Raw genomic sequence first — 144,179 nt, forward strand, 5'->3', positions numbered from 1 at the left:
CAAATGTTGCATACTAGATTCATCAATGTAATCCAGCAAAGTAGTTTTGTCACTCCCAGTTGTTTTATTTATGTGAATAAGATGCAAATTTTGAGCAAGTTGCCCATGACCTGACATGCCAAGAAGGGCTATTTGGTGCTACTGAAGCAACAGTGTATAAGGACACATCTGTGGTTTTCATATTTGCATTCCAGTCACTGGAATATCTATATATGCGCATGGGCCACTGGGTTCATAGGGGCCCACACAGCACACCCTGCAACCATTTTTAAATACCTCTTCGGAGTCCCATGGCAGCGGCAGTGACTGTGAGCACTAGGTGGTGCTTAGATCTCCTGGGAAATTACATGGTATCCATTTTCCTGATATGTTTTATGCGTGCACAGTAGAGAAATTTACCAGCCGCCGCACCATTTTCCAGGAGACCTGCACACCACCTACTGCTCAAAATCACTGCTGCTGATGCTGCCTGCTAGAGAGGAGTGAGCCCAGTCAGAGACTTAATATGCCCCTGTCTTAATATGTCCCTATCTTAATATGTCCCTGTCTAGAGAGGATTTCTGATGTTGAAAAGTTTACTTTATAGATGAATACCTTGTTGTAACACTTCCACTATGTAAAAGTAGTGCCTTAATCTCCATAAATGGGAGCCAAGCAATATAGGACAGTTAAAGGTAGTGTCAGCAGTTGGCAAATAAGGGATGACCAAAGAGAAATTGATAATCAATAATCAAATGATGTTCTTAAATAACAACAATGGTTAGAAGAATAATTAAACTACAAATAATTTAAAAATAATTACAAACACTTTATCTGAAGGAACATAGTAATTGCGGTTGAAAAGAGGCAAACCTGTTTATTGAATTAAGTTGGGTTGATTTTAATGTACCTGTAGAAGAATGTTTTAGGACTATTTAACAACTACAATCACGTTACACCCGGATTAACAACTTCAATATTTTAAATGTTGTAGCCTTGGATATCATTTTCAATCAGAAATTCATCCAATCCCCTTTTAAATGCAAATGCAAGTGAAAATCAGACATACAAATAACGCAAAAAAGAAAAATGAAATTCTCATTTAAAACTTCAATGCATTTCGTGGCACCTAGCTGCCTCCTCTGGCAATATTGAATGAATGCCTGAAGACATTTAAGTAACATGCTTATTTTAGTTAGCTTTCCAAAACATTAGAATTGCAGCCAGGGGCACTTTAAGAGAGGAGGAGGCCCGTGTCCATCCACCTCCATTCGGGCCCCATCGGGCCCCCTGGGAGCGCTGCAGAGTCTGAGCGCCAGAGGGCTCAGACTCTACTGCGCATGTGCAGATTCCTGGAAAAATGGTGCAGCGGCCATTTTCCCAGTGATTACTGCGCATGCGCAGATCTCTGTGAAAATGGCCTCTGCGCCATTTTCACAGGGATTTAACAGTGCCTGTGATGTTGGTGCAGGACTCTAGAAGGGGTGAGTATTAAGAAAATTAGTGTATTTGAGTAGCCAGACTATGACTGACATCTAAAAAATGTTTTGCAACTGTCTAGTCATTTGAGAGGACCTATGCAAAAAATGCTTTTCTTCAGCAGTTTGGAAATAAGTAGTAAAATACTGTAATATGCACATTACTAATTACTGATTTTTTAAATTTATTTTTCTGATGGGGAGTACACTTTTTCTTTCTCCCAGTTCACTATAATAAATTTTGTTAACTGGCAGCAAATTTTGTTAACATCACCATTGTTAACATCACCAAACAAACCACATCACCATTAGAATCCTCATTGTCAACTTCCTCCGCAGCGCCATGCTGCTCCCCTCACCGCTGCTGTCAGCGCACCCGGCAGTACACAGGGAACGGCCAAATCCGACAGTCGGATTTGGCCACTCTTTGATTAGGGGTTGTCGGGTTCATTCCGACAACTGCATGTCGGAATGGACCCGACTCTTATTGAATATACCCCTTAGTCATCCAGAGACTTCGGAGCACATCTTTTTTTTCTTTGCATTATGTGCTCTTTGGGGCCTATTTTTCAAAACTGCCATCCTGTCTGCCACTGCAGTGCCACTCCTACTGTAGATTGGCCAGGTGTTTGTGCCATCCACTTGTGTCGCTTAGCTTAGTCATCCAGCGACCTTGGTGCAACCTTTTGGCCTAAAAACAATATTGTGAGGTGTGAGGTGTTCAGAATAGACTGGAAATGAGTGGAAATGAATGTTATTGAGGTTAATAATACCACAGGATCAAAATTACCATCCAGTTCTGTGATTTTATCTGTTTTTATGGGGGTTTTTAAAAAAAATCATCCAGATCCAAAACCAAAACCCAAAAGGGTGGTTTTGGCAAAACCAATCGAGATCCAAAACCAGAACACAAAACCCGAAAAGTGTCCGCCGCACATCTCTTGTTATAACATATTTTTGATGTAGCCTGACAAAGCTAATAATTGTGATACATGTACTGTATTTCTATATGTATCTAGTTATTTATGTTTTTATCACGAACAATGGAGTATTTATTAAAAATGTATAGAACCTAGCAACTTATCAAAATTTATTTTTTTCTGAATATAAGCAATGCCCCTTCTTAGAAAGGGTATACGTTTAAGTTGCCAGCTGTCGGGATCCCGGCATTCAGGATACTAACGCCGGAATCGCAACAGCTGGCAATGTCGGCAGTCAGAATACAAGCCAAACAGGACTATTCCCACTCGTGGTTGTCCACGACACCCATGGACTGGAAATAGAACCTGTGGCAAGCGCAGCGAGCCACTGAGCCCGAAAGGGTACTCTTTGCGCTCTCCCCACTGCCGGCATACTGGCGGCCAGGATGCCGTTGTCGACATACGGGCGGCCACCATCCTGGACGCTGGTAAATAATACCGAACCTTTAGAAAGGTGTAGAAGTGGAAGTGAGCTACTATCCCTCTCACGCCCTAGAAATACTCAGATTTTAAATGCATCAGCAAACTAAAGTGGGTTCCCGTTAACTTAGATTGAGTGGTTATATTTTCTGTACTGTAGTGTTGACTTACCATCTACGGACACATGGGCCTATAGCATAAACATGGGCCTACAGCATTTTATTTCATCTACTTGTTATGGATAATAGAAGAATCATGGTTTCTTTTTATGTTGGTGTTTTTATAACTAAATCTGTATTTGGTCTCATGTATGGGCCAGCATTTACTAAAAGATTAATGCACTCAGGGGCGGAACTACTGGCGGGGCAGGCAGTGCAGTGCACTGGGGCCCCGCCGCACTAAAGGGCCCACAGCCGCCGGCCGGCATTTAGAACAGATTAACATGCGGACGAACGTCCGCATGTCAATCTGCGGTCTCCTCTCACTCCCTGCTGTGGTGCCTGCTCCCCCGGCCCCCCCTCCTATGTGTTGGAGGGACACGAGCGCATCGCGCGTCTCTCCTGTGTCCCTCCTGGCTCTCCCCCCGGCCGATCTAAGGAAGCATGTGCCGTTCGTGAGCTCTGATTGGCTCATGAACGGCACATGCTTCCTTAGACCGGCCGGGGGAGAGCCAGGAGGGACACAGGAGAGACGCGCGCGGCGCGATGCGCTCGTGTCCCTCCAACACATAGAGGGGGGAGGGGGGGCCGGGGGAGCAGGCACTGGGGGGACATATACCTGGCACTGGGGACATATACCTGGCACTGGGGGGGCATATACCCGGCACTGAGGGCATGTACCTGGCACTGGGGGGGCATATACCTGGCACTGGGGGCATGTACCTGGCACTGGGGGCATATACCTGGCACTGGGGGGGGCATATACCTGGCACTGGGGGGGAGGCATATACCCAGCACTGGAGGCATATACCTGGCACTGGGGGGGAAGCAGGCACTGGGGGGGAATATCTGGCACTGGGGGCATATACCCGGCACTGGGGGCATATACCCGGCACTGGGGGCATATACCTGGCACTGGGGGGGGAAGCAGGCACTGGGGGGGAATATCTGGCACTGGGGGCATATACCTGGCACTGGGAGCATATAACTGGCACTGGGGGGGCATGTACCTGGCACTGGGGGCATATACCTGGCACTGGGGGCATATACCTGGCACTGGGGGGGAATATCTGGCACTGTGGGAGAATATCTGGCACTGGGGGGGCATATACCCGGCACTGGGGGCATATACCCGGCACTGGGAACATATACCTGGCACTGGGGGGGAAGCAGGCACTGGGGGGGAATATCTGGCACTAGGGGCATATACCTGGCACTGGGAGCATATAACTGGCACTGGGGGGGCATGTACCTGGCACTGGGGGCATATACCTGGCACTGGGGGCATATACCTGGCACTGGGGGGGAATATCTGGCACTGTGGGAGAATATCTGGCACTGGGGGGGCATATACCCGGCACTGGGAACATATACCTGGCACTGGGGGGGAAGCAGGCACTGGGGGGGAATATCTGGCACTGGGGGCATATACCTGGCACTGGGGGCATATAACTGGCACTGGGGGGGCATGTACCTGGCACTGGGGGCATATACCTGGCACTGGGGGCATATACCTGGCACTGGGGGGGAATATCTGGCACTGTGGGAGAATATCTGGCACTGGGTGCATATACCTGGCACTGTGGGGGAATATCTGGCACTGGGAGCATATGTGGCACTGGGAGCACGGCCCTAGCAACAAGCACTACCCACTAGCAACGAGCATGACACCCAGTGCATGAAACCCCTGGCAACGAGCATGACATCCTGGCACCGTGCATGGAACCAAGTGCATGAAACCCCTGGCAACAAGCAGGTAATTTAAAAGTAATTGGAAGCCTTACTGTAGAACTTAATGTGTAATGGGCATTACGGTGTGTGGCATAATGTATCACGGACATTGCGGTGTGTGTCATAATGTTTCAGGCATTACGGTGTGTTGTATACTATATCACGGGCATTGTGGTATGTGGTATAATGTCTCAGGATCATTGTGGTGTGTGTCATACCGTGTCACAGACATTGTATGTGCTATAATGTATCAGGGGCATTGCAGTGTGTAGCATAATGTATAACGGGCAATGCGGCGCGCGCATTTTTCTACCTTTGCTAGTGCCAATTACGGGGTGTATGGGGGGGGGGGGGGGGCGCCGAAGGATTTTTTGGCTTGGGGGAGAAAAATTTCTAGTTACGCCACTGGTCACAATGACTCATTGTATGTCATGCCACAGCCGCACACCAGTGCTCCCGTGACCCGCCCGTCATAAGGAACGATTCTGGCCACCCGCACACGAAGGAGGGAGGAGGGTCCGTCCCTCCCTCCCTCATATACAAACAGGTCACAGTCTCTCAGTGAAGGAGAGAGCCGCAGCAGCGCTTTGTTACTGGTGGAGGCGCTGCTGCTGCTGCTCCTCTGCTTCACTATAGGCTGTCTCTGAGAACAGCCTATAGGGAAGCAGAGGGGCAGCAGCAGCAGCGCCTCCACCAGTAACACAGCGCTGCTGCGGCTCCCTCCTCCACCTCCCTCCTCCTTCTTCTCTACTGCCCGGGAAGCTGCACCGAGGAGCCTGAGCCAACAGAGAGGGTAAGTATAATTCTTCTTTCTTTCTTTCTTTCTTTCTTTCTTTCTTTCTTTCTTTCTTTCTTTCTTTCTTTCTTTCTTTCTTTCTTTCTTTCTTTCTTTCTTTCTGTCTCTTTCTTTTTTTATTTGTTGGGACTGCCTGCCGCAATGTGTAAAAAGGGGGGACTGCCTGCCGCTATGTATAAAAATGGGGAATCTGCATGCCGCAATGTAAAAATGGGGAATCTGCCTGCCGCAATGTAAAAATGGGGAATCTGCCTGCCGCAATGTGTAAAAATGGGGAATCTGCCTGCCGCAATGTAAAAATGGGGAATCTGCCTGCCGCAATGTGTAAAAATGGGGAATCTGCCTGCCGCAATGTAAAAATGGGGAATCTGCCTGCCGCAATGTAAAAATGGGGAATCTGCCTGCCGCAATGTAAAAATGGGGAATCTGCCTGCCGCTATGTATAAAAATGGGGAATCTGCCTGCCGCAATGTAAAAATGGGGAATCTGCCTGCCGCAATGTAAAAATGGGGAATCTGCCTGCCGCAATGTAAAAATGGGGAATCTGCCTGCCGCAATGTGTAAAAATGGGGAATCTGCCTGCCGCAATGTAAAAATGGGGAATCTGCCTGCCGCAATGTGTAAAAATGGGGAATCTGCCTGCCGCTATGTGTAAAAATGGGGAATCTGCCTGCCGCTATGTATAAAAATGGGGAATCTGCCTGCCGCTATGTATAAAAATGGGGAATCTGCCTGCCGCTATGTATAAAAATGGGGAATCTGCCTGCCGCTATGTATAAAAATGGGGAATCTGCCTGCCGCTATGTGTAAAAAGGTAGAATCTGCCTGCCGTAATGTGTAAAAAGGGCACGCTATCTGCCGTTATGTGTAAAAGTGTATGGTGTCTGCCGTAATGTGTAAAATGGGGACGCTGTCTGCCGTAATGTGTAAAATGGGGACGCTGTCTGCCGTAATGTGTAAAAAGTGCACGCTGTCTGCCGCTATGTGTAACGAGGGCACGCTGTCTGCCACTATGTGTAACGAGGGCACGCTGTCTGCCATTGTGTAAAAAGTGTATGCTGTCTGCCGCTATGTGTAACGAGGGCACGCTGTCTGCCGTTATGTGTAAAAAGTGCACGCTGTCTGCCGTTATGTGTAAAAAGGGGAATCTGTTCGCTGTAAGGAGTAAAAGGGTCTCTACCTGGTGTAGTGGTGCTACTGTGCGGCGTAATTTGAAGAATGGAGACTACTGTGCACCGTTTTATGAATTGGTATTATTTTGTGGACACACCCCTTCCCCACGAAGCCACGCCACTATGTATTTTTGCGCGCGCCTACGGCGCGCACTGCCCATGGGGTGGACTTGGATGGGATGGGGGGGCCCAAAGCATTTTGTTGCACCTGGGCCCACCGCTTGCTTGTTCCGCCACTGAATGCACTATTGAGTGCTTTGTTGCTAATTGTTTTCACATACCCACCATTAATAGTCTGGAAAAATTAAGGAAGCACCTGCTAGCTTGATAGTGACATCACACCGATACAGGCTGATCAGATTCACAAGTATACTTCCAGGATGTGTTTGACCAGAGGAAGTGTACAGAGGTACCAAGAAGAATGGGGAGTGGGTACTAATTGCCCGCAGTTGTTGGAGGTGCCCGGGTCAGCTCCTAGAACTAATGTGGGGGACAAATGTCCTCCTCAGCAGTTGCTGGGGTCCCATGTGCAGCAACTCTATCTGCAGTAACTAGCACTGTGTTTTATACATTGTCACAGTGCTTATGGAATTTGTTTTATATTGCTCTAGTACTCATTGGTTCACTTCTGATTAATGTTTGTAGCAGTTTTGATTTGCATGTTCTAATAATTTTTTATGCTGTTACTAAATAAATTGATTATTCAATTTTAGATTGCAGACTGGAGTTATATGAATATATTTTGTTCACTAGGAGCTTTTGCTATTCTCTTTTACGCTCCCTAATCTTTTGTAGAGTGTTGGTGGACCTTTAGACTAGCAGCTATTCCGGCACAAGCAGTGGTATCCAGTGGGCACCCTCTCCTTTTTTTAAAGAAATGTACATAGTTAAACAAAATAATTAGCAGCTGATGATAACTTGAACATCACATCGTCATTTGCCAGTACCAGATCGCAAAATTAAATAACCATGCATTCAAACACCAAATTTTGGTGTGTGTGTGGGGGGGGGGAGCTTGTTTTGCTTTCTGTTGCAGTAGATAATGAGTTGCGGGAATTCTCAGTACAGCTGAATGTGAAAATAAAAAAGAATAACTTCTTTTGTCTTGTAATCTAATAATCTTCTTTATCTTCTGACAGAAGGTTTCCCTGACTGCAGATTTTCAGTTTCATGGACTGGATTTACAATCCACAATCAAAATGCCAATGTTTACAGTTTATTGCAGATCATATTAAAGCAAGAGTAGTTTGTTGCAGTGAATGGTAGCTAGGCGTAGTTTACTAAGAATCGTGGGGAAGATGTATTAACCTGGAGAAGGGATAAATAAGTGATAAAGCAGTGATAAGCTCAAGGTGATAACGCACCAGCAAATCATTAAGGATATGAAATCCAGTTAGAAGCTGACTGGATGGTTCATTATCACCCTGCATTATCACTGGTTTATCAGTTCTTTATCCCTTCTCCAGGTTTAATAGATCTGCCCCCGTGTTAAACATGCTGGGCATCGGGGGGTTAATGCTTTGGCCAGGCTGACCCTGACTGTGTTATTACTCCCTACCAGGGGTGGCTCCATAGGTGGGGCTGCAGCTCAGTTCAAAATTCAAATAGGGGAGCCACACCAACTGCCAGTGAGTCAGTTTGAAATGGCAGTTTGGGTGTCTCCTATTTGAAATTTGAACTGCTCTCTACTAGTGAAGTCCAGTGCTGTTTCTTAAAATACTGGGGACCCGTACACAAATTTTCCCCCATCTTTTTATGACCAGGGCAGCTCAAAGAGCACAATGCCAGTTATCTTTAGGGGGGTCCCTACACAATTTATTTTTCTGATTTTTACTGCTCTTTCTTTACTGTTACACACAGAGAAGCAGTGCACGGATCATACTGATCTGTGCAGGCTTCTCCAAACATGTTGCTCACAGGCAGGTCTATTTGAAAAGTGTATTCAGGTCCAAGTTTGCTCCGTGTTTATAAACATGATTCTTTGTAAATTTCTGCGTTCTATTCTTAACTATAGAAAGTTTTTGCGAGTTGTTTCGATGGTATATTAACTTCACTTTGCAGATTCAGATGTACTTTGTTGTTTAATTCGTGATTTTACTCCCGTGTTTAGCTTTAGTAAATCTCAGAGTCAGATAAAATGCCCAAGCATGACTGAGAATGCAAATTCAGACCAACATTATGTTTTGCAAATTTACCTCTAAAGGCCTATACACAGTAGAAGATTTTTTCAGCAATTTGAGCAATAACAACAGCTTTGAACTATTATTCAAATCGTCTAGTGTGTACACAATTAAATGATGAGTGCACGCACGCCTGTTTGAAGCTGGTTGTCAATTGTCCATGCATGCAGCTTAATTTTCAGTGCGTCACTGGTATAATCACTCATAATGGCATGTATGTACGCAATGAGTTATGTCCAATAAGAGCGATTTGATCGATTTGAAAGATCTGGAACTTTGAAGCCACTTCTAGGACCCTCCCAGACTCCATTTTACACAGCACTTTGCAGGTCAGAGCAGAAGCACAATGCGGTCAGCAGCTCTAAGTTCACACTGCCCCACCAATGTGTCCTACTGCCCCACCAATGTTTTTTTAAAGACACTGCACCGCCACTGCCCCACCAATGCAAATGCCCGACTAAAGGGAGGAATAAACCACACCAAACTGCCACAGAGCACAAATGCAAAGAGGTAAAATGTCTGCTAGGCATTTATCCCCTCCTAAAGCCCTGCCCGCACGCGCACACACACACACACACACACACACACACACACACACACACACACACACACACACACACACAGATGCCTCCCCAGAATTAAAATACATTTAAATAAGGCACCAAAACCAGCTTCAGAAGTGATTCCCAGCATATCATTCGTCGTTAAGATCGTTTGTAAAAACGCTCAATGTGTACACTCAATATTGTTTGTCAGGGACTCCAGGAAGTTCAAGGGAAATCGCTCATCTTCCAAATTGTTCATCTTTTACATTTTTCAAGTCTTCTAGTGTGTATGGGCCTTAAGTGTTAAGTGAAGAATTTGTTCTATCCTGGGTCAGATATGCTAAGCCTTGAAAAGTGATATATTTCACAGTGATCAACTCCCATCCAATCAGCTCCTAACTGTCATTATTCAAACACAGCCTGTAACATGGCAGTTAGGAGCTGATTGTCTGGTACTTTAGCACCGTGAGTGAAATGTATCTCTCGCCAAGGCTTAGTACATCTGAACCCCTGTGAGAGATCTTTATTCAATGTGAATAACAGAAATAATATTAAACAATTACAAATAAAAAAAGAAAACAACCTTCGTCATACATTTTTTTTCTCTGCACTGCACTGTGCTCTAACTGTAAACAACATTAAGTATAACATTATACTAGCGGCATATTATCTTTGGGTTTATCTATGGAACAGGTATTTGTATGACACATTTAAATCACAGAACGTGTTGCTCTGTGGAAAAATTCAAGCATGTTCACACATTTGCATGTGAAAAATGATATCCTATATTTATAAAAGATACAATATGTTTATGCTTTATTAGCCTACTAGTATATGTCAAAGAGATTGTGAAGTGCAAATGATTGGCCTGATGATAAAGCTCTATAACTTGCCGGAAATGCAGTTTCTTCTCACATTCCAAATAGAAACCCTACAGCAAACACTGATCAAACACACAACTTCTAAGAAAATATTAATGCAGTATTTCATCCACAAGAAACCTCCAATGAAATAAGCATGCACACAAGGGCTTTATTATTTCAATAATAAATTATTAATCACAATAATACTAACTTTACTAATCAAATACATTAGTTTTTCAATTTATCTAAAATGAAATAGGCTTAATATGGTTTCACTGATGTAGTAATTTTATTGTTTTCTTGTGACTATAGTTTAATAATAAGAGGCAAAAAAATTACAGAACACTATGTCAAGAGAAAAAAAAGAGTATGTTTTATGCAGAAGTTATGTCAATAATAAAGCTTAAAACTGCTGTGGTTTCTAAATAGAAGATACAGTAGATCTCAACCAGAGTGACAGAACATAGAAAAGTTCAATCAGATCAAGACGCATCCTACCACAATACAGTGTACAGCTCTGTAAATTCATCATTTTGGTCCTTTTATAACATTTTAAATATGCTTATCCTCCAAAACAATTTTTTCATGTAGATATGGGTACATAAAGAAGTGCATTCATCTGTATAATCTACACTCATTAAAGAATGTGCCTGATTCACCATATGCCTTCTATCTGTCGTAAAAGACTTTAAACCAATGCAGATGCAACATTCGTGGCTCACCAAACCATGCATTTTCCGTATTAACAAAAACTGGATGCATTTGTGCAAAATATATACTCCCTGGGACCTGATGTTTGTGTTGTAAGAGGAAGACACGGCCTATTCTTTGTAGAGATGAGCAGTTCCGAACACTAGGGATCCGAGTCCACCCGAGCCAGACTTGGATCCACGTCAAGGTCAAACGTCATCCTCAGAGCATCGGATTCTTGTGGGACTTGTATTATAAGGCAGCATGGCTGAAACTCGGCACCATTTCAGTCTAATGCACGCTGTTGTTTGCTGCGCTATACTCTGCTGTATTGGCTGTGCTGTGTTCAGAGTCTCACAAGTGGGTGTGTTCTGTATAGTGACTGTATAGGGGGGACGCTGATGTATTAGAGATGAGCGCCTGAAATTTTTCGGGTTTTGTGTTTTGGTTTTGGGTTCGGTTCCGCGGCCGTGTTTTGGGTTCGAACGCGTTTTGGCAAAACCTCACCGAATTTTTTTTGTCGGATTCGGGTGTGTTTTGGATTCGGGTGTTTTTTTCAAAAAACACTAAAAAACAGCTTAAATCATAGAATTTGGGGGTCATTTTGATCCCAAAGTATTATTAACCTCAAAAACCATGATTTACACTCATTTTCAGTCTATTCTGAATACCTCACACCTCACAATATTATTTTTAGTCCTAAAATTTGCACCGAGGTCGCTGTGTGAGTAAGATAAGCGACCCTAGTGGCCGACACAAACACCGGGCCCATCTAGGAGTGGCACTGCAGTGTCACGCAGGATGTCCCTTCCAAAAAACCCTCCCCAAACAGCACATGACGCAAAGAAAAAAAGAGGCGCAATGAGGTAGCTGTGTGAGTAAGATTAGCGACCCTAGTGGCCGACACAAACACCGGGCCCATCTAGGAGTGGCACTGCAGTGTCACGCAGGATGTCCCTTCCAAAAAACCCTCCCCAAACAGCACATGACGCAAAGAAAAAAAGAGGCGCAATGAGGTAGCTGACTGTGTGAGTAAGATTAGCGACCCTAGTGGCCGACACAAACACCGGGCCCATCTAGGAGTGGCACTGCAGTGTCACGCAGGATGTCCCTTCCAAAAAACCCTCCCCAATCAGCACATGATGCAAAGAAAAAGAAAAGAAAAAAGAGGTGCAAGATGGAATTGTCCTTGGGCCCTCCCACCCACCCTTATGTTGTATAAACAAAACAGGACATGCACACTTTAACCAACCCATCATTTCAGTGACAGGGTCTGCCACACGACTGTGACTGATATGACGGGTTGGTTTGGACCCCCCCCAAAAAAGAAGCAATTAATCTCTCCTTGCACAAACTGGCTCTACAGAGGCAAGATGTCCACCTCATCTTCACCCTCCGATATATCACCGTGTACATCCCCCTCCTCACAGATTATCAATTCGTCCCCACTGGAATCCACCATCTCAGCTCCCTGTGTACTTTGTGGAGGCAATTGCTGCTGGTCAATGTCTCCGCGGAGGAATTGATTATAATTCATTTTAATGAACATCATCTTCTCCACATTTTCTGGATGTAACCTCGTACGCCGATTGCTGACAAGGTGAGTGGCGGCACTAAACACTCTTTCGGAGTACACACTTGTGGGAGGGCAACTTAGGTAGAATAAAGCCAGTTTGTGCAAGGGCCTCCAAATTGCCTCTTTTTCCTGCCAGTATAAGTACGGACTGTGTGACGTGCCTACTTGGATGCGGTCACTCATATAATCCTCCACCATTCTATCAATGTTGAGAGAATCATATGCAGTGACAGTAGACGACATGTCCGTAATCGTTGTCAGGTCCTTCAGTCCGGACCAGATGTCAGCATCAGCAGTCGCTCCAGACTGCCCTGCATCACCGCCAGCGGGTGGGCTCGGAATTCTGAGCCTTTTCCTCGCACCCCCAGTTGCGGGAGAATGTGAAGGAGGAGATGTTGACAGGTCGCGTTCCGCTTGACTTGACAATTTTGTCACCAGCAGGTCTTTCAACCCCAGCAGACCTGTGTCTGCCGGAAAGAGAGATCCAAGGTAGGCTTTAAATCTAGGATCGAGCACGGTGGCCAAAATGTAGTGCTCTGATTTCAACAGATTGACCACCCGTGAATCCTTGTTAAGCGAATTAAGGGCTGCATCCACAAGTCCCACATGCCTAGCGGAATCGCTCCCTTTTAGCTCCTTCTTCAATGCCTCCAGCTTCTTCTGCAAAAGCCTGATGAGGGGAATGACCTGACTCAGGCTGGCAGTGTCTGAACTGACTTCACGTGTGGCAAGTTCAAAGGGCATCAGAACCTTGCACAACGTTGAAATCATTCTCCACTGCACTTGAGACAGGTGCATTCCACCTACTATATCGTGCTCAATTGTATAGGCTTGAATGGCCTTTTGCTGCTCCTCCAACCTCTGAAGCATATAGAGGGTTGAATTCCACCTCGTTACCACTTCTTGCTTCAGATGATGGCAGGGCAGGTTCAGTAGTTTTTGGTGGTGCTCCAGTCTTCTGTACGTGGTGCCTGTACGCCGAAAGTGTCCCGCAATTTTTCTGGCCACCGACAGCATCTCTTGCACGCCCCTGTCGTTTTTTAAAAAATTCTGCACCACCAAATTCAAGGTATGTGCAAAACATGGGACGTGCTGGAATTTGCCCATATTTAATGCACACACAATATTGCTGGCGTTGTCCGATGCCACAAATCCACAGGAGAGTCCAATTGGGGTAAGCCATTCCGCGATGATCTTCCTCAGTTGCCGTAAGAGGTTTTCAGCTGTGTGCGTATTCTGGAAAGCGGTGATACAAAGCGTAGCCTGCCTAGAAAAGAGTTGGCGTTTGCGAGATGCTGCTACTGGTGCCGCCGCTGCTGTTCTTGCGGCGGGAGTCCATACATCTACCCAGTGGGCTGTCACAGTCATATAGTCCTGACCCTGCCCTGCTCCACTTGTCCACATGTCCGTGGTTAAGTGGACATTGGGTACAACTGCATTTTTTAGGACACTGGTGAGTCTTTTTCTGACGTCCGTGTACATTCTCGGTATCGCCTGCCTAGAGAAGTGGAACCTAGATGGTATTTGGTAACGGGGGCACACTGCCTCAATAAATTGTCTAGTTCCCTGTGAACTAACGGCGGATACCGGACGCACGTCTAACACCAACATAGTTGTCAAGGACTCAGTTATCCGCTTTGCAGTAGGATGACTGCTGTGATATTTCATCTTCCTCGCAAAGGACTGTTGAACAGTCAATTGCTTACTGGAAGTAGTACAAGTGGGCTTACGACTTCCCCTCTGGGATGACCATCGACTCCCAGCGGCAACAACAGCAGCGCCAGCAGCAGTAGGCGTTACACGCAAGGATGCATCGGAGGAATCCCAGGCAGGAGAGGACTCGTCAGAATTGCCAGTGACATGGCCTGCAGGACTATTGGCATTCCTGGGGAAGGAGGAAATTGACACTGAGGGAGTTGGTGGGGTGGTTTGCGTGAGCTTGGTTACAAGAGGAAGGGATTTACTGGTCAGTGGACTGCTTCCGCTGTCACCCAAAGTTTTTGAACTTGTCACTGACTTATTATGAATGCGCTGCAGGTGACGTATAAGGGAGGATGTTCCGAGGTGGTTAACGTCCTTACCCCTACTTATTACAGCTTGACAAAGGGAACACACGGCTTGACACCTGTTGTCCGCATTTCTGGTGAAATACCTCCACACCGAAGAGCTGATTTTTTTGGTATTTTCACCTGGCATGTCAACGGCCATATTCCTCCCACGGACAACAGGTGTCTCCCCGGGTGCCTGACTTAAACAAACCACCTCACCATCAGAATCCTCCTGGTAAATTTCCTCCCCAGCGCCAGCAACACCCATATCCTCCTCATCCTGGTGTACTTCAACACTGACATCTTCAATCTGACTATCAGGAACTGGACTGCGGGTGCTCCTTCCAGCACTTGCAGGGGGCGTGCAAATGGTGGAAGGCGCATGCTCTTCACGTCCAGTGTTGGGAAGGTCAGGCATCGCAACCGACACAATTGGACTCTCCTTGTGGATTTGGGATTTCGAAGAATGCACAGTTCTTTGCTGTGCTGCTTTTGCCAGCTTGAGTCTTTTCATTTTTCTAGCGAGAGGCTGAGTGCTTCCATCCTCATGTGAAGCTGAACCACTAGCCATGAACATAGGCCAGGGCCTCAGCCGTTCCTTGCCACTCCGTGTGGTAAATGGCATATTGGCAAGTTTACGCTTCTCCTCCGACAATTTTATTTTAGGTTTTGGAGTCCTTTTTTTACTGATATTTGGTGTTTTGGATTTGACATGCTCTGTACTATGACAATGGGCATCGGCCTTGGCAGACGACGTTGCTGGCATTTCATCGTCTCGGCCATGACTAGTGGCAGCAGCTTCAGCACGAGGTGGAAGTGGATCTTGATCTTTCCCTAATTTTGGAACCTCAACATTTTTGTTCTCCATATTTTAATAGGCACAACTAAAAGGCACCTCAGGTAAACAATGGAGATGGATGGATTGGATACTAGTATACAATTATGGACGGGCTGCCGAGTGCCGACACAGAGGTAGCCACAGCCGTGAACTACCGCACTGTACTGTGTCTGCTGCTAATATATAGACTGGTTGATAAAGAGATAGTATACTCGTAACTAGTATGTATGTATAAAGAAAGGAAAAAAAACCACGGTTAGGTGGTATATACAATTATGGACGGGCTGCCGAGTGCCGACACAGAGGTAGCCACAGCCGTGAACTACCGCACTGTACTGTGTCTGCTGCTAATATATAGACTGGTTGATAAAGAGATAGTATACTCGTAACTAGTATGTATGTATAAAGAAAGAAAAAAAAACCACGGTTAGGTGGTATATACAATTATGGACGGGCTGCCGAGTGCCGACACAGAGGTAGCCACAGCCGTGAACTACCGCACTGTACTGTTTCTGCTGCTAATATATAGACTGGTTGATAAAGAGATAGTATACTCGTAACTAGTATGTATGTATAAAGAAAGAAAAAAAAACCACGGTTAGGTGGTATATACAATTATGGACGGGCTGCCGAGTGCCGACACAGAGGTAGCCACAGCCGTGAACTACCGCACTGTACTGTGTCTGCTGCTAATATATATACTGGTTGATAAAGAGATAGTATACTCGTAACTAGTATGTATGTATAAAGAAAGAAAAAAAAACCACGGTTAGGTGGTATATACAATTATGGACGGGCTGCCGAGTGCCGACACAGAGGTAGCCACAGCCGTGAACTACCGCACTGTACTGTGTCTGCTGCTAATATATAGACTGGTTGGTAAAGAGATAGTATACTCGTAACTAGTATGTATGTATAAAGAAAGAAAAAAAAACCACGGTTAGGTGGTATATACAATTATGGACGGGCTGCCGAGTGCCGACACAGAGGTAGCCACAGCCGTGAACTACCGCACTGTACTGTGTCTGCTGCTAATATATAGACTGGTTGATAAAGAGATAGTATACTCGTAACTAGTATGTATGTATAAAGAAAGAAAAAAAAACCACGGTTAGGTGGTATATACAATTATGGACGGGCTGCCGAGTGCCGACACAGAGGTAGCCACAGCCGTGAACTACCGCACTGTACTGTGTCTGCTGCTAATATATAGACTGGTAGATAAAGAGATAGTATACTCGTAACTAGTATGTATGTATAAAGAAAGAAAAAAAAACCACGGTTAGGTGGTATATACAATTATGGACGGGCTGCCGAGTGCCGACACAGAGGTAGCCACAGCCGTGAACTACCGCACTGTACTGTGTCTGCTGCTAATATATAGACTGGTTGATAAAGAGATAGTATACTCGTAACTAGTATGTATGTATAAAGAAAGAAAAAAAAACCACGGTTAGGTGGTATATACAATTATGGACGGGCTGCCGAGTGCCGACACAGAGGTAGCCACAGCCGTGAACTACCGCACTGTACTGTGTCTGCTGCTAATATATAGACTGGTTGATAAAGAGATAGTATACTCGTAACTAGTATGTATGTATAAAGAAAGAAAAAAAAACCACGGTTAGGTGGTATATACAATTATGGACGGGCTGCCGAGTGCCGACACAGAGGTAGCCACAGCCGTGAACTACCGCACTGTACTGTGTCTGCTGCTAATATATAGACTGGTTGATAAAGAGATAGTATACTCGTAACTAGTATGTATGTATAAAGAAAGAAAAAAAAACCACGGTTAGGTGGTATATACAATTATGGACGGGCTGCCGAGTGCCGACACAGAGGTAGCCACAGCCGTGAACTACCGCACTGTACTGTGTCTGCTGCTAATATATAGACTGGTTGATAAAGAGATAGTATACTCGTAACTAGTATGTATGTATAAAGAAAGAAAAAAAAACCACGGTTAGGTGGTATATACAATTATGGACGGGCTGCCGAGTGCCGACACAGAGGTAGCCACAGCCGTGAACTACCGCACTGTACTGTGTCTGCTGCTAATATAGACTGGTTGATAAAGAGATAGTATACTCGTAACTAGTATGTATGTATAAAGAAAGAAAAAAAAACCACGGTTAGGTGGTATATACAATTATGGACGGGCTGCCGAGTGCCGACACAGAGGTAGCCACAGCCGTGAACTACCGCACTGTACTGTGTCTGCTGCTAATATAGACTGGTTGATAAAGAGATAGTATACTACTAATATTATATATACTGGTGGTCAGGTCACTGGTCACTAGTCACACTGGCAGTGGCACTCCTGCAGCAAAAGTGTGCACTGTTTAATTTGAATATAATATTATGTACTCCTGGCTCCTGCTATAACCTATAACTGGCACTGCAGTAGTGCTCCCCAGTCTCCCCCACAATTATAAGCTGTGTGAGCTGAGCAGTCAGACAGATATATAATATATATAGATGATGCAGCACACTGGCCTGAGCCTGAGCAGTGCACACAGATATGGTATGTGACTGACTGAGTCACTGTGTGTATCGCTTTTTTCAGGCAGAGAACGGATATATTAAATAAACTGCACTGTGTGTCTGGTGGTCACTCACTATATAATATATTATGTACTCCTGGCTCCTGCTATAACCTATAACTGCACTGCAGTAGTGCTCCCCAGTCTCCCCCACAATTATAAGCTGTGTGAGCTGAGCAGTCAGACAGATATATATAATATTATATATAGATAATAGATGATGCAGCACACTGGCCTGAGCCTGAGCAGTGCACACAGATATGGTATGTGACTGAGTCACTGTGTGCTGTGTATCGCTTTTTTCAGGCAGAGAACGGATTATAAATAAAACTGGTGGTCACTATCAGCAAAACTCTGCACTGTACTGAGTACTCCTAATGCTCCCCAAAATTAGTAAATCAAGTGTCTCTCTAATCTATTCTAAACGGAGAGGACGCCAGCCACGTCCTCTCCCTATCAATCTCAATGCACGTGTGAAAATGGCGGCGACGCGCGGCTCCTTATATAGAATCCGAGTCTCGCGATAGAATCCGAGCCTCGCGAGAATCCGACAGCGTCATGATGACGTTCGGGCGCGCTCGGGTTAACCGAGCAAGGCGGGAAGATCCGAGTCGCTCGGACCCGTGAAAAAAAACATGAAGTTCTGGCGGGTTCGGATTCAGAGAAACCGAACCCGCTCATCTCTATGATGTATGCCATGCTATATTCTGCTGTAGATTGTACTGTTTGGTGCACTTTACCCTAGGGCACTTTGTTCACATGCATCTATAAGTCCTGTGATGTACGCAGTTTGAATCAAGCTACAAGTTAAAATATATATATATATATATATATATATATATATTATTTATATATGAACCAGAAAAAACTGCGGCACTCAGGGACTAGTGAAAAGTCTGAAACACTTGCACATCTTGAGAAAGGGGTTAAATTCCCCGAAACGTCGATGGATGACATGTATTGTTTAATACATTGACTTTTGACTAGTCCCTGAGTGCCGCAGTTTTTTCTGGTCCATGTTCATGCATCTCTGAGGGCACCGGGGCATGTTGCTATTTGTGGGAGTGCCGGGCTGTTTGTATAGATATATATATATATATATATATATATATATATATAATATGTATACGTGTGTGTGTGTGAAGAACAGAAAAAATGCAGCGCTACTTATGAGGATATAACTACTATATTTTACAATAAATATAAAAATGAAAATAAAAAATTATACTCCCAACTTTCTGGGCATCAGCTGTCCCTTAAATATACGGTGTTGGTATGATACTATGAAAGTATATGGTAATGGGGGATAAGGGTTCAAGCGACCAACGGTGTCAAAATTGGATGGGGAGTGTGTCTAAAAACTATTTAAATGTATAATTATTAGATATGAAGTTCTGAATAAAAAATGTAAAAATAAATATTTATTGGAGTTACAGAGTCTATGATCAATAAAAAATACTACTATTCAGCTGATTAGAAATATATGAAATGTTAATAAAATCAAGATGTAAAAAAGAGCATAAACTTATCTGAGGTATTGAGAGGTCAGTTGGGGGAAGCCAACGCGTTTCGTCCTTAAGACTTTTTCAAGGGATACTAGTGTGCTGGGATTGGGCTCTTATTTATACCCCCTCTAATGAGGTATCTAGTTATGACCTCATATCCTGTTTAGGGCATCTAGATAACAATAAATCTAATTCCTCATGTTAAAACTTAGATTGGATATTTCAGATAATACTGATAACATATTACATTAAGATATATCTTTCGGGGGCAGATTTTCTATAAAGAGATACAGAGATAAACAAGTTTTTTTAGGATTGCGGTACTTCCGCCACAATTGCGGCGGCGGACGTTCATAGTGCGCATGTGCCATGTCAATGTCCTCCTTCCCATGGTTCATCAGATCTAGGAAGCGGCGCGTCACCAGGAGGGCGGGTTGGAGCATGTCACGTGGTCCCAGCAAACAGGAAGCGGCACGTCACTCTTGGGGGCGGGTTGGAGCGTGTCACGTGGTCCGAGATACATCACTAAAATGCATGGTGGAGCGCATGACGTGGTCTGCGGTGCATTGAGCGCTTGTCATAGTAACCCAAGTGTGGCTCATCAGTTTCAGTATTCCCATAGCAGCCACTATACAATGTTAGTCGATGATGTCTCAGTGCATGTTAAGAATAAAAAATTGGGTTTAAATAAACCATAAAAAAATGTTTGAACAGTCTCTATCTTTTTTTTTTTTTGATGACACAAAACCTAATATATTAGATAATATTGAAATATATACCTATGATGCTTATATCAAGTTAAATATATTTATATAGTAAATGGAATACTCTTTTATCCTAGGAACTTTACTCTTCCAACGATAATTGGCTATATATAAAAATATAAAATTATATAAAAATATATAAGTAATTGTTCTGGTGTCTTGAAAAACTCTATCCATAGTTAATATGTGATGTGGAATTTTCTCGAATAATTACATAGTGTCCATTACTAATGCTAATAGTATATTGATTATTTATTGATATTACTTGATATCTATAATTAGTGCAATTTAAGGTGCAAGTGGATTCTTATATAGTGAGATGGACTATACTATCTGAGCATCACATACTAACTATGGATAGAGTTTTTCAAGACACCAGAACAATTACTTATATATTTTTATATAGCCAATTATCTTTGGAAGAGTAAAATTCCTAGGATAAAAGAGTATTCCGTTTACTATATAAATATATTTAACATGATATAAGCATCACGAGTATATGTTTCAATATTATCTAATATATCAGGTTTTGTGTCATAAAAAAAAAATAGAGACTGTTCAAATGTTTTTTAATGGTTTATTTAAACCCACTTTTTTATTCACAACATGCGCTGAGACATCATCGACTAACATTGTATAGCGGCCGCCATGACAACGCTGAAACTGATGAGCCACACTTGGGTTACTATGACAAGCGCTCAACGCACCGCAGACCACATGATGTGCTCCACCCTGCATTCCAGTGACGTATCTAGGACCACGTGACACGCTCTAACCCGCTCTCCAGTGACGCGCCACTTCCTAGTCTGCTCGGATCACGTGACACACTCCAACCCACCCTCCTGGTGACGCGCCGCTTCCTAGACCTGATGAACCATGGGAAGGAGGACATTGACATGGCACATGCGCACTATGAACGTCCGCCACCGGAAGTGTGGCGGAAGTACCGGAATCCTAAAAAAACTTGTTTATCTCTGTATCTCTTTATGGAAAATCTGCCCCCGAAAGATATATCTTAATGTAATATGTTATTAGTATTATCTGAAATATCCAATATACGTTTTAACATGAGGAATTAGATTGATTGTTATCTACATTCCCTAAACAGGATATGAGGTCATAACTAGAAGGGGGAATAAATAAGAGCCCGGTCCCAGCACACTAGTATCCTTTGAAAAAGTCTTAAAGATGAAACACGTTGGCCTTCCCCAAACTGACATCTCAATACCTCAGATAAGATTATGCTCTTTTTCATATCTTGATTTTATTAACTTTCTATATATTTCTAATAGAGCTGAGCGGGTTCGGTTCGTCGAGATCCGAAACCCCCCGAACTTCACCTATTTTACACTGTTCCGAGGCAGCCTCGTATCTTCTCGCCTTGCTCGGTTAACCCGAACGCGGCCGAACATCATCATCCCGCTGTCGGATTCTCGCGAGATTCGTATTCTATATAAAGAGCCACGTGTCGCCGCCATTTTCACTCATGCATTGGAGATTAAACGGAGAGAACATGGCTACATTATCTGCCTGAAAAGCTCCATATCTGTGCTCAGTGTGCTGCAAATATCTGTGCTCAGTGTGATGCAAATATCTGTGATCAGTGTGCTGCAAATATCTATGTTCTCTGCCTAAAAAGCTCCATATCTGTGCTCAGTGTGCTGCAAATATCTGTGCTCAATGTGCTGCATTTTGGTGACCAACAGTATATAGTTGTACAGTACAGTAGGCCATTGCTGTATCTTGCAGCTCCGTGTCACTGCAAGTATCCATTCCATAACTGTGCTGTATTTTTGTGAGCAGTATATATAGTAGTACAGTGCAGCATTTTGGTGACCAACAGTATATAGTTGTACAGTACAGTAGGCCATTGCTGTATCTTGCAGCTCCGTGTCACTGCAAGTATCCATTCCATATCTGTGCTGCATTTTTGTGAGCAGTATATATAGTAGTACAGTGCAGCATTTTGGTGACCAACAGTATATAGTTGTACAGTACAGTAGGCCATTGCTGTAACTTGCAGCTCTGTGTCACTGCAAATATCCATTCCATATCTGTGCTGCATTTTTGTGAGCAGTATATATAGTAGTACAGTGCAGCATATTGGTGACCAACAGTATATAGTTGTACAGTAGAGTTGGCCATTGCTATTGATATAATAATATTACTGGTATATAATTCCGTTGCAACGTCTGGTTAACAAAGTCCTTATCACAAACATCTGGTTGGAGATACATCCATTTCGAGTTCTGACTGTGATCACCTGGCTGTAAAATCCTCACATCCAACTGGAACGTAACATCATCTAATTTCAACCAAATTTATATATTTTTTTTTTGAAGTCTATCTAGATATTATATTTATCGAATTGAATATGTGATTGGATGTAATCATTGGATATTCTAAACCTTTCTAATCAATGGTAATCACTCCTACTATAAGAACTGATTCCAAACCCCTGATGAAGTCCTAACGGACGAAACGCGTTGGGTTTTGCAACGTCTGGTTAACAAAGTCCTTATCACAAACATCTGGTTGGAGATACATCCATTTCGAGTTCTGACTGTGATCACCTGGCTGTAAAATCCTCACATCCAACTGTAATTTATGTATAAGATTGTAATATTGTTTTATAAGAATTTTTAGAAGGTTGTGTCAATAACGAACGCTTAGGATAAATATCGTTTGTTTCTGTACAATAAAAACTTTTAATTATTGTCATACAAAAGGCATATTGGCTCCCACGAGAATCCATTTCTATATATATATATATATATATATATATACAGTATATATATATATATATATATATAAATGTCGTGCAGGACCGGCACTCACCTCTCATGAATACTTTGCTCAGGTGCCTTCTGCGAATGATCGATATCCAACTGTCCCAAATATACAGCGGCACTCAGAGACTCATGGTAGGTGAAAAAAAACGTGCAAAATTTATTCCATGTTACAAATTGTTCAGGCCAACGTTTCGGGGCACATCCGCCCCTTTGTCAAGGTGAACCACAAGTGAAAAACAAACATATTACAGTACCTTATATAGTGTAGTGGGGAAGACCCGTTGGCGGGAAGCATCGTGGCTGCCGGTGGACTGTGCATCCCACCCGGCCGTCTCCAGTGTGGTGACGTCATCCGTGCGCCGCGCAGTTTCCCCCGCATGAAGTCAGTCTCCTGTGTTGCCAAGGAAACCAGGACGCCTTCGTGTCCTTCCGCCTCTGACACGCTGCGTTCCCATGGAAACCCGGCAATGTACTGGGGCCTGACTTCCGGGTTGTTCACCGCTTGCGCCGCACTGATGTTCTAGTGAAAAAAGTTATATTCAACGCAGGCTCTGTGTATAGTGATGAGCCTGCTGAGCACTGAAACCCCATCCTACTTTATCATACTATAAACATACAAAGATAGCAAAGAAATTGTAAACAGATTCAATCGCTGCCAAAGGCTCCCCAGATAAATCTACTCAGTCTGACACGTACACATTAGATTCTAGAGGCATGGGGCTGGACTGTTGTGCATCGGAGGTGGTGGTACTACAAGGCTATAATACATTCCATTGTATCATCTCATTAAGGCCCTTCGGCCTTATGGTGTCCAGTTTGAACATCCATTTTGCCTCCATGCGTAATAGTTGGCCATGTCTATCCCCCCCTCTGATCCTTCTAGGGACATGGTCAATAATGGAAAAGTTCATATCCTTCAGTACGTGTCCCATCTCTTTGAAATGTTTCGCCACTGGTTGATCCGTGGGTTTACCGGTTAGTACGGCTTTGATTGAAGATTTGTGCATGGCAAAACGCTCTCTGAAGGTGCGTATGGTTTTGCCCACGTATTGGAGCTGGCATGGGCACGTTATTACGTATACTACATACGTTGTTGTACAAGAGAGGACATGATTTATCTTGAAAGATTTGCCTGAAGAGCATGAAGTGAATGTACTACCCGGACTCATGTACTTGCATGTGTCACACCCCAGGCATTTATAGCAGCCCGGGGCCTTGGTAAGAAACGTAGATATTGGCGTTGTTCTGTCAAACCCCGTGATGTCCGTATGCATCACCATGTCCTTGATGTTCTTACTACGAGTATAACATGCCAGTGGTTTCTTTTGCCGAAATGTGGGCAAATTCTTGTCCGTTGCAACAATGGGCCACAGAGCCTTGAGTGCTCTGGGTACCACCGGACTCGACGTGTTGTATTTGGTGACAAACGGTATGGCTTGGGTGTTCTCCCTGTCTCGTTGTTCCAATAACCTTGTTCTCGGTATCTCAGAGACCGCCCGTTTACATTCCAATAGCTCTTTTCTGTCATATCCTCTCTCCATAAAGCGTGTCACCACTTTGTTTAAAGCTCCATCAACGTCGGATGTTTCGCTGGTTATCCTGGCTGCTCTGATGAGCTGCGACTTGGGCAGCCCTTTCTTTAGAGCCCTGGGATGGTGGCTGTTACTTCTTAATAGTGTGTTTTTGTCTGTGGGTTTGTAGTACACTTCAGTGTTGATCTTGTTCCCTTTGATGGATACCCAGACATCCAGATAATTGAGGGCCTCATGGCTACTTTGTGCCGTAACCCTGATGGGTGAATCCCTGCTGTTAATGGAGGTAATAAGCTCGTTGAACTGCTCCGGGCCCCCAGACCATAGGATGAACACATCATCTATGTACCTACAGTACTTAATGATGTATTTGGCAGCTTCCTGGTTGTTGAAGAACATTTCCTGCTCTTCCTGCAGCATGAACACGTTTGCAAATGATGGCGATACGTTACTCCCCATCGCACACCCACTTGTTTGGCGAAAGAACTTGCCGTCGAATAGGAAATAGTTCCTTGTGAGTGTTAGTTCTAAAAGTCTGAGGAAAAGATCCATGTTGAACGTGTCCATCTTGATTTTAGTTAGAAACTCTTTCATTGCTGTCAGGCCCTGAGCTTGGGGAATGCAGGTGTACAGACTGCAGATGTCGATGGTACATATCATGGTCCCCGCTGGTATTTCTATGACTGAATTAAGCATGTTCAGAAATGCGGTAGTATCCTTGATGAAGCCCCTCTGCTGTACAATCAAGGGCTGGAGGATGCTATCTAAAAATCTGGATACCGGTTGGTAAAGTGCTCCTTGTGCAGATATGATTGGTCTCCCCGGTGGTTTTAAGGAATTCTTGTGTATTTTTGGTACCGTAAATAGTACTGGTACCACCGGAAATTCCTGTTTTAATGCCGCACAGAGCTTGCCGGTGATCTCATTGGACTGGTGTGCCTTGTCCAAGATGTCATCCAATTCCTCCTTGAATTTCATGGTGGGATCTGTGTCCAACTGCTGATAGACTAAGCTGTCCGCAAGCTGGTTGTATATTTCGGTTTTGTAGTCCACCAGGTTCATAACTACGATCCCGCCCCCTTTGTCAGCGGGGCGGATCACGATGTCCCTGTATGCCCCCAGCTGTTTCAGGGCTATGAATTCCGCTTTGGGCAGATTATGATGTATTTTTGAGGTGGCTGCTGAATATTTGGAAACAGACTCATCCAGGAGCCGGGAGAATGTCTTGATGGAAGGATTGTGGGATGTGGGGTCAAACTTGGATTTGTGTAGGGAACTTATGAAGGCCTGATGGGGATCCGTGATTGTAGGCGGTGGTTGCGTTTGGAAGAATTCTTGCAAACGGAGTTTTCGGGAAAACTTGTGCAGGTCCGTTTGCCATGCTAGTTGATCAAATTTGTTAATTGGTATAAATGAGAGGCCGTTACTTAATGCTTTGACTTCAATATCACTTAAGTGCCGGTCCGACAAGTTGTAAATTAAGTCTTCTTTCTGGAAGGTGCGCTTCTGGATCCTGGTGTTCTGTTTGCCCCTGCGGGTGGGCGTCCTCTTGTTTTTGTTATAGCTTCTGTGGCCACTGCAGGGGAGTTCCCTAAAGGGATGCTGATGTTGTCTGTTGGACCTTCAGAATCATTCACCGCGAATTCGCTATCACTGTTAGATGTTGCTAATTCAGCACTGTTTTCCTCTCTTCGCTTTCGCCAGCTGTGCTTGGCCCTGTGATTATAAGGCTTGTGATTCCCGGGCTCGCCTCCCGACACCCAGCGATAGACCTTGTTGGTCTCATAATCCTCTTTCACTATTAGAGATTTGTTGCGCTTGAATCTAATAAGCTCTTTTTTATACGCCTCATTCTGTTGTTGTAATTTCAGGATTAGGGCCTGGCTGCTGTCCATCTGTAGCAGTGTTTTGTGTGCTGCCTCTAGTTGATGTATCTTGTCCCTTGTGATTTTAAGTTCCCGAGCAGCTTCCTCCACCACCAGCAGCATCAGGTCTAGGCTACACTTATTCAGAATGCCTATCCATCGATTACAGAAATCCGCATTAAATCTGCCTAATGTGGGGACGTTGCGGACGCGGAACCCACGGGGAATCCTTTTCTCCTTGTGATAGTTGGATAACGATATCCCATGCATAAGATAATCACATTCCCGGCGTTTGAGCTTAATTAGCTGATGATATACGTCATTGATAGTGAACTGTTCCTCCGAGTCGGCCAGATTCTCCGTGAAGTACAGTCTCTCAGCATCCGCCTCTGTGAAACTGTACGCCTCTGTGTCTGCTGTAACAAGACCTCCAAACCCAGCCGCCGTCCCTTGCGTCATGTCGGTATGTGCAGGCAGCTTGAGTATATTGGGTGCTATTGGCAGGATGTTCAATATATAGAAACTTTCTATTCCTCTGTAGTGAGGCGGGTAGGAAAAGTGTCCAGTGCCTAGTTAAAGTGCAAGTGTGCAATAAAGTGCTGTTGCTGTGAAGTGCAAAAAATACCGTGCTTGACTCCTGGGTCTTCACCTTTCCACAAGGGGACTGTTTACACACAAATCTCCAATAAAGAAATTCACATGAAAATATAGGGGTGCCTTGTCCCATGTGGATCGTGCAGTGAGTAACTCTGTACGTCCCTAGAATAAATGTCGTGCAGGACCGGCACTCACCTCTCATGAATACTTTGCTCAGGTGCCTTCTGCGAATGATCGATATCCAACTGTCCCAAATATACAGCGGCACTCAGAGACTCATGGTAGGTGAAAAAAAAAACGTGCAAAATTTATTCCATGTTACAAATTGTTCAGGCCAACGTTTCGGGGCACATCCGCCCCTTTGTCAAGGTGAACCACAAGTGAAAAACAAACATATTACAGTACCTTATATAGTGTAGTGGGGAAGACCCGTTGGCGGGAAGCATCGTGGCTGCCGGTGGACTGTGCGTCGCACCCGGCCGTCTCCAGTGTGGTGACGTCATCCGTGCGCCGCGCAGTTTCCCCCGCATGAAGTCAGTCTCCTGTGTTGCCAAGGAAACCAGGACGCCTTCGTGTCCTTCCGCCTCTGACACGCTGCGTTCCCATGGAAACCCGGCAATGTACTGGGGCCTGACTTCCGGGTTGTTCACCGCTTGCGCCGCACTGATGTTCTAGTGAAAAAAGTTATATTCAACGCAGGCTCTGTGTATAGTGATGAGCCTGCTGAGCACTGAAACCCCATCCTACTTTTAGAGATGAGCGGGTTCGGTTTCTTTGAATCCGAACCCGCACGAACTTCACTTTTTTTTTCACGGGTCCGAGCGACTCGGATCTTCCCGCCTTGCTCGGTTAACCCGAGCGCGCCCGAACGTCATCATGACGCTGTCGGATTCTCGCGAGGCTCGGATTCTATCGCGAGACTCGGATTCTATATAAGGAGCCGCGCGTCGCCGCCATTTTCACACGTGCATTGAGATTGATAGGGAGAGGACGTGGCTGGCGTCCTCTCCATTTAGATTAGATTTAGAAGAGAGAGAGAGAGAGAGATTGCTGTGATACTGTAGATTAGAAGAGAGTGCAGAGTGCAGACAGAGTTTAGTGACTGACGACCACAGTGACCAGTGACCACCAGAGACAGTGCAGTTGTTTGTTTTATTTAATATATCCGTTCTCTGCCTGAAAAAAACGATACACAGTCACACAGTGACTCAGTCTGTGTGCACTGCTCAGCCCAGTGTGCTGCACATCAATGTATTGTATATAAAGCTTATAATTGTGGGGGAGACTGGGGAGCACTGCAGGTTGTTATAGCAGGAGCCAGGAGTACATGATAAATAATATTATATTAAAATTAAACAGTGCACACTTTTGCTGCAGGAGTGCCACTGCCAGTGTGACTAGTGGTGACCAGTGCCTGACCACCAGTATATTAGTAGTATTGTATACTATCTCTTTATCAACCAGTCTATATTAGCAGCAGACACAGTACAGTGCGGTAGTTCACGGCTGTGGCTACCTCTGTGTCGGCACTCGGCAGGCAGTCCGTCCATCCATAATTGTATTATATACCACCTAACCGTGGTTTTTTTTTTCTTTCTTTATACCGTCGTCATAGTCATACTAGTTGTTACGAGTATACTACTATCTCTTTATCAACCAGTGTACAGTGCGGTAGTTCACGGCTGTGGCTACCTCTGTGTCGGAACTCGGCAGGCAGTCCGTCCATCCATAATTGTATTATAATATATACCACCTAACCGTGGTTTTTTTTTCGTTCTTTATACCGTCGTCATACTAGTTGTTACGAGTATACTACTATCTCTTTATCAACCAGTGTACAGTGCGGTAGTTCACGGCTGTGGCTACCTCTGTGTCGGAACTCGGCAGGCAGTCCGTCCATCCATAATTGTATTATAATATATACCACCTAACCGTGGTTTTTTTTTCGTTCTTTATACCGTCGTCATACTAGTTGTTACGAGTATACTACTATCTCTTTATCAACCAGTGTACAGTGCGGTAGTTCACGGCTGTGGCTACCTCTGTGTCGGCACTCGGCAGGCAGTCCGTCCAACCATAATTGTATTATATACCACCTAACCGTGGTTTTTTTTTCATTCTTTATACCGTCGTCATACTAGTTGTTACGAGTATACTACTATCTCTTTATCAACCAGTGTACAGTGCGGTAGTTCACGGCTGTGGCTACCTCTGTGTCGGCACTCGGCAGGCAGTCCGTCCAACCATAATTGTATTATATACCACCTAACCGTGGTTTTTTTTTCATTCTTTATACCGTCGTCATACTAGTTGTTACGAGTATACTACTATCTCTTTATCAACCAGTGTACAGTGCGGTAGTTCACGGCTGTGGCTACCTCTGTGTCGGCACTCGGCAGCCCGTCCATAATTGTATATACCAGTGACCTAACCGTGGTTTTTTTTTCTTTCTTTATACATACATACTAGTTACGAGTATACTATCTCTTTATCAACCAGTCTATATATTAGCAGCAGACACAGTACAGTGCGGTAGTTCACGGCTGTGGCTACCTCTGTGTCGGCACTCGGCAGCCCGTCCATAATTGTATATACCACCTAACCGTGGTTTTTTTTTCTTTCTTTATACATACATACTGCAGTGCCACTCCTAGATGGGCCCGGTGTTTGTGTCGGCCACTAGGGTCGCTAATCTTACTCACACAGTCAGCTACCTCATTGCGCCTCTTTTTTTCTTTGCGTCATGTGCTGTTTGGGGAGGGTTTTTTGGAAGGGCCATCCTGCGTGACACTGCAGTGCCACTCCTAGATGGGCCCGGTGTTTGTGTCGGCCACTAGGGTCGCTAATCTTACTCACACAGCTACCTCATTGCGCCTCTTTTTTTCTTTGCGTCATGTGCTGTTTGGGGAGGGTTTTTTGGAAGGGACATCCTGCGTGACACTGCAGTGCCACTCCTAGATGGGCCCGGTGTTTGTGTCGGCCACTAGGGTCGCTTATCTTACTCACACAGCGACCTCGGTGCAAATTTTAGGACTAAAAATAATATTGTGAGGTGTGAGGTATTCAGAATAGACTGAAAATGAGTGTAAATTATGGTTTTTGAGGTTAATAATACTTTGGGATCAAAATGACCCCCAAATTCTATGATTTAAGCTGTTTTTTAGTGTTTTTGGAAAAAAACACCCGAATCCAAAACACACCCGAATCCGACAAAAATAATTCGGTGAGGTTTTGCCAAAACGCGTTCGAACCCAAAACACGGCCGCGGAACCGAACCCAAAACCAAAACACAAAACCCGAAAAATTTCAGGCGCTCATCTCTACCTACTTTATCATACTATAAACATACAAAGATAGCAAAGAAATTGTAAACAGATTCAATCGCTGCCAAAGGCTCCCCAGATAAATCTACTCAGTCTGACACGTACACAATTCCATATATATATCAATTCCAACCACATCTGAATTAGGCCCAAGGTATGTAGCTATGCACAACAGTAGGGAGACTATGGAAGTAGTAGCAAGTATACTGTTGGGCAGTATGGATGGTGTAATGGTTAGCATTACTGCCTCACAGCACTGAGGTCATGGGTTCGATTCACACCATGGCCCTAACTGTGCAGAGTTTGTATATGCTCCCCGTTCTTGCATGGGTTTCCTCTGGGTGCTCTGGTTTTCTCCCACATTAAAATATACGGTTAGATTAATTGTCTCCCAACAAAAATTAACCCTATTGTGAATGTGTGTGCGTTTACATGTAGTAGGGTATATAGATTGTAAGCTCCACTGGGCAGGGACTGATGAATGGTCAAATATTCTCTGTAAAGCACTGCAGAATATGTGTGCGCTATATAAAGAACTGGTAATAAATAAAATAAATAATACTGTAGCTACACTGGGCTTGAAAGGAAAAGAGGTAACAGACTGAAATTTCCGTCCTGGCCTCATCGCTCCCCCACAACATGCCTCCATTTTGAGAAACAGAGGATGCCGCCACCCCCACTCTGTCCCTAAATGGCATCAGACTGCCAAAATAAATGTGCTTGCGCAGTATGGGCTCAGCACATGCGCAAAGTAGAAAACATCGGTACTTTGCGCTATGCGCCGCAGTTCCATCGGAACTCTTGTTTATAAAAAATTGCAAGCTGTGCAGAATGGAAAACTATTTTTTCCACTTCCGTTGTTTTAATGCGGAAAAGAGTGCAATTTCAACCTTTGCAATGGAGTTAGCCTTATTGTTGGTTACTTAGGACCAGGGGCACTCCAATGTTTTTAGTTTGGGGGGCTAATATATAATTTACTTTTGATGCCCCTAAATTGCTGAATGTTGACCCCTTATTGGCAGCTGGACTTACCTGCCATACCACCTACTAGTAAGAAACATGTACTGTGTGTGTGTGTGTGTGTGTGTGTGTGTGTGTGTGTGTGTGTGTGTGTGTGTGTGTGGGGGGGGGGGGGATGGGGGGGATAGGATGCTGCGAGTGGTGAGAGCAAGGATAAAGGGGAGCTGAGGGAGAAGAGGAGAGGAATATGAAGTGGAAGGGCTTGTCCCAGAGAGGAGGAGCCAACCCACAATAAATAGCCACAAACGATAGGGGTTGGAGCTGGGTGTAGGGCAGTTGAGGGCCATGGGGGTGGGTGGGGAAGGAGGAGTTACAACTTTTTCAAAATATTTAAGAAGTCTGTGGTACTTTTTAATGTGTAGTACTCTATATTCAATCATTGTGATTTATGGTAATAAAAATTCAAAATAGGGACAGTGCAATAATATAGGGATGTGGTTTCATGGGGAAATGGCCTGGCCAACAAATAATACCAATTCACATTACACCACACAGTAGTGTCCATCAGTCACATTACCCAACACAGTAGTACCTCTTCTACACATTATGACATGATAGAGCCCCTTACACACATTACACGACAGTACAGCAGAGTTCCTTATATACATTATGCCAGGTGTAGCCCCTTATACACATTACACCACTCATAGACCCTTTTATACACATTATGCCATTTAGAGCCCCTTTTATACACATTATCAAGGTAGAGCCCCTTATACACATTATGACAGAACCCCTTTTATACAAGTTATGCCATGTAGAGCCTCCTATACACGTTATGACAGGTAGAGCCCCTTATACATGGTATGCAAATTAGAGCCCCTTATACATGTTACGCCAAGTAGAGCCCCTTTTTTTAAACATTACGCAAGGTAGAGGCCCTTATACACTTAGCCAGGTAAAGCCCTTTTTTACACAATTCCCCTACCTGTATATCCCTGCTATATTCCCGCACATCTCTATACTCCTGATATATATCAACCCACCTGTTTACCCCTGTTATAGCCTCACATACCTTAATATCTTTGCCATATATCCGCACACCTTTACACCCCTGCTATATACCCATAAACCTGTATACACCTGCTATATTCCAATAAACCTTTATACCCCTGTTATATTCCCGCACTTACTTGGGTTGCAGATTGCTGGCACATCTCTGGCTGGCAATTATTCCTTAGGCTATCTTAAAAACATGCACTGTTAGGGTCCATGAGGACCAAGTTTGAGAAACACTGGTATAGAAAATCACACCATAGGCGAGATGTAATAGTGTCTGAGATTGCCGGATGTGTGGATTGCTGGCCACCAGTCATTTACAATGAACAAAAAAAAAAAAATGTCTGAGATCGGCCGGCATCCCACACATCAGGCAAACTCAGATGTTATTAAATATCGCATCAACCTCAAATGTCTGATTAGCTGCTAATGGCTTAGTACACAATTTTTGTACAGTTAACCATATTTCATTTTCAGAACTGTTCCCAGTTAGATGTACTTTTTGAAATCTAAAGTTGGAGCAGATTATTAGCTATATACCTTAGAATTCAAACCATAACATTCATAAATAAAATAGCCACAGCATTGTAGAAAAAAAAAGGGGCGAGTAGAAATTTGCTGTTAGCTACAGGTCCCTAATTTTTTGAGCTATTAGATTGGAAAGCAATATGCAAGTGACAGCAAGAGGAATTAGACTAGAGACATTGTCACCTTATGACAACATGATTCTGGCTCAGATCTGTCCTGTACAGACTCCACTCTGCTCTCATCACATCAAATTTTCATAAATTCACCAGGATGACAGTCCTTGTTTTCCCCTGACAACTTAATGAGAAGTTACAGGATTGAATTTATTATGTGGTTTTTTTTTTTTCGGTTTACATAAGTGGATTCGCTCAGTGATTTGAAAAAAAAAAAAAAAAACATGGTTAGAAAAAATAAAAGAGTGATCTCTTTTGTTAAGCGCCTTCACATGCCGAATACAAGAGATTGTGTTGTATGCATATTTCTTTTATCTATGTTAAGAAGCCTGGAAAAAAACATCTTTAAACAGTATATTTGGTTATATTATTTATTAAATAGTAATAAAAGTTATTACTTTCAGCTAAGAAAATGTGTAATTCAGTGGCTGGACCGACTCCAATGGTGCAGATGTGATTGTTATCAAATTATCGGGACCTATTCATTATTCTGCTCCATCAGTCCCCTGTTGATTTGTTAACGAACTCAGGGCCTGATTCATTATGGATCACTATTGAGGCTGATTTAGCAATGTTCACAAGTCTTCTATTGCTAAAATTTGCATGTGAGGAGCCACCCAGAAAGGATAAGATGCCCATGCATTTGTAGATCTGCATAGGTATTAGCAGATTCACAATGCATATGCAAAAAATTAGCACCATTGACATGCGGCTGACCCCAGCATACTCAAATCAATGAGAATGCAGTCGCACCGGGCACCATGTTTTTGAACGCAGCATTCGCAGATGACATCAGATAAACGTCCCGAAAATGACCATGACACACCTTCATTTTCCCAACCACTCCCCACAAACATCATGTTACCACCCACGAACGGTCACTTCCTGTCAATCAAAATGCGTACTCTTTACAATTAGGTTGTATATGCAAGGCAATTCGCATTTTGGCCTTCACGTATGCATAATGCATTCACAGCGCATAAGCAGTCTCACGATAATCGTTCACTGTGTGCAATCTCACATTTGCAAATGTTAGTGAATCAGGCCCTCACTGCAATCTGCCATGGTGAATACCAAAATACCAGAGCAATACTGTAAAGCAGTTGTCCAATGAGCCCTAACACTGCCGCTTTCACCACTAATAAGTAGCGGTGAAAGTTTGAACACATGGTACTGTCAGTTTTTGGAAGTTGAGGAATACTAGACTGCAACTTACAGTAGGACCACTAATGATGAATGGGTGCATTAATTAACACGTGTAAAAGGCCTTTTTAGCTTAATGAATAGGCTCATGTGGAAGAAATGTGTTGCTATTTTTCACGGAATGTTGACCTGATTTAGACTTTGACACATTTTGCTCCCTGAAGGCATTGGGGCTATGTGAATAGTTTGGTAATCATTGGCGTATACCATATAAATGTATCAAAATTTTTGCCTTGCTCTTACATTCTTAAGCCAGGTACACACTATACGGGTGGGATTCATGGACCGACAGTCACATGACCTCCTCCACCATCCCGACCCCTCACTATCCCGAGGGTCGGCATGCCGACCAACAGGGACTATTTCCACTCGTGGGTGTCCACGACACCCATAGAGTGGGAATAGAACCCGTGGCGACCGCAGGTCGCCACCGAGCCCGCAGCGTGGCTAGCGCAGTGAGCCCGCAAGGGGCGAGTGCTGTCGGGATCCCGGCATCGGTAAGCTGACCGCCGGTCAGCCGTACTACACCCCACTATACAATGTAACAAATGATGCAACTGTCCTTCCAATTTTACTGATCCCAGAGCACACAATATAGAGCATGCACACTATGCAGTCTCCTTAACAATGGCATGCTATACAGATATAGCCATGCTCATCTTACTGCAATGCGGCAGGTTGCATCACAGCATGCTGCATGGCGGGCCAGATTGCAACTAATCGCAGCCAGTGATCACTTCATTAATTCCTTTAGGAATTAATGGAGCGATCGCCAGTTGTGCAGTACATCAGATGGGACAATTTAATGAATAACAGGTGAAAGTTTTTGAAATGATATGTGTTCAGGTGTTGATACTATATTGCAGAGTTATATACTGTCTCAAACTATGAACAGCCCAGTTACTTAATCAGTGGTGTTGGTTTATTAAAAGATATCAGGTACAGCTGTACTTAACTACTTACTGTTACAAACTAGAGATGAGCGCCTGAAATTTTTCGGGTTTTGGTTTTGGGTTCGGTTCCGCGGCCGTGTTTTGGGTTCGACCGCGTTTTGGCAAAACCTCACCGAATTTTTTTTGTCGGATTCGGGTGTGTTTTGGATTCGGGTGTTTTTTTTTAAAAAACACTAAAAAACAGCTTAAATCATAGAATTTGGGGGTCATTTTGATCCCATATTATTATTAACCTCAAAAACCATAATTTCCACTCATTTTCAGTCTATTCTGAATACCTCACACCTCACAATATTATTTTTAGTCCTAAAATTTGCACCAAGGTCGCTGGATGACTAAGCTAAGCGACACTGGTGGCCGACACAAACACCTGGCCCATCTAGGAGTGGCACTGCAGTGTCACGCAGGATGTCCCTTCCAAAAAACCCTCCCCAATCAGCACATGACGCAAAGAAAAAAAGAGGCGCAATGAGGTAGCTGACTGTGTGAGTAAGATAAGCGACCCTAGTGGCCGACACAAACACCGGGCCCATTTAGGAGTGGCACTGCAGTGTCACGCAGGATGTCCCTTCCAAAAAACCCTCCCCAATCAGCACATGACGCAAAGAAAAAAAGAGGCGCAATGAGGTAGCTGACTGTGTGAGTAAGATTAGCGACCCTAGTGGCCGACACAAACACCGGGCCCATTTAGGAGTGGCACTGCAGTGTCACGCAGGATGTCCCTTCCAAAAAACCCTCCCCAATCAGCACATGACGCAAAGAAAAAAAGAGGCGCAATGAGGTAGCTGACTGTGTGAGTAAGATTAGCGACCCTAGTGGCCGACACAAACACCGGGCCCATTTAGGAGTGGCACTGCAGTGTCACGCAGGATGTCCCTTCCAAAAAACCCTCCCCAATCAGCACATGACGCAAAGAAAAAAAGAGGCGCAATGAGGTAGCTGACTGTGTGAGTAAGATTAGCGACCCTAGTGGCCGACACAAACACCGGGCCCATTTAGGAGTGGCACTGCAGTGTCACGCAGGATGTCCCTTCCAAAAAACCCTCCCCAATCAGCACATGACGCAAAGAAAAAAAGAGGCGCAATGAGGTAGCTGACTGTGTGAGTAAGATTAGCGACCCTAGTGGCCGACACAAACACCGGGCCCATTTAGGAGTGGCACTGCAGTGTCACGCAGGATGTCCCTTCCAAAAAACCCTCCCCAATCAGCACATGACGCAAAGAAAAAAAGAGGCGCAATGAGGTAGCTGACTGTGTGAGTAAGATTAGCGACCCTAGTGGCCGACACAAACACCGGGCCCATTTAGGAGTGGCACTGCAGTGTCACGCAGGATGTCCCTTCCAAAAAACCCTCCCCAATCAGCACATGACGCAAAGAAAAAAAGAGGCGCAATGAGGTAGCTGACTGTGTGAGTAAGATTAGCGACCCTAGTGGCCGACACAAACACCGGGCCCATTTAGGAGTGGCACTGCAGTGTCACGCAGGATGTCCCTTCCAAAAAACCCTCCCCAAACAGCACATGACGCAAAGAAAAATAAAAGAAAAAAGAGGTGCAAGATGGAATTGTCCTTGGGCCCTCCCACCCACCCTTATGTTGTATAAACAAAACAGGACATGCACACTTTAACCAACCCATCATTTCAGTGACAGGGTCTGCCACACGACTGTGACTGATATGACGGGTTGGTTTGGACCCCCCCCAAAAAAGAAGCAATTAATCTCTCCTTGCACAAACTGGCTCTACAGAGGCAAGATGTCCACCTCATCATCACCCTCCGATATATCACCGTGTACATCCCCCTCCTCACAGATTATCAATTCGTCCCCACTGGAATCCACCATCTCAGCTCCCTGTGTACTTTGTGGAGGCAATTGCTGCTGGTCAATGTCTCCGCGGAGGAATTGATTATAATTCATTTTAATGAACATCATCTTCTCCACATTTTCTGGATGTAACCTCGTACGCCGATTGCTGACAAGGTGAGCGGCGGCACTAAACACTCTTTCGGAGTACACACTTGTGGGAGGGCAACTTAGGTAGAATAAAGCCAGTTTGTGCAATGGCCTCCAAATTGCCTCTTTTTCCTGCCAGTATAAGTATGGACTGTGTGACGTGCCTACTTGGATGCGGTCACTCATATAATCCTCCACCATTCTTTCAATGGTGAGAGAATCATATGCAGTGACAGTAGACGACATGTCCGTAATCGTTGTCAGGTCCTTCAGTCCGGACCAGATGTCAGCATCAGCAGTCGCTCCAGACTGCCCTGCATCACCGCCAGCGGGTGGGCTCGGAATTCTGAGCCTTTTCCTCGCACCCCCAGTTGCGGGAGAATGTGAAGGAGGAGATGTTGACAGGTCGCGTTCCGCTTGACTTGACAATTTTCTCACCAGCAGGTCTTTCAACCCCAGCAGACTTGTGTCTGCCGGAAAGAGAGATCCAAGGTAGGCTTTAAATCTAGGATCGAGCACGGTGGCCAAAATGTAGTGCTCTGATTTCAACAGATTGACCACCCGTGAATCCTTGTTAAGCGAATTAAGGGCTCCATCCACAAGTCCCACATGCCTAGCGGAATCGCTCCGTGTTAGCTCCTCCTTCAATGTCTCCAGCTTCTTCTGCAAAAGCCTGATGAGGGGAATGACCTGACTCAGGCTGGCAGTGTCTGAACTGACTTCACGTGTGGCAAGTTCAAAGGGCATCAGAACCTTGCACAACGTTGAAATCATTCTCCACTGCGCTTGAGACAGGTGCATTCCACCTCCTATATCGTGCTCAATTGTATAGGCTTGAATGGCCTTTTGCTGCTCCTCCAACCTCTGAAGCATATAGAGGGTTGAATTCCACCTCGTTACCACTTCTTGCTTCAGATGATGGCAGGGCAGGTTCAGTAGTTTTTGGTGGTGCTCCAGTCTTCTGTACGTGGTGCCTGTACGCCGAAAGTGTCCCGCAATTTTTCTGGCCACCGACAGCATCTCTTGCACGCCCCTGTCGTTTTTTAAATAATTCTGCACCACCAAATTCAAGGTATGTGCAAAACATGGGACGTGCTGGAATTTGCCCATATTTAATGCACACACAATATTGCTGGCGTTGTCCGATGCCACAAATCCACAGGAGAGTCCAATTGGGGTAAGCCATTCCGCGATGATCTTCCTCAGTTGCCGTAAGAGGTTTTCAGCTGTGTGCGTATTCTGGAAACCGGTGATACAAAGCGTAGCCTGCCTAGGAAAGAGTTGGCGTTTGCGAGATGCTGCTACTGGTGCCGCCGCTGCTGTTCTTGCGGCGGGAGTCCATACATCTACCCAGTGGGCTGTCACAGTCATATAGTCCTGACCCTGCCCTGCTCCACTTGTCCACATGTCCGTGGTTAAGTGGACATTGGGTACAACTGCATTTTTTAGGACACTGGTGAGTCTTTTTCTGACGTCCGTGTACATTCTCGGTATCGCCTGCCTAGAGAAGTGGAACCTAGATGGTATTTGGTAACGGGGGCACACTGCCTCAATAAATTGTCTAGTTCCCTGTGAACTAACGGCGGATACCGGACGCACGTCTAACACCAACATAGTTGTCAAGGCCTCAGTTATCCGCTTTGCAGCAGGATGACTGCTGTGATATTTCATCTTCCTCGCAAAGGACTGTTGAACAGTCAATTGCTTACTGGAAGTAGTACAAGTGGGCTTACGACTTCCCCTCTGGGATGACCATCGACTCCCAGCAGCAACAACAGCAGCGCCAGCAGCAGTAGGCGTTACACGCAAGGATGCATCGGAGGAATCCCAGGCAGGAGAGGACTCGTCAGAATTGCCAGTGACATTGCCTGCAGGACTATTGGCATTCCTGGGGAAGGAGGAAATTGACACTGAGGGAGTTGGTGGGGTGGTTTGCGTGAGCTTGGTTACAAGAGGAAGGGATTTACTGGTCAGTGGACTGCTTCCGCTGTCACCCAAAGTTTTTGAACTTGTCACTGACTTATTATGAATGCGCTGCAGGTGACGTATAAGGGAGGATGTTCCGAGGTGGTTAACGTCCTTACCCCTACTTATTACAGCTTGACAAAGGGAACACACGGCTTGACACCTGTTGTCCGCATTTCTGTTGAAATAGTTCCACACCGAAGAGCTGATTTTTTTGGTATTTTCACCAGGCATGTCAACGGCCATATTCCTCCCACGGACAACAGGTGTCTCCCCGGGTGCCTGACTTAAACAAACCACCTCACCATCAGAATCCTCCTGGTCAATTTCCTCCCCAGCGCCAGCAACACCCATATCCTCCTCATCCTGGTGTACTTCAACACTGACATCTTCAATCTGACTATCAGGAACTGGACTGCGGGTGCTCCTTCCAGCACTTGCAGGGGGCGTGCAAATGGTGGAAGGCGCATGCTCTTCACGTCCAGTGTTGGGAAGGTCAGGCATCGCAACCGACACAATTGGACTCTCCTTGTGGATTTGGGATTTCGAAGAACGCACAGTTCTTTGCGGTGCTACTGCTTTTGCCAGCTTGAGTCTTTTCATTTTTCTAGCGAGAGGCTGAGTGCCTCCATCCTCATGTGAAGCTGAACCACTAGCCATGAACATAGGCCAGGGCCTCAGCCGTTCCTTGCCACTCCGTGTGGTAAATGGCATATTGGCAAGTTTACGCTTCTCCTCCGACAATTTTATTTTAGGTTTTGGAGTCCTTTTTTTACTGATATTTGGTGTTTTGGATTTGACATGCTCTGTACTATGACATTGGGCATCGGCCTTGGCAGACGACGTTGCTGGCATTTCATCGTCTCGGCCATGACTAGTGGCAGCAGCTTCAGCACGAGGTGGAAGTGGATCTTAATCTTTCCCTAATTTTGGAACCTCAACATTTTTGTTCTCCATATTTTAATAGGCACAACTAAAAGGCACCTCAGGTAAACAATGGAGATGGATGGATACTAGTATACAATTATGGACGGACTGCCGAGTGCCGACACAGAGGTAGCTACAGCCGTGAACTACCGTACTGTGTCTGCTGCTAATATAGACTGGTTGATAAAGAGATGTCGTAGTATGTATGTATGAAGAAGAAAGAAAAAAAAACCACGGCTAGGTGGTATACAATTATGGACGGACTGCCGAGTGCCGACACAGAGGTAGCCACAGCCGTGAACTACCGTACTGTACTGTGTCTGCTGCTAATATAGACTGGTTGATAAAGAGATGTAGTAGTATGTATGTATAAAGAAGAAAGAAAAAAAAACCACGGGTAGGTGGTATACAATTATGGACAGACTGCCGAGTGCCGACACAGAGGTAGCCACAGCCGTGAACTACCGTACTGTACTGTGTCTGCTGCTAATATAGACTGGTTGATAAAGAGATGTCGTAGTATGTATGTATAAAGAAGAAAGAAAAAAAAACCACGGTTAGGTGGTATACAATTATGGACGGACTGCCGAGTGCCGACACAGAGGTAGCCACAGCCGTGAACTACCGTACTGTACTGTGTCTGCTGCTAATATAGACTGGTTGATAAATAGATGTCGTAGTATGTATGTATGAAGAAGAAAGAAAAAAAAACCACGGTTAGGTGGTATACAATTATGGACGGACTGCCGAGTGCCGACACAGAGGTAGCCACAGCCGTGAACTACCGTACTGTACTGTGTCTGCTGCTAATATAGACTGGTTGATAAAGAGATGTCGTAGTATGTATGTATAAAGAAGAAAGAAAAAAAAACCACGGTTAGGTGGTATACAATTATGGACGGACTGCCGAGTGCCGACACAGAGGTAGCCACAGCCGTGAACTACCGTACTGTACTGTGTCTGCTGCTAATATAGACTGGTTGATAAAGAGATGTAGTAGTATGTATGTATAAAGAAGAAAGAAAAAAAAACCACGGGTAGGTGGTATACAATTATGGATGGACTGCCGAGTGCCGACACAGAGGTAGCTACAGCCGTGAACTACCGTACTGTGTCTGCTGCGACTGGATGATAAATAATGATATAAAAAATATATATATATCACTACTGCAGCCGGACAGGTATATATATTATATAATGACGGACCTGCTGGACACTGTCTGTCAGCAGAATGAGTTTTTTATAGAATAAAAAAAAAAACACCACACAAGTGAAGTCACACGACGAGTGTTTAACTTTTTCAGGCAATCACAATATAGTATACTACTAACTATACTGGTGGTCAGTGTGGTCAGGTCACTGGTCAGTCACACTGGCAGTGGCACTCCTGCAGCAAAAGTGTGCACTGTTTAATTTTAATATAATATGTACTCCTGGCTCCTGCTATAACCTATAACTGGCACTGCAGTGCTCCCCAGTCTCCCCCACAATTATAAGCTGTGTGAGCTGAGCACAGTCAGATATATAATATATATACATAAATGATGCAGCACACTGGGCTGAGCAGTGCACACAGATATGGTATGTGACTGTCTTGTACTCCTGGCTCCTGCTATAACATATAACTGGCACTGCAGTGCTCCCCAGTCTCCCCCACAATTATAAGCTGTGTGAGCTGAGCACAGTCAGATATATAATATATACATAGATGATGCAGGCATGCAGCACACTGGGCTGAGCAGTGCACACAGATATGGTATGTGACTGAGTCACTGTGTGTACCGTTTTTTTCAGGCAGAGAACGGATATATTAAATAAAACAACTGCACTGCTGGTGGTCACTGTGGTCAGTCACTAAACTCTGCACTCTCTTCTACAGTATCAGCCTCAGGTCAATCTCTCTCTCTCTCTCCTAATCTAAATGGAGAGGACGCCAGCCACGTCCTCTCCCTATCAATCTCAATGCACGTGTGAAAATGGCGGCGACGCGCGGCTCCTTATATAGAATCCGAGTCTCGCGAGAATCCGACAGCGTCATGATGACGTTCGGGCGCGCTCGGGTTAACCGAGCAAGGCGGGAAGATCCGAGTCGCTCGGACCCGTGAAAAAAAACATGAAGTTCGTGCGGGTTCGGATTCAGAGAAACCGAACCCGCTCATCTCTATTACAAACTGGTTCTCACTGAGTGAAACTTCAGCGGAGAGGGGTGTCATGTAGGCACTGGCAAGTGCACTAATACACATGAATGATTGAGGATTGCAGGTAATCGTAGGTATCTCTGAAGCTTAGTGGAAGACATGTGATGCTCTAACACAGTAAAGGACAAGAGGGCCCCTGCACATGCTCAGTAGAGATCTCATGGCTATCTTAGGATAGGGGAAGAAGCCTACCTGGAGAACAGGAAGCCTGGAGAACAGGAAGCCTGGAGAAGCGCACTACTCTTTCAACACCCCCCTCACTACAAGCTTCCCTACTGTACGTTACACAAAAATTTAGGACAGGATGTAATGACGTCCAAGTTTGGCGGCCGTGCGGGATGCTGGCCAAACTTGGACTTTTCTAAAGGGGCAATCACGTCAAAGGCTAAACCATGCCTTGTACATGATTGACCCTTTAAAAAAAAACATCCTATTTTTGCCAGCATACCACATGGCCACTGAACTCAGACTTCATTACATCCCACCCTCGATTTCAGCTTTTCTGTAGTGACCTGTAAAACAAATTTGGTTAAAACATGAAAAAGAATCAACATGTCAGGTTACTTTAGCTTAGTCTTCTTAGAAGATACAGTATATTAGTAAAAGTTCCTTTACTGACAGCAAGAGCCATAGCAACTCTCCACTCACGTACTTAGGACTGCTGTCACTGTCACATTTCTTGATGTTTTTGTGCTTCTGGTTTTTAAATATTGCAAAGTCTCTTTGGCTATCTTGGATTTCCTTTCACACTAATCAGACTTTTGTTTTGGTTTCTGGATATCTTGAGGATCACTGAATGAAATGTTTGCAAATGCTTAATCATACCTCCTATGTGGTATGCTGATATGTTTTCTTGCAGGAGATCTCCTCTGTGTTTGAACATCCATACTGATAGTCTTTGACTCAGCTACATCTCCAGCTGCTGGCATGTCCAGTGACACATATTTGTTTTGCATTTCAATTTCCAGCCTTTCTTCAATATGTGCTGTTTCTTTGAAGATAAGGGGCGGGACTTAATGCCGTCCGAGTTGGCTATAGGTGAGGGTTGCGTTGTAAATGATTGCCCCTTTAAAAAAAAAGTCAGCATTTGGCCATCATCCGACACGTCGAGTCACCTCGGGCTCTATTACATTCCACCCAATATATCTAGATTTGACTTAGCTTTTTGGTATTTGGCTTCAATAATCTGTAGCATTTGCTTTCATGGCAATAGCCAAGCATGATACACAGTAATAATTTTGAATCCTGCATGCTTCCAGTTTCTTTTGGTATATGGACATAGACAATACTACCAAAAGTTATGAGATGTTTTACACTTGGTTTTTCCTTTGACCATGCTTCAATAAGTGTTATGTCCTTTAGGGCAACAGTAAGAGAACGGTTCTTGATATAGACTGCTGTGGACATGGCTTTCCCCAGAACTGCATGTTTAGGCCTGCTCGCTCCACTAGTACCTGTATGTAGTTTGCCCCATTCACTGACACCATTGTGCTCTGGAGTATAGGCAATGGTCAACTGGTGCTCTGTTCCATTTTTTTTTCCATATGAACTGCTCCGCCTCTCTTTTGAGATATTCTCCAACACTATCAGATCTCAGGGTCTGTAATCTGTTTTATTTTCTACAAGTCTCTTGTAATCTGCAATTATTTACGCAATTTCAGAGTTTTCTCCGATGAAGATCACATCATCCTTTTGAAATCATCTACAAAATGTCATAAAGTATCTGTACCCACTCACAGACTTTACTTCCATTGGACCACACACATCTGAATGTACTATTTATAGTGGTTGTGTAGCTCTGTTTGTTGATTTTGGAAATGGCTGATGACTGTTTCCTCAATATGCAGCTCACATATGGGTTTATCTGTGTTTGTCAAAGACATTCCTGTGACCATCATGTTTTATGTTTCACACAATACACTTTCCTTTAGAAAACTGAACTCTGTGACCTCTCTGTTCTAAGAGACTGATGGCTATAAGATCTGTTCCCATTTCTGCTACATAAAGTAGACCATGGATTTTTGTTAATATTGTCCTTGTTACAACTCTCAAGCAGGCTTCAATTGTTCCAACTTTTGTTGCTGTTAGTACTTGGTTGCCAAGCCCTTTGTGATATGGTCACATTTGGTTAACGTGGTAAATTTTTCCAAATTGCAGCTGAAATGCCTTGTTGCGCATGAATCAATATACCATCAGTCTTTTCTGTGGAAATCTGCAACACGCAGGGCTGATTCATTATTGCCATTGCATTTCTTGCTTTGTATAGGATTCACATTTTATTCTTGCGGTCAATTGCTTGAGACCTATCTTCTGACAATTATTGCACTTGAACTTGAATTTCTCAGCATTTGACACACATGCACATGTTCTTGCAACTGTAGTAACTTTGTTCTAATGGTGCCTGTGGTTATTTTTGCTGTGCTTGCTTCTAACACTACAACTACAAAGTCAATCGCTGTAGGTATATCTTCATCATATATTTGCACTCCAGCAAATGTTAGTTGCTGAGATACAGACATTTTGTCTATTTAAGCACTCATACTGCTGCATTTACAAAATATACATCTTAAATGTATTCTCTTCATGAGTGTTGGAAATGTGTGTACGACTTCAGACCTCCATTTTGGTATGCTAAATGTAGTGCTGTCCACATGTCTTTAGCTGATGTCTTCTTATGTAGAATAGAGTACATGTTACTCCACATTTTTACCAATAGTACCCATGGTGCTGTCTAATCATCTGGGATTGAATCTGCACCAGAAGCTACCATGAACTCCAATAATCTTTCACGCATTTGCATTTCAATAGCAAACTTCCAAGTTGTATAATTCTCCAAACCTTTTACCTTCATAAACCACTTTATGGGTGTAGCTCCTATATTCATGCTTCTTGCAGACATAGGTTGGCAGCCTCTGTATCTTAAACAGTTTCTGTACTGACACATTGCTCTTCTGTCTTCACTCTGTACTCTAGGGTTAGTCTGAACTATACATGTGTGGTCATTGAATAGTGGTTCAAGAACACTGGAATCAATGTGGATTGCAGGTAATTGCAGGTCCCACTGGAGCTAAGTGGAAGTCGTGTCTTCCACTGTGATGCTCTAATACAGTAAAGGATATTATAGCCCCTGTACATGTTTAGTAGAGATCAGGGACATGTGGTGAGGTAAATGGCTGAGAAGGCACTGGCTAGTACCAGAGCCAGATTTACACACAATATATTAGCCCAAGGGTTCATGTGGACAATGGGGGTAATTCCAAGTTGATCGCAGCAGGAATTTTTTTTAGCTGTTGGGCAAAACCATGTGCACTGCAGGGGGGGGGGGGGGGGGGCAGATATAACATTTGCAGAGAGAGTTAGATTTGGGCGGGTTATTTTGTTTCTGTGCAGGGTAAATACTGGCTGCTTTATTTTTACACTGCAATTTAGATTGCAGATTTAACTCACCCCACCCAAATCTAACTCTCTCTGCACATGTTATATCTGCCTCCCCTGCAGTGCACATGGTTTTGCCCAACTGCCAAAAAATTTCCTGCTGCAATCAACTCAGAATTACCCCCAATATGTAAAGATGCGTAAGTATACTACTGGAAATTTGGTGAGTTTTGATCAGAGATGTGCAGAACTTCTTACTCCAGAGTTTTGACTATAAAAATTATTAGAATAATTATTAGAATAATACAAAGATTATATTTATAATATACTTTTTGTATTTTTCATATACTTTATAAAGGCAAAACTCTGGCTTATAATGGATTATGACAGGAAAGGCTCTGACTCACCTCACCGCACTTCACTGGTAGAGATATCAGTGGCCATCTTGGGACAGGGCATGAAACCTATCTAGAAAACAAAAGACTAGACAGTAGTGCTCCCATCTTTATATAAAAATGACAGATTGGATGTACACATTATAAGATGGCACACAGATCCTTCAATGATGTAATTCTGGTCATGAGCAAAACTAATGGTGAAGGCAGAAAATCGTCACATGGGGGTGTTTTTACTATATTTACTAAATAGCAGCTTTACAACGATTCTGATTCTTGGCAGTTTTGAACGTTAAATTTAAAATAATAATAATAATAAGGTAATAAATGGTAAATCAGGCTTGATTTGCAGCTATTGGTTTTGCCATTTTAAACCAGCTGTTCAGTAACTATACTATGCCACTAAATTGTTCGAGTACATTGTAAAGACACGGAGGCACTGTGCTGCTTGTGCAGGTAAGACCTATTATCATACAGTAGGCAAAAATGTCCATTCGTAGTTAATCAAAGAGATGTTACCATTCTTAGGCACCACCAGGGACGTGCGGTGAGCTAAATAGCTCAGGAGGCACTGGCTAGCATCAGAGCCAGATTTACATGCAATATATGAGCCAAAGTGTACATCTTGGCATTATACACAGGTGCAGCAGTATAAACTCCTGGAAATTTGGTGAGTTCTGATCAGAGATGTGCGGAAAAGTTAGCCAGGTGAGGCACTGACTCACCTGCCATAGACTTTTTACTCCAGAGTTTTGGCTATAAAACTTATTAGAATAATGCAAAGAAAATATTTAAAACATATTCTTTGTATTTATCATATACTTTATACAGTCAAAACTCTGGCACAAACATTAGTATGACAGGAAAGGCTCTGCCTTACCTGCCTCACCCCAACGCATGTCATTGGGCACCACATATACCACTTTCACACCGCCAATGCTGGATCCCACCCAGGAATTGGAAACGGGTCCCGATTATTCTATACATTACTATTAGTAATAAAAAGGGTAACCTGGAAGAGAAGAAATGTGCTGTGTAATATAGTTTTGAAGTCAGTAAACCATATTTCTTCCTTTTATTAAAGCACATAGGAATAATGTGCTCCTGTAACTGCTAGCTGTGGTGCACAGCCTGGAAAATACAGGGTTAAAGCCTGGTGTATTTAATGCAGTATTGTTCGAGATTCACACAACAATTTATTATCTGCAAACAGTGAGGTCTGTAAAATGAGTTGGAATATGGACATTATTCTGTAGTGATGACCACCTACTATTGTATGTAATCAGAGGTGCTCCTTTGATACAGCCACATAATAGGGTGGAAGGAATGGTACTTTAGGGTGCCTATTATATGTCCAGGGGTGAGGGGTCGGTTTAGCCTATGTCACAGGAGGGAGCGGGTTAGCCTATGTTCGGGGAAAGGGTTTGGGGGTTGTTGATGCATAACTGTTTCAATGAGCCTGCACACACCTCTATGCCTTACATTGTGGTATATTATATGGTGCTACACCTATCTGGTAGCTGTTAATTGTGCAGTTTGACTGGCAACATAATAGTGATGTCAGGGCCACAGTTTTTAAATAGGGACGTGTGCCGGGCCATTTTTACTGGATTTGGATTTGGTTCTGATCCGTAGTACGGATTTGGATTTGAAATTGTCTCCTGAGCCGCAACCACGAGATCCACCAGCGGGATCTCATGGTTTCATTCCCTGGCTTGACTGCCTCAGATCCCAGAAGTTCGGAGCGGTTCGAATTTCTTAAAATCCGAACCGCTCACTTCTAGTTTATACTTCCACGCCCTAGATTTAAAACTATTATCTACAATAGTACTTTTGGGCTGTATGCACTATGGGTACACTATGCAAAGTACACTGTGGACAGTAACTTCAGTCGGTATTACGCTCGCTTCTTTACAGGTCACCATATTAGGATCTGATTAGACAGGACAGTTTTATGCTGGTAGGAGTGCATTCTCTGGACTGTCTACAGAAAAATAACTTTCATAGAAACATAGAATTTGACGGCGGATAAGAACCATTTGGCCCATCTAGTCTGCCCCTTTTTTTTTATCCTTTAGGTAATCTCAACCCTTTTTGAACCTTAATTCTTTGTAAGGATATTCATATGTTAATCCCGAACATGTTTAAATTGCTCTACAGCAATTCATGAAGTATACGTACATCTAATACTAACAATGACCTACAGTATGTACTGGGCAGCTGCCTTACTATCATACTGAGGGTAATTTACAAAATAAAAAAAAATAAAAAAATGAATGTAAACGTATAACTTTTGTAACTCTAGGTTACGTATAATAATATTCTATGCACTACTGATCTATTGATATACTGTGCCTCCACCCAAGCTAAACTTAAGTTTTAATTACTTTACTTTTATAGGGCTGGCTTGGGACAGCAAACAATATTTATTTTATTCCCCTGCTTTAATAATAATATTACCACTCTAGCATGTTATATCTGCCCCCCTGCAGTGCACATGGGGGGTCATTCTGACACGATCACACGCTGCAGTTCTTCGCAGTGGTGCGATCGGGTCAAAAATGCGCATACGTCAGCGCACTGCATGGCCGCCCGTAGCTGCTCTACGATCACCTCTGCCTGATTGACAGGCAGAGGCGGTCGATGGGCAGGAGGGGGTGAAACGGCGGCATTTGCCTGCCGTTTCGTGGGCACGGTCCGGCTAACGCAGGCGTGGCCGGACCATGCGGGGAGTGGACCGCAGCGGCTGGGTGACATCACACGCAGCCGATGCGGGCCGGGGAGCGAAGGGTAGCTCCCGGCCAGCATGCTAAAGCTGCGCTGGCCGGGAGCTAATCTTGAAGTGCAAAGGCATGGTTTTTTCCATCTGCTAACAAATTTGCTGCTGCGATCAACTCAGTATTACCCCCTTAGTACTTAATGTAAGTTCATGTAGGCACTGCAGATGCCAAATAGATGTCCTCTTTAAATGCTCATTTATATTTAGTACGCTGTATGATATCTCTTGGATCCGTATGTCCAGTATACTTGCTTCTAGATCAGTTTTTACATACAAATGTGTTGTTGGCTATCTGGGCGGTTTCCACAATATAAATTATTCTACTTTGCCAGACAGTACTTTTTACAATTTTGTGTCTTTCTTGTTGTAGCCAATGCTGCTAGATTATCTGGTAGAGCTCCCAAGGTACTTTGTTTAGCCAGACTGTATTTTGTATCTGAAAATGTTGCCTAAGTCTCAAAGTCTAGTTGTACTTGTCTGGCAGCGCTATTGATGTCTCCTTAGGCAGTGCACTATATTATAACTGCCCATGAGTTACACTTGATGACAAGTGACCCTGTATACATATGAGTTTTGCTTTATGTGTGGCTTATATTTCTAGCAATAATAGGCTGGAGAGATTTAAATGTCAATGTTCCTTGCAGGCTAGTAAGCTACTGTGACTTGAATATCTATTGATGCTGCAGATGAGTGCAATCAGAGCGCTAGCCGCTCAGCAAAGGGATGCAGTGCAGGGAGGCGCCAAACTGAAGAGGCACTAAGCCTCACCCTGCTCTGCATCCCTGCTGCTGCCAGCTGCCACTGCGCCTGTCACACTGGATGACAGGTAGCGGTGCTGGCAGCTTGCAGCGCGGCTCCCTCCCCCTCCTCCTCCCCAGAGAGTGCATGCAGTGTGCGGCCTCAGCCCACACACAGCGCCGCTGACGTGCCGAGCTGCTTAGAGGGTTTGGGGCATGGCCTAATCGCTGGAGCCATGACCACGCCTCTTTATGGATTATTATTTTTTTACGTCACTGTGCGATTTTGCATTTCTGCGGGGAGGGGGGTGGGTCGGCACTGACATGCAGGGCGGACTAGCTCTGTGCTGGGCGTCCCCCCGAATGTCTGAGTGCCTGATCGCAGCTGTGCGAAATTTAGCACAGCTACGACCAACTTGGAATGACTCCCATCATGGCCGTAACTAGGGGGGGGCTAGGGGAGCATGCGCCCTGGGCGCCGGATCTTAGCAGGCGCAAAACCTTCCATCAGCTCCCTCAGCCAGTTGCAATCAGTCCCCGCTGTGCGGAATCTGCGCTTGCTGCTTTGCCGGCATCAAAGATGAGATCGATTATGCTGTCTGCAGCAGACTAGATCTATCAACTGCAGAGCTCATCTGATTATCGTGACTTGAGCCTTCCTGATCCCGGGCAGCAGCAGCTGCTGTATATCTCACTGACACTGCCAGCGTGCTGAAATCTCACAGCAGCAGCAGAGCCCACATTCCAGCAGTATCCTCTCCTACAGCCTTAAACGATGTAGGTATAGTGCTTTTAATATGGGCTTTCTACCTGCTAAACTATTTATACCTGTAGCTGTGCTTGCAGCACTCAAGGGGTCTGCAATTGCATAATCTCTAGTGTAGCACACAGTCCTCCAGCTGCTTATTAGGGTCCTTAGATAGCTCAGTACTGTGGGAGTATTTTTAATTCACCTTTTTCTCACAATAAAGCTACCATCTCCATAGCTTACTGTAATGTATACCACAACCATGCCTGATTCTTCATGTTTCTACCTGCACAATGGTATATTTTATGTAAAAGAAGCAATGCTATTTGGATTATTAGTACATTCTGTATGCAGGACATATATATATATATATATATATATATGTATCCCAAAATCCGGCACTCCACGAGAACAGACTTGTAACTTTGCCGGGTGCCCTCCAGAGATCATGTCAAATGGCGTGTCTCATACAAACTTCCAATGGCGGCACTCCGGACAGGTAAATAAATCTCAAATAGACTGCATCTCTTTGCAACGTTTCAGCTCCTTTATTGAGCTTTTTTCAAGCAGGTAACATGTTACCTGCTTGAAGAAAGCTCAATAAAGGAGCTGAAACGTTGCAAAGAGATGCAGTCTATTTGAGATTTATTTACCTGTCCGGAGTGCCGCCGTTGGAAGATTATATATATATATATTTGATTTATCATAATGTTTTATTTTATTTTTATGTATTTATTTATTTGTATTTTTATTTATTATTATTATTATTATTATTATTATTTTTTATGTATTTATTTATTTATTTAATGTGTGTGTGCAGGGGGTGGGGGGCGCAAATTACTGTCGTGCCCCGGGTGACGAAAATCCTAGTTTCGGCCATGCTCCCATGATCCTACCAACCTCACTAGAATCTGATGACGGTGTCAGAATTAGTGATTCTATGGGCAAAAGGAGAGTGGGGCTAAAAACTTTCAGTCCATCATCCATAAGCCAGAAGAGTAGAGCAGGAGTCTCTTCAGATCATGCATGGACCAGCCCAGCATATGTACGGTGAAGCAGCTCATGCACCATCCTCCACAAGATTTTTATCTAGCATTAGTGATGCAGTTTTCTGTTTACTACCACTTTAGGTCTAAGATAAGATTTCAACTTTTCCTTCTAAAATACTGCTTGGTTTAGCCCTGAGAATTTTTATTGTTACGTGACCAAAATATGAATCGGTCTAGTGGGTGAACAAAGTCTGGCTGATGGAATATTCTAGATACAGTATACATGGACTTATACAGGGTTAAGAGAAAATAAAAAGGAGTCATTTGCTCCCAGACAAACCATGTTGTTATGCAAGAGATGAAAATGCATTTATTTTACATACTTATTTATAGTGATGTGCACCGGAAATTTTTCGGGTTTTGTGTTTTGGTTTTGGATTCGGTTCCGCGGCCGTGTTTTGGATTCGGACGCGTTTTGGCAAAACCTCCCTGAAAATTTTTTGTCGGATTCGGGTGTGTTTTGGATTCGGGTGTTTTTTTACAAAAAACCCTCAAAAACAGCTTAAATCATAGAATTTGGGGGTCATTTTGATCCCATAGTATTATTAACCTCAATAACCATAATTTACACTCATTTTCAGTCTATTCTGAACACCTCACACCTCACAATATTATTTTTAGCTCTAAAATTTGCACCAAGGTCGCTGGATGGCTAAGCTAAGCGACCCAAGTGGCCGACACAAACACCTGGCCCATCTAGGAGTGGCACTGCAGTGTCAGGCAGGATGGCACTTCAAAAAAATTGTCCCCAAACAGCACATGATGCAAAGAAAAAAAGAGGCGCACCAAGGTCGCTGTGTGACTAAGCTGAGCGACACAAGTGGCCGACACAAACACCTGGCCCATCTAGGAGTGGCACTGCAGTGTCAGACAGGATGGCACTTCAAAAAAATTGTCCCCAAACAGCACATGATGCAAAGAAAAAAAGAGGCGCACCAAGGTCGCTGTGTGACTAAGCTAAGCGACACAAGTGGCCGACACAAACACCTGGCCCATCTAGGAGTGGCACTGCAGTGTCAGACAGGATGGCACTTCAAAAAATTGTCCCCAAACAGCACATGATGCAAAGAAAAAAAGAGGCGCACCAAGGTCGCTGTGTGACTAAGCTGAGCGACACAAGTGGCCGACACAAACACCTGGCCCATCTAGGAGTGGCACTGCAGTGTCAGACAGGATGGCACTTCAAAAAAATTGTCCCCAAACAGCACATGATGCAAAGAAAAAAAGAGGCGCACCAAGGTCGCTGTGTGACTAAGCTAAGCGACACAAGTGGCCGACACAAACACCTGGCCCATCTAGGAGTGGCACTGCAGTGTCAGACAGGATGGCACTTCAAAAAATTGTCCCCAAACAGCACATGATGCAAAGAAAAAAAGAGGCGCACCAAGGTCGCTGTGTGACTAAGCTAAGCGACACAAGTGGCCGACACAAACACCTGGCCCATCTAGGAGTGGCACTGCAGTGTCAGACAGGATGGCACTTCAAAAAATTGTCCCCAAACAGCACATGATGCAAAGAAAAAAAGAGGCGCACCAAGGTCGCTGTGTGACTAAGCTAAGCGACACAAGTGGCCGACACAAACACCTGGCCAATCTAGGAGTGGCACTGCAGTTTTCTAGCGAGAGGATGAGTGCTTCCATCCTCATGTGAATCTGAACCACTAGCCATGAACAAAGGCCAGGGCCTCAGCCATTCCTTGCCACTCCGTGCCGTAAATGGCATATTGGCAAGTTTACACTTCTCATCAGACGCTTTCAATTTTGATTTTTGGGTCATTTTACTGAACTTTTGTTTTTTGGATCTTACATACTCTCTACTATGACATTGGGCATCGGCCTTGGCAGACGACGTTGATGGCATTTCATCGTCTCGGCCATGACTAGTGGCAGCAGCTTCAGCACGAGGTGGAAGTGGATCTTGATCTTTCCCAATTTTAACCTCCACATTTTTGTTCTCCATTTTTTAATGTGTGGAATTATATGCCAGTAGCAATGGCCTACTACTATATATACTGCACACAACTGAAATGCACCACAGGTATGGATGGATAGTATACTTGACGACACAGAGGTAGGTAGAGCAGTGGCCTTCCGTACCGTACTGCTAAATATACTGGTGGTCACTGTCAGCAAACTGCAAAACTAAAATGCACCACAGGTATAGAATCTAGATGGATAGTATACTTGTCGACACAGAGGTAGGTAGAGCAGTGGCCTTCTGTACCGTACTGCTATATATACTGGTGGTCACTGTCAGCAAAACTCTGCACTGTACTCCTCCTATATAATACTGCTGGTCCCCAGTGCCCACAATAAAGCAGTGTGAGCACAGATATATGCAGCACACTGAGCACAGATATGGAGTGTTTTTCAGGCAGACAACGTATACTGGTGGTCACTGGTCAGCAAAACTCTGCACTGTACTCCTCCTATATAATATACTGGTGGTCCCCAGTCCCCACAATAAAGCAGTGTGAGCACAGATATATGCAGCACACTGAGCACAGATATGGAGTATTTTTCAGGCAGACAACGTATACTGGTGGTCACTGGTCAGCAAAACTCTGCACTGTGCTCCTCCTATATAATATACTGGTGGTCCCCAGTGCCCACAATAAAGCAGTGTGAGCACAGATATATGCAGCACACTGAGCACAGATATGGAGTGTTTTTCAGGCAGACAACGTATACTGGTGGCATACCTCCCAACTTGTGGTTTTAAGAAAGCGGGACTTTTGCGCGGCAAAGCCGCGCGCCGACCAGAAAAGGGGTGTGGCCTCACCTGCAATGGGCGTGACATCTCTTGAGTGGGCGTGGCCTCGCCAAACGGTCTATTTTTCTGCCTTTTGGGGGCGTGCCCAGCGCTCCCCGAGCAGCTGGGCAGCCCCCGCTCCCTTCCTAGCTCTGAATACATGCCGTGCGCGTGCGCACAGCATGTAATCAGTGATCACCGGCTGCTTTGCAGAGCAGCGGGTGATCAAAGCCTCCCCCCAACTGCCCCCCCACCCGCGGGACACTGCTGCCCGCAGGAGGGACAGGGTCCGAATAGCGGGACTGTCCCGCTGAAAGCGGGACAGTTGGGAGGTATGTGGTGGTCACTGGTCAGCAAAACTCTGCACTGTACTCCTCCTATATAATATACTGGTGGTCCCCTGTCCCCACAATAAAGCAGTGTGAGCACAGATATATGCAGCACACTGAGCACAGATATGGAGTGATTTTCAGGCAGACAACGTATACTGGTGGTCACTGTCAGAAAAACTCTGCACTGTACTCCTCCTATATAATACAGCTGCTCCCCAGTCCCCACAATTAAGCAGTGTGAGCACACATATATGCAGCACACTGAGCACAGATATGGAGTGTTTTTCAGGCAGACAACGTATACTGGTGGTCACTGTCAGCAAAACTCTGCACTGTACTCCTCCTATATAATACAGCTGCTCCCCAGTCCCCACAATTAAGCAATAAGCACAACAATTTCTCTGACGTCCTACTGGATGCTGGGAACTCTGTAAGGACCATGGGGAATAGACGGGCTCCGCAGGAGACTGGGCACTCTAAAAGAAAGATTAGGTACTATCTGGTGTGCACTGGCTCCTCCCTCTATGCCCCTCCTCCAGACCTCAGTTAGATTTCTGTGCCCGGCCGAGCTGGATGCACACTAGGGGCTCTCCTGAGCTCCTAGAAAAGAAAGTATATTTTAGGTTTTTTATTTTACAGTGAGATCTGCTGGCAACAGGCTCACTGCATCGAGGGACTAAGGGGAGAAGAAGCGAACCTACCTGCTTGCAGCTAGCTTGGGCTTCTTAGGCTACTGGACACCATTAGCTCCAGAGGGATCGACCGCATGGAACTGGCCTTGGTGTTCATTCCCGGAGCCGCGCCGCCGTCCCCCTTACAGAGCCAGAAGCAAGAAGAGGTCCGGAAAATCGGCGGCAGAAGACATTAGTCTTCACCAAGGTAGCGCACAGCACTGCAGCTGTGCGCCATTGCTCCTCATACACACTTCACACTCCGGTCACTGAGGGTGCAGGGCGCTGGGGGGGGGGCGCCCTGAGCAGCAATAAAAACACCTTGGCTGGCAAATATATCACAATATATAGTCCCAGAGGCTATATATGTGATGAATACCCCTGCCAGAATCCATAAAAAAGCGGGAGAAAAGTCAGCGAAAAAGGGGCGGAGCTATCTCCCTCAGCACACTGGCGCCATTTTCTCTTCACAGTGCAGCTGGAAGACAGCTCCCCAGGCTCTCCCCTGTAGTTTTCAGGCTCAAAGGGTTAAAAAGAGAGGGGGGGCACTAAATTTAGGCGCAATATTGTATATACAAGCAGCTATTGGGAAAAATTCACTCAATATAGTGTTAATCCCCACATTAGATAGCGCTCTGGTGTGTGCTGGCATACTCTCTCTCTGTCTCCCCAAATGGCTTTGTGGGGTCCTGTCCTCAGTCAGAGCATTCCCTGTGTGTGTGTGGTGTGTCGGTACGGCTGTGTCGACACGTTTGATGAGGAGGCTTATGTGGTGGCAGAGCAGATGTCGATAAATGTGATGTCGCCCCCTGTGGGGCCGACACCAGAGTGGATGGATAGGTGGAAGGTATAAACCGACAGTGTCAACTCCTTACATAAAAGGCTGGATGACGTAACAGCTGTGGGACAGCCGGCTTCTCAGCCCGCGCCTACCCAGGCGTCTCAAAGGCCATCAGGGGCTCAAAAACACCCGCTCCCTCAGATGGCAGACACAGATGTCGACACGGAGTCTGACTCCAGTGTCGACGAGGTTGAGACATATACACAATCCACTAGGAACATCCGTTACATGATCCCGGCAATAAAAAATGTGTTACACATTTCTGACATTAACCCAAGTACCACTAAAAAAGGGTTTTATGTTTGGGGAGAAAAAGCAGGCAGTGTTTTGTTCCCCCATCAAATGAGTGAATGAAGTGTGTGAAAAAGCGTGGGTTCCCCCGATAAGAAACTGGTAATTTCTAAAAAGTTACTGATGGCGTACCCTTTCCCACCAGAGGATAAGTTGCGCTGGGAGATATCCCCTAGGGTGGATAAGGCGCTCACACGTTTGTCAAAAAAGGTGGCACTGCCGTCTTAGGATACGGCCACTTTGAAGGTACCTGCTGATAAAAGCAGGAGGCTATCCTGAAGTCTGTATTTACACACTCAGGTACTAGACTGAGACCTGCAGATAGTGCTGCTGCAGCGTGGTCTGTGACCCTGTCAAACAGAGATACTATTTTGCGAACATAAGAGCATATTAAAGACGTCGTCTTATATATGAGGGATGCACAGAGGGATATTTTGCCGGCTGGCATCCAGAATAAATGCAATGTCCATTCTGTCAGGAGGGTATTAGAGACCCGACACTGAACAGGTGATGCTGACTTTAAAAGGCACATAGAGATTCTGCCTTATAAGGGTGAGGAATTGTTTGGGGATGGTCTCTGGGACCTCGTATCCACAGCAACAGCTGGGAAGAATTTTTTTTACCTCAGGTTTCCTCACAGCCTAAGAAAGCACTGTATTATCAGGTACAGTCCTTTCGGCTTCAAAAAAGCAAGCGGGTCAAAGGCGCTTCCTTTCTGCACAGAGACGCGGGGGCTCCACAGGCGTAGCCAGGTACGGTGGGGGGCCGCCTCAAAAATTTCAGCGATCAGTGGGCTTGCTCACAGGTGGATCCCTGGATCCTTCAAGTAGTATCTCAGGGGTACTAGCTGGAATTCGAGGCGTCTCCCCCCCGCCGTTTCCTCAAATCTGCCTTGCCGACAACTCCCTCAGGCAGGGAGGCTGTGCTAGAGGCAATTCACAAGCTGTATTCCCAGCAGGTGATAGTCAAGGTGCCCCTACTTCAACAAGGACGGGGTTACTATTCCACACTGTTTGTGGTACCGAAACCGGACGGTTCGGTGAGACCCATTTAAATTTGAAATCCTTGAACACATACATAAAAAAATTCAAGTTCAAGATGGAATCGCTCAGGGCGGTTATTGCAAGCCTGGAGGAGGGGGATTACATGGTATCCCTGGACATCAAGGATGCTTACCTACATGTCCCCATTTACCATCCTCACCAGGAGTACCTCAGATTTGTGGTACAGGATTGCCATTACCAATTCCAAACACTGCCGTTTGGACTGTCCACGGCACCGAGGGTCTTTACCAAGGTAATGGCAAAAATGATGATACTCCTTCGAAAAAAGGGAGTTTTAATTATCCCGTACTTGGACGATCTCCTTATAAAGGCGAGGTCCAAGGAGCAGTTGTTGGTCGGAGTAGCAGGAAGTGCTACAACAGCACAGATGGATTCTAAACATTCCAAAGTCACAGCTGGTTCCTACCACACGCCTACTGTTCCTGGGGATGGTTCTGGACACAGAACAGAAAAAAGTGTTTCTCCCGCAGGAGAAAGCCAAGGAGCTGTCATCTCTAGTCAGAGACCTCCTGAATCCAAAACAGGTATCGGTGCATCACTGCACACGAGTCCTGGGAAAAATGGTAGCTTCTTACGAAGCAATTCCATTCGGCAGGTTCCATGCAAGAACCTTTCAGTGGGACCTCTTGGACAAGTGGTCGGTATCGCATCTTCAGATGCATCGGCTGATAACCCTGTCTCCAAGGACCAGGGTTTCTCTACTGTGGTGGCTGCAGAGTGCTCATCTTCCAGAGGGCCGCAGATTCGGCATACAGGACTGGGTCCTGGTAACCACGGATGCCAGCCTTCGAGGCTGGGGGGCAGTCACACAGGGAAGAAATTTCCAAGGACTTTGGTCAAGTCAGGAGTCGTCCCTACACATAAATATTCTGGAACTGAGGGCCATTTACAATGCCCTAAGTCTGGAAAGGCCTCTGCTTCTACACCAGCCGGTACTGATCCAATCAGACAACATCACGGCAGTCGCCCATGTAAACCGACAGGGCGGCACAAGAAGCAGGATGGCGATGGCAGAAGCCACAAGGATTCTCCGATGGGCGGAAAATCACGTCTTAGCACTGTCAGCAGTGTTCATTCCGGGAGTGGACAACTGGGAAGCAGACTTCCTCAGCAGACACGACCTACACCCGGGAGAGTGGGGACTTCATCCAGAAGTCTTCCAACTGTTGGTAAACCGTTGGGAAAGGCCACAGGTGGACATGATGGCGTCCCGCCTAAACAAAAAACTAGATATTGCGCCAGGTCAAGGGACCCTCAGGCGATAGCTGTGGACGCTCTAGTGACACCGTGGGTGTACCAGTCAGTTTATGTGTTCCCTCCTCTGCCTCTCATACCAAATGTACTGAGAATAATAAGAAGGCGAGGAGTGAGAACGATACTCGTGGTTCCGGATTGGCCAAGAAGAGCTTGGTACCCAGAACTTCAAGAAATGATATCAGAGGACCCATGGCCTCTACCGCTCAGACAGGATCTGCTACAGCAGGGGCCCTGTCTGTTCCAAGACTTACCGCGGCTGCGTTTGACGGCATGGCGGTTGAATTCCGGATCCTAAAGGAAAAGGGCATTCCGGAGGAAGTCATTCCTACGCTAATAAAAGCCAGGAAAGAAGTAAACGCAAACCATTATCACCGTATTTGGCAAAAATATGTTGCGTGGTGTGAGGCCAGGAAGGCCCCTACAGAGGAATTTCAGCTGGGTCGTTTTCTGCACTTCCTACAGTCGGGAGTGACTATGGGCCTAAAATTGGGTTCCATTAAGGTCCAGATTTCGGCTCTGTCGATTTTCTTCCAGAAAGAACTGGCTTCACTGTCTGAAGTTCAGACTTTTGTAAAGGGAGTGCTACATATTCAGCCCCCTTTTGTGCCTCCTGTGGCACCTTGGGATCTCAACGTGGTGTTGAGTTTCCTGAAATCACATTGGTTTGAGCCACTTAAATCTGTGGATCTGAAATATCTCACGTGGAAAGTGGTCATGTTATTGGCCTTGGCTTCGGCCAGGCGGGTGTCAGAATTGGCGGCTTTGTCATGTAAAAGCCCTTATCTGATTTTCCATATGGATAGGGCAGAATTGAGGACTCGTCCCCACTTTCTCCCTAAGGTGGTATCAGCTTTTCACTTGAACCAACCTATTGTAGTGCCTGCGGCTACTAGGGACTTGGAAGATTCCAAGTTACTGGACGTAGTCAGGGCCTTGAAAATGTATGTTTCCAGGACGGCTGGAGTCAGGAAAACCGACTCGCTTTTTATCCTGTATGCACCCAACAAAATAGGTGCTCCTGCTTCTCAGCAGACTATTGCTCGCTGGATTTGTAGCACAATTCAGCTGGCGCATTCTGCGGCTGGATTGCCGCATCCTAAATCAGTAAAAGCCCATTCCACAAGGAAGGTGGGCTCATCTTGGGCGGCTGCTCGAGGGGTCTCTGCTTTACAACTTTGCCGAGCTGCAACTTGGTCAGGGGCAAACACGTTTGCAAAATTCTACAAATTTGATACCCTGGCTGAGGAGGACCTTGAGTTCTCTCATTCGGTGCTGCAGAGTCATCCGCACTCTCCCGCCCTTTTGGGAGCTTTGGTATAATCCCCATGGTCCTTACGGAGTTCCCAGCATCCACTAGGACGTCAGAGAAAATAAGATTTTACTCACCGGTAAATCTATTTCTCGTAGTCCGTAGTGGATGCTGGGCGCCCATCCCAAGTGCGGATTGTCTGCAATACTTGTATATAGTTATTGCGTAACTAAAGGGTTATGGTTGAGCCATCTGTTGAGAGGCTCAGTTATATTTCATACTGTTAACTGGGTATAGTATCACGAGTTATACGGTGTGATTGGTGTGGCTGGTATGAGTCTTACCCGGGATTCAAAATCCTTCCTTATTGTGTCAGCTCTTCCGGGCACAGTATCCTAACTGAGGTCTGGAGGAGGGGCATAGAGGGAGGAGCCAGTGCACACCAGATAGTACCTAATCTTTCTTTTAGAGTGCCCAGTCTCCTGCGGAGCCCGTCTATTCCCCATGGTCCTTACAGAGTTCCCAGCATCCACTACCGACTACGAGAAATAGATTTACCGGTGAGTAAAATCTTATTTTTTGCATCAAGAATTCAAGATTAATAAACGGAGAGGACGCCAGCCACGTCCTTTCCCTAACATTTCCAATGCACGAGTGAAAATGGCGGTGACGCTCGGCTGCTTATATAGAATCCGAATCTCGCGAGAATCCGACAGCGGGATGATGATGACGTTCAGGCGCGCTCGGGTTAACCGAGCCATACGGGAGAATCCGAGTATGCCTCGGACCCGTGTAAAATGGGTGAAGTTCGGGGGGGTTCGGTTTCCGAGGAACCGAACCCGCTCATCACTACTTATTTATTTATTTTTTATATAGTTTTTTTTATTTACATGTAGGGAAAATACCGGCTACTTGTTCATGTAGCAAACAAAGACTGGGTAGGTTTATGTTTCCCTGAAATTTTTAAATGAAGCTGGGACACGGCCCTTACCAGCACAAAGGACCTGCTTCAGCTGCGGTTGCAATTCCAATCCTTTTTAGTGACGAAACTGTGAGGTATCGCCAGTGTAGCTGCGAGTGGAGTCACAAAGGTACCTTGGTGCTTGCCAATTGCAGCTGTGATGTATGTTCAGCCTGCCAATAAATGCTCAATTGCGATACCATCGAAGTTGCCACTGATTCAGGCCCTTAATCTCTCTGCACATTTTAAATCTCCCACACCTGCAGTACAACATCATTTTACCAAGGTGCACATTTTCTCGTTTATTTCTCTTTTTTGTAATTGCTCCTAACTCTGCCAAAGAAAGCCAGTGAGCATATGAGCATGAGTATAGATAGTTATTAAAAATAGGGGAGAGCATACCTGCCAACTTTCAACTCTAGGGAGTTGGGACAGGTGCGCCAGAGGTGCGTCTGTGGCCGGGAAGAAGGATGGGTCCCGAGAGGGGTGGATGGGGCCTTGGACGGAGGTGTGGAGCTTAACACAGTGACCCACTGTTTTTGTCAATTTTGGGGGGGTGGGGGGCAGCACTCCCTGAGCAGCTGGGCAGTCTCCGGCTAACCCTCCCTACACTGATAGATGCTGTGCGCATGCGGGTGGGACAGCGAGGCAGTGTCCAATTAACGGGACTGTCCCGCTGTATTCGGGACAGCTGAGAGGTATGGGGATGAGTGATGAACCACTTTACATAAAAGGATAGAACTAGGGTTCAGTGTTTGCCAAGTAGCATGGCCTACAACGCTGTTGTCTGCAGTGCAAACTTTTTTTTTGTTAGTGAATAGCAAATATCGTTTATTTGCCAAAGGAAAGATTTGTACATATGTTCTGGAATAACAAGATTAAATAATGGTTGTAACATCATTCATACACATAAAAACACATACACTTACTATACTATCTACACAGCAATACAAGGTACGGTTTGTGATGCAGATTTATCAGTGGCATAAAGTATTGGTGGGGGAAAGGGGGGAGGGTTGCTAGTGAAAATAGGATTTTAATACCTACCATTAAATCCTTTTCTCTTAGTCCGTAGAGAATGCTGGGAATGCTTCAAGAACCATGGGGTATAGACGGGATCCGTAGGAGACATGGGCACTTTAAGACTTTAAAAGGGGTGTGAACTGGATCCTCCCTCTATGCCCCTCCTCCAGACTCCAGTTATAGGAACTGTGCCCAGGGAGACGGACATTTCGAGGAAAAGGATTTATTTAATTTTAAACTAAGGTGAGATACATACCAGCTCACACCTCAAACAAGCCGTACAACATGGCATTCAACAACAACGCATGCAATGGCATGAATAACATCAGCCACAGACTGACTGAACTCAGCACAACAAGTGTGTAACCATAACCAATAACTTCAGATACAGTCCACACTGGAACGGGCGCCCAGCATCCTCTACGGACTAAGAGAAAAGGATTTACCGGTAAGTATTAAAATCCTATTTTCTCATACATCCTAGAGGATGCTGGGGATGCTTCAAGAACCATGGGGTTTATACCAAAGCTCCAGAACGGGCGGGAGAGTGCGGATGACTCTGCAGCACCGATTGACCAAACAAGAGGTCCTCATCAGCCAGGGTATGAAACTTGTAAAACTGTTATGCACACCAGTGCCAGCAGGAATGTACTGGTGTCTGAACGGTGAGGGACGCAAAACAAATGAACTCACAGACAGACTGGGGAATATGACATTACATACACAGAAGGTGATAGGGTAACAAAATAAACACAAAGTGAACAGAGAAGCCCAAAGGCTAAGAAACTGGGTGTCTCCCTAATATTAGGAATGCTCAGATGGAAAGAAGCAAGATGTAGTGATTTAATACGTAGAGAACCCGAAATGCTGTTGCTAAGGGCAACAGCAAAACCCTAAAGGGTTACCAACGGGTGTGGCAGTAAACTCCTTGGTCAGAGATGGAATAATAGACACAAGGAGAGTCTCCACAATCCTAGTCCTCACTTGCAGTGCACTGGTTCAGCTTACTGCCACTAAACTGACACCTGAACACCTTGCACAGTGAGAAAGGATTTTGGCAGGCAAGTCTGAGAATACAGCCGCAAACTTGCTAGGTTCACAGAGTAGCAAAAGAACCCCAGCAGGTTAAACGACTGACTCCAGTCTTACGGCTAGGTCTGGATTGGCAGAGTGTAATACCAAATCCCAAGGCCTATTTGCAGTAAGCAACAAACAAATACAAAGTTTACACAGTACTAGCTAGCTTTCAGGAACTGACTAACCAACAAAGATTCAGCACTATCTGCCTAACCTGAGAAGAGGGTTTATATAGCAGGTGCTGTCCACGCCCCACTCAGACCTCACAGACTGTGAGCACAAAAACCAGCACCGGATCCCCTGCCGTGCACAGAGCCTGTAACCACTGTACAGCAAAAGACCCAAACCGGAGTATCAGCTATGCTCAGGTTACTCCGCTAGCACTTGTCTCCCGGTTGCCATGACGACGTGGCAGCACAGAGCAGGAGACCCTAACAGTACCCCCCCTCTGACGAGGGGTCAAAGAACCCCTACCACCGGGTTTATCGGGGAACTGCGAGAAGAAAGAGCGTAACAGTCTGGGGGCATGAAGATCACAACTGCGCACCCACGACCGCTCCTCCGGGCCATACCCCTTCCAGTGCACCAAAAATGACAGCCGACCCCGAACCATCTTGGAGTCAAGAATCCTTTCAACAACAAACTCCCTCTGGCCACGTATCAGAAGAGGGGAAGGTCTTCCACTGCAAGAAGGATTACTAATCGCCCGTTTTAAAAGGGAACAATGAAATGTTTTATTGATACCCAAAGAACGGGGTAGATCTAACTGAAATGCCACCGGATTGATAACCCTAGTGATCTTATAAGGACCGGGGGCCTAACTTATGAGATGGCTGTCTCAACTTCAAATTCTTGGTAGACAACCAGACGAAGTCCCCTAATTTGAAGCTGCAGGGTCTTTTCCGCTTATCAAAAACCCTTTTGGTCACTAATGACACAGACACAAGGGCTTTCTTCACTTTCCTCCAAATACCTCTAAGGACCGAAACCACAGAGGAACCACCAGGCGTGGAGTCCAGGGGGTCAAAAGAATTGGCCTTAGGATGATGCCCATACACACAAAGGAAGGGAGAGATCCCTGTAGCAGAGTGAGCCGCGTTGTTATAGGCAAACTCCGCCATGGACAGATGAGCAACCCAGTCAAACTGACACTTGGAGACATAACACCTGAGGAACTGCTCCAAGGACTGGTTCACCCTTTCAGTCTGCCCATTAGACTGCGGATGGTAGCCTGACGACAAGCTGACAGAAATCTGGAGATCGGAACAAAATGCCCTCCAGAATTTGGCCACAAACTGGGATCCGCGGTCAGAGACCACATCAAGTGGCAACCCGTGGAGGGGCACAACATGCAGCATAAATCATTCAGACAGACGTCTGGCCGATGGCAGCCCAACCAATGGAACGAAGTGCGCCATCTTCGAAAACCTGTCAACGACAACCCAGATGGCTGTCATCCCACGAGGATTTGGGCAAGTCCACCACAAAATCCATTGAAATGTGGGTCCATGGCTTAGATGGAATAGAGAGTGGATGTAATGGGCCAACAGGAACCCCTCTAGGAGTCTTATTTCGGGCACAGATGTCACATGCCCGAACCCACTGATCCACATCCCTAGCCACCGAGGGCCACCACACCGCCCTAGATAGCAACTCCCGAGTTCTGGCAATACCCAGGTGACCTGCCGACTTCTTGGCATGGAATTCCAGGAACACTCGCTGTCTTAACCTAGGAGGCACAAACAAAAGACCTACCGGAAGGTCTGGAGGAGCCTGCTCCTGTGCTCTAAGCACTAATGACAAGAGGTCCTGGGTAATGCCCACTTTAATACATGATGGGGACACAATGGGCAATGGCTCCTCAGTGGTCTCCTGGATTGGAGCAAAACTCCGTGAGAGCGCATCAGCCTTGATGTTTTTTGACCCAGGGCGATATGTTATAAAAAAATTAAAGCGAGCAAAAAACAAAGCCCATCGTGCCTGCCTGGCATTGAGGCACTTCGCTGACTCTAAATATGCCAAATTCTTATGGTCGGTGAGAATTGAGACCACAAACTTAGCCCCCTCAAGCCAGTGTCTCCACTCCTCGAGTGCATCCTTAATAGCCAACAATTCCCGGTTACCCACGTCATAATTCATCTCGGCAGGCGAAAATTTACGGGAAAAGTAAGCACAGGGATGAAGGCGATTATCAGACACCCCCATCTGAGAGAGCACTGCCCCAATACCCATCTCAGAGGCATCCACCTCCACCACAAAAGGACGCTCTGGATCTGGGTGTCGCAGCACCTTGGCCGAGACAAATGCCCTTTTGAGACGGGCAAAAGCCGCTTTGGCCTCACAAGACCAGTGAGCAACATCCGCCCCTTTCTTAGTGAGTGCCACCAAGGGCGCCACTATAGACGAAAATCCAGCGATAAATCGTCTATAAAAATTCGCAAAGCCCAGAAAACGCTGAAGCGCCTTCAAACTAGTGGGCTGCACCCAATCCAGGACTGCCTGTACCTTGGAACCCTCCATTTGGAAACCTTCTGGGGAGATAATATATCCTAGAAATGCGATTTGCTGAACTTCAAATTCGCACTTCTCCAGCTTCGCCCCAAGCCGGTGGTCTCTGAGTTTCTGGAGGACTAAGCGTACATGCTTCCGATGTTCCTCCAGGGAATGGGAGAAGATTAGGATGTCATCTAAGTATACAACTAAGAATCTATCCAAATATTCCCTGAGCACATCGTTCATGAAGTCCTGGAAGACTGCCGGGGCATTACAGAGCCCAAAAGGCATCACCAAATATTCATAATGCCCTGAGTGGGTATTAAAGGCAGTCTTCCATTCATCCCCCTCTCTTATTTGGATAAGATTGTACGCACCGCGTAGGTCAATCTTAGAAAAAATGGTGGCAGTACGAAGCTGGTCAAACAAGACCGAAATGAGAGGCAGTGGGTATGAGTTTTTAATCGTGATACGGTTCAATTCCCTGAAGTCGATGCAGGGTCGCAACGAACCGTCCTTTTTACCCACGAAGAAGAACCCCGACCCAACTGGAGACTGTGAAGGTCTGATAAATCCCTTAGCCAAGTTCTCCTGAATGTACTCTGCCATAGCCTGAGTCTCAGGACGTGACAGGGAGTACAACCTGCTCTTGGGAAGCTTAGCATTTGGCAACAAATCAATGGCACAGTCATAGGGGCGATGGGGAGGTAGTACCTCTGCAACTCTTTTGGAGAACACGTCCGCAAAATCTGCATAACATCCTGGCAATCCTGGCAAACTTAGCTGCGAAAGCCTGACTGGAAGGCTCAAGCAACTCCTGAAACAATCAGTACCCCAACTAAGAATCTCCCCAGAGACCCAGTCAAATTGAGGATTGTGGGCCCTTAACCAGGGTAACCCCAACACCAATGGGGCAAAAGTACAGACAGTCACATAAAAGGACAATTTTTCAGAGTGTGTGGCTCCAATAGACAAAGAAATCTGGCTAGTGCAAGAGGTAATTTTACCCTGGGATAATGGTTCCCTGTTTAACCCACAAATCTCAATTTCCGATGCCAAGGGTACTAAGGGAACAGAGTGTTTCAGGGTGAATTGGCGGTCCATAAAAACCCCGTCGGCCCCACTGTCCACAAAGGCCTCAGTCTTGACAGTTTGACCGAGGATCTTCAAGGTCACCGGAATGATAAAAGTCTTCTTGGGAAATTCTGACTTCTGGCCTGACAGGATATTTCCCATCACCCTCAGGCCCTGAAGTTTTCCGGCTTTTCTGGGCATGATACTACCACATGACCTTTATTCCCACAGAAATAAATATATACAAATGTGCTGCGCTTAATGTATGCTTAATTGATAATGAATAAAAATTGATAAATACACAGGTGTCTGCTTAAATCAATTTGCAACTCATACGGAACTTGCTGATAAAAAATGAAACAAATTTAATGACACACACAAGATATAATAAAAACCATTAGTAAAAGAAAACAGCTCAAGCGCACTGATAGACGTTCTGAATAATTCACTGGGTTAGGAAAATTAGAAACAATGTCACTTCAATGTTGCCACATAGACCTAGTCTTGGTCTCTTTGTATCAAAAGCTAAGTAGCAACAGTTAATACAGCCTGTTTGAGAACAAATGAATGTAGCTCCCGTCCTCTATGCTACTGGCGTCCCAGTGCAGAGGAAATGCCGCTGATAATATTTACCCGACCTGCGGGAAGATGCAGTCTCGCAGCACAGGAGGTATCGGAACAGCTACCATGCGTCCGCCGCCGGCACTAGCACAGTGCAGGCGATTCAGTCCTGGCGGGCGGGTACGGACGCTGCAGTGTTACGCTGACCTGGCGTTCCGGTATACGTTCTCTGGGGCTGATTTTCAAATTCAATTTCACCGCTGCAGGTGAGAGTGGCTGGCAACGATCAGTGCGTCAGTGGGCTGAGCAAAGGAGTGACGTCACTCCTTTGCTCAGCCCACTGACGCACTGATCGTTGCCAGCCACTCTCACCTGCAGCGGTGAAATTGAATTTGAAAATCAGCCCCAGAGAACGTATACCGGAACGCCAGGTCAGCGTAACACTGCAGCGTCCGTACCCGCCCGCCAGGACTGAATCACCTGCACTGTGCTAGTGCCGGCGGCGGACGCATGGTAGCTGTTCCGATACCTCCTGTGCTGCGAGACTGCATCTTCCCGCAGGTCGGGTAAATATTATCAGCGGCATTTCCTCTGCACTGGGACGCCAGTAGCATAGAGGACGGGAGCTACATTCATTTGTTCTCAAACAGGCTGTATTAACTGTTGCTACTTAGCTTTTGATACAAAGAGACCAAGACTAGGTCTATGTGGCAACATTGAAGTGACATTGTTTCTAATTTTCCTAACCCAGTGAATTATTCAGAACGTCTATCAGTGCGCTTGAGCTGTTTTCTTTTACTAATGGTTTTTATTATATCTTGTGTGTGTCATTAAATTTGTTTCATTTTTTATCAGCAAGTTCCGTATGAGTTGCAAATTGATTTAAGCAGACACCTGTGTATTTATCAATTTTTATTCATTATCAATTAAGCATACATTAAGCGCAGCACATTTGTATATATTTATTTCTGTCGTTTGGGGGAGCCAGCAGTCCCTCAGTGCTTGCAGCTGTTGTATAGCCCATTTTAATTTAACCTACTAAATTGCGCCAGGAGTGGGGGTGTTTAAACACTCTCAAAAAAAATTTTTTTATCCTTTATTCCCACAGTACAAACATAACCCCTGCTGTCTCCTCCGCGTCTTCTCACGCGAGGAGAGGCGGGTAGCCCCAATCTGCATAGGCTCCTCGGAAAATTCCTCAGAGTCTGAGGTTCCCTTGGGAAAAAAGGAAACCTCGGTCTCCCTTTCAAGCCTGCACTCTCTCAGCCGTCTATCCACCCGAATGGATAACTGCATGAGCTGATCCAAGCTATCAGGCAAGGGATATTGTACCAGTTGGTCTTTTAACTGGTTAGAAAGACCTCTTCGGTACTGGTGTCTCAGGGCTGGGTCATTCCACTGGGTATCATGGGCCAACCTCCGAAACTCCGTACAATAAACCTCAACTGGCCTTCGCCCTTGCTTAAGGATCGAAATCTGAGCCTCGGCTGAGGCCGTCTTGTCAGGGTCATCATACAACATGCCCAGTGCCGTAAAAAAAGCATCAACACTTTTAAGCGACGGACAGTCAGGCTGCAACCCATATGCCCAGACCTGTGGGTCTCCTTGTAGCAAGGAAATCACTATGCCCACCCGCTGAATCTCCGACACAGAAGACTGAGGCCTAAGCTGGAAATATAGCTTGCAGCTCTCCTTGAAACAAAAGAACTGCGAGCGATCTCCAGAAAAACGATCCGGGAGATTTACTTTCGGCTCCTTGACCCCTGAAGGTACTGCTGCTGCGGGAGCTCCGCCAGCGGCCTGCGAGGTGTGCATTTTAATGGACAAATCATTAAATTGTCGAGTCAGGACCTGCACCTGATCGACCACCTGTTGCAAAGTATTTTGACGGGTATGCTCCATATTCCCACAAAATTTCAACAGGAGTATTAGGCTGCTGAATATGTTATGCACACCAGTGCCAGCAGGAATGTACTGGTGTCTGAACGGTGAGGGATGCAAAACAAATGAACTCACAGACAGACTGGGGAATATGACATTACATACACAGAAGGTGATAGGGTAACAAAATAAACACAAAGTGAACAGAGAAGCCCAAAGGCTAAGAAACTGGGTGTCTCCCTAATATTAGGAATGCTCAGATGGAAAGAAGCAAGATGTAGTGATTTAATACGTAGAGAACAAGAAATGCTGTTGCTAAGGGCAACAGCAAAACCCTAAAGGGTTACCAATGGGTGTGGCAGTAAACTCCTTGGTCAGAGATGGAATAATAGACACAAGGACAGTCTCCACAATCCTAGTCCTCACTTGCAGTGCACTGGTTCAGCTTACTGCCACTAAACTGACACCTGAACACCTTGCACAGTGAGAAAGGATTTTGGCAGGCAAGTCTGAGAATACAGCCGTAAACTTGCTAGGTTCACAGAGTAGCAAAAGAACCCCAGCAGGTTAAACGACTGACTCCAGTCTTACTGCTAGGTCTGGATTGGCAGAGTGTAATACCAAATCCCAAGGCCTATTTGCAGTAAGCAACAAACAAATACAAAGTTTACACAGTACTAGCTAGCTTTCAGGAACTGACTAACCAACAAAGATTCAGCAGCATCTGCCTAACCTGAGAAGAGGGTTTATATAGCAGGTGCTGTCCACGCCCCACTCAGACCTCACAGACTGTGAGCACAAAAACCAGCACCGAATCCCCTGCCGTGCACAGAGCCTGTAACCACTGCACAGCAAAAGACCCGAACCGGAGTATCAGCTACGCTCAGGTTACTCCGCTAGCACTTGTCTCCCGGTTGCCATGACGACGTGGCAGCACAGAGCAGGAGACCCTAACAAAAACTTTGCAAAGGTGTTTGATCCCAACCAAGTAGCTGCTCGGCAAAGCTGTAATGCCGAGACACCTCGGGCAGCCACCCAGGATGAGCCCACCTTTCTGGTAGAATGGGCCTTCACCGATTTCGGTAACGGCAATCCCGCCGTAGAATGAGCCTGCTGAATCGTATTACAGATCCAGCGTGAAATAGTCTGCTTGGAAGCAGGAGCCCCAATCTTGTTGGGAGCCCACAGGACAAACAGAGCCTCTGTTTTCCTAATCTGAGCCGTTCTGGCGACATAAATTTTCAAAGCTCTGACCACATCGAGAGACTTCGATTCCGCCAAGGCTTCGGTAGCCACTGGCACCACAATAGGCTGGTTTATGTGAAACTATGAAACCACCTTTGGCAGAAATTGCTGACGAGTTCTCGACTCCGCTCTATCTGCATGGAAGAATAGGGGCTTTTGTGAGACAAAGCCGCTAATTCAGACACCCGCCTTGCGGATGCCAAGGCCAACAGCATGACTACTTTCCAAGTATGGAATTTCAACTCAACCTTACGTAAAGGTTCAAACCAATGAGATTGCAGGAACTGCAACACCACATTAAGATCCCATGGTGCCACTGGGGGCACAAAGGGAGGTTGGATGTGCAGCACGCCTTTCACGAAGGTCTGAACTTCTGGAAGGTAGGCCAATTCTTTCTGAAAGAAAATTGATAAGGCTGAAATTTGTACTTTAATGGAGCCTAACTTTAGGCCCGCATCCACACCTGCTTGCAAAATATGGAGAAAACGCCCCAGGTGAAATTCTTCCATAGGAGCCTTCTTGGATTCACACCAAGACACATATTGGTCCTCTCGTAGAGGAAGAGACCACGGCTCTTCTATGAGTAATTCTTGAAGATCCGGATACCAGGCCCTCCTTGGCCAGTCTGGAACAATGAGTATCGCCTGAACCCTTGTTCTTCTTATGATCCTTATCACCTTTGGAATGAGTGGAAGTGGAGGGAACACATAGACCGACTGAAACACCCACGGTGTCACTAGCGCGTCCACCACTATTGCTTGAGGGTCCCTCGACCTGGAACAATATCTCTGAAGTTTCTTGTTGAGGCGAGATGCCATCATGTCTATTTGAGGAATTCCCCAACGACTTGTCACTTCTGTAAAGACCTCTTGATGAAGACCCCACTTCCCTGGATGGAGATCATGTCTGCTGAGGAAGTCTGCTTCCCAGTTGTCCACACCTGGAATAAAGACTGCTGACAGAGCGCTTACATGTTTTTCCGCCCAGCGAAGAACTTTTGTGGCCTCCGCCATTGCCGCTCTGCTCTTTGTTCCGCCCTGGTGGTTTATGTACGCCACTGCTGTTATGTTGTCTGACTGAATCAAGACGGGCAGACCACGAAGAAGATGTTCCGCTTGCAGAAGGCCACTGTAAATGGCCCTTAATTTCAGAATGTTTATGTGCAGACAAGCTTCCTGGCTTGACCATTTTCCCTGGAAATTTACCCCCTGTGTGACTGCTCCCCAGCCTCGGAGACGTGCATCTGTGGTCACCAGGATCCAATCCTGAATCCCGAACCTGCGTCTGTCTAGGAGGTGAGAACTGTGCAGCCACCACAGGAGAGAGATTCTGGTTCTGGAAGATAGGATTATTTTCCGGTGCATGTGCAGGTGAGACCCGGGCCACTTGTCCAACAGGTCCCACTGAAATACCCTGGCATGGAACCTGCCAAACTGAATGGCCTTGTAGGCCGCCACCATCTTCCCCAGCAACCGAGTGCATTGAAGAATCGACACTCTTTCCGGTTTCAGAATCTGTTTGACCATGTTCTGTATTTCCAGAGCCTTTTCCACAGGAAGAAAGACTCTCTGTAATTCTGTATCCAGAATCATACCCAAGAATGACAGCCGTGTTGTCGGAACCAACTGTGATTTTGGCAAGTTTAGGAGCCAACCATGTTGTTGCAGAATTGTCAGGGAGAGCGTAACGTTTTTCAGTAATTGCTCCTTGGATCTCGCCTTTATCAGGATATCATCCAAGTACAGGATAATTGTGATTCCCTGCTTGCACAGGAGAACCATCATTTCCGCCATAACCTTGGTGAAAATCCTCGGAGCCGTGGACAGACCAAACGGCAACGTCTGAAATTGGTAATGACAATGCTGAACAGTAAACCTCAGATAAGCCTGATGCAGAGGATATATGGGGACGTGTAAGTAGGCATCCTTTATGTTGACCGACACCATAAAATCCCCCTCCTCCAGACTGGAGATCACTGCTCGGAGAGATTCCATCTTGAATTTGAATTTTTTCAGATAGAAATTGAGGGATTTTAGGTTCAGAATCGGTCTGACTGAGCCATCCGGCTTTGGAACCACGAACAGGCTCGAATAAAAGCCTTCCCCCTGTTGTGACGGGGGTACCGTGACAATGACTTGATTTTGACACAGCTTTAGTATTGCAGCGCATACTACCTTCCTTTCTGGAAGAGAAGCTGGCAAGGCCGATTTGAAAAATCTGTGAGGGGGCAAGTCTCGAAACTCCAATTTGTACCCTTGGGCTACTATTTCTAATACCCAAGGATCCAGGGCCGAGTGAACCCAGACCTGACTGAAGAGTTGGAGACGTGCCCCCACCGGTGCGGACTCCCGCAGAGGAGCCCCAGCGTCATGCGGTGGATTTAATAGAAGCCGGGGAGGACTTCTGCTCTTGGGAACTTGCCACAGCCTGTGACCTTTTTCCCCTTCCTCTTCCTCTAGTAGCAAGGAAGGAAGACCCTCGTCCTTTTTTGTATTTATTGGGCGTATTTATTGGGCGTTTTCTTTTGTTGTGCAGGGACATAAGGTAGAAACGATGACTTACCCGCGGTAGCCGTAGATACCAGGTCAGCGAGGCCGTCACCAAATAAGACACCACCTTTATATGGCAGAGACTCCATAGCCTTCTTAGAGTCAGCATCAGCATTCCATTGATGAATCCACAATGCCCTCCTAGCCAAGACTGCCATGGCATTGGCCCTTGATCCCAAAAGGCCAATATCCCTCGCAGCTTCCTTTAGATAGGCTGCAGCGTCCCTGATATGACCCAGTGCCAAAAGAACGCTATCCCTGTCCAGGGTATCTATATCAGATGACAAGTTATCTGCCCACTTTTCAATAGCGCTACTCACCCATGCCGATTCAACGGCAGGCCTGAGCAGCGTACCTGTAGTGACATAAATGGATTTCAATGTATTTTCCTGTTTACGATCCGCAGGATCCTTTAGGGCTGCCATGTCAGGAGACGGAAGCGCCACCTTTTTGGACAGACGCGATAGAGTTTTGTCCACAGTGGGTGTTGACTTCCACTTTTCCGTCCCCAGAGGGGAACAAATATGCCACCGGAATTCTCTTGGGAACCTGTAACTTCTTGTCAGGATTTTCCCAAGCTTTTTCAAAAAGACTGTTCAGTTCATGAGAGGGAGGAAACGTCACCTCAGGTTTCTTTCCTTTATACATACAGACCCTCGTCTCAGGAACAGCAGGGTCTTCCGTGATATGTAATACATCTTTTATCGCCACAATCATGTACTGAATGCTCTTAGCCAGTTTAGGATTCAACCTGGCATCACTATAGTCGACACTGGAATCAGAGTCCGTGTCGGTATCTATATCCACTATCTGGGTAAATGAACGCTTCTGTGACCCCGAGGGAGTCTGAACTTGTGATAATGCATCCTCCATGGATTTTCTCCATGCCTGGTTCTGAGACTCAGATTTATCTAATCTCTTATTCAATCGAGCCACATTTGCATTCAAAACACTCAAAACATTTACCCAATCAGGCGTCGGCGGTGCCGACATGGTCACTCCCACAGTTTATTGTCCCCATTCCAGCCTCCTCCTGGGAAGAGCACTCAGCCTCAGACATGTCGACACATGCATACCGACACCCACAACCACACTGGGGCTATAGGGGACAGACCCAGAGCAAAGCCTGTTAGAGAAACACAGAGGGAGTTTTGCCAGCTCACAACCCAGCGCCTATCCCGGTACTGAAACGATTAAAATAATGCCTCAGACCTGTTAGCGCTTTTTATACTAATAAAACAGCACCAAAATTATTGTGCCCCCCCCTCCCGTTTTGCACCCTGTTACTTGTACAGCAGTGTAGGAGGCCAGGACCAGCGTCTCTGCAGCCCTGTGAAGAGAAAATGGCGCTGATTAGAGCTGTGAGGGCTAAGCTACGCCCCCTTAATGGCGCGCTTTAGCTCCACTATTTTTCACATCTTTATACTGGCGGGGGTCTGATTTTAGTGCCCAGGCACTGTAAGCCTCTTTTGCCATTCACTCCCCCTGCGCCCTGCACCCTGTAGTGCCACTGTGTGTGTGGGAGCATGGCGCAGCGCAGCCGCTGCGCGGTACCTCAAAGCCGTCACTGAAGTCTTCTGATCTTCTTCTACTCACCCGTCTTCTGACTTCTGGCTCTGCAAGGGGGGTGACGGCGCGGCTCCGGGAATGAGCGTCTAGGTGTACCTAGCGATCAGACCCTCTGGAGCTAATGGTGTCCAGTAGCCTAAGAAGCAGAGCCTTGAAACTCACAGAAGTAGGTCTGCTTCTCTCCCCTCAGTCCCACGAGGCAGTGAGCCTGTAGCCAGCAGGTCTCCCTGAAAATAAAAAACCTAACATAAAGTCTTTTTCTGAGAAACTCTGGAGAGCTCCTCAGTGTGCATCCAGTCTCACTGGGCACAGAATCTAACTGGAGTCTGGAGGAGGGGTATAGAGGGAGGAGCCAGTTCACACCCCTTTTAAAGTCTTAAAGTGCCCATGTCTCCTGCGGATCCCATCTATACCCCATGGCTCTTGAAGCATCCCCAGCATCCTCTAGGACGTATGAGAAATAGCTTTTTCAATTTGTCCTATACAAAAAAGTTGTAATTTTGCCAGTATTAAGAGACATGGGACAGCCTATTTGCAAGTTTGTAGTGATACTTGCGAACTCATGCATGTGCAAACCTGCAAACATAGGGGGTCATTCTGACCCAATCGCACACTGCAGTCTATCGCAGCGGTGCGATCGGGTCAGAACTCCGTCGGGCTGCTACGATCGCCTCTGCCTGATTGACAGGCAGAGGCAGCCGCTGGGTGGTGGTGGGGGGGGTCGGAGCAGCGGTGTTTGGCTGCCGTTTCATGGGCGTGCTCTGGCCAACGCAGGCGTGGCCGGACCGAATGGGGGGCGGGCTGCAGCGGCTGCGTGACGTCACACGCAGCCGTTGCGGGCCGGGGAGCAATGAGTAGCTCCCGGCCAGCACGCTAAAGCTGTGCTGGTCAGGAGCTACTCTTGAAGTGCAAAGCCATCGCCGCTGTGCGATGCCTTTGCACTTCTGAGGGGGGAAGCAGCACTGACATGTGGGGTGGGATAGCCCTGTGTTGGGCGTCCCCCCGCATGTCAGTGTGAATGATCGTAGCTGTGCTAAATTTAACACAGCTACGATCATCTCAGAATGACCCCCATAGGCACAACAAAATGGTAAGTTACAGTAACTCGGGGTTAGTATATCCAGGGCTTTTTCATTCAGTTGCTTTGGACATACTCGTTTGGAATATTGCAGTGCTGACTACTTTCTTTATTACCTCTCTAAATAGAGAGTGATCAGGATCATAATGATAAATAATATCATCATGGAGACAGGAGAGTAGTCATATATAAAATAAATATGAGCAATAATAATATAATTTAAATAATAATAATAATTATTATTATTTTTATTATTATTATTATTATTATTATTATAGTAGCAGTATTTTATTTGAAGCAGTTTATCAAAAATAGCATATTGACAATACATTTTCTTTAAGTAGATGCGTGTTCCGTACTGTACATAAAGACCTGAATCGACTCCCACACAACTGAAATCCTTCGGACTTCCCATAAAGGAGAATGTGGGTAGGAGAAAATCATAATTGCTGACATAAATCATCAAACTCCCATCGATTTCATGTCCATGTTACATTACAAGCGGATACTACAGTATGAAACAATTTCTAAAAAGGAAAAAAAATACATATGAATCAAAGATACAGTCTGCAACTTTTTAAGTATTTAACATTAGTTGAATAATGAAATATCTAATCTAGAAGCAGTTAATTTTGTGTTGAAAGATAAACAAAACTGGCTTTGTTTTTTTTTTTAAACGTATAAAGGTGCATATCATACCACAATCTTCCCATTATTAGTTATAGACAAGTTCCTTACATTATTGCTCACTGCATTGTTGGGAGAACTTGCTCCATCCACAATTGAAGGGAATCTAAAGGGTAGATTTACTACAGAGTGGGCTGATGCAGTGGTGGTTGGGCTTTGGGTTGGCAGCTGGCACCAGCAGACAGTGTTATATTGTGCAATGTCCATTGCCAGAAGCAAGGGCTGGGAGCCAGCATGCACTGCACCTATGTACAGTGCACACATGTGGAACCTCCTCCAGGGTATGCCTCTCTCCTCCATGTAGGCTGAACTATGGAGTGGACTGCGTGTACAGGAGTGGACCACCGACTAACAAGGGCTGTACCATTCATGTATCCCGCACCTGGCAGTTACCGCTGCCTGTGTCTGAGGAGCCGTCATCGAGTGGAAAGAAGTGCAGTGCTTTGGTAAAGGAGCTAATAAAAAGGCACATACTAGGTGAAGTGGGCGTTGGCTCTGGCTACTGGGTGTCTGGAGCACAGTCAGTGGTGTAACTACAAATTTTGCCCCCCCCCCCCCAAAAAAAAAAACTTTCAGGCGCCCCTTTCTCATGGTAGCCACTCATTTTTAGGGGATCCCCCTGAAAACTGCTGGTCTGCAGTCCTGGCAAGGGATGCTGTTCACGCCTGCACCCTTCATACTATTGTTAATGTCCCTCCCAAAATGGCCACCATCTCCTCTAGCATCTTTAATAACTGTCTCCTCTGAGGAGGTGGCCAGTTTGGTAGGGACATCTCTCCCACAGTGCTGCTCCTCAGGCCGGTGACTCCTCTCTGCTGCACTGTAACCCCTGTGCCCACAAGCCACCCAGTGCCTCCAAGGCACGACGGGGTCTCTGGGGACTGTTGCTATGCCACTGAGCACACTGTAACAATTGCTTCCTGATGGGTAGAAGGCAAGTGTGTAGCTACCATAGGTGCAGGGAGTGCAGCTGCTATGGGGTCCAGACCTGAGAGGGGCCCACCTTCCCTGTCACAGTTACAAGTGTGCTATATACATTTTTCACCATGTGATACATAGGATGCCCTTACAAACTTTTGCCGTGGGGCCTAGTTACACCCCTGGACCTGCTCATCGTTATATGGTATTAAATGAACTGGAGGGAATTATTATATTACATAATATGTCTGGGGGTACTGTAATGTGGCACAATATGAAGTGGAGGCACTATAGTGTTGCACAATATGAACTGGTCACACTGTAATCTGGCACAATCTGAAATGGGTGCACTGTTATGTGCACAATTTGAAGTGGAGTCACTACAGTGTGGCATAATATGAACTGGGGAGACTGTAATGTGGCACATTATGAACTGGGGACAATGTATATCATAATGTGAATTGGGAGTACTATATGGCATAGTGTGGACTGGCAGCCATACATTATAATATAATGAGAGTTGTCTCTCTAGATGTATTGCGATAAAGGCCCCCTTGCTATGGGGCCCACAAAGTGCTGGCTATGCCCCTGGTAAAGGGAGTGTCTGGGAAAGATAATGGTGGAGGGTTGGTTGTGGATAGCTTTGATGAATATACAGCCAGCGGGAAGTGTGAGTAAAAAAAAAGATCTACTTTAATAAATAAAGAAAAGACCATAGAGGGTTGTGTGTGAGAGTTTATGAGGGGAAGGGGGGGGGGGGTTTCTGCAGCAAAATATGGTTGTTACTGATGGCCGGGCTGAGTAGTGTGGCACAAGTGGGGGGGGGGGTATCACATAAAAAAAATACTGATGGAGGTAGGTGAACAGCAACTTAAAAACGTGTAGAGACATAGAGGGGCACAGAAGAACGAGACAAAAAAAAAGAACTTAAAAGGAAAGTACAGATGTGTCCAGACATGACTTGTTTGTCTCAAATAGTGTGCCCGTATAGGAATGCATGGTGCGTATACATGCCACTACTAATCATGGCAGGCTGTGGGTAATTGCTGCCATGATGTGTACCCATGCAGCAAGCGAAAGCTGAAGAAGGACACATTTGTATTTTAGGATTTAAAAATTAATGTTATTATAAAGACTATAAAAAAATATATCAACCTCAAAATAAGAATTTACTTACCGATAATTCTATTTCTCGTAGTCCGTAGTGGATGCTGGGGACTCCGTCAGGACCATGGGGAATAGCGGCTCCGCAGGAGACAGGGCACAAAAATAAAGCTTTAGGATTAGGTGGTGTGTACTGGCTCCTCCCCCTATGACCCTCCTCCAAGCCTCAGTTAGGATACTGTGCCCGGACGAGCGTACACAATAAGGAAGGATATTGAATCCCGGGTAAGACTCATACCAGCCACACCAATCACACCGTATAACTTGTGATCTGAACCCAGTTAACAGTATGACAAACGTAGGAGCCTCTGGACAGACGGCTCACAACAATAACAACCCGAATTTGTTTGTAACAATAACTATGTACAAGTATTGCAGACAATCCGCACTTGGGATGGGCGCCCAGCATCCACTACGGACTACGAGAAATAGAATTATCGGTAAGTAAATTCTTATTTTCTCTAACGTCCTAAGTGGATGCTGGGGACTCCGTCAGGACCATGGGGATTATACCAAAGCTCCCAAACGGGCGGGAGAGTGCGGATGACTCTGCAGCACCGAATGAGAGAACTCAAGGTCCTCCTCAGCCAGGGTATCAAATTTGTAGAATTTTGCAAACGTGTTTGCCCCTGACCAAGTAGCAGCTCGGCAGAGTTGTAATGCCGAGACCCCCCGGGCAGCCGCCCAGGATGAGCCCACTTTCCTTGTGGAATGGGCCTTGACAGATTTAGGTTGTGGCAAGCCTGCCACAGAATGTGCAAGTTGAATTGTGCTACAAATCCAACGAGCAATCGTCTGCTTAGAAGCAGGAGCACCCATCTTGTTGGGTGCATACAATATAAACAGTGAGTCAGACTTTCTGACTCCCGCCGTTCTTGAAATATATATTTTCAATGCCCGGACCACGTCCAACAACTTGGAATCCTCCAAATCGTTAGTAGCCGCAGGCACCACAATAGGCTGGTTCAGGTGAAACGCTGACACCACCTTAGGCAGAAAATGAGGACGCGTCCGCAGTTCTGCCCTGTCCGTATGGAAAATCAGATATGGGCTCTTATATGATAAAGCCGCCAATTCTGATACTCTCCTGGCTGAAGCCAGGGCCAGTAGCATGGTTACTTTCCATGTAAGATACTTCAACTCCACCGATTTGAGCGGCTCAAACCAATGGGATTTGAGAAAATCCAAGACTACATTAAGATCCCACGGTGCCACTGGGGGCACAACCGGGGGCTGTATAAGTAGTACTCCTTTTACAAAAGTCTGGACTTCAGGAACTGAAGCCAATTCTTTCTGGAAGAAAATCGACAGGGCCGAAATTTGAACCTTAATGGACCCCAATTTGAGGCCCATAGACAATCCTGTTTGCAGGAAATGTAGGAATCGACCCAGTTGAAATTCCTCCGTGGGGGCCTTCCTGGCCTCACACCATGCAACATATTTCCTCCAAATGCGGTGATAATGTTGTGCAGTCACCTCCTTCCTGGCTTTTACCAGTGTAGGAATGACCTCTTCCGGAATGCCTTTTTCCCTTAGAATTCGGCGTTCAACCGCCATGCCGTCAAACGCAGCCGCGGTAAGTCTTGGAATAGACACGGTCCCTGCTGAAGCAGGTCCCGTCTTAGAGGTAGAGGCCACGGATCCTCCGTGAGCATCTCTTGAAGTTCCGGGTACCAAGTTCTTCTTGGCCAATCCGGAGCCACTAGTATCGTTCTTACTCCCTTTTGCCGTATAATTCTCAGTACTTTTGGTATGAGAGGCAGAGGAGGGAACACATACACTGACTGGAACACCCACGGTGTTACCAGAGCGTCCACAGCTATTGCCTGAGGGTCTCTTGACCTGGCGCAATACCTGTCCAGTTTTTTGTTGAGGCGGGACGCCATCATATCCACCATTGGTTTTTCCCAACGGTTCACAATCATGTGGAAGACTTCTGGATGAAGTCCCCACTCTCCCGGGTGTAGATCGTGTCTGCTGAGGAAGTCTGCTTCCCAGTTGTCCACTCCCGGAATGAATACTGCTGACAGTGCTATCACATGATCTTCCGCCCAGCGAAGAATCCTTGCAGCTTCTGCCATTGCTGTCCTGCTTCTTGTGCCGCCCTGTCTGTTTACGTGGGCGACTGCCGTGATGTTGTCCGACTGGATCAACACCGGCTGACCCTGAAGCAGGGGTTTTGCCAGACTTAGAGCATTGTAAATCGCTCTTAGCTCCAGTATATTTATGTGAAGAGACATCTCCAGGCTTGACCATACTCCCTGGAAGTTTCTTCCCTGTGTGACCGCTCCCCAGCCTCTCAGACTGGCATCCGTGGTCACCAGGACCCAGTCCTGTATGCCGAATCTGCGGCCCTCTAACAGATGAGCACTCTGCAACCACCACAGAAGAGACACCCTTGTCCGTGGCGATAAGGTTATCCGCTGATGCATCTGCAGATGTGATCCGGACAATTTGTCCAGCAGATCCCACTGAAAAGTTCGTGCGTGGAATCTGCCGAATGGAATCGCTTCGTAAGAAGCCACCATCTTTCCCAGGACTCTTGTGCATTGATGCACAGACACTTTCCCTGGTTTTAGGAGGTTCCTGACAAGTTCGGATAACTCCCTGGCTTTCTCCTCCGGAAGAAACACCTTTTTCTGAACCGTGTCCAGAATCATTCCCAGGAACAGCAGACGTGTCGTCGGGGTCAACTGAGATTTTGGAAAATTCAGAATCCACCCGTGTTGTTGCAGCACTAGTCGGGTTAGTGCTACTCCGTCCTCCAGCTGTTCTCTGGACCTTGCCCTTATCAGGAGATCGTCCAAGTAAGGGATAATTAATACGCCTCTTCTTCGCAGAAGAATCATCATTTCGGCCATTACCTTGGTAAAGACCCGAGGTGCCGTGGACAATCCAAACGGCAGCGTCTGAAACTGATAATGACAGTTTTGCACCACGAACCTGAGGTACCCTTGATGTGAAGGGCAAATTGGGACATGCAGGTAAGCATCCTTTATGTCCAGGGACACCATAAAGTCCCCTTCTTCCAGATTCGCTATCACTGCTCTGAGTGACTCCATCTTGAACTTGAATTTTTGTATGTACAGGTTCAAAGATTTCAGATTTAGAATAGGTCTTACCGAGCCGTCCGGCTTCGGTACCACAAATAGCGTGGAGTAATACCCCTTTCCCTGTTGTAGGAGGGGTACCTTGACTATCACCTGCTGAGAAAACAGCTTGTGAATGGCTTCCAATACCGTCGCCCTGTCTGAGGGAGACGTTGGCAAAGCAGACTTTAGGAACCTGCGAGGGGGAGACTTCTCGAATTCCAACCTGTAACCCTGAGATACTACCTGCAGGATCCAGGGGTCCACCTGTGAGCAAGCCCACTGTGCGCTGAAATTCTTGAGTCGACCCCCCACCGCTCCTGAGTCCGCTTGTAAGGCCCCAGCGTCATGCTGAGGGCTTTGCAGAACCCTGAGAGGGCTTCTGTTCCTGGGCAGGGGCTGCTTGCTGCCCTCTCTTACCCCTTCCTCTGCCCCGAGGCAGATATGACTGTCCTTTTGTCCGCTTGTTCTTATAGGACCGAAAGGACTGCGGCTGAAAAGACGGTGTCTTTTTCTGTTGGGAGGGGGTCTGAGGTAAAAAGGTGGATTTTCCGGCAGTTGCCGTGGCCACCAGATCCGATAGACCGACGCCAAATAATTCCTCCCCTTTATACGGCAATACTTCCATATGTCGTTTGGAATCCGCATCACCTGACCACTGTCGCGTCCATAAACTCCTTCTGGCAGATATGGACATCGCATTTACTCTCGATGCCAGAGTGCAAATATCTCTCTGAGCATCTCGCATATAAAGGAAAGCATCCTTTAATTGCTCTATAGTCAATAAAATACTGTCCCTATCCAGGGTATCAATATTTTCAGTCAGGGAATCCAACCAGACGACCCCAGCACTGCACATCCAGGCTGAGGCGATGGCTGGTCGCAGTATAACACCAGTATGTGTGTATATACTTTTTAGGGTAGTTTCCAGTCTCCTATCAGCTGGATCCCTGAGGGCGGCCGTATCAGGAGACGGTAACGCCACTTGTTTTGATAAGCGTGTGAGCGCCTTATCCACCCTAGGGGGTGTTTCCCAGCGCGCCCTAACCTCTGGCGGGAAAGGGTATAATGCTAATAACTTTTTTGAAATTAGCACTTTTCTATCTGGGTTAACCCACGCTTCATCACATACATCATTTAATTCCTCTGATTCAGGAAAAACTACAGGTAGTTTTTTTCACCCCCCACATAATACCCCTTTTTGTGGTACTTGCAGTATCAGAGATATGCAAAGCCTCCTTCATTGCCGTGATCATATAACGTGTGGCCCTACTTGAAAATACGTTTGTTTCATCACCGTCGACACTAGATTCAGTGTCTGTGTCTGGGTCTGTGTCGACCGACTGAGGTAAAGGGCGCTTTACAGCCCCTGACGGTGTCTGAGACGCCTGGGCAGGTACTAACTGGTTTGCCGGCCGTCTCATGTCGTCAACTGATTTTTGTAATGTGCTGACATTATCACGTAATTCCATAAACAAAGCCATCCATTCCGGTGTCGACTCCCTGGGGGGTGACATCACCATTATCGGCAATTGCTCTGCCTCCACACCAACATCGTCCTCATACATGTCGACACACACGTACCGACACACAGCAGACACACAGGGAATGCTCTTATCGAAGACAGGACCCCACTAGCCCTTTGGGGAGACAGAGGGAGAGTTTGCCAGCACACACCCAAGCGCTATAATATATATGGGAACAACCTTATATAAGTGTTGTTCCTTATAGCAGCTTAAATATATCAAAATATCGCCAAAAAATGCCCCCCCTCTCTGTTTTACCCTGTTTCTGTAGTGCAGTGCAGGGGAGAGTCCTGGGAGCCTTCCTCACAGCGGAGCTGAGCAGGAAAATGGCGCTGTGTGCTGAGGAGAATAAGCCCCGCCCCCTATTTCGGCGGGCTTTTCTCCCGGAGTTTTAGATATCTGGCATGGGTTAAATACATACATATAGCCTCAATGGCTATATGTGATGTATTCTTTTGCCATAAAGGTATTAAATATTGCTGCCCAGGGCGCCCCCAGCAGCGCCCTGCACCCTCCGTGACCGCTTGGTGTGAAGTGTGTGACAACAATGGCGCACAGCTGCAGTGCTGTGCGCTACCTTCATGAAGACTGAAGAGCCTTCTGCCGCCTGTTTCCGGACCTTCAATCTTCAGCATCTGTAAGGGGGGTCGGCGGCGCGGCTCCGGGACGAACCCCAGGGTGAGACCTGTGTTCCGACTCCCTCTGGAGCTAATGGTGTCCAGTAGCCTAAGAATCCAATCCATCCTGCATGCAAGTGAGTTGAAATTCTCTCCCCTAAGTCCCTCGATGCAGTGAGCCTGTTGCCAGCAGGACTCACTGAAAATAAAAAACCTAAAAACTTTTTCTAAGCAGCTCTTTAGGCGAGCCACCTAGATTGCACCCTGCTCGGACGGGCACAAAAACCTAACTAAGGCTTGGAGGAGGGTCATAGGGGGAGGAGCCAGTACACACCACCTAATCCTAAAGCTTTATTTTTGTGCCCTGTCTCCTGCGGAGCCGCTATTCCCCATGGTCCTGACGGAGTCCCCAGCATCCACTTAGGACGTTAGAGAAAAGATCTTATAAGTGCCTTTTCTATAAGATGTTTTGAGGTTTATATATTTGCAAAGATACCCTTTATACTAACATTACTATTGCAATCATAATATATATTCTATTTATGCTTTTTGGAAACATCCTTCGGGAACCGCATATAATCAAGTCCCAGGCAAGTGTTGGAATACAGTAGCATCTTCAGACTGAAAAAGAGCTTCAAAAAATACAACCAGTGGGAGAAGGAACACATAGTAATGGTGTCTTTGAGAGGTAGGATAATTTCATTTAAGGAGTAAAAATCTTATACAATAATCATTTCCTTTTTGAGATTTTGGATAGGGTATTACTGTTTGTAAAGTATGGTGCCAATGACAGTGGAAAAGACATTGGGCCAAATGTAATAGAGTGAGAGATTTGGTAAGGTTTTGCATTTTTTTTTTAAGTGACAATCATTTACACAGCAAGATCAACCTGGTTTTGCAGTGTAAATGATTGCCGCTTTAAAGAAAAACCTTACCAAATCTCTCACTTTCTGAAAATCTCACTCTATTACATGTGGCCCATAGTATCAAATAAGGGTAGTGGGAGAGAGTTATTTCAGTGATTGAGATATGGCATCAGGTAGCATTGGTGAGTGATGGAAGTTATAGGGGGTGAGGTATGATGCCAGGGAGCGGTGTAAGGGAGTGGTATTTTGTGGATGAGGTATGAGAACATTGGGCCTAATTCAGACTAGAGATGAGCGGGTTCGGTTTCTCTGAATCCGAACCCGCCAGAACTTCATGTTTTTTTTCACGGGTCCGAGCGACTCGGATCTTCCCGCCTTGCTCGGTTAACCCGAGCGCGCCCGAACGTCATCATGACGCTGTCGGATTCTCGCGAGGCTCGGATTCTATCGCGAGACTCGGATTCTATATAAGGAGCCGCGCGTCGCCGCCATTTTCACACGTGCATTGAGATTGATAGGGAGAGGACGTGGCTGGCGTCCTCTCCGTTTAGAATAGATTAGAGAGACACTTGATTTACTAATTTTGGGGAGCATTAGGAGTACTCAGTACAGTGCAGAGTTTTGCTGATAGTGACCAGTGACCACCAGTTTTATTTATAATCCGTTCTCTGCCTGAAAAAAGCGATACACAGCACACAGTGACTCAGTCACATACCATATCTGTGTGCACTGCTCAGGCTCAGGCCAGTGTGCTGCATCATCTATTATCTATATATAATATTATATATATCTGTCTGACTGCTCAGCTCACACAGCTTATAATTGTGGGGGAGACTGGGGAGCACTACTGCAGTGCCAGTTATAGGTTATAGCAGGAGCCAGGAGTACATAATATATTATATAGTGAGTGACCACCAGACACACAGTGCAGTTTATTTAATATATCCGTTCTCTGCCTGAAAAAAGCGATACACACAGTGACTCAGTCAGTCACATACCATATCTGTGTGCACTGCTCAGGCTCAGGCCAGTGTGCTGCATCATCTATATATTATATATCTGTCTGACTGCTCAGCTCACACAGCTTATAATTGTGGGGGAGACTGGGGAGCACTACTACAGTGCCAGTTATAGGTTATAGCAGGAGCCAGGAGTACATAATATTATATTAAAATTAAACAGTGCACACTTTTGCTGCAGGAGTGCCACTGCCAGTGTGACTAGTGACCAGTGACCTGACCACCAGTATATATAATATTAGTAGTATACTATCTCTTTATCAACCAGTCTATATATTAGCAGCAGACACAGTACAGTGCGGTAGTTCACGGCTGTGGCTACCTCTGTGTCGGCACTCGGCAGCCCGTCCATAATTGTATATACCACCTAACCGTGGTTTTTTTTTCTTTCTTTATACATACATACTAGTTACGAGTATACTATCTCTTTATCAACCAGTCTATATTAGCAGCAGACACAGTACAGTGCGGTAGTTCACGGCTGTGGCTACCTCTGTGTCGGCACTCGGCAGCCCGTCCATAATTGTATATACCACCTAACCGTGGTTTTTTTTTCTTTCTTTATACATACATACTAGTTACGAGTATACTATCTCTTTATCAACCAGTCTATATATTAGCAGCAGACACAGTACAGTGCGGTAGTTCACGGCTGTGGCTACCTCTGTGTCGGCACTCGGCAGCCCGTCCATAATTGTATATACCACCTAACCGTGGTTTTTTTTTCTTTCTTTATACATACATACTAGTTACGAGTATACTATCTCTTTATCAACCAGTCTATATTAGCAGCAGACACAGTACAGTGCGGTAGTTCACGGCTGTGGCTACCTCTGTGTCGGCACTCGGCAGCCCGTCCATAATTGTATATACCACCTAACCGTGGTTTTTTTTTCTTTCTTTATACATACATACTAGTTACGAGTATACTATCTCTTTATCAACCAGTCTATATATTAGCAGCAGACACAGTACAGTGCGGTAGTTCACGGCTGTGGCTACCTCTGTGTCGGCACTCGGCAGCCCGTCCATAATTGTATATACCACCTAACCGTGGTTTTTTTTTCTTTCTTTATACATACATACAAGTTACGAGTATACTATCTCTTTATCAACCAGTCTATATATTAGCAGCAGACACAGTACAGTGCGGTAGTTCACGGCTGTGGCTACCTCTGTGTCGGCACTCGGCAGCCCGTCCATAATTGTATATACCACCTAACCGTGGTTTTTTTTTCTTTCTTTATACATACATACTAGTTACGAGTATACTATCTCTTTATCAACCAGTCTATATATTAGCAGCAGACACAGTACAGTGCGGTAGTTCACGGCTGTGGCTACCTCTGTGTCGGCACTCGGCAGCCCGTCCATAATTGTATATACCACCTAACCGTGGTTTTTTTTTCTTTCTTTATACATACATACTAGTTACGAGTATACTATCTCTTTATCAACCAGTCTATATATTAGCAGCAGACACAGTACAGTGCGGTAGTTCACGGCTGTGGCTACCTCTGTGTCGGCACTCGGCAGCCCGTCCATAATTGTATATACCACCTAACCGTGGTTTTTTTTTCTTTCTTTATACATACATACTAGTTACGAGTATACTATCTCTTTATCAACCAGTCTATATATTAGCAGCAGACACAGTACAGTGCGGTAGTTCACGGCTGTGGCTACCTCTGTGTCGGCACTCGGCAGCCCGTCCATAATTGTATACTAGTATCCAATCCATCCATCTCCATTGTTTACCTGAGGTGCCTTTTAGTTGTGCCTATTAAAATATGGAGAACAAAAATGTTGAGGTTCCAAAATTAGGGAAAGATCAAGATCCACTTCCACCTCGTGCTGAAGCTGCTGCCACTAGTCATGGCCGAGACGATGAAATGCCAGCAACGTCGTCTGCCAAGGCCGATGCCCAATGTCATAGTACAGAGCATGTCAAATCCAAAACACCAAATATCAGTAAAAAGCCTCTTTTTTTCTTTGCGTCATGTGCTGTTTGGGGAGGGTTTTTTGGAAGGGACATCCTGCGTGACACTGCAGTGCCACTCCTAGATGGGCCCGGTGTTTGTGTCGGCCACTAGGGTCGCTAATCTTACTCACACAGCTACCTCATTGCGCCTCTTTTTTTCTTTGCGTCATGTGCTGTTTGGGGAGGGTTTTTTGGAAGGGCCATCCTGCGTGACACTGCAGTGCCACTCCTAGATGGGCCCGGTGTTTGTGTCGGCCACTAGGGTCGCTAATCTTACTCACACAGCTACCTCATTGCGCCTCTTTTTTTCTTTGCGTCATGTGCTGTTTGGGGAGGGTTTTTTGGAAGGGACATCCTGCGTGACACTGCAGTGCCACTCCTAGATGGGCCCGGTGTTTGTGTCGGCCACTAGGGTCGCTTATCTTACTCACACAGCGACCTCGGTGCAAATTTTAGGACTAAAAATAATATTGTGAGGTGTGAGGTATTCAGAATAGACTGAAAATGAGTGTAAATTATGGTTTTTGAGGTTAATAATACTTTGGGATCAAAATGACCCCCAAATTCTATGATTTAAGCTGTTTTTTAGTGTTTTTTGAAAAAAACACCTGAATCCGACAAAAAAAATTCGGTGAGGTTTTGCCAAATCGCGTTCGAACCCAAAACACGGCCGCGGAACCGAACCCAAAACCAAAACACAAAACCCGAAAAATTTCAGGCGCTCATCTCTAATTCAGACCTGATCGCAGCAGCGAATTTGTTAGCTGATGGGCAAAACCATGTGCTCTGCAGGGGGGGGGGGGGGGGCAGATATAACGTACAGAGAGAGTAAACGCCCGTATTCACCAGCAGATGAGGACAGATGTGGCAGAGGTGAACCGCTCAGCACACACCTCTCCCCCCGCTCAGCACAGCGAGCGTGCGGGTGTGGACGGGGGTGCCGCTCATTTCACCCAGTGACCTGTGAAATGAGTGACCTGCTAGATTGAGCCTGCATGCAGGCCAATCTAGTACCAGTTATAGCGATGCGCGGGGTTGCGCATCGCTATCGCTGTGGGGGGTACACATGGAGAGATCATGCTTAAACTCTAAGCAATCTAGTCAGATTGCTTAGATTATCGCTCTGTGAGTACCCCCTTTAGATTTGGGTGGGGTGTGTTCAATCCGAAATCACAATTGCAGTGTAAAAATAAAGCAGCCAGTATTTACCCTGCACAGAAACAATATAACCCACCCACATCTAACTCTCTCTGCACATGTTATATCTGCCACACCTGCAGTGCACATGGTTTTTCCCATTAGCTAATAAATTTGCTGCTGCAATCAGATCTGAATTAGACCCATTATTTTATCGAGCCCCTCTCAATTTTTTGCATTGGGCCCCGCAAAACCTAGGGTCGCTTTTAGAATTCATCCCCGTCCCCCTACAATCTTTCATCCTGCCCTTACATTAAAGTAGAACTGTGAAATGGCTAGGGTACTGATTCTTCTTTCTTCACAATCCCCTTTAGTGGCTGTTCATACCTCTAGTGGCTGGCCACAACTCCTCTAGCAGCTGGCCTCTTCAGCAGAGCAACATACTATTTCATGGGGTAGGTAAGGAATACCGACGGTCAGAATCCCGATGGTCAGAATGCTGGCAGCAGGATCCTGCAATCTATGATAAGTATTGCTAACCCCAACCATAACCCATCCCTCCTGCAGCCTAACTCTACCCCCCAGCCTAACCCTAACAATCCCCTTCAGCAGCCTAACTTCCCACAGCCTAACCCTAACCATACCCACACACAGCCTAGCCCTAATCTCACCCTCCCGCAGCTAAACCTTAATACTTGTACTAACCACTTCAGCATGATGGTCTGGATTGTGAGCCTTGGGATGCCAACTGCATCCCCTATTTCATGTGCTATTGATAGTGCATTCCTCCAATGGACCCTTCATGCCTCAGCAAGTCACTGTTTGTAGGCATTGTAAGTGATGAAAACCTCTTTTGCTCTCCCTCCCACAACAAACAGGAGTCCCGTGGTGGAAACTTCCATGCCAGCCTTCCTCTGGAAAACAATCATTCCTTGATTGCAGATCACGCTCACCAGGAGCAAGTATTGATCTCTGAGTATAGTGGACAGTATACTGTCTGCTGGACAGTCCCATTTTGAGACATTGGGGATAATTCAGACCTGATCACTGTTCAATGCGCACGCAAGCAGCATTCACAAGTGTGCAAATGCAACGCATGAGTGCAAAATCACACCCACCATGCACGAGTGCACAAAAATGTGCAGAAGTACATAAAAGAGGTGTTTACTATTTTGCCCCACCTTCATGTACGGCGAACCCCTGGCTCCTCATCCTCTGGGCCCAAAACCTAATTTTTTACCAACTCCACATGCCTGCTTTCAGCAATATTGTGCAGCATTGCACACAGGACCACTATCTTACTAACCATTTCCGGTGAATACATGAGGTCGCCACCAGTGCAGTGGAGCACACACAAAAACACCCTTTTAAGACTCCGATTGTGCACTCCACCAGCTGTCTGGTGGCTATCAGGGTGGAAATTAAATGCTGATTGTGGTCCTGGTGTTGGTGTGCTGTAAGGAGTCATGAGCCTGGGGGTGCAAGGATATCCACAATCTCCTGCAAAAACACAATAAAAAAATAAGACAAAAATATGGTTAACAATTAAAAACCCACAAACCTGAACCTTTACTACATGATGTGACACAAACTCACCCAACATCCACGCATCTTGGCATTCCAACATACTTAATTTTTGCCATATCTCTGATTGCCGAATAACATGGGAATCATGGGCACTTCCTGGGTACCGGGCATTCAGGGAAAGGATCTGGAGGGATGGGCCACAAACAACCATGACATTTAAAGAGTGGAACATTTTTCTGTTCCTAAAGATTATTTCATTATGTGTTTGTGCCACAAGTGGAATGTGTGTACCATCCACTACCCCAATAATGTGTGAGAAGCGACTCCCCCCTTCACGGAATTGCCGCTTCAACACAGCTAGGGACTCCAGATCCAATGGCATTTATATTAACTGCTTAGTTCTTTTGAGGAACGCAGCTATTATGCGCCTCAGGATCCTTGAGAATGTGGCCTGGGAGACGCCTACCAGGACTCCAACTATAAGCTGGTAGGACCCTGAGGTGCAAAAAATGTAAGACAGCAATTAATTGTGTCAGTGGTGGAATTGCTGTAGGATGTACGAATAGTACTCTCTAGATCACTCTATTATTGAGAGAGTTTCTAGGATTACATGAGGAGGCAGCCTATAGCGCTGCACCACCTCATCATCTGGCATTCCAAAAAGGGTGACATGGGTTCAAAAGATACTTAGCCTTGCACGCCTCCTTTGCCTTCGAGGATGAGGGGCAGGTTGGGGTTGGCCGTATAAGGACTACAGGTATGCTGCTATCACCAACTGAAAGACACATTTAACAGAGTGTTAAATCATAATACAATGATTGGTCACAGACATTCTTGTCAAACAATTAAATTTTCTTAAAACCACTTACAGATGTGGTGTAATCCATCTCTAAATTGTGCACAACAGGAGGAAAGGAACATAGTTAAAAATTTGGGCTAAAAACAATACAAGTAAAAAAAACAAAAACAAAAACACCACAACAACACAATGAGCATGCATATACTTACCAGACAAAAACCCCACAAATAAACAGCAGCAAAATGCAGATAAAAAATGAAACAAGGCTACTTTGGCACAAAAAAACTCCCAATATAAAATCTGCCTTGAGAAGAAAAGAGAAACAAACACTTAATAAGCACACTAAGATAAACCAACACCCCACCACACAACACACTCCTATGAACATGCATACAGTATACTTACCAACAGATATATGTATAGGAATGAACAAAAAACAGGGAAAAGAGAAAAATGTATAACAAAAATAGCCTAATTTGGCAAAAACAACAGAAAAAAGAGATCCATTCTTCAGGGGTAAAAAAAAACCTTGGCCCTCATTCCGAGTCGTTCGCTCGGTATTTTTCATCGCATCGCAGTGAAATTCCGCTTAGTGCGCATGCGCAATATTCGCACTGCGACTGCGCCAAGTATCTTTGCTATGAAGATAGTATTTTTACTCACGGCTTTTTCATCGCTCCGGCGATCGTAATGTGATTGACAGGAAATGGGTGTTACTGGGCGGAAACACGGCGTTTTATGGGCGTGTGGATGAAAACGCTACCGTTTCCGGAAAAAACGCAGGAGTGGCCGGAGAAACGGGGGAGTGGTTGGGCGAACGCTGGGTGTGTTTGTGACGTCAAACCAGGAACGACAAGCACTGAACTGATCGCACAGGCAGAGTAAGTGTGGAGCTACTCTAAAACTGCTAAGTAGTTTGTGATCGCAATATTGCGAATACATCGGTCGCAATTTTAAGATGCTAAGATACACTCCCAGTAGGCGGCGGCTTAGCGTGTGTAACTCTGCTAAATTCGCCTTGCGACCGATCAACTCGGAATGAGGGCCCTTAATAAGCACACTAAGATAAACCAACACCCCACCACACAACACACACCTATGAACATGCATTTACTGTACTTACCCACAAATCAGTAGGAAAAACAAAATGGCAAAAGGCCACACAAAAAAAAAACAAAGGAAAATGGCTACTTTGCCCCAAAACTCAAAATAAGAGGAGGCTGCCTTCAGGAAGAGGAGAAATAATCATAATAAACACACACTCATAGAAAAAAACACCCTCCACACAACAAACACCTATAAACATGCATATACTTACCCACAGATGAGTAGGAAAAACAAAATGGCAAAAGGCCACACACAAAAAACAAAGGAAAATGGCTACTTTGCCCCAAAACTCAAAATAAGAAGATGCTGCTTTCAGGAATAAGAGAAATAATCATAATAAACACACCTAGAAAAATACACCCCTCCACACAACACGCACCTATGAACATGCATATACTTACCTGCAGATAGATATACTGTTGATCCCTTGAGAATAAATGTGAAAAAAAACAGTCAAGTCATCCACACTACAAACATCCTTAAATACAATAAAAAAATAAGAAAAAAAAGACCATGCATTATTTGTGCTACACATTGTGCGACCGCAATACACCAAATAAACGCACCGCACCACATTACACTACACAGGGACATGTTGCAAACACATGCTGTGCTAAGTCACACGATCATCGCCATACAACATACTTACCACAAAAGCTACAAATTCAAACCAAAAATCCACGACTCTGCATAACACATTACATTGACATTACTCCAAGGAAATATAATTTAAAGCACTACATATTTAAAAAAAACAACAACACAAAAATCAACAACTTATCTCCACAATCCACTCTCCACCTCTCACTCCACAACTTCTCACACCACAACTCCATACACCCACAAGCCACGGATGGCTAGAACATGCTTAAATAGTATAAGCAATCAAAGCAAATGTACCAATTGTGTATGCATCACCTGTGCTAATTTACGCTAAGCATGCATATGCAGGTATAAAACAACAATCCCTGAACCATACACACAGTGGCGGAACTAGCAAGCGGTGGGCCCAGGTGCGACAAAATGTTTTGAGCCCCCCCCCCCATCCCATCCAAGTTCACCCCCTTACCCCTTGAGAGGATCTGGTGAGGGGGACCTGCTCAGGGCCAGAGAAATGGATACCTAGCAACAGTGCCGTAACTAGACATTTTAGCACTGTGAGCAAGAAACGGCATCGGGGCCCCACCCCTGCATGCAAAACAGGGGCAGTGCGCGCCGTAGGCGCGCGCAAAAATACATAGTGGCGTGGCTTCGCGGGGAAGGGGTGTGGCCACAAAATAATACCAATTCCTAAAACGGTGCACAGTAGTCTCCATTCTTCAAATTACGCCGCACAGTAGCACCACTACACCAGGTAGAGACCCTTTTACACCTTACAGCGAACAGATTCCTCTATTTACACATTACGGCAGACAGCGTCCCCTTTTTACACATTACGGCAGACAGCGTCCCCCTTTTTATACATTACGGCAGACAGCGTCCCCTTTTTACACATAACGGCAGACAGCGTGCCCTTGTTACACATAGCGGCAGACAGCGTGCACTTTTTACACATTACGGCAGACAGCGTACACTTTTTACACATAACGGCAGACAGCATGCCCTTGTTAAACATAACGGCAGACAGCGTACACTTTTTACACATAACGGCAGACAGCGTCCCCCTTTTTACACATTACGGCAGACAGCGTCCCCTTTTTACACATTACGGCAGACAACGTACACTTTTTACACATAGCGGCAGACAGCGTGCCCTTGTTACACATTACGGCAGACAGCGTGCCCTTGTTACACATTACGGCAGACAGCGTGCCCTTGTTACACATTACGGCAGACAGCGTACCCTTGTTACACATTACGGCAGACAGCGTGCCCTTGTTACACATTACGGCAGACAGCGTGCCCTTGTTACACATTACGGCAGACAGCGTGCCCTTGTTACACATTACGGCAGGCAGATTCCCCCTTTCTACACGTTGCAGCAGGCAGTCCCCCGTTTTTACACATTGCGGCAGGCAGATTCTCCATTTTTACACATCACGGCAGGCAGATTCTCCCTTTTTACACATAGCGGCAGGCAGATTCCCCATTTTTACACATTGCGGCAGGCAGATTCCCCATTTTTACACATAGCGGCAGGCAGTCCCCCCTTTTTACACATAGCGGCAGGCAGTCCTCCATTTTTACTAGAGATGAGCGGGTTCGGTTCCTCGGAATCCAAACCCCCCCGAACTTCAGCCTTTTTACACGGGTCCGAGGCAGACTCGGATCTTCTCGCCTTGCTCGGTTAACCCGAGCGTGCCCGAAAGTCATCATCCCGCTGTCGGATTCTCGCGAGGCTCGTATTCTATCGCGAGACTCGGATTCTATATAAGGAGCCGCGCGTCGCCGCCATTTTTTCACACGTGCATTGAGATTGATAGGGAGAGGACGTGTCTGGCGTCCTCTCCGTTAGAATAGATAGAGACACTTGAGTTGATTTACTACTAACTTAGTAATTTTGGGGAGCATTAGGAGTACTCAGAGTGCAGAGTTTTGCTGATAGGTACTAGTGACCACCACCAGTTTTATTTATTATTTAATATAATCCGTTCTCTGCCTAAAAAAAAACGATACACAGTCACATACCATATCTGTGCTCAGCCTCAGTGTGCTGCATGATAATATCATCTATGTATATCTGACTGTGCTGAGTGCTCACTGCTCACACAGCTGAATTGTGGGGGAGACTGGGGTGCAGTTATAGCAGGAGTACAGTGCACACTTTTGCTGCCAGTGTGACTGACCAGTGACCACCAGTATATTGTCTGCCTGAAAAAGTTAAACACTCCTGTGGTGTTTTTTTTTTAATTCTATAAACGCATTCTGCTGACAGTGTCCAGCAGGTCCGTCATTCATTATATTATATAAATATTTACCTGCAGTAGTGTTATATTTTTTTTGTTCATCTCTATCATCTTTATCATCTCTATATTAGCAGACGCAGTACGGTAGTCCACGGCTGTGGCTACCTTTGTGTCATCAGTGCTCGTCCATAATTGTATACCTACCTGTGGTGGGGTTTATTTTTCTATCTTCTTCATACTAGTAGTTTAGGAGTCTGCTGACAGTGTCCAGCAGGTCCGTCATTATATTATATATACCTGCAGTAGTGATATATATATATTTTTTAAATCATTATCATCTCTGTACTAGCAGACGCAGTACGATAGTCCACGGCTGTAGCTACCTCTGTGTCGTCAGTGCTCATCCATAATTGTATACCTACCTGTGGTGGGTTTTTTTTTTCTATCTTCTTCATACTAGTAGTTTAGGAGTCTGCTGACAGTGTCCAGCAGGTCCATCATTATATTATATATACCTGCAGTAGTGATATATATATATTTTTTATATCATTATCATCTCTATACTAGCAGACGCAGTACGGTAGTCCACGGCTGTAGCTACCTCTGTGTCATCAGTGCTCGTCCATAATTGTATACCTACCTGTGGTGGGTTTTTTTTTCTATCTTCTTCATACTAGTAGTTTAGGAGTCTGCTGACAGTGTCCAGCAGGTCCGTCATTATATTATATATACCTGCAGTAGTGATATATATATATTTTTTATATCATTATCATCTCTATACTAGCAGACGCCGTACGGTAGTCCACGGCTGTAGCTACCTCTGTGTCGTCAGTGCTCGTCCATAATTGTATACCTACCTGTGGTGGTTTTTTTTTTTCTATCTTCTTCATACTAGTAGTTTAGTAGTCTGCTGACAGTGTCCAGCAGGTCCGTCATTATATTATATATACCTGCAGTAGTGATATATATATTTTTTTAATATAATTATCATCTCTATACTAGCAGACGCAGTACGGTAGTCCACGGCTGTAGCTACCTCTGTGTCGTCAGTGCTCGTCCATAATTGTATACCTACCTGTGGTGGGGTTTATTTTTCTATCTTCTTCATACTAGTAGTTTAGGAGTCTGCTGACAGTGTCCAGCAGGTCCATCATTATATTATATATACCTGCAGTAGTGATATATATATATTTTTTATATCATTATCATCTCTATACTAGCAGACGCAGTACGGTAGTCCACGGCTGTAGCTACCTCTGTGTCGTCAGTGCTCGTCCATAATTGTATACCTACCTGTGGTGGGTTTTTTTTTCTAGCTTCTTCATACTAGTAGTTTAGGAGTCTGCTGACAGTGTCCAGCAGGTCCGTCATTATATTATATATACCTGCAGTAGTGATATATATATTTTTTTATATCATTATCATCTCTATACTAGCAGACGCAGTACGGTAGTCCACGGCTGTAGATACATCTGTGTCGCCAGTCACTCGTCATCCATAAGTATACTAGTATCCATCCATCTCCATTGTTTACCTGAGGTGCCTTTTAGTTGTGCCTATTAAAATATGGAGAACAAAAATGTTGAGGTTCCAAAAATAGGGAAAGATCAAGATCCACTTCCACCTCGTGCTGAAGCTGCTGCCACTAGTCATGGCCGAGACGATGAAATTCCATCAACGTTGTCTGCCAAGGCCGATGCCCAATGTCATAGTACAGAGCATGTAAAATCCAAAACACAAAATATCAGTAAAAAAAGGACTCAAAAATCTAAAATAAAATCGTCGGAGGAGAAGCGTAAACTTGCCAATATGCCATTTACCACACGGAGTGGTAAGGAACGGCTGAGGCCCTGGCCTATGTTCATGGCTAGTGGTTCAGCTTCACATGAGGATGGAAGCACTCAGCCTCTCGCTAGAAAAATGAAAAGACTTAAGCTGGCAAAAGCACAGCAAAGAACTGTGCGTTCTTCGAAATCACAAATCCACAAGGAGAGTCCAATTGTGTCGGTTGCGATGCCTGACCTTCCCAACACTGGACGTGAAGAGCATGCGCCTTCCACCATTTGCACGCCCCCTGCAAGTGCTGGAAGGAGCACCCGCAGTCCAGTTCCTGATAGATTGAAGATGTCAGTGTTGAAGTACACCAGGATGAGGAGGATATGGGTGTTGCTGGCGCTGGGGAGGAAATTGACAAGGAGGATTCTGATGGTGAGGTGGTTTGTTTAAGTCAGGCACCCGGGGAGACACCTGTTGTCCGTGGGAGGAATATGGCCATTGACATGCCTGGTGAAAATACCAAAAAAATCAGCTCTTCGGTGTGGAAGTATTTCAACAGAAATGCGGACAACAGGTGTCAAGCCGTGCCTTTGTAATAAGTAGGGGTAAGGACGTTAACCACCTCGGAACATCCTCCCTTATACGTCACCTGCAGCGCATTCATCATAAGTCAGTGACAAGTTCAAAAACTTTGGGCGACAGCGGAAGCAGTCCACTGACCAGTAAATCCCTTCCTCTTGTAACCAAGCTCACGCAAACCACCCCACCAACTCCCTCAGTGTCAATTTCCTCCTTCCCCAGGAATGCCAATAGTCCTGCAGGCCATGTCACTGGCAATTCTGACGAGTCCTCTCCTGCCTGGGATTCCTCCGATGCATCCTTGAGTGTAACGCCTACTGCTGCTGGCGCTGCTGTTGTTGCTGCTGGGAGTCGATGGTCATCCCAGAGGGGAAGTCGTAAGACCACTTTTACTACTTCCACCAGGCAATTGACTGTCCAACAGTCCTTTGCGAGGAAGATGAAATATCACAGCAGTCATCCTGCTGCAAAGCGGATAACTGAGGCCTTGGCATCCTGGGCGGTGAGAAACGTGGTTCCGGTATCCATCATTACTGCAGAGCCAACTATAGACTTGTTTGAGGTACTGTGTCCCCGATACCAAATACCATCTAGGTTCCATTTCTCTAGGCAGGCGATACCGAAAATGTACACAGACCTCAGAAAAAGACTCACCAGTGTCCTAAAAAATGCAGTTGTACCCAATGTTCACTTAACCACGGACTACTTCCAGTAAGCAACTGACTGTCCAACAGTCCTTTGCGAGGAAGATGAAATATCACAGCAGTCATCCTGTTGCAAAGCGGATAACTCAGGCCTTGGCAGCTGTGTTGGTGTTAGACGTGCATCCGGTATCCGGCATTAGTTCACAGGGACTTAGAGAATTTCTTGAGGTAGTGTGTCCCCGGTACCAAATACCATCTAGGTTCCACTTCTCTAGGCAGGCGATACCAAGAATGTACACAGACGTCAGAAAAAGACTCACCAGTGTCCTAAAAAATGCAGTTGTACCTAATGTCCACTTAACCATGGACATGTGTACAAGTGGAGCAGGGCAGACTCAGGACTATATGACTGTGACAGCCCACTGGGTAGATGTATTGACTCCCGCCGCAAGAACAGCAGCGGCGGCACCAGTAGCAGCATCTCGCAAACGCCAACTCTTTCCTAGGCAGGCTATGCTTTGTATCACCGCTTTCCAGAATACGCACACAGCTGAAAACCTCTTACGGCAACTGAGGAAGATCATCGCAGAATGGCTTACCCCAATTGGACTCTCCTGTGGATTTGTGGCATCGGACAATGCCACCAATATTGTGTGTGCATTAAATCTGGGCAAATTCCAGCACGTCCCATGTTTTGCACATACCTTGAATTTGGTGGTGCAGAATTATTTAAAAAACGACAGGGGCGTGCAAGAGATGCTGTCGGTGGCCAGAAGAATTGCAGGACACTTTCGGCGTACAGGCACCACGTACAGAAGACTGGAGCAACACCAAAAACGCCTGAACCTGCCCTGCCATCATCTGAAGCAAGAAGTGGTAACGAGGTGGAATTCAACCCTCTATATGCTTCAGAGGTTGGAGGAGCAGCAAAAGGCCATTCAAGCCTATACAACTGACCACGATATAGGAGGTGGAATGCACCTGTCTCAAGCGCAGTGGAGAATGATTTCAACGTTGTGCAAGGTTCTGCAACCTTTTGAACTTGCCACACGTGAAGTCAGTTCAGACACTGCCAGCCTGAGTCAGGTCATTCCCCTCATCAGGCTTTTGCAGAAGAAGCTGGAGACATTGAAGGAGGAGCTAACACTGAGCGATTCCGCTAGGCATGTGGGACTTGTGGATGGAGCCCTTAATTCGCTTAACAAGGATTCACGGGTGGTCAATCTGTTGAAATCAGAGCACTACATTTTGGCCACCGTGCTCGATCCTAGATTTAAAACCTACCTTGGATCTCTCTTTCCGGCAGACACAAGTCTGCAGGGGTTCAAAGAACTGCTGGTGAGAAAATTGTCAAGTCAAGCGGAACGCGACCTGTCAACATCTCCTCCTTCACATTCTCCCGCTACTGGGGGTGCGAGGAAAAGGCTCAGAATTCCGAGCCCACCCGCTGGCGGTGATGCAGGGCAGTCTTGAGCGACTGCTGATGCTGACATCTGGTCCGGACTGAAGGACCTGCCAACGATTACGGACATGTCGTCTACTGTCACTGCATATGATTCTCTCACCATTGAAAGAATGGTGGAGGATTATATGAGTGACAGCATCCAAGTAGGCACGTCAGACAGTCCGTACGTATACTGGCAGGAAAAAGAGGCAATTTGGAGGCCCTTGCACAAACTGGCTTTTTTCTACCTAAGTTGCCCTCCCACAAGTGTGTACTCCGAAAGAGTGTTTAGTGTCGCCGCTCACCTTGTCAGCAATCGGCGTACGAGGTTACTTCCAGAAAATGTGGAGAAGATGATGTTCATTAAAATGAATTATAATCAATTCCTCCATGGAGACATTCACCAGCAGCAATTGCCTCCACAAAGTACACAGGGAGCTGTGATGGTGGATTCCAGTGGGGACGAATTGATAATCTGTGAGGAGGGGGATGTACACGGTGATGAATCGGAGGATGATGATGAGGTGGACATCTTGCCTCTGTAGAGCCAGTTTGTGCAAGGAGAGATTAATTGCTTCTTTTTTGGTGGGGGTCCAAACCAACCCGTCATTTCAGTCACAGTCGTGTGGCAGACCCTGTCACTGAAATGATGGGTTGGTTAAAGTGTGCATGTCCTGTTTATACAACATAAGGGTGGGTGGGAGGGCCCAAGGACAATTCCATCTTGCACCTCTTTTTTCTTTCATTTTTCTTTGCGTCATGTGCTGTTTGGGGAGTGTTTTTTGGAAGGGCCATCCTGCGTGACACTGCAGTGCCACTCCTAGATGGGCCAGGTGTTTGTGTCGGCCACTAGGGTCGCTTATCTTAGTCACACAGCTACCTCATTGCGCCTCTTTTTTTTCTTCTTTGCGTCATGTGCTGTTTGGGGAGTATTTTTTGGAAGGGCCATCCTGCGTGACACTGCAGTGCCACTCCTAGATGGGCCAGGTGTTTGTGTCGGCCACTAGTGTCGCTTATCTTACTCACACAGCTACCTCATTGCGCCTCTTTTTTTCTTTGCGTCATGTGCTGTTTGGGGAGTGTTTTTTGGAAGGGCCATCCTGCGTGACACTGCAGTGCCACTCCTAGATGGGCCAGGTGTTTGTGTCGGCCACTAGGGTCGCTTATCTTAGTCACACAGCTACCTCATTGCGCCTCTTTTTTTTCTTCTTTGCGTCATGTGCTGTTTGGGGAGTATTTTTTGGAAGGGCCATCCTGCGTGACACTGCAGTGCCACTCCTAGATGGGCCAGGTGTTTGTGTTGGCCACTAGGGTCGCTGAGCTTAGTCATCCAGCGACCTCGGTGCAAATTTTAGGACTAAAAATAATATTGTGAGGTGTGAGGTGTTCAGAATAGACTGAAAATGAGTGGAAATTATGGTTATTGAGGTTAATAATACTTTGGGATCAAAATGACCCGCAAATTCTATGATTTAAGCTGTTTTTTAGGGTTTTTTGAAAAAAACACCCGAATCCAAAACACACCCGAATCCGACAAAAAAAATTCGGTGAGGTTTTGCCAAAACGCGTTCGAACCCAAAACACGGCCACGGAACCGAACCCAAAACCAAAACACAAAACCCGAAAAATTTCCGGTGCACATCTCTAATTTTTACACATAGCGGCAGGCAGTCCCAACAAATAAAGAAAGAGACAGAAAGAAATAAAGAAAGAAAGAGACAGAAAGAAAGAAAGAAAGAAAGAAAGAAAGAAAGAAAGAAAGAAAGAAAGAAAGAGAAAGAAAGAAAGTAGAATCATACTTACCCTCTCCTCTGGCTCAGGCTCCTCGTGCAGCTTGACGATTCCCGGGCAGTAGACGAGGTGGAGGAGGGAGCCGCAGCAGCGCTGTGTTATTGGTGGAGGCGCTGCTGCTGCTGCCCCCCTGCTTCACTATAGGCTGTTCTCGGAAGACAGCCTATAGTGAAGCAGAGGGGCAGCAGCAGCGCCTCCACCAGTAACAAAGCGCTGCTGCGGCTCCCTCCTTCACCTCCGTCCTCCTCCTTCCCCTGTCCGTGCCGCTGCTCTTCTCCTCTGTGGGCGGCTGTGAGCTGCGGGCAGCGGTTGCCCGCAGCGCACAGCGGCATGTAATGAGTCAGTTTGACTCATTACATGCTTGGGCCCCTGGACAGAGGTGGGCCCAAGTGCAACGCACTGCTTGCCCTGCCAGTAGTTCCGCCTCTGCATACACACATGCTACCAGCATCATGGACTCAGATACTGAGATCACACTTGAAGTCAAAAAACTAAAAGCTCAATATGCAGCCATGAAAGAAAGACATAGACAAAGGAAAGAAAGACTATGCCAAATGGAAAAGCAACAAGCATCTGGCTGTGCAGAGGAGACAGGAGCAGGGCCCAGTAGTGAAGTACCCCCATCTCCTCAACAAACACAACTAGAAGCTGGTCTGAGTTCACTGGCGGAGGAAGATGTGAGCCAAACTGAGGAAGATTCTGGCACAACTACCCAAATGCAACAATCAGGCCCACAAAGTGAAGAGGTAGGTGTGACAAGTTCACAGGCTACTGCATTGCAGCCAATGAAAGAAAAGAGAAGACGGCAACCCCCATTTACCAGGCGGGAGTTGGCCATTCTTGTCCCACAAGCCATTGAAAAAATTCGTTTTGGAAATAAGGACATGGGCACTGGGACCAAGGGCTGTATCTGGAGCGAGATCACAGATGCTGTGAATGTGGTTGGACCAATTGTCTGCACATACCAAGAAGTGAGGAGATGGTAAGTACTGAGGCACACTCTAAAACACTATTGTCTGCATTTACTAAGATGTAATGTTACTTATAGCAACCAAGACTTTGACATACTGTATGTAACCTTCTAGAAGGTGCAAGATAAATGAGCAGATTAATGTTTGATTGGTATGTTTAAAAATCAATCATGAAGTACAAATTACATATTACAATATTTACTGCTATGTATATGTACAAGTAGAAGTTGGCCAAAGTAATGTAGGGTATGATATTTGTGAATGTTTTATGTATAAAATAACACCAATAACTTTTTTTTAAAAAAAGTAAAGTTAAAAAAATGTAATCAGAGGGGCGTGGCCTGGCCATTGTGGAGAGTGGACGTGCTTCCTTCCAGCTCCTGCAGGCATAGCCCTTATAATACCTATTTCCCCTCCTGCCCTCTGCCTGGACGCTCCAGACTACCCCCTGAGACCCATCCTGTGTTGCTGTTGCCGCTGTGGGGGACCCGCGGAGTCAGGGAGTGCTTCTAAGCACTCCTGCGGATTGCGGCCTTCCCCCCAGCGTGAAGCCGGGGCCTGGAGTTTGGCGGCGGCCCGGGCCGGACGTCCGGAAGCGGGGCTCTGTCGCGGTTTGGCCTCTTACGGGCCCCATCAGTCTCCTGCCACCCTGCCCAGATCCCCTGTACCCTGATCGCTGACAGGATGTGAGTGCGGCTACTCTCCACCGGTTATGCTGTCTAACTAGTGGGGGAATGTATCCCCCGTCAGCCTTATAAGAATATGGTGTTGTCCTTTTGAAATGGTCCTTTCATTCACCCTCTTCTGATGGCCAATGGCAAGAAAAATCAACAGGGAAAATCCGCCCGGTCTACACGTAGTACCCCGTCTCAATCGAATCTCCGATCCTACTTATCCATAATGCCTGTTGCTGACCCCCCTCCTACTACGCCTGATACAGGTATTGCCCCGCCCACGATGGCTTCCTCTCCCACGACTGGAGGAGATCTCCGGGCTCAAATGACCCAACTGCGGGGTGAAATTGGGGAAATTCTTACTCACGTCCGCTCCCTTCCTTCCAAACAAGACATGCAAGCTCTTGAATGCCGACTGCAGGACTCTATTCAAACCCAGATCTCGTCGGTACAATCTGATATTAAACATCTGGGATCCAGAATTGTCTCCCTAGAAGAGGAAAGGGACACAGTGGAGGACCAACTACTCCAGCTTCGGGACACGGTCACTCAACAGGGGTCGGACATGGAACTGATGCAGAATAAATTAGACGACCTGGACAACAGAGGCCGTCAGAACAATATAAGAGTCCGGGGCTTTCCTGAAGAGGTTCCTTCGTCCGGCCTTGTTGACGCTCTAACCAAAATATTCGGTGAAATCCTGGGCCTGGACTCCTCTGACTCGATTGAATTCGACCGGGCTCATAGAGCCCTCAGACCAAAAGGGCCAGCTTCTGATCACCCGAGGGACGTCATTTGCAGACTCCATTATTTCACACAGAAAGAGGAGATTCTTCGCAAGGCACGAGATTTGGAGGGAGTTGATTTTAATGGTACTCGAATCCAAATTTTCCAAGACCTCTCCTGGGGCACGCTCCAACAGCGGAGGTTGTTGAAGCCTTTGACAGAAACGCTACACAAACGTGACCTGAAGTACAGATGGGGTTTCCCGTTCTCCTTGCAAGTATCCCATGCTGGTAAGGTCCTCTCTCTCCAATCCCCAGCGGATTTGCCTGGATTTTGCTCTGCTCTGGGACTAGAAGATATTTCCCTCCCTGATTGGCGAGCTTTTACTCTCCCCACCCTGGCCTCTGCCAACCCACCCAGAAGAGAGAGGTGGCACAAGGTCCAGAATCCGAAATGGAAATCCAAAGGCGAAGATCCTCTCCAATCGGTAGATGCCACCTGACGAGAGTCCAGCTGAAGGGCCTTGCTAGCCCTTTTCAAGTTCTGATTTTGACAGTCTCCTATGTCGGGTTTGCAGATGGACCCCCCTGTGAGACTCATTTGCTTAGTTTCTCTGTTGTTTCTGCCCCATGACTTCAGATTTATTGTTGTTGTTGTTTTTTTCCCTCTCCTTCCTCTCCCCTCAGTCCCCCTGGGTGTTTGACAATACCTATACCCTGTTTCTCATACTTATACCATGTCATAGCTGTCAATTACTACTCTACATTTAGACCCAGAACCTTATTCTTGCGTGTTTACTTAATGCAGTTATGGCCCTCATTTATGCCCCTTGAACCCCCCCTTTTTTTTCTTTCTGCCCTGAAAGTACCTTTACCATTATTACCGTTATTATTAGTATTACTATTATTGTTATTATTCATGTTGCTGTTCCTACATTGCTCAACCAACACCGGTTATTTTCATTACTTATGTTTCACTTGAAATGATTGTTTTCAGGATGGCGGGGCTGCGGCCCCCAAATGTACCCCCTACCGCTATGGCTTTCCCGAGACAGGGGCACCCTTACGGTCCCTTTCCTGTCTGGCTGCAGTATCTTACTGTTCGACCTACTATGGTATGTCGCTTTCTTTCTTTCTTGTTCTTGGATACTCCTATATCTTCTCTTCTCTCCTTCGTCCTATCCTTCCTTTTCTTCCTCTCTTCACCTGGTCCACAGTTTGCGATCTTTGAGGTCCTTTACCACCCCGACATATGGCTTCTACACTTAGGATACTTTCCATAAACGCCAGGGGTTTAAACGTCACTGAGAAGAGGGCCGGTGCTCTCCGTTCGTTTCATGTGGAGAGGGCTGATATTGTCCTTGTGCAGGAGACCCATTTCCGACACTCCCCCTCTACACCCCATATTAGGAATAGGTTCTTTCCCACCTCGTATTATTGTAATTATTCCCAATCTAAATCTAAAGGCGTGGCCATCCTTTTTGCTAAACATTTACCCATCACCAATGTGGTGGTCCACAGGAGAGTGAGACGCCTCCTCCACCTCCATCAGCTGTCCGACGTCTGGCGCATATTTCACCCGTCTGACCGGGATTACACATATTATTCAGTTCCTCATCGTTCATACTCTAGACTAGATTATATTCTTCTTGACCACAGACACCTACCCCTGGTCTGCGATGCCTCCATAGGCCAGACAACATGGTCTGATCACACTCCGGTCAGATTGAACATTGTCATTGGACCCTCTCCTGCCCAGCGACGCTCGTGGTGCTTTAACGAGTCTCTATTGCACGACCCGTATAATTAAGCCCAACTTGAGGATGCCATTGATATGTATATTGACTGTAACGTCTCCCCTGATGTCTCTGACTTGACGACAAGGGAGGCTCATAAATGTGTAATCCGGGGAAAGTGCATTCAATTGGGCTCCTATCTAAAGAAACAACGTTTGGGCCAAACTGAGGGACTTCTGCTGCAAATTGAATCCCTAGAAACCGCCCATAAGGCCTCTCTCTCCCCTGACACTTATGTAGATCTGGTCGCTGTTCGTCCCTGAATAAATTACTGTTGGATAAAGTGAAACTTTCCTTTCGGAAGTGTCGCAATCTGTATTACCGATGGGGCAACAAGCCAGGCAAAATGCTTGCCAGGGCTTTATGTACTCAGAGGGCGCTCTCGTTTATCCCCTCCATAAAGGACGCACATGGCCGTTCTCTCCACGACACGGATAAAATTGCGGAGACATTCTGTTCGTACTACACCTCCCTAAACAATCTTCCCTCTCCCGATTCGGCTAGCGATAGGTCACGCGATGTGGACGCTTACCTTACAAAGATTGGCTTCCCTAAACTCTCAGAGGATGCCGGGGAGGAGTTGGAAAGGCCCTTTACTTCTCAAGAACTCGATGATGCTATTAAATCCACTCCTTCTGGAAAGAGTCCTGGCCCTGACGGTTTCACCATCAATTGCTATAAAGCCAGTAAAGATAAATTGTCCCCTCTCCTCTTGGACGCGTGCATCACAGTCTCCAATACTAACCCTTTTTCTAGGCAATCTCTTGAGGCCCACATCACAGTCATCCCTAAGGAAGGCAAAGACCCCTTCCTGTGCCCCAGCTACTGGCCTATAGCCCTTCTCAATGTTGGCGTTAAACTCTTCGCCAAACTCCTTGCTAATAGGCTCAGGTCCCTCCTACCCTCCCTTATACACAATGACCAGGTGGGGTTTGTCCCTGGTCGAGAGGCAAAGGACTATACATCTAAGATCATTGCTCTTATACACTACGTTTCCTCAAAAGACTCCCCGGCGATCCTACTATCTACTGACGCTGAAAAAGCGTTCGACAGAATTGACTGGGGTTTTATGGCTGGGGTGTTGAGACGGGTGGTATTCATGTGACCGGCGGTCTGCTGACCGACAGTCACATGACCTCCTCCACCATCCCACCGGCTCAGTATCCCTCGCCCCTCCCCGCCGGGATCCCGGCGTCGGTATGCTGCCGGGATCCCGGCGTCGGTAAGCTGACCGGCAGTCAGGAGACCGCCGGTCAGCCATACTACACCCGTTGAGACACATGGGACTGGGTCCGACCTGCTTACATCGCGTCCTGGCCCTTTACACCTCCCCTTCGGCCAGAATCGTGATTAACGGTTCCTTGTCCGGATCGTTCGATATTAATAATGGGACTAGGCAAGGCTGTCCCCTGTCCCCCATGATTTTTATTCTCTGCATGGAGGCCCTAGCTAGGGTGATTAGGCTAAATCCAAATATTTCTGGGATCAGTCTTCAGGACACTGACTATAAACTTGCCCTCTTCGCCGATGATTTACTGGCTACAATCACGAACCCTACAGTTTCCTTACTTAATCTAATGGTCGAGTTTAAGCTCTTTGGTGAGCTCTCTAATTTTAAAATAAATTACTCAAAATCAGTGGCCCTGAATCTTACTGCCCCGCCTACCATGGTATCTGGACTTAAAGCGGCACTTCCCTTCACCTGGCACACCTCTCAATTGAAATACTTAGGGACTACCATTACCAGGGATATTTCACGTCTTTTTGATTCCAACTTTACCCCTCTCCTAACTAAACTTTGTGCAAACCTCCAGTCCTGGACTTCCAAGTCTTTCTCTTGGCTAGGCAGACTGGGTATTCTCAAGATAAATTCCCTCCCTAAAATCTTATATCTATTGCAGACCCTACCGATCAAAATTCCTTCAACTTGGTTTAGGGAGGTCCAACTGCTATTTAGAGAATTCATCTGGGGAGGCAAGAGACCCTGCTTGAAATTTTCCATGATGGTTGGCAGAGAGACAAAGGTGGCCTTCGCCTGCCAGACATACAAGGCTACTACCGAGCCTGCCACCTCCATAGGATTCTTTGGTGGTTTAGAGCTGTACCATCGAAACAATGGGTGCAGATTGAGAGCCAGGTGCTCCCCTCACCTATTGCCGTCGCTCCGTGGTTGCACACCCTCCCTGCCATTTCCCATCCCACTGTAGGCCCCACTTTGGCGTGTTGGAAGGCGATTAGAAAATCCCCCTCTGTTTCCTCGCCGACTTCCTCTTACATGTCCTTTTTATTTAATGAACGATTTCTCCCTGGTATGGACGTGCGGGCCTTCCAGCATTGGTTTGATTTAGGACTCTGCAGGGTCGGGCAGCTGATGGATGGGGGTGGGGTTGTCTCCTTTTCGGATTTACAAGAGAAATGGCATTTACCGCCCAGAGATTTTTGGCGCTATCTGCAAGTTTGCCATTTTTTGGTATCCCAGGGCTATCCTGGAGGGAGGCCCCCAACCCTCACACCGTTTTAACGTCTCTACGACAGCCCATCACCCCCGCTTCACTCTATCTCCTTGATATACAACCTTCTATTGACAGACTCCAGCTCAGCTCTCCCATCCTTTACTGAGACGTGGGACAAAAATCTCGGCCGGGAGCTCGGAGAAGACGTTTGGGAGAAAATATTCAAACTGGCTCATGCTTGCTCCCCTAGTACACTGGTAGTAGAGACCCAGTACAAATTGATCTCTCGGTGTTATAGATGCCCTGACATTCTTTCTAAAATGGGTTTTGGACTCCCTGATACCTGTTGGCGCTGCTCTTCTGACCCAGGGAACCCGCTCCATATATGGTGGTCGTGCCCCTTACTCCAGCCCTACTGGGAGATACTCTCACTTTCTGCTGAAATTACGGGAGAAGCGGTACCGACAGATCCCCTGTTTTGGCTGTTTCATTACTCGTCCAAACCCATCTCGAGCTATAAACATTCCCTTTTATGCCATCTTAACAATGCCGCCAAAGCGGTGATTCCTGTCCGTTGGCGATCCTCCTCCCCTCCAACTGTTAGAGATTGGTTGAATAGAGTAGATCTTTATATGGACTTGGATGATATAATGACATCCGCTGATGGGGGCTATTCATCCTTCAGGGATACGTGGGCTCGATGGCTACTTTTCAAAGATTCTCCAACTTTTAGGTCCATCCTCGCCTCCAGTTCTCCCACGTCCTCTTAGACGCTTCCCCACCTCAACGTACTGCTTCCCGTTATGTAGTAAGCAAGAGACTCGCGCTTTGGACCAGGTGATTCTGATTCTGATGCTTGTTCTTATCCTTTCTCCTTTCTTCTTCTCCTCTGCTTCTCTCCGTATCTTTTCTTTCCTCTTCTTCTTTATCTTGTTTTTTGCTTTGGGCTAATAAGGTTAACAAGACATGTTTGACTATCAAACTATACCTATCTATGTGTTTGAGCTGTTATATAACATTGAATACATGCTCTTCTGTTATTGGCTATGGGAGCTAGACAGGCCTGCAGCTGTATTACGACACTACTTTTTCAATTACGATTGTCTGTATGTTAACCGTTTGTTATTGCTATTGTTTTTTCAATAAACACATTTTGCACTAAAAAAATGTAATCAATGTAATAATGTTTATTTTTCCCCATCCCCAAAAACAACTGTAGTTGGGCTGACTTCAAGTCTCGGCTGAAGATCATAAAGTCTGCACAGTAGAGAGATCCGAGGGCAACAGGGGGAGGGACACTCCCTGAGACTGTTGAATTTACGGACTTGGTGGAGAAAGCCTTGGTCTGTGTGTCATATGAGGAGATAGCAGGTGTGTCCAAAATGGACACCGACATACCTGCCCTTGAATGTCCACATGCCTTGGAAGGTAAATGGTGTTTTTTTTTAAATGTTTTTTTTAAATAAAAAAAATTGTTTTCATAATTTTGTCTCCTTTTCCAATCACAGCACAGGAGGTGCAGCTCACTTAGGCTGAGGAGGGTGCAAGCAGTGACAGCTCCAGTGTGGGGCCAGAAAGCCCTCCATCCTGGCCACACACTGAGGCACTCCCCCAACCCAGTCTACAGGAGGTCCAAATTGTGAGGCAAGGAAGAAACACCACCGACTTCCATGACCAGATGCTCCTGGAGGTACATGAGCTGACCTCCATGGTCCGCGAGCTGTACTTCACTGTGCAACAAGGCATGTGTGACATCACCTCCTCTGTGGCGGAAGGCATGCACGACATATCCGCCACTATTGGCCAAGGCATGCAGACCATTGCATCCCTCCTTGGCCAGAGTCTCAGGGAGGCTACAACGCCTGCCCCATTCCCTAGCCCTGCCCAGGAACAAGATCGCACTGGGCAGGCCCCCCGAAGATCCATGCACAGACCCAACACAGAAGAACAACCCCTTCAGCCTGGCAAAAAAAGGGGAAAACGGTAATTTCTATCCAGATGCGGTCATTGTTTCCAGCGCCCATGTTCTGTTTGCAAAAATTAATTTGGTCAATGGCTTGTGGGACAAGAATATCCAACTCACTCCTGCCAAATGGCGTCTTCTTTTACCTTTTCCTGGCTGTGATGCATTAGCCTGTGAACTTGTTCCACCTTCCTCTTCAGTTTGTGGGGCTGATTGTTGCGTTTGGGTATTTGGCCCAGAATCTTCCTCAAATTGCCGCACATCTTCCTCAGCTAGGCTACTGAGACCAGCCTCTTGTTGTGTGTGTTGCAGAGATGGGGGTAACTGACTACTGGGTACCGTAATACTCTTTTCTGCACAGCCAGGTGCTTGTTGCTGTGCCATTTTGTGTAGTCTTTTTTTTTCTTTTTGTCTTTGTGTTATGAATATATTTGTTTGGATTTATGAGTAAAATTAATTAAACCCCTTACACTTTGTTCTAAAATTGTGTTTTTATTATTGTGATGCATAGTAATGTTGTTTTTATAATAAAAAAGAAATAATGCTATGAGTAATTTTTGGGTTTTAAAAAAACACATACTAGGGGGTAAATTTACAAAGATGGGATTTCTATTTAAGATGGGATGTTGCCCATAGCAACCAGATTCAAGGTATTATCTTTTACAAGGTGCTAGATCAGGCATTCCCAACCACGGTCCTCAAGGCACATCAACAGTGCAGGTTTTAGTGATATCCAGGCTCCAGCACAGATGGTTAAAATAACTAAGGTACTAATTAAGTCACCTGTGTTCAAGCCTGGATATCACTAAAACCTGCACTGTTGGTGTGCCTTGAGGATCACGGTTGGGAATGCCTGTGCTAGATAAATGAGAAGTAGAATCTAATTGGTTGCTATGGGCAACATCCCATCTAAAATAGAAATCCCATCTTAATAAATTTACCCCTATGAATGTAGTACTTGAAGCATTATTACTGAACAGTATAGGTAAACTTGCATTATGGTGGGAATGTTTTAATATGAAACACAACAAATGTATTCCTCAAGAAAATAGGACATGTATGTGGGATATCTAAATACAGTATGTGTATATTGAAAGCACGATGCAGCTTGATAGACAACTCAAAGCAATGCATCAGCTCAAAGCAATGTGAACACAGAAAGTGGGCCTTTAAAAAAACAAAACTGTTGTGTGTAATGTGTACAATTGCTTGACAAACAACACATGTACTACATGTACACATGTAATAGATGTACACAAACATGTGTGTAGATAATTTGTTTCACATATCGAGGGAGTAAAAAACGACATACCATTTCAGAGAGAGCTAGAGATGCAATGAGCTGTTGAGGCGTTTGCATTGCAAACAGGTGTGTTTGATTAGCAATTATTTGCTGGGCGAGCCCTGACAGGACACCTGTGCTGAACGTTCACATGCTGTGCGCAGTCCTAGACTTACTCAGCAGCTGCGAATGCCCAGAGTGCACTGACAGCGTTTTGCTTTGCAGCAGTGCTAAAACCACGCCTGCAGCCCCGGCAAGATACCCACCTTCATGCCCCTTTTCGGTAGCCTGCGAAGCCATGCCTTCACCACACCTCTTTGTCAGCATTCACAAATTCCATGTGTATGCCTGCACATTCGACGCATGGCGAGACCGGCACATGAGCACTCGTGACTTTGCGTGTGTACATTTTCAGAAAAAACACGCCGCTTGCGATGCGAATTATAGCAGCAATTAGGTCTGAATTAGGCCCATTGTCTCAATTGGCTGGACAATTGGGAGGTAAGTACTTTATAGGCTGAATAGATGTGTGGCAATCGGTAAGGAAGAGAATAAGCCAGGTAGTGGTCAATCATATCAGAAATGCTGGGAAGACCTCCATGATCTATGGACAAGTCTGCTTATCACACAGTGCACATCATGTTTCCCTGGTTCATCTGAACAACAAGTTGAGAGGTATTTTTGTTCTGGTAACACATCTGGGGATGGTACTACCAGAACAGAGAGTACCACCTTGATGGTTGAAAAATAGGCACTCTCAATCAGTGTCAGACTGGGGCATGAAGGGTGAACCTGATCCCTAAAGGAGGAGGAGGGTGCACAGGCTGTGGGGCCCACCGGGAGTTTCCCTGGTTCCCCTGTGGGCAAGTCCGACCCTGCTCTCAATGGGTTTACTTTAAGGATGGTCTGCTACTCGTGGGCAGAGGCAGATTTAGATCTCATGGGGCCCTAAGCAAGATACCATTTTAGGGCCCCCCTTTCTCAAACAATCCATAGCGCTTTATCCTGTCATCACTGCCCCTGATTGTGCCTGCTGTGTTTGTGCCTCCTTCCCTCACACATCCATGAGGCATCAGCAGCAGCGTAGATAGGTCCTAACAGAGAGAGAGAGGGAAAGGGGGGAGAGAGAGGAGAGAGAAACAGATAGGAGAGAGGGAGAAAGTAAAGAGAGACAGAGGCAGAGCGATAATACAGGCACAGAGAGGAGAGAGAGGGAGAAAGTAGAGAGGCAGAGTGATAGAAGCACAGAGAGAAGAGAATGAGAGGGAAAGGCACAGAGAGGAGGGGGGCAGAGAGAAAGATGACATAACATTGGATGTAACATGGAAACAAGAGAGCAAAGTGCACCACACAACTATTAGAATTATAATAAATTTAATAATACATCTGAGGGTTGGGGTGCCCTGCGCCCCAGAGGTGAACCCATATAATATTATGACCTGCCCAATTAAGTTACCTGGATGATTGGTAGGCAGGCTCATAATATTGGCCAATTTTATGCCAAAAACCTCATATGAATAATTAAATGTATTATAATTCGAATGGTTGCATGGTCTCTTGTCTTTATGTTGTACTAAGTCTCAGCAAGATGGCACAGCCCATTATAAGTAGCTACGGTGTGCAGTCCAGGCCCCATCCCCTAATATATATAACATAGGATGTACTAAAGGGAAAATGTGGCTAAAAACCTGGCTGCATTTCCCATGTTCTGTACCAAGCTCGGGAATGCGATGCATTCCGGGACTTGGATGTGGTGGGTAAAGCAAGCTTTTGCTGGCATTTCTCTACAGAAGACTATGGCCTTCTTTTCATATTTTCCCGAAAGGGATCCAATCGGATCCCTCCCAGCACCCCCCGTGGCCGCCCTGTCCTTTGTGCATTCGCAGATAGGCTCCCAGGTCCTAAACCCGGAAGTCCTTCTATCGCAAAGAACAGCTCTTATCAGGAGGACTGTCCTTTGTGAATTACATTGCATTTGTAAGTACATACCCAAAAGGTATGTAAGTGACTTGTGGCAGGATGTACTGCATCGCGGATGCAATGCTTAGTATATTCCGCCAATAGAGAGCGAGGCACAGAGAGAGAGGGAGCAGAGAGGACTTTAGCCAGTGTTTTTAGGGAGACAAGCTGATAATTAATGGGTGCCCAAAAGCAACGGAATTGCTATATTGAGCTCTCTTTATTTAGCACTATGTAAAAAACAACTGAGTCACCCCAGTGACATATAGAAATGACACAGCAATACAGACACTGATATACTGTACGTGACAGAGAGAATACCCAGAGAACACAGGTGATATACAAGTGGACAATGGTCTGGAATGGGGGAATTCCCAGAGAACACAGGTGATATACAAGTGGACAATGGGCTGGAATTAGGGGGGGGGGGGGGGGGGGGCAGTGTGATGGGGCATACTGGGGTGGATGGGTAGGGGGTTGTGAGATGCTGATGGCACGTGTAAAATAGACTGAATGAGGGGGACACTGTGATGGACTTGCTGGGGGGTTCTAGCAGGTTGGCAGTTAGAAGGGGCAGTGGGGATGGTAGGGGAGCAATACTAGACTGTATGGGAAGGAGGTGTAGTGAGATAAGGTTGGAAGGGGGGACATTAGGCTGAATAAGGGGTACACTGAGCTGCATGAGGTTGGGGTGCACTGTTAATATACTGGCTGGGGGGGTTTCTAGGTTCAGGAGCAGTGAGATGGGTGCAGTGAGCTGGTTGGGGAGGGAAGGGAAGAGACTCTGGGCTGGCAGGTTGGGAGACACTGGGATATGGGAAACAGTAATGGTGAGGGACACTGGGCTGGAGAAGGGGCAGACATTGGGATGGGAGCATTGACCTGGGGGTTGCTGATTCTGTCAATGCCTGGCCCTGCACACTGGCTGCAGCACTGCGCTCTCACACAGTAGCCTGCTGAGCAGCTCCTCCGCTCCGACTGCTGCTGGGATTTGGCAGACCGGTGTGTTTGTGAGGTGGTTGCCAGTGGTCGATGCATCATGCTGACGGTGCTCTGCGGTGCGGCCTGGTGAGAGGTGAAAAGACTATGGGTGGGATGTACTAAATGGAAAATTTGGTAAACCCCAATTTACCACATTTTTCAAATGTACTAACAGCTGGCTGCCGAGACACTGCCGCAGACGGGATGCCGCTGTCATTACCCCATAGAAGCCTATGGGCTTCTCTCTACATCGTTGGTGTGAGGGATCCAGTCGCATCCCTTCCAGCATGCCCTGTGGCTGCCTTGTCATGCACAGAACGACTACCAGTTCATAACCCTGGAAGTCCTGGGCCAGCCGGAGATCGTGAAGGACAGCTCTTATCAGAAGAACAGTCCTTCACAATACCAATTGCATATGTTAGTGCATATGCAATTGGTATCTGTGTGATGGATTGGTGATGTCAATTAATATCCCGCCCTGAGTGTAGTGCCCAGCCCCGGCATCAGGCAGCAGCCACCATCTGTGAGACTGAGCTTGAAGGACAGAAGACGGTACTGATTTTTAAGTAATGAGTCTAGTAGGAAAAATAGTAGTGAGAGGCGGGAAAAATGACCAGGGATGGTAAGGGGTAGGACTGGGGGGTCGGCAGGGTAAGAGATTAAACACAAGGAGGGAAAGGGTCCAAGCAAGGGTACATAGAGAAGAAAGAGGGTTAGATTAATATTAGTAAGAAGAAGATACCACAAACCAGATTAGTTTGTGACCAACTATGTGACAATGACATCCAAGAGCCCTTGGTGTCTCCTCCAGCCTCATAAATATCCCAAGGGACCAGAGTTTGCAGGAGAGCAGCTCTGCAGCAGGGCGCTGTCTTGAAGCCAACAAGCCCCTGGAAATGGGGGCCGAGAAGGAGGAGTAGCGGCCAATGGTGAAGTGTCAGGCAGTAGGAAGGATGCGGCTACAGGTAGCCGCCAAAGCCTCACTCACAGCGGGAGAGGCAGACTTGTGTCAGACTTTACAGAGCGGACCCCGCTGGTGCATGAAGGAGCCCTCCAAGATCTGGAGTCAATGCAGAAGTAGACAGAACTGGCCCACACTCCCCGTGGCAGCGCACCACGACACAAATCACATCAGGCAGCTGGCGTCCAACACAGCTGGCAGATGGTAAGGAGGGAGAGTGGCTGAAGAGGGTAGGTAGGGACTGCCTTTCTGGCTTACCATAGGTCAGCGGCAGCCCCAGGGGCCAGGCAGTCAACAACGAACCGCTCCAGTGGCCAACCACCGGGACACGGATTTTAAAACAAAAGTGAAGTTTACTGCCAATCTCTACCTGTCTTCGTCTCCAAGGGCCCCCTGGAACACGCCAGTCCCTAACGACTGCTTAGGTCACCTTGCAGTATATCCGCTACTGCTCGTGGGCTAGCACTTTGGGGTGTATTTATGAAGCAGTGAAAAGTGTGAAGTGTGCCAGTGGAGAAGTTGACCATGGCAACCAATCAGCATTGAAGTAACATTTAGAATTTGCATACTATGCAACTATAGGGAGCAGCTGTTTGGTTGCCATGGGCAACTACTCCACAGGCTCACTTCTCCATGCTTTTCACTGCTTCATGAATAGACCCCTTTGTACAGTACATGCCCCCAAGGCTGAAATCTGCCAGATAGCCCCTGGCTGAAAGGTGCAAAATGCATCATATTAAAATTATAGAAAAAGACCCAAAGCCACACTTGCATACTTTTTAAGATTGCACTCAAGGGATCCTACAGGAAAAGAATTAGATTGTGGAGGTCATGATTTTTGTATTCACATTATTGGTCCCATATTCATTTCTAAATAAAGACCCCTGATTTATCAAACTTTAACCCATCATATCTTGGAAATTTTCATTTGAACACAGATGCTGAACTGCATATCTCTAAAACCAGGTACGTTTGGAGAAGCAAGTGTCTGACATCCCAAAAGAGTAGTGCTTTGTAATTGTGTTTGCCCTTAAAAATAATATATTTTGTCATTACCTTTTCTATTCTGTTTATGAGTGAAGCAGCACTCACAGGAGCAGTGATAAACCCTGGAATATAAGTTGATAAACTATCAAGAGAGCCGGGAGTAAATAATTATATGTCATAAAAAATAATAACAATGCATACAATTACAATGAAATTATATTTAAAAAAACTGTATAAGTTCAATATACAGAACCAGACCAATAAATTCAATTGAACCCTACTGTTGAAAAAGGAGCAAAAAAGCCAACTGCTGGTATAAAAAGGGTTAATAGCATGTCATGAATAGACAGAAATCATTGGTAAACTACTACAAATGAGTTAGTTTAATAGGAATTGCTTAGGTAATAGAAGAAGTAACAGCCAAACCAAATAGTAGCTATATGTAGCAAGGACAATTAGTGTTATTCCGCAATGTCAGTCAGTAGTTGTCAATGAGCACAAACGTGAAGGGTAGTAAAGCACAATTGTGAACTTGCAAATAGCAGAAGACAGCGGTGCATGTGGCGGTGTAAAGCATTGTATTTACCTCCGGCGTGGCCGGTGGATCACTTCCTCGGGTCACGTCCGTATTGAAGCTGGTCCTGTGTGTTCCCCGGGAGGGAGGGCAGCGCTGTGCCTTGGGTAATATTTAAACACTATCCCACTGTGTAATTTTCCACACACGCCTCACACACACAAAAGAGAGGGACCGACAGCATCTATGCGGGTCACATTGTGCAGGCAGTAGGCCCACGATCGTAGGAGGAGTCCTAACCCATTTTGTCACGGAAGCATGTGACTTTCTCAAAGGCATCTTTGCTGCTTCACTTGTAAACTCTATTTTCGGATTATTTAAAGATTGTACATAGACCTTTTGTAGCGGCGCACTAGGAACCAGTGCTAAAACCTCCCCTTGGCGCTCCTGTCAGGATTTGGTTGCATTTTCTATTTGGAATTCTGCTTTTGTTAAATGCAGTCCTTTCACTGACTCCAATACGTCAGCCACTTATCTCCTGAAATATACCGGCTTTGTAGTACTTTTGTTATCGGCTGATGACCTGTTCTGCACATGCCACATCAGCAGCTTTCTATCAAGCATTATCAGGATCAACACCTAATAACAGATAGCTACTGATCCTTACTGAAACATATTCCTTTCACAAATTGGTATAAACAGTTTAAGCGGGCAGTGTACCTTGATCAAATTGCTAGAACTTGCGCCTTAAAGACTCATTACAAATGGACTTTCTTAAACAGGTCTTCAGATTCCTCTTCCCTTTGGGCAGCAAACACTAATAATTGATTCATTGGTTCCCTAAGTCAGTGGGCGTGAATCACCCTTTTCTAAATGCTAAGTATTTCAGCATGTGGGAGAACAGTTTGCTGTGACATATTCTTATTGTTCAGAAAGTCATGCGCAGGAGAAGTGAAGTAAAGAGTTTACATATTTATACAGTAAGAGATGGTCCTGTCTGGTGCCTAATCATTTCATCAGTAACCATTTCTGCATCACTGTGTATGGTTTTCGTAACGTACTATTATAAACAGGATTGGTCTGGCACACAGGGGAAACCACCGGTGGGCCCCACCGTCTGGGGCCCACCTCTTCCTCTTGGGACTAGGTTCCAGACTGTGCACTAGAATTACTCATTATATACAGTATGTTACCTCGTATTGCACAGGACTATGGTGTATTTTCTACAGTGCATTGCTGTTATTAATTAACATGCATGCACTAGCGGTATTTACTACAGTATATACATTTACCAAAGGGCCCAGACCATGCACTTTCTAATGGTTAGCCAAGCCTCTGTGGCAACTGGCAACATCCCCTCTGGAGACTGGCCACACCTTTAAACATGGGCCCCTACCACTGCATTTCCCCGGTGGGTCTTTTATGCCCTGTCCGACACTGATTATAAAGCCTGCATGGGCAGGGCCCCCCTTCTAAGATCTGGATGGCAACATGAGGTGTATCTCTTTAAAAAGGAAGCGGTTACAACACTGCTAGTCAGGATCCCGGCCGTCAGTATACCGACAGCGGGATCCCGACTAGCGGTGAAATGCCGACGCTGGAATCCCATCACCACAGGCTTTTCTCCCTCTGTGGGTGTTCACTACACCTATAGAGGGAGAATATAACCTGTGGTGAGCGCAGCGAGCCACAGCGCCTGCAGCTTGGCGAGCGCTGTCGGTATACTGACGGCCGGGATCCCGCACATCGGTTTTATGTACCTTACACCACACTTAAAGTTACATTTGTATTTATGCTGTTTACTGTACTATTCATTATGCCAACTCTTGCACGGCCCTGCATACACCTTATGGCATATAACAAATAAATAATAATAACACTTAATAATAATAATAATAATAATATATTGTGCAGTATTTCACATCTGATTCCAAACACTGGCACTCATTCTGAGATGATCGCTCGCTAGCTGCTTTTAGCAGCAGTGCAAATGCTAAGCCGCCGCCCTCTGGGAGTGTATCTTAGCTTAGCAGAAGTGCGATCGAAAGGTTAGCAGAACAGTGCTGACATTTTTCCAAGCAGTTTCAGAGTAGCTGCAGACCTACTCCTTCCTTGCGATCACTTCAGCCTGTTTAGTTCCTGTTTTGACGTCATAAACACACCCTGCATTCGGCCAGCCACTCCCCCGTTTCCACAGGCACGCCTGCGTTTTTACCTGACACGCCTGCATTTTTTAGCACACTCCCGGAAAACGGTCAGTTACCTCCCAGAAACGCCCCATACCTGTCAATCACTCACCGAACAACACAGCGACTGAAAAGCGTTGCTCGGCCTTGTGTAAAACAGCATAGTTTTTTGTGAAAGTACTTTGCGTGTGTGCACTGCGGCCCATGCGCATGCGCAGCAATGCCGATTTTTAGCCTGATCGCCGCGCTGCGTCCGAAAACAGCTATTGATCAACTTGGAATGAAGGCCACTATACGATGTTTCCCAGTTAATATAGGTTACAATAAAGCATGACTACATTTGCTTAATTAATGTTTGTTGCATTCTTTCCTTTAAAAAGATTAAATCTGCTGTTAAAATTTCTTATTAACATATGTCTGCTTAAATTAGGTATGAACTAATTTAAGGCACCCTGCTGGGTGCACATAACTGAAGTCTTGGTGATGGTGTTATAAACAGATATACAATTAATATGGGGAAATGATAGACAACAAAACACAGGGTGTGTGATCTATTTATATACAGTAGATTACATTTTGTTTAGAAACTGCTGTATTCAATTATAAATTTGTCTCATTCTGCATTTGGTCAAAAAATAAATAAATTTCACTGCCTAATCTGGACTTTTCAAAGTTCTACTCTAGCCACACAATTCAGTAAAATGAATTGCCCGTCATTGGCCAGTATTTACTAAAAATCCGAGTTTGTCCGATATGTGTTTTTTTTTCTAAGTCCCAATCAGGGAATTCACTAAGCACCAATCTCGGCAGTGTTTGGACTATTCGTAATGGTTTGATTTGCAAAGTTCCGAAATACGAATGAATAGACCATCGGTCAAACACGGCTGTTATTTCATACAATACGGGCATTCACTATTCATTCGTATTTGGGTGTTAGTTTCTGAGTGCTCAAGTGGGGGTCGTTTTTTTTCCGATTCGTTAAAAAAAGCAGCAAAAAAATAGACCTGCTTTTTCCAGTCGAGTTTGGATAACCATGCATGGATCAGTGAGATCTGTGCATGGTTATCTATGGGAAAGGGTCTGTTTAGTGTAAAAACTGAAAAAAAAATTGCGTGGGGTCCCCCCTCCTAAGCATAACCAGCCTCGGCCTCTTTGAGCCGGTCCTGGTTGAAAAAATATGGGGGAAAAAATGACAGGGGTTCCCCCATATTTCTTCAACCAGCACCGGGCTCTGCGCCTGGTCCTGGTTCCAAAAATACGGGGGACAAAAAGCGTAGGGGTCCCCCGTATTTTTGAAACCAGCACCGGGCTCCACTAGCCAGGTACATAATGCCACAGCCGGAGGACACTTTTATACTGGTCCCTGCGGCCCTAGCATTACATACCCAACTAGTCACCCCTGGCCGGGGTACCCTGGAGGAGTGGGAACCCCTTAAATCAAGGGGTCCCCCCCTCCAGCCACCCAAGGGCCAGGGGTGAAGCCCGAGGCTGTCCCCCCTATCCAAGGGCGGCGGATGGGGGGCTGATAGCCTTTTCAAAAAATGTGAATATTGTTTTTAGTGGCAGTACTACAAGTCCCAGCAATCCTCCCCCGCAAGCTGGTACTTGAAGAACCACAAGTACCATCATGCAGTGGAAAACCAGACCCGCTGGTACCTGTAGTACTACTACTAAAAAAATACCCCCAAAAAAACAGGACACACACCGTGAAAGTATAAGTTTATTACATACATGCACACCTCCATACATACATACTTACCTATGTTCCCACGAGGCTCGGTCCTCTTCTCCACGTAGAATCCTTGGGGTACCTGTGAAAAAAATTATACTCAAATAATCCAGTGTAGAATCAGACCTTTGTATAATCCACGTACTTGGCAAAATAATAAAACGGAAACCCGACCACGCACTGAAAGGGGTCCCATGTTTACACATGGGACCCCTTTCCTCGACTGCCAGGACCCCCCTGACTCCTGTCAAAGAGGGTCCTTTCAGCCAATCAGGGAGCGCCACGTCGTGGCACTCTCCTGATTGGCTGTGTGCTCCTGTAGTGTCTGTGAGGCAGCACACGGCACAGATACAATGTAGCGCCTATGCGCTCCATTGTATCCAATGGTGGGAACTTTGCGGTCAGCGGTTGACCGAAAGTAACCTCACCGCTGACCGCAAAGTTCCCACCATTGGCTACAATGGAGCGCATAGGCGCTACATTGTATCTGTGCCGTGTGCTGCCTCACAGACACTACAGGAGCACACAGCCAATCAGGAGAGTGCCACGACGTGGTGCTCCCTGATTGGCTGAAGGGACCCTCTTTGACAGGAGTCAGGGGGGTCCTGGCAGTCGAGGAAAGGGGTCCCATGTGTAAACATGGGACCCCTTTCAGTGCGTGGTCGGGTTTCCGTTTTATTATTTTGCCAAGTATGTGGATTATACAAAGGTCTGATTCTATACTGGATTATGTGAGTATAATTTTTTTCACAGGTACCCCAAGGATTCTACATGGAGAAGAGGACCGAGCCTCGTGGGAACATAGGTAAGTATGTATGTATGGAGGTGTGCATGTATGTAATAAACTTAAACTTTCACGGTGTGTGTCCTGTTTTTTGGGAGGTATTTTTCTAGTAGTAGTACTACAGGTACCAGCGGGCCTGGTTTTCCACCGCATGCTGGTACTTATGGTTCTCCAAGTACCAGCTAGCGGGGGAGGCTTGCTGGGACTTGTAGTCCTGCTACTAAAAACAATATTCACATTTTTTAAAAAGGCTATCAGCCCCCCATCCGCCGCCCTTGGATGGGGGGGACAGCCTCGGGCTTCACCCCTGGCCCTTGGGTGGCTGGAGGGGGGGACCCCTTGATTTAAGGGGTTCCCACTCCTCCAGGGTACCCCGGCCAGGGGTGACTAGTTGGGTATATAATGCTAGGGCCGCAGGGACCAGTATAAAAGTGTCCTCCGGCTGTGGCATTATGTACCTGGCTAGTGGAGCCCGGTGCTGGTTTCAAAAATACGGGGGACCCCTAAGCTTTTTGTCCCCCATATTTTTGGAACCAGGACCAGACGCAGAGCCCGGTGCTGGTTGAAGAAATATGGGGGAACCCCTGTCATTTTTTCCCCCATATTTTTTCAACCAGGACCGGCAGAAAGAGCCCGAGGCTGGTTGTGCTTAGGAGGGGGGACCCCACGCAATTGTTTTCAGATTTTTTAAGACTTTAAACAACTTTTTAAGGTACACAATAAAGCCCTGCACAGATCTCACAGATCCGGCCGGGATTCCTTGTGTTTTGTCAGGCAGTGTTTTACTCATCACTCCCGTAAAACACTGCCTGATATTACGAATCACATCGACATCGGAAAAAACGATTGTGCAAAACTCGGCAGCTTAGTGAATGATTGTATCAGGATTCAAAAAGTTGCAGTAAAATGCACCCAATACCATTCGAGTTCAAACACCCTTCAAAACGGCAAAAGCACGAATCTTTGTAAATATACCCCATTGTGTCAGTTCTATAAACTTCACACGTCAGATGCATTTGCACGCCACTCAAGCACACTTATCTTAGTAAATAAAGACACAACAACCGTAATTGGCGTGAAAGGGGTCAGCTTTCTATTTTGACTGAGAGGAAGGCCTATTAATAGTAAAACTAAAAATGCAGACTTCCCTCTCTAACTAAGCTGGCGGGGAGAAGAACAGTTAATCAAGATAAACAACTTAATAAGGGTGATCCAAAATTATATGACAACATAGAGCAATAAACATATGTGTGAGGGGGCCTTCTGCCCCAGATGTTCCGGGATCGGCCTCCTGCCTCCACCCCGAGCAATAAAAAAACATATGTGTGAGGGGGCCTTCTGCCCCAGATGTTCCGGGATCGGCCTCCTGCCTCCATCCCAGACATCGGAAATCTAAAATCCAAAGACAGGGGTCGACCTTCTACCACTACCCCTGCCCACCAACAGTTGTAGGGACGGAGGTACGCTCCGCCCCTATGGGGTAAAAAATTGGGCCTCCGGCCTCAATATCCACATATGTTTATGATCTATCATATGAGCCCACCAAGTGCCCATCAATTACTTATAAGACTATAAAAATACCTAAAAGTTCACCCGAACTTACTAACAATAAACTCCTTTAAGTTAAACAAAAATAACCGTTCAGAAACCGGCCAACTGCCAGGTTACCAACCTGCCACCGCCACCGAACCGAAAACTCAACTCAACTTAAACAAAGCATAACACAAAGAAAACTCAACTCAACTCAAACTAAAGAAAAACAGAACACGAAGCTAAACAGACCTCAAGACCCGGTGTACCAGATCATTGCCACCCACATGCAGGACCAAAAGAAGGGTGTGACTGAGGTTAATCTAACCTGCGTCCCTGTGACTGAGGTTAATAAACGAAATATAGTATGGAAATGGAAAATCTAACCTGCATCCCTAACGGGAAGGGGGGGGGGGGGGGGGTTGGGTCGCCCAATTTGACTTGAGGCAAAAACACAAAACTTCGTCAGCCGACAAAAACCGTAATTAATACCAACGATAAAGCAAAAATTCCTCAAGGCCCCCACAATCACAAAGGGCGACTGACGAGCGGCTAATCCTTAAAGGGGCGCACCGGGAGGAAAAGGCCTGATATAGCGCCTAACTGCACCAGACCTCCACCGACCCAGTGCCCGGACTTCAACTTCAGACCAACCCACCGCAGCGGCCACAAAAGCAGCGGCGATGCGTAAAGAGTGAGTACCATAGTCGGCCGGAGATAGACCCAGGTATAAAATACAACGCCCCAAAACCGACCGGAAGTGATATCTGGTCAACGGGGAATCGTCACTATGGACGAGCCACCCGTCAGGCGTTGAAGGCCGAACGGACAAATAAGACCGTGCCGCGGTAACTGGACAAATGCCCCGCCACGAGCCCGATCCACTCGACCCACTGCCCCCTGCCGACTACGTCAGTCTTGGAGCGCTGAATCCCACACTGCAAACCGTCAGGGCGTACGTCGACGTAGGCCGTCAGCATGGGCGAGGCAGAAGTCTGAGAAACGGACACCAGCTCGCCCACCCTGATCGCACCGTGAAAAGCCATCGTAAAGGCCATCATGAAGAGGCGAACTTCATACCCTGAATAGCAAATACGCCCTAGGGATCCTAAAATGCGCCTCAACAAAAACCCAGCGATTGGCCGGCGGCCGGCCAGGACGGGATCGGCCAAGCCCATCCCTTCGACACCTTCCGGGAGAAAAAGGACTTAGTAAAGTCCTCCTCCCCCCGAAGCTGCAGAAAGCATGATATACCCGCTAGAACCCTACCAACATACGCCAGCGAAATTCCGTCGGTGTACAAAAACCCAGATGTATCTAAAAGTCGTGAGAGGTCTTACCACTATGGCCTCTCTCCAGAAGGTAGCAACTCCACCGCTCCCAGGCGGCCAGATAAGCCGCGAAAGTTGCAAGGGCCAACGACCCGTGGGCTAAACCTCCAATCCGGGCGGATAACCTGCCACACATAAGCAGGACATGATTCCCCATGGATGAGAGCTGCAGGAGCCAAGCGCCTAAACCGCTGACAGTCGCCGTGTCAAAGTCAAAAATATTACATAGAGAGACCATATAAACTGCACACATATAAGTCGCTATACTTGCAAATATGCGCAGCGAGCACAGCAATATATGGAAACACACGCATTTGCTCGGACATGGCACAGAGATGGATTCGGCACTTGTTTCATACAGTACATGGTTATAATAATGAACAGCACCAGACATCATGGAGATTTAGAATTGGCTAATGAATTAATGTCATGGATGTGTATCATTCGAACCGAACCAGATAAACACATCATGTTTGGTATTGAAGCAAGCAGAATCAGGTGTGGGTTAGTTTGAGGCCTGTTGTGTTGTTGTGGGACATTGCAGCGGATAGATATGATTATATGTATAAAAGCTAAGATCATATTGTTAGAACAATATGATGCTCAAGACAACCTTTTACTAAGTTTTCAGGGCTGAACCTGATTAGCATATACAAAGAGAATGGTGACTCAATACAAAGGAGAAAGAAAGACCCCTCCCCCAGGTACTGGTCAAACAGGAAGGTAGTGGTCAGGTGTGGCCTCAGAGAACAGATGTAATGTAGCTACACTCACAGACACACACACAGCTACCTGGCACCAAGCAGCATGGCGGCTGAATCCCCAGGACATCTTCCAAACTAAAGGCTAAGTATATAATCACATGGCTATAGAAGGAAATATAGACATATTGCTTTCTGGTTTAAATAGGATATTGTAACTTGGCTGTGATGATTGTTGGGTGTTAGTGTTGGTGCCCTGTGGAATCTGTGATGGTAGCTGGGATCTTGTTAATCATAAATACCACCATGCAGTACTTTTGAATATGTGCTGGTAGCAATGGCAGGCTGATACTTGTGAGTACCTGGTGGTCTGGTCTTGTGATAACTCATATGCTCTGGTTATTGAGATACTGAAGTTGTTTGGGATGTGAAATTATGAGATGGTTCTAGGAAGTTGGATTACATTGTGAAAGGTGTTTTAGATGGTTTGGAATTGTAAAATCAGAACATATGCATTGTTTTGAGGCTTGGACATTTTGGAAGAAAATGGAGTCTTGTGTTTTCTGCTATGTGATTGTGGTTTAGTATAGAGTGCCATGTGTTTGGACCTGCAAATCTAAAATGGCTGCTGCTGGATGTCTTCCCCTCCCCCTTTCAGCCATGTGGTGTGGTCTTTGGAATCAAGTGGAGGTTTCTCAAAATGGAGTCTAGCTTCCATCCCATGCTGTATTCAGCATTGACTAACTGCGCAGCGATTGTCTCTCACATGTGTAGTTTTATCTGCAACCATGTTGTCTCTTATTTAATGTTATCATGAGCCATTTCTCTCTATCTCTCTCTTCTTCTCTTCCCCTTCCATTTTCCCATAAATAGTAATTGTATTGTATTGTATTTCTTGTGTAGTTATCTGGTTAGGTAGTCTCTGTTATATTGTAGTGTATCATTTGTACTGTTATCCCCTTTTACAAGTATATTAGATATAATACAGTTAATAGGCTTTGGAACCTAAACCAGTATCTGTGTATTTTCTATAGTGTTAAGTGTTCACTTGAGCGTCGGTGACGCTCAAGCAGCTTTGTAGTTAGTCAGGTTACACAAGGTTGCACTTACACCCTGTACTCACATTAAGGTATTCAGAGTATTTCATTGGTATAAGGTTTTATCATAAAGGTATAGTGTTGTAAGCGTCTGCATCGCTGGTGACCTCCTCGTGGTCTCGAGCGTATGCTACGCTACAGCGAATCATTCCCCTAGACATAACCAATAACGTGTCCTGTGATCGCTGGGCCGTGAGCGAACGTGACGCTTGAGCGTCTCGCCTACGGCTGAGCGATCGTTACGCAACTAGCGTACCATTACGGTACTTCTTCAGTAAACAGCGTACAGTGTTCTTAGCTTCATAAAGGGTTGTTTATACGACAAAGGAATTTAGCATTGTCAATTGCGGGCTCGTCCTATACTTCTCACATCTGCACTAGGTAGATCAGCAGACATTATCCCCCAGCAAAGGGTGGGAGGTTGTCTCACAGTGCTGGCGGGATAAGCGTCTGCTTCGCTTAGATAAAGAGTGCTGAAGGAACCCGGTAACCGGAGGTAAGAACAGTACGCTATTGTCTTTGTAAATCTGGTTTTTATTTCAATTTGGTGCCAACTACACACTCAGGCCTAGAATAACTTTAGGAGTTTTGAATGATGACTTTCTTTGTGACAAGAGGCCGCATGGTCTGTCCACCATTTTGTGTGACCCTCATGGAGGTGGAAGGGGGAGGAGCAGCGGCCATTTTGGGAAGGTCAAAAAAAAAAAAAAAAAAAAAAATTTTTTCTGAGCGGCTGGTTTTCAGTTGACTCAGGAAACAATCAGTCATCCACTGTCAAAAAGAAATCATCATTTAATGAGTTTTTTTTTAATGCATTTATTTAATCTATATCATAGTCAATCATAAGTAATAGTGATTGGTACTTATATGTAATATCTATATGCGTGTGCTTACATCAATGTATGTTATTAGATTAAATTTAGAATTGCATTTTCATCTGTGTAAGTTTCACATCTCACCTTCCTGTTTGCCATTTGCATTGATAACGTGCTGAGAAAAAACAAGCACACAGCATAGAAGATACTGTGTGGTGTTTGGTAAGCGTTTATATAGTGAAATATCGCTTATAGTAAGGCGATACAGAAGCCACAAGACAATAGCACACATTTGTTCAGTTTCCAAAATTTAGTTTAAATACCTTACTTTACTGTAACGCCTCTGGGGAGAGCTATCAGACTACGGGAAATGATTTTTCTGATCAGAAAACTATAAGAATGATAGTGGGTTGAAAACGGTATGAGTGTATTGAATTCCGCTTTGTGGACTTTGTGAACTTTGTGATCTATGTGGAACGTGATGAGCACGATCTGAGTGAAAACGTGCAACAGAGTGTGATAAAGTTTTCGTTGTATTACGCTCTGGCTGTTTTGGAGCACAGTAGGGAGACTCCAATGATCCGACCATTTATGGGCAACAAGTGTCTATAAGTGGTACGATTGGACCGCACGGTTGTATGTGTGACCAATAACGCAACGTGATATGAGGTCGTATATCCATGCGTAAATCTTGCCCTCATACGTGTTGTAGGGAGCACATGCAAGCGTGATTTGTGTAAAGAAAAAGGAAGGGAATTTTCTCAGGAAAATCTCTAGAGATAGGGCCTGCAACGGCTACACGTGTCTGCTAGAAGGCGGACCGGAGATACCCGGAGCAGAAGAAGTTCAGTGGAAGAGCTTTAAGGATTTCCAACGAAGTTCTGTGTTTGGTGCATTTTAGGAAGTTTTTCTGTGTTAAAAAGGTCCACAATGGCAGCCAAGTGCACAACACAGAGACGGTCGGAGGTCAGGATTCAGACTCCAGAGGCTTGCAGACCCCGAGGGTCTGCTCGGTTAGTAATGTGGGGGAAATATGGTCCCCACACTGAGACCTTTTGTGATGAATGGACACGAATGACTGCGGGGGATAAGGCACCATTTCCCGGGATAGGTAGTTTTGACTTAGAGGTGTTGCATAATTTAAGGCAAAGGATCAGTCTCATAAAATCCTGGAAACAACGAGTTAAACATGATGATTGTTTGCAGTTATGGCAACAGGAAAGTGAAATGCAAAGAAATGTAACTTACATATCTAACTTTCATCTTGAGAGGAGAGACATGGCATTGAAGAGGATTATGGTTGCAGAGAAATGGCACAATGTTGTACGATAAAAATGCACTTAGTAACTGTATTAAGAATGAAAGTGTTAAATGTAATAATGTTTATGAAAATGAAAGTGTAAAAATTACAAATGTTAACCTGTGCAAGTCGCACCCCATGTTAAACTTCCCTCAGGATTACCAACAAGAAAGTGAGCCCAGAACGATGTCGGCACCTCTTAAAGAAGCCATCCTACAAGACATCCAGGTGGACGCGACCAAATTGGTAAAGGCAATAATCAAACCCCCTAACGGAGGGTCAGGTGAGGTCGTGTCCACAGGTACGTACAATGTTTTATATCACGCACAAACAAATGTACCCCATATTGTAAGACCAAAACAAGGTGATGTAATTGAGTTTAGTCCTGTCAGGGTGATCACAGTCCCCAATGGGAAGACTGACGATCAGGGAATCATTCCCGTCAAGGACAGTGCAATGCGCCATCCCTGGTCCCGGACAGAATTGAGATCAATCATGTCTGATTACCCAGATCCTAGGAAAGATCTAACTGTATGATCAAAGATTCACAGAAGGCATATCAACTCCCTAGACAACGACATAATCATGGTATCCAAGGAACCAGGTAGGTACAGGGAAAGCGGTTGAGGGTGATGAGCATCCAAACGTTTGAGGAGGCATCAAATCAACCAAAACCCCAGGCCATTGGCACATGGAGGAACTTAAGGAGTTGTGATCTGTGCAAAAGAGAACTGCAATAACCCACATAAAGTTAGACCCCCTAGACATGAAAATGAGCAAAAGTTATGACACACCAAATTACAAGCAGGGATCATATAGGAAGAATTTTGGGCCACACCCATAATATATAGTTAGGAAAGGTGATTATTAGGAATGGAGGCAAGCCTGAGGTAACGGTTAATAAAGTGGGAGGTCATTCACTGGAGACACAGGAATGACCAGGTTGAACGTTGTAAATGTATTTGTGAAAAATGTTTTTTTTCTCTCTCTCTCTCTCTCTCTCTATCCCCATCTCTGACGAGTATTGGTAAGAATTCACACATTGCATATCCACTTGGTCCTTGCAGAAGTCTACCAAACCCCAGCATGACCTCCGCCACAATGTATTTCTGGCCAGATACAGACAGTGGAGTAATGCAGGTGCTGGTGGGGAGGGACTGCTCAAGGAGACCATTAGACACATAGATATGACAGCCTAATAAGTCTGACAATGTTTTTCTAATGCTAACAATGTTTTCTTAATGTTGACAATGTTTAAAAATGTTTTGTTTCTCTTTTCTCATTGGTGGTTATTGTCGAGTTATGTAATGTATATATGCACATGAATTGTTCTCTATCTCTTTTGTTTTTTTGTTGTCTCTCTCTTCCCACTCATGTTTCCATGGTTTAAAGATGGTATGTCATCCCTCAGTTGGACCAATGGTAATGCCAGATTTTTTTCTCCTTACAGAAAGATCGCCGGTTAGGAAGGAATATTGCATCACCAGAATGTTCGTTTGGAAGACTGAGAGACAGCACCTTTGAGAGGACAGCAGAACAAGAAGAACAACAAGACGAGAGAACTTATTATCGTAACAAGTTCTCTCCCCCTCAAACTGTTTTCTTATACCCCCTTTACAAATTTCTTCTTTTCTCCTCCTGTAAGATGGACTTGCCCCAAGAGACTGTGATATGGATTTTCCCGTTAACCATGATGTTGACCAGAGCAGTCTGTTTCGGTGAGAGTACCAGTGAGGTCGAGAAAGGATCCAGAAAGGTCCTGATGACTGAGACGGAGGTGTAAATTTCCAATAGCAACCCAATCACCAAGCAAAGGCGAGTACCGGGCACGATCTAACAACCATGTTATCTGTAAACATTTTCTTTGAAGGATTGTTAGTTCAAAAAGAAAAACTGTATCTGTAGGCTCTGTGACAATGGTTGAAGATGGATGCATAAAGAAATGCCAATCCAGTCTTAATATCCATATGGACCGGCATCCATTGAGTGACTATCACTCCTTAGTGGGTAGTGTGTTAAATAAAACTGATTGTTGGGTATGCTCTCAAGTACCTCAGGGTCATAGTAAATCAGGGCTAGTACCATTTCCTTTAACATTAGGGGAGGTACTTGAGCTAAGTGGTGGGAGACCGGTGGACAGGAGGTTTAATATCTCCAGCCCTCCTAGTTTGAAGCTCCACCAATACCATGTGGATAGGTCCCTCATATGTTTTAACATCTCCAATCCCAGAAAACCGGGAAATTGGGAAGTGTCATGGAGCAACCTTACCATGACCTTTTCACACAGAGCAGATAGAATGCCTACAGATACAGAGCTCGTACGCCACATAGCCAGTAGAGGAAAATCTTTCCGGTATCGATATACCTTAGGAAATAGGATTACTAGAGTTGGAGAGGTATCACCAGGATACTGTGCACATATCGTACAAACTGATACGTGTATTAAGCAGATGGAAGAATTAGGGTCAGGAGATTTCACCTGGAAGGTTTGTAACATGGTCATGTCCTTCTCCGTCCCTTATGTTCTCCCCGATGACGCATATTTCATATGCGGGAGAAAGGCGTATGAGCGGCTTGCCCCAAACCCTGAAGGATTGTGTTGTATTGGAAAAGTACTACCTGAGGTAATGAGTCTAAGGAGTGAGGAAACCGTAATTAACCTGGATTTGATTTATGACCCAATGATAGAAACCAGAATGTGATGAAAATGCGATTATACGGTCCGTTTCTTTCACCTGTTTTTCTGCTTTTCTCCCAGATACAAAGATCCCCTTGGACGAGGAAGCTGACGAGACGAGATGTATACAGACAACAGACAAGCACCAAAGAAGAAGATTTGACAACTTTAAATATGGACACTTGATGAACTTTGCCATGGATCCCCAGTTTCCCTAGTATCTTTAAACTCACGCTAGCCCAACATTTTTGTAAATCTGATGGCTCAGACAAAGCTATTTGCTCATGCCTAAGGAGCAATACAGCGCAAAGAAGACGACTCTCAACAGATACCGAACACAACCTCAACGACAGATGTACATTTCCCTGACATAGAATATCATTGCATTTTCCATAAGTGTTCTTTATCTTCATCTCTACAACCCTCAGGTAATAACACACATAGACGATAGGGAATACAGGCACAGATATCAGCAACCACATACCTCCCCCATTCATGTATCACCAATTAAAATGTGCATCCCCATTTTGTTACAACCACAGCCGAAATGAGCTCGGTAGAGTTTGACAGCCCATCCACAGACCCTTAGTACGGGATAAGAAGGAATTCAAATGTATACTTCGCAATACCTCGAAGCTTGATGTACAACACGTACGGCACGATGATACATGACCCCCCAAACATGGATTCATACACACATGCTTCTGCTATCTCACTAGGTCATACCCTCTTCACACCTTCTCCTCTCTCCTCCCTTACCCAACCATTGAAATGTATTAACCCCTGACATATATTTTTCTCTTTTTGAAATGTTTTAGGAAGTGGCAGTTATTGGTGACTGCCAAAGGGTGGACTGTCAAAGTCAAAAATATTACATAGAGAGACCATATAAACTGCACACATATAAGTCGCTATACTTGCAAATATGCGCAGCGAGCACAGCAATATATGGAAACACACGCATTTGCTCGGACATGGCACAGAGATGGATTCGGCACTTGTTTCATACAGTACATGGTTATAATAATGAACAGCACCAGACATCATGGAGATTTAGAATTGGCTAATGAATTAATGTCATGGATGTGTATCATTCGAACCGAACCAGATAAACACATCATGTTTGGTATTGAAGCAAGCAGAATCAGGTGTGGGTTAGTTTGAGGCCTGTTGTGTTGTTGTGGGACATTGCAGCGGATAGATATGATTATATGTATAAAAGCTAAGATCATATTGTTAGAACAATATGATGCTCAAGACAACCTTTTACTAAGTTTTCAGGGCTGAACCTGATTAGCATATACAAAGAGAATGGTGACTCAATACAAAGGAGAAAGAAAGACCCCTCCCCCAGGTACTGGTCAAACAGGAAGGTAGTGGTCAGGTGTGGCCTCAGAGAACAGATGTAATGTAGCTACACTCACAGACACACACACAGCTACCTGGCACCAAGCAGCATGGCGGCTGAATCCCCAGGACATCTTCCAAACTAAAGGCTAAGTATATAATCACATGGCTATAGAAGGAAATATAGACATATTGCTTTCTGGTTTAAATAGGATATTGTAACTTGGCTGTGATGATTGTTGGGTGTTAGTGTTGGTGCCCTGTGGAATCTGTGATGGTAGCTGGGATCTTGTTAATCATAAATACCACCATGCAGTACTTTTGAATATGTGCTGGTAGCAATGGCAGGCTGATACTTGTGAGTACCTGGTGGTCTGGTCTTGTGATAACTCATATGCTCTGGTTATTGAGATACTGAAGTTGTTTGGGATGTGAAATTATGAGATGGTTCTAGGAAGTTGGATTACATTGTGAAAGGTGTTTTAGATGGTTTGGAATTGTAAAATCAGAACATATGCATTGTTTTGAGGCTTGGACATTTTGGAAGAAAATGGAGTCTTGTGTTTTCTGCTATGTGATTGTGGTTTAGTATAGAGTGCCATGTGTTTGGACCTGCAAATCTAAAATGGCTGCTGCTGGATGTCTTCCCCTCCCCCTTTCAGCCATGTGGTGTGGTCTTTGGAATCAAGTGGAGGTTTCTCAAAATGGAGTCTAGCTTCCATCCCATGCTGTATTCAGCATTGACTAACTGCGCAGCGATTGTCTCTCACATGTGTAGTTTTATCTGCAACCATGTTGTCTCTTATTTAATGTTATCATGAGCCATTTCTCTCTATCTCTCTCTTCTTCTCTTCCCCTTCCATTTTCCCATAAATAGTAATTGTATTGTATTGTATTTCTTGTGTAGTTATCTGGTTAGGTAGTCTCTGTTATATTGTAGTGTATCATTTGTACTGTTATCCCCTTTTACAAGTATATTAGATATAATACAGTTAATAGGCTTTGGAACCTAAACCAGTATCTGTGTATTTTCTATAGTGTTAAGTGTTCACTTGAGCGTCGGTGACGCTCAAGCAGCTTTGTAGTTAGTCAGGTTACACAAGGTTGCACTTACACCCTGTACTCACATTAAGGTATTCAGAGTATTTCATTGGTATAAGGTTTTATCATAAAGGTATAGTGTTGTAAGCGTCTGCATCGCTGGTGACCTCCTCGTGGTCTCGAGCGTATGCTACGCTACAGCGAATCATTCCCCTAGACATAACCAATAACGTGTCCTGTGATCGCTGGGCCGTGAGCGAACGTGACGCTTGAGCGTCTCGCCTACGGCTGAGCGATCGTTACGCAACTAGCGTACCATTACGGTACTTCTTCAGTAAACAGCGTACAGTGTTCTTAGCTTCATAAAGGGTTGTTTATACGACAAAGGAATTTAGCATTGTCAGCCGCGAGAAAGGGCATCAGCAATGTAGTTACGCACTCCAGGAACATGCTTGGCTCGCAACGTAATGTTGTTCACCAAGCATAGCAAGACTATCTGCGCAATGACCCGCAGGACCGGCAAGGACGTGGATCTCTGCCTATTAATGGCAAAAAAACCACGCCCAAATTGTTGCACCAGAAGGTCACCTCTGTGTTACGCAGGGCATCGCGCCATAACTGCAATGAGACCATTATGGGGAAAAATTTCCAGCAACAGCATGCTTGTCGTGAGGTGCTAGCTAAGCCAGGCCCCCGGCCAAGGAGACGCGCACCACCGGCCAGCGAAATAAGCTCCGAAAACGCAAGCGCCAGAGGCGTCCCTGAAAAGCTCCAGGGATGTGCTAGACACGACCGCCTCCTGCCCAATACAGACGCCGGTGAAACGAACTAGAAATTCGTCCCAGGTACGGAACTCCCCCCGAAATTTGAGGGACAATCTAAGAAAATTATGCGGGCGTCTAATCCCAACTGTCGCCCGCTCCGATTTTCTGCTGAAAACCCCCAACCATGGGGATAACTTCGCAAACAAAATCAAACAGGCCCAAGAGGGAATGAGCCTGCTGAAGAGTAAGCGTGCCCGCAGCAAGCGCATAAAGGATATCATCGTGAAGCCGGAACCCGTATCAATCTGAATTCCGAGGTAAACTAAGGAGGCAGAGGGCCTCGCAGTCTTCTCAGGCTCAACCGGTACCCTGAAGCGTGCGAAGAGGGCCCATGCCCTCCGTAGCAAGCTAGCGCAGCGATCTGAGTCCCGTGGGCCGATCAAAAGGAAATCGTCCAAGTAGTGCGAAATTCCCCTCGCCCATCGCCTGCACCATGCACCAAAGGGGAAAAGAACTGCGCAAGAGATGGAACAAGCCATAGGGAGGCACCAATCTATGTAATAGCCATCGACCAGTTTAAAAAACCCATAAACAGAAAGGCCGAAGGGTGCAGTGGGAGGGGACGAAACGCTGACCGGATGTCCAATGTACACATCATGGTAAATGCCCTACACTGATCATCAGGAATAGCCTCAGTAACCGGTGACCCGAGAGGACAGGAAAGATGATGAATGAGTCTAAAGTGGTCGGCGGTCATCTTGGGCACTATCCCGACAGGGGACTAGACCAAATCCGGTAAAGGGGGGGATACCGAAAAAGGGGGGCCATCATCCTGCCCATTGAAACCTTAGCCTCAACCTTCCGCCGTAGCACTTCCGGAAACCCCCGAGCCTAAAACAGGTGCGTGCCAGCCCGGGACCCACTAGCCCAGATATTGGCAAGGTGAAGCCAGACGCGAAAACCGAGTGTAAAAATAGGGCGTCCACCCGCCGCGGGTACCGTCGCAGCCAGAGGTATGAGCGGCAGGTGTGTAATCGGGAAGGGGGCTATGGGCAGTGCCTGGGACCGTGGGAACGTGGCTCTGCGGGCCGGAATTACCCCGAGTCCCAGGACTGATGCAGTCCTTGGTCCCATGGTCTCCGCCACATCAGATGCAGGAGCGACGAAAACGAACGGCATCATTGAATACGAAGCACATTCCTTTAGGCCGCGCGCGACGGACCCGCCCGAAAGCCGGGAGAACGAGAGCCGGGCTGCTTTGCCCATCGTTTCGTAGTACCGATTTCATCGTCACCCCCGGAGCCCTGCATCAGCTCCACGTACAGTGCTACATCCGTCTTCCAGAAATTGTAGATATCACGACAGTGCTGTATGCGCCGAAAGTCCTCATAGTAGCGTCGCCAAGCCGACCTGTTGTATTTATGGTACAGCACGTGGACAAGAAACTGATATCGCACGGAGTTCATGTGTTCGTCCGGGCGCGTCTCCAAATAACATGCCGCGAAGGTTAACATGCACCTAACCCAATTTGGACAGGAACGCAAAGCGTCCTCACTGCCTTGGCCTTTTACCTAGCTGAAAGCAAGGCTTCACGATCCTCGCTAGGGAGAGCTAAAATAGTAACGCATTGACCCCCATGGATCCGGTCCCGGATCCGGGGCCTAAGACCACGTTGCACAGAGAGCTTGAATACCTGCGCTTGCGCCGTCTGCGTCGTTTGACCCCCCTCCAGAGGACGTTGAGACAAAGGTAAGAGTCTGTACCCCTGCGCCCGCGCATTTTCTACCATGCATGCCTGAACCCTCACGCGTATCTCTATCCTCGCTAGAGGAGTGGGACTGCATACTAGATCCCACTCCGCTACCAGGGCTAACCGCACTCCCATGGGGCCAGTCGGGGTCCGAGGAAGAATCACCCGCCCGTGTGGCTACTCTGTCAGTTCCTGCGCCTTCCAGACGATGAGCTGAGGCACCGGCAGTCTCCATTCCAGTCCCGATGTCAACGGCCGGGGAAACAAAAGAGACATTGTCCCTTGCACCCCGACCGTTCCCGCAGCGAACGGCAGGGCCGGCGGTCCAACCGCTCCACCAGAGGACAGGAGCGGCGTAAGACTCTGCGCGATGCTATCAGCCAAGGAAGGATGGCTGGCCCTAGTCCACCAGGTACGGCGGATAACCAGGGAGCCAGCGCTGACGCGACTGTGGCACAAATGGCAGACAAAAAAGGGGAGGCGGCCACCAAGGGTGCGGCCGCCATGGCCCGCACCTGACGAGAGGTTTGCAAACCCCCCCGTCGGGAGCAAAGACCCGGACGAGCCCTCGCTGTCTGTGAACGCCACATTCCTGTCCCACGCAGATAAACTCTGCCTGGCCCGTCGACGCCGCGACCTCCTCCTATCCCTAGCAATGGACTCAGCACCAGATCCCTGAGCGCAGCCACTGCTACAGACATGCTGCGCACCTGCCGACTGCGGGCTGTTCGCAGCAGCGTCCGCATCAGCAGGCTGACCCAAGCTGGACTAGGTAACTTGCTATCCGCCCGCGCACTCCGTCCCCTTAGGGGGTTGCCAGCCTGTGGCTTTGCCCCCTGACTGTGACCGGCCAGTATAGCATGAGCACGTCTGCCGGGCTAACTATGCACCGCGCGCACAACTCCGAAATGAGCTGTCGCCAGGTGTCCATCCGCGGCAGGAGTGGCACGGTGGCCCGTTCCACCGCAAGTGGACGTGATGCGTCTGTGCGCAACCATCCCAGCATGGTCGACCATGTCGCGGGGGACGACAACGGCACTGGCCAGAAGCAGCGGGAAGATGAGTGCGTACCCCACACATGGCAAACAAAATAGCCCCGGAGACCAACCTGACCCTGCCTACTGCGAGCTCCCCTGGCACATTCTGGGGGTAAAGGAGAGCGGGCGAGGTGCACGGACCCACCGCGTCCGGCTGCCACGCCCCCCCCCCCTGCCTGAGCAGGTAAAAAATCCCCCTGAGCCTCATGTGGGCTGCGCCCCCCCCCCTGCGGGAGTGATATGTGGGCTGCCCCCCCCCCCCACCCCGGCGGGAATAATATGTGGGCTGCCCCCCCCCCTCAGGCAAGAGTGATATATGGGCTGCCCCCCTTTTGTTTATTTTTAGTTTTTTGTGTGAGCTGCAGGGCGGGAGAGCTGTACTGGCGCACCCACCCTGCGTGACGACCAGCGGGTGCACGGACGTTCCTAGCCGTCCCCAGCAGCCCGCCGCAGCCACCCATGAACTCCCGGCGCATCCCCGGCCGCCAACGCCGAAGCCAGCGGTGGGGACGGAGACAGAGATTGTGGCCAGGAGGGAGCGTGGGCGGGCGAGCATGGCAGCGGACGCCAGGGAACCCCCCACTCCAGGCACTGCAAGCCCGCTCCAGCTCAGACGGACCTCGCTCGAGGAGTCCAGCAGCCAAGCAGGAAGGGCCCCATAAGCACAAACATATTTAGGTAGAAGAATGAATGAGAAAGGAGAAGGGGGAAAGTAGGGGAGAAGGAGGTAGAACAGGAGTAGAGTTTAGTAGAAGATACAGAGAGAAGTATAGATAAGGAGAGCAGAGAGAAAGATGACAGGATCAAAGAAATAATTTGCAGCAATAAAACACTGTTAAATCAGCTGTACTCAACAGTTCCACGGAAAAAACTGGAAGAGGCAGGATGTCCTAGGTCTGAAGACTATATGTATGTCAGACCAGCCCCTATACAGAATCCAGCCAATCATAATCCAGGCAGTTTTCCTTATGTTCCTCCCACACAAAAACTGTAACCCCTTTCGTGCCAGAGTGATGCATTAAGAGGCGTGCAGCAGGCACAGCCGGTGAGTTTATGCTGTTACGGCCATATTACATGACCTACGCAGTCTTTCATAGCCAATACATTCTGCAAAATGACACTTTGCAAACACAGATTGTATTTCAAAGTTTGGTGTATGCATAAACTGAATTTGTCACACTTCTGGACACTATTAGGGTATAATAAATATATTAATGTTAGGGGAAGTTTGCATGTGTAGCTGATAAACTCTTACAATAACTTCTTTCTTGTGTACAGTAAGTACTAATTAAACAATTTTCACAAGCTTTATCACCTAAGTCGTATGAAGGCATTCATTTTCCACATCGCACTACATATAATCATGGAGCTTTGCTATGTTATTTTATTGACTGGCTCCGTGATAGGGATTTATATGCTGATACTTCCGTGGAATACCAGTTTCTAGGTTTTGTGAAAATGTATTATTTCTTACTATATACTCATATGATAAGGAGATAATACAGAACTTGAAAGATAATCCTCTTCTCTAGCCTATGAGGAAATTATAGCACATTCTCTGCCATTGGTTAAATGTTAATGCTCACAAATCCATTCATCTACTAGTCATACATAAATTTGACTTTCAATATGGCTTGGTTTCCTACCCCTGTACTATTTGGAGAAATCCAGACAATGAACCACTCCTGCTAATGAGGTTACCAAGAAAGTGCAAAGTTTGAGTCTACCAGGGCCTTCCCTATAGCACCCTTGCAGGCTCAGTATTATACAGTGCCCAATGGCCCTCATTCCGAGTTGTTCGCTCGCTAGCTGCTTTTAGCAGCATTGCACACGCTAAGCCGCCGCCTACTGGGAGTGAATCTTAGCTTAGCAAAATTGCGAACGAAAGATTCTCAAAATTGCAAATAGAAAATTCTTTGCAGTTTCTGAGTAGCTCAACACTTACTCTGCCACTGCGATCAGTTCAGTCAGTTTCGTTCCTGGTTTGACGTCACAAACACACCCAGCGTTTGCCCAGGCCCTCCCCCATTTCTCCAGCCACTCCCGCGTTTTTCCCAGAAACGGCAGCGTTTTTTCACACACTCCCATAAAACCGCCCAGAAACACCCACTTCCTGTCAATCACATTACGATCACCAGAACGAAGAAAAAAACCTCGTAATGCCGTGAGTAAAATACCAAACTTCTTAGCAAATTTACTTGGCGCAGTCGCAGTGCGAACATTGCGCATGCGCAATTAGTGGAAAATCGCTGCGATGCGAAGAAAATTACCGAGCGAACAACTCGGAATGAGGGCCAATGTGCAGGTTTTAACATCTGTTATAAGTTATTTCCTATATTAATTTCACTGCAGAGTGGGCAGTATGTGAGATTCCTTCTATTTAGCAGTGTGTTACAGTACAAAGGATTATAAGAAAAAAATTATATATACTGTAGTGTGTAGATATATATATATATATATATATATATATATATATATATATGAAACCTGAATGTGTTTGCAAGTAAAGTCTTTCATTGTTCACTTGGGAGACTTTATTGTTTTCTATTTTTATAGCAAAATGAGTTTAAAATACATGTTAAAAGATTCAATATTATGGACTAATCAGAGTATTTACTATTAACCAGGGTCAGACTGGCCCACGGGGAAACCCTCTGGTGGGCTTCACTGCTTGTGGGCCCTCCTCCTCCTCCTTTAGGGATCAGGTTCCAGACTCTATCCTAAATCACTTGAATTATGCACTATACATATGTTACATTATACTTCACAAGAACATGGTTTATTATATATTTACCATGGGGCACAGAACATGTACTCTGTAATGGTTAGCCAGACCTCTGTGGTGGCTGGTCACACCCCCACTGGAGCATGGCCACACAACTAAGCATGAACTCCTATAGCAGCATTCTCCTGGTGGGCCCTTCATGCCCCAGTCCGACACTGCTATTAACTGTTTACCATCATGTAATTCTAAGATGAAATACAGTATGCAGTGTTTTACAGCTCAAGTTATGACACATAATCAAATCCAGTTTCCTATAAAAGAAGGCTCCAATAAAATGGTATATGCAGCATTGTTAAAGCTGCATCTTTTTTACATTAAAAAAATGTGCTACTGTACCTGTTACAGTATTTAAAATAGTTTCATCTTGATTGGCAAAAAAACCTGTTGTCTTAAGCACATTTGTAGTCACCCAGGGCAAAGTACTATCCTGTGGTCACATTTTGGCTGGTTTCTTCTGAGTTATCTCAGCCTGGTAACATTGTTGAAGAATAGCAACAGCTACAGGCTAATTATTACTTGAGTGACTAAATTGAAGGGACAATAGATGGTGCTGTATCTAAGCTATCACTATATAGTCTCTCTATATTTTAATAGTTTACTCTATTATATCTCGTTAGTGCTCCATGTTTGAAGTTTATGGGGTATATTCTATAAGAGTCGGGTCCATTCCGACATGCAGTTGTCAGAATGGACCCGACAACCCCTATTCAAAAGAGCAGCCAAATCCGACTGTCGGATTTGGGCCCTCCCATTGTCATGGCCTGCTGCTGCTGCTGCTGTCAGCGGCGCCTGGGGGAGGGAGCTGTCTGCGGCGCCGGGAGGATGTGATGACAACCGCACCAGGAGGAGGTGATGACAGCCCGCTGGGAGGAGGTGATGGCAGATGACGGCCCGCCGGGAGGAGGTGGGGCTATCTGTGCCAGGAGGAGGTGATGGCAGCCGCGGATGGGGAGGAGAGGAGGAGACGGGGTGAGCAGCGGCTGCAGAAGCAGCGGAGGCTCATGGCAGCATCCACCTGGCTCCAGCAAGCGGGACCTCGCTTGCTGGAGCTGGGTGGACGCTGCCGCTGGGTTCCTGCTCTCCCCGCTGCTCCCCGTCTCCTGCTCTTTGCTCACTTATCTCATTTCAACTTTTTTTAAAGTTGGATTGAGATTGTCGGAAACGGGGCTAAAACCTGTTGGGTTTGGCCCAGTTTCCGACAATGATGGCTAATCAGCGCCTGAAGCCGCCGATCAACGTGTATTCCGACAAGTCGGGTTTCCCAACTTGTCGGAATAAATGGGGCCGTAATGAATAGGTCGGAACCCCTTCCGACCTATAACTGTCTGAAGCTGCCGTCTTTCCGACAAGTCGGCAGCTTCCGACAGTTATTGAATATACCCCTATGTGTACAAATCACAGTTTATGACTTAATCGTCTTCTTGCATGTTTTAAGCTTCAAACACAAAACAATTCTGCAATAGATTGTGTATAAGAGTGTATGAGAGTAAGTCAACACCGTAATTCAATAAGAGTAAAGATCTTAAGCAGTGATTGAATAATGACAATTTTCAGTTGTGTAAATTTAAGAGATGCTGCTCTCAAGACGTGACTTGCACAAGGTGATACTAGAGAGAAATCAGAATAACAATGAAGAATGAGATAATAAAGACATTGATACAAGCAACTATAAAGATTTTAGGTCACAATGAATATTCTAAGATATGAGACTAACATAAAGCTGTATGACAGATCCAGTTTAAGCACTTGTCTCTGCTAAGAAAAGTCTGTGTTCTAGGCCTAGAGGTCTCAGGCACAGAGGCACGCCACTCCCCACAGTCTGACAATGTTAAATGTGTGCATGCACAGTGCATGCACTTCACTTGATTGGTTGGTTAAGGGAACCAGGGTGGGCTTTTCCTCTCTGTAGTACTGTGTGTATAAACAGCCTAAAAAAAGGCATTTAGAAGGCTTATGAGCAATAAACATCTTGCCCTAAGACACTGCATCTGAATGTATCATGGGACCACCAGAATAGCACAAAATGCTGTTCAATTCTCCGGCATTTCTGGATTGAGCCCAGTCTAAGCTAACAGCTAACCTGATATTGTGATATGACCCATTGTGATAGACCAGATGGAATTATTCAACATCAACCAGGAAGTGTTGCAGCAGCATCTCCATGCATACCTAAAAGTAGGCAGTTCCAGGTGCCCATGGTAGGAGCCAGGTGGTTCCAAGTGCCAGTGTAGGAGCTTGGTGGTGTCAGCGAGTCACCACCCACTGTGCAGTGTATCAAAAATCTATGATCACCTAGCAGAGCGAGGTCATCCAGTCACATAGAGCAACAAAGAAAATTGATTTTTTTTTTACACCACTGGAGGTCACCTGTCCCATTGCTAGTACATAGATTTGGAAGCAAAAAAATCAAACAATGAAGGATTGAAACTTTCACACAGCTTGACCTGCATCATAAAGTGATAATCTGTGTCGCAGAAGTATTATCATCACTGAAGTTATTGGACACAGTCTATTCATGTGATCCAATACCAACAGGAACAATCTGGCAGCACCAATGAAGCAAATGCTATATGGGACCTAATTCAGCAAGCATTGCAATTGCAAATCTGCTTTGAAAATGCAATCCTTTGCAATGGAAATGCAGATGGAGGTGCATACCGCCTCCTTCCTGCATTTTCCACTGTGATTGCATCTGGCATGAACATTGCGACCATCGCTCAAGATGTTCATCTGCGACAGCAGGCTGAGTAAGCATATGCTTACCCAGGCATGCTGTTGCATTGCGGCTTTCAAGGCCAAGGAAACTGCGTATTTTACACAGTCCTTGGCCTCGTTACTCCCAGGAAACAGGGGCAACAGTCCCCTGTTCTCCCCAAAACTACCCGCCCCGTCCCAATAACTCCCACTCAATGCCTGTGCCTGTCAATCGGGCAGAGGCATGCGTATTCCTGCAATGCGATCACAAGACGTGTTCTACATATGCACAGAACGAGTACTGCGCGTATGCAGTTTCTCGACCTTAATGAACTAGGGGGGTTATTTAGTATCAAATGCATCTGAGAGGCATTTGCATTCTCCCTGGGTCTGCCGTAGTGCGCACACACAGGACCCGCATCTCAGTTATGCGGATGCCTTTGCGGGCAGTACGGGCCAGTGACACAATGTTGCGGGGGTGTTGACTCAGCGTTGGGTGGGCATGTCGTCAGAAATGGGGACAGGTTCGGGACGACCACGTGACATCACACTCGCCTGCGGTGACCCAAAAAATGGCTGTCCAGTGCCTGCCTTTGTAGCCTGGTTGCGGAGAGAGGGGGCTTCCACAAATCATCCCTGCTGGGTATTTGTATGATGGGCGACATTGTCCTATGCTGGGTGGCCCCCAGCGTGCGATTTTATCATTAGTAATTTTGCAAAACTGCTAAAGAAGCTGAATGAGGGCCAAGGCTCTTAGGTGGTCATTCCGAGTTGTTCGCTCGCTAGCTGCTTTTAGCAGCATTGCAAACGCTAGGCCGCCGCCCCCTGGGAGTGTATCTTTGCTTAGCAGAATAGCGAATGAAAGATTAGCAGAACTGCTACTAAATAATTCCTTGCAGTTTCTGAGTAGCTCCAGACCTACTCACAGATTGCGATCACCTCAGTCCGTTTAGTTCCTGGTTTTAAGTCACAAACACGCCCTGCGTTCGGCCAGCCACTCCCGCATTTCTCCAGCCACTCCTGCGTTTTTACCTGGCACGCCTGCATTTTTTAGCACACTCCCTGAAAATGCCAAGTTGCCGCCCAGAATCACCCACTTCCTGTCAATCACACTACGATCACTCGAGCGATGAAAAAACGTCACTCGAGCTTGTGCAAATCCCCAAAGTTTTGTGTTAAATTACTTAGCGCATGCGTGCTGCGTACCATGCGCATGCGCATTTTCCACCTAATCGCTGCGTTGCGAAAAATGGCAACGAGCGAACAACTCGGAATGACCACCTTTGTCTTAACTCTGTTTATCAGTGGGCAGTAGTAAACCGACAGAACTGAAAGGTAAAAGAAAACAAATGCTGATATTACTGATGTTACAATAACTGTGCTCTACATCTATTCAGCAATTAATATGCAATTAATATGCACTGCAATTATTATGGAATTATGACACACGGCATTATGCTATGTTTTTTTTCAGTCAATATGCCTTACGATTATTCTAAAGTTAATATGAATGGCAATCATTTTGCAATTAATTTGTAGCACATTGTTATCCGTAAAGTCTTATAAAAAAAGGCCATTTATCAAATGTAAGGCCATTGTTTTACTTGTATGGTGGTTCAGCAGAAATTTCTGAGCTTTCTTTCAACTTTGTGCATTTTAAAACTGGCACATCATAGTTTTGTGGAAGCACTCTGACAATTGCAGTATGCAATTAAATGTAATAATAATTAAAAACAAACAAATAAAGCATAATCACATAGAAAGTAACAATAAAATTAGGAAATGTAATACTCTCACAAAGCAGTGAAGTTTGTATTTAAATAGTCCAATGAGGCTCATTCAGGTTCAGAAGCAAAGCGGCTATTCTAAGTACATAAGTCCATGGTTACATACTGCGCATGCATCTGAGCCGCAGAGCACACAAGCAGCAAGTGATTTGTGATTGCGGCTGCAACGAGAAATTAATGGCAGAGTAAGTGACAGGCAGTCAGCGTTTGGGGGTGGTAAATGGGAGTGGTACGGAAGGGCCCTCAGCATCCAGGGAGAGCAGCTCAGCCCACGCATCTACAAAGGCACTATGCAACATGGCCCGATCTGCAACAATGGTACCGATGTATCAGCAATTATAAGCCATTAGACAGAAATGATGCGACTGCACTTGGCGTCCCTATGCTCAGGTTAGCTTCTGCCCATATTAGGCACTTAATCGCAACTGCGTACGGCAAAAGATAGCAACAGAAGCAGCAAGAACAAGCGCACCTGAATGAGCCTCAATATCCTTTGTAAAGTCACAAAAGATTGTAAGAAACAATGCAAATGGGTAAAAGAATAGGCGCTATTAACCATAAATGTTACTCACAAAATATTGTTTAATGGTGCAAAATGATATGAGATAAAGTGCATGTGCCAGCACTTAATGACATTCTCAAACAACAAACATTAAAAACATTTAAAATATACATAAAATATAATCCATAAAG

General features: G+C 45.9%; 1 long non-coding RNA gene across 1 annotated transcript; it reads left to right on the plus strand.

The window, feature by feature from the left end:
• Positions 1-4,573: 4,573 nt before the first annotated feature.
• Positions 4,574-109,851, plus strand: LOC135050982 (uncharacterized). Its single transcript, XR_010241969.1, has 3 exons — positions 4,574-4,771; positions 108,704-108,912; positions 108,993-109,851. It is a non-coding gene; the product is annotated as an uncharacterized LOC135050982 (long non-coding RNA).
• The last annotated feature ends 34,328 nt before the right edge of the window (positions 109,852-144,179 follow it).

This window comes from Pseudophryne corroboree, chromosome 2, assembly GCF_028390025.1.
Source record: "Pseudophryne corroboree isolate aPseCor3 chromosome 2, aPseCor3.hap2, whole genome shotgun sequence".
Lineage (NCBI taxonomy): Eukaryota > Metazoa > Chordata > Amphibia > Anura > Myobatrachidae > Pseudophryne > Pseudophryne corroboree.